This window comes from Sylvia atricapilla, chromosome 16, assembly GCF_009819655.1.
Source record: "Sylvia atricapilla isolate bSylAtr1 chromosome 16, bSylAtr1.pri, whole genome shotgun sequence".
Taxonomy (NCBI): Eukaryota; Metazoa; Chordata; class Aves; order Passeriformes; family Sylviidae; genus Sylvia; species Sylvia atricapilla.
The window spans coordinates 8,105,581-8,211,124 of record NC_089155.1 but is presented as its reverse complement, the minus strand read 5'-3'; the positions used below and the strand labels follow the sequence as shown (position 1 = coordinate 8,211,124).

Below are 105,544 nucleotides of genomic sequence, written 5' to 3'. Positions count from 1 at the left end.
CAAAAAATAAAATTGTTTTAACGGTAAACTATCTTATAATAAACTCCCGATTTGTGATGATCTGTTCTTTTGTTAATCATTGACAAATCCTCAATTGGAGAGTACTGTCCGAGCAGCTCCGAGCAGCGCCGAGGCGCTCCCTGTACTGTATGTATGAAACAGCTGTATCGAATAAATGGTTATTGATTTTTTATTAGCTCTGTCGTCACCATTATTGGGCAGTTGGGTGGGAGGGTCGGACACGGGATCCAGGGGGTTTGGATTTGTCCTTCCTGGCAGTGGCTGAGAGAATTCCCCCCAGCTGCTGGGGATGGAGCATGTGGTCACCAACCCGGGGGTGCCCCCAAAACCAGGATGGGGAAGGTGAGGACTGGTGATGTTTGCTGCACCAGCACTCGGCACAGCCGGCACTCCTGGTGCCAGGAGGGTCCCAAAGCCCACAGCCCAGCCACCCCTCACTCCCATGGTAGAAATCCCCCTAAAGCTGCTCCAAATCCACCCCATCAGCAGCATCTAGCGTGTCCTGGCCGCAGCGGCCACATCCAGCCCAGGACCTCTCCTCCCTGGGGAGCTCTGCGGGACCCGGGGCCACCCCCCGGCTCTCCCAGCGTGGGAATAAATCCTCTTCTGCTCCCTAATGGCTTTTTTGGCACCGAACCCAAGTCAGGGACAGATTTAGGCTGATCTCGCTGCTGGCTGAGAACGCAGCTTTTCCCCAGGGGCCCATCGCCTCCCCTAAGAGGGGTAAGGACCCCGGGAGCGATGCTCGCCTTGCCCCCCACAAACATGTGGTACCACAAACCTCAGCCCAGGGGCTACCCAGCCGTGATGGGACCGAGTGCCGAGTAAAACCACATCCCCCCACGAGGCCGGGGTCCTCCCAGCTCTCCCCAGTGCCCAGAGACATTGTCAGAGCCCGGGGTCACCCAAATCGAGCTTCCGCCCATCTGCAGGGTGGTGGGGGGTGCTGTGTATTGCCCCCCTCAGCGTCCTGGGCAGGGATGCTAATACGCATCCCCATAGCGCCCACAGGTACCCACAGCATCCCTGTGAGCCCCACAGCACCCACCCATGCCCAAAACACCCACCTATACCCCCAAACACCCACCCGCACCCCACAACTCACCCCTTGTGCCCTACAGCACCCAGCCGTGCCCACATAGACCCATCTGCCCGCACAGCTCCTACCCATGACCGCAGCACCCCTGTGTGCCCCATCACCCATCTGGCCCCCAGAGCAGCCACCAGCCGCCCCCAAACCCCGAGCCCCCCGTTCCCGCTCCCTGCCCATCCCGCACTACAAGTCCCGGGGATCCCCGCGGCGGCGCCGCCCCCGCCGCTCCCCGCCCGCTCCCGCCTCTCCCCGCAGCACCATGGCCGCGGCCCCGGTGCCCGAGGGGGCTCCGGTAGAACAGCACGACAGGTAAGACCCCGCGTTCGTTTCCCCGGGATAATCCCTCCGGGACGGGACCGACGCCGCGGTGCCCCCGAGCCCCCCGTTCCCGTTCCCCGCCGGCTCCGGGGGGTTGCGGTGCCGGTCCCGTCCCCCACGATGCCACTTCCGCGAGTGGGGCCTCCCCGAGCCCATCGCTCCGTGGAATCCCTTCGCTTTTCCTACCAACCATTTCTTCCCACCCCCGCTTGATCCCTTGGTTATTTTAGTCCCTTTTCTTCCGCTTTCATGTTGTTACCTTTTCACTTGTTTACCTTATTTTATGGGTTTTGCCCTTGATATCCCAGCAGATAAAACACAGCCTCCCATTTTCCAAGCTTGCTCGCACATGCACCCACTCCATCAAGATCAAGAGTGGGACCACCTAAACTTTCCCACCCCAAAGCCTCATACATGGTGACTGCCCCCAGTGCTCCCCCGACACACACTCATGTTTCCCCTCTATTTTCCACCCCCTTTTCTTGTGCAATCCTCAGGGGACTGACTGTTCCCAAACATCAGATATCTAGGAATTGCATTTGGAGCATCACTGGTGCTCTGGGGGTGTGGCAAAGCTTAGAGGGATGGAACATCCTGGTTGTAGGGTGCCAACACCCCACTGTGCCGACCGACCAACCTCGGAGTCAGTGCCAAAGCATCCTGCCTGTTCCCATCCCTCCTGTTCCTATCCTGCATGTTCCAGCAGCTAAACCCATTGCTGGCAGCTGCCTGTGCCCTTCCTGTCAGCGGTGGATAGCTGACAGGGGAGAATGAGGATGAGGATGAGGATGAGAGGAAGGAGTCTCCCCGAGTTGTGCCAGTTGAGTGAGGGATGAGTAACTGGGTTGTGTAACAGAGCCCCTTCCACCGTGGCTCCCACTCGGTATAAATAGCAACAGATAATTGGCTTTGCAGAGGGAAATGTTTGTCCTTTTGTGGTGAGGGAGCAGAGATCATAATAGAGCTGGAAGGGAGCGCCTGTGCGTGGAGCTGCTGAGATGAACCATCCAGTTCCAGGTGGCTCTGGCCAGGACAGAGCTTGGTACATGGCTGGGTAAACCAGGAGGGACGTTCCATGGGTTCCAGGATGGGCACGGGCATGACATGTGACAGTGGGATGGCAGCCAGGTCCCTCCATCTCTTGTGTGGGTTCCTCTGTCCCTTGGGCAGGCTCATTCATCCCATGTCTGGGCTCCTCCATCCCTCAGGCAGGTTCCTTCATTCCTCAAGCAGGTTCATCCATCCCAGGGTTCCTTGGTCTTTTGGACATGTTCCTCCATTCCTTGGCTGTGTTCCTCCATCCCTTGGGATGTTTCTTGGACAGGGAAGGCCCTGCCAAGAGCCAGCACACATGGATCCAGCCCAAGAAAGTCCAGTGATGGAGTAAGCAGATTTGACCTCCTGTGGGTGCTGCTCCTCTTCTGGGAACAGGCATCGTTCCACTGGGGGCTTGGTGTGTCTGCAGCTCTTACACCAATCCAGTGACAGTACTTATGACCTAATGAGGAAAATCCACATGCAGTCCAGCTTCCATCCTTAAATCCCAGGGGAAACCCACCCAGCAGCTTCCAGAACCAGAAAGAGCAGAAGGCCTTCGTGCCTGCTCTCCTCTTCCTCCATATTTTAAGTCTGCCATTAGAGGAGAGATTTGCTTAAAAATCGCCTGGAAGAAAAAAACGTCCAAAACTCAGGAACTTCAACTTGCAAGAGCTCAGAAACTGGGATTTGGGGTTTGGGAAGCAGAGGAGATTTGTGCCAGCAGGAAAGCTCAGTCACAGCTTGCCTTTGGAGCCAGTGTGTCCCACCTGGGAGCACAGTGGGAATGTTGGATGGGATGCTGGGAGACTTGCTCCTGTTGCCTGGACATTTAACAAAGGCAGGAAAAGTGGCAGCAGGAGCATGCGATAAGGAACAATATCCCTGGGCGAGGGCTCCTCGTGCTGTGTCCTGCATCCCTTTGCTTTTTTGCTTCTTTAATGAGAAAGAACAGAAGTGGCTCCGGAACAGAATTTTATTTTTAAACTTCTGAGAGAGCTTTTACAGAGAGAGGGGAGTCCGGGCAGAGATCAGGGATGGAAAAGTTCCTTTGATCATCGCTCAGTTCCCTGATGTTGGGGCAGCAGCTGCAGCTCATGCTGGGGACAGGTTACCCCAAAACCCTCCTGTCCCTGTCCCCTGCCTCAGGACCAACTCCTCATCTCTGGTTCTCATCAAGTTTCTGTCGTTCGAGGTGATGCTCTGCAGATCCCATTGGTGAGCAGGAGCAGGGGGTGTTTCTTGCCAGCTCTGGGAGGCAGTGTGTTTCCTCTGCCTCTGGAATAACCTTGATGGCTCAAGAAGGAGGAGGAAAAGGTCTTTTCCCATTTCTGGCCCCATCCCCAGGTGTTGGTGTAGAAGCAGGAGGGAGCACCCTCCCTGGAACCCCTCGGCAGCGGGTGTGCAGAGGCCAAGCTCCTGTCTCACCATGCTGGGGTGGGCTGGGGTCTCACTTGGTGGCCATGGGACTTTGTCAGGATGCTCCGTGTCCCCTCAGAGCCTGGCTGCCCTCTAGTGTGTCCTGCGCCACCTCCTCCCCTCCTTGTCCACCAGAGGCCGTGGGCTGAGGGCTGCTCTGCCCCAGTCTCTGCTCCAGGGTGGCCTGGACCCCCCTGCTGTGGTGCCCAACATCTCCCACCCTTGCCGTGTGTCCTGCCCTTCAGCAGCTGCCTTGCTCCCTGGGCTTCCCGCAGGATGCCCCTGCTCTCCCTGCTCTCCCTGGAGAGGAGGCTGATGCTGGAAGAGGAGCTGGCTGGCCCCGGGGGGGCAAGGGCAGCTGGCAGGGGGTGCTGAGGGAGCGGATGGCCGGGCACAGCAGCCAGCAGGATGTTATTCTTAGCCACCCGCAGCCCCGGGGTGTTGAGTTTCACCCACTTGTTTACTCCAGGGCTGAGGGGACGGTGAGGGGACAGCCCTTGGGGAAGCTGAGTGGCCAAGGGGGACCCTCAGCCAGACCCCCCACCAATGGGAGCCGAGGGAGAGGGATGTGAGTCCTGGACCAAAAAGCAGCCCCTGGCCCTGAGCCCCAGCTCCACCAGCTGCATGAGGGGTGCTGCCTGGGTACCCCCTGCCCTGGGGTCATCCCCTCCTGCCCCCTACAGCCCCCTCTCCAGCAGTGTCAGGAAGTCCCTGGGAACTCACCAGTGCCGGTGGAAGTGGATGTGGATGTCCCTTTCCAGGTGCCCTCCCCGCTGAGCCCACACGTCCAGGACAGCCGAGCACCCCCAGTCCCGGGAGCAGAGGCGCCGGGGCCGGTGTTTATTGCCTGTGCTGGGGGCGGTGAGGGGAGGTGTCACCTCACCCCCAACCCCCCTCTTTTTCTTTAATCAAGCCAGTGCTATTAATATCAGGTAATGAACGTAATCTGGAGGTTAAGCTATCCTCTTATGCTGCTGACCGCCTCCCAGCTCCCCGGCACAGACGCTGCCCCTGCTCTGCTCCCTTCTCCTGCCTCCATCTTCCAGCCCCTGGGATCTGCTGGGGCTCTGCCTCACCCCGGCCTCTTGGGACGCTTCAGTGCCCATTCCAGGGGGACACTCCATGTATGGCTCCGTGCCCCAAGAATCACCCTGGGAGCCCTGATGGCATAGCCCCTCCCTCACCCTGGTAGTGCCAGAGGTTGTGGGACAGGAGCTGAAGCGTGGGCAGGGACAGGGGGTGACACCCTCAGTCCAGGATCACCCCTGGATCAGCAGCAGGGGGAGATGAGCAGCCCCCCAGCCTTCTCCAGCGTCCGCATCTCCGGCTGCTGGGCCCTTGGGCCAGATGGAGGGTGAGTTTTGCCTCGTTTTTGGGTGGGATTTGCTGGTTTTCCTCTGCTTGTTTGCTGGAGTGAACTGTCAGTGGCTCCTGTCCCCATCCCTCAGTCCCAATTCCTGTCTAAAGTGATCGGCTTCCCATGGGACATGGCTGCACCCAGCCGGGCACCTCGACAGGCTGCGGGGGGCTGCTGGGGGTCCACAGGGCTGGGAGCTTGGTCAGTGGGTTGTTTATGGGGCGCAGAGCCCAGCACATGCTCTCCTGTCTGCTGCCAAGTTCAGGTTTGGGGCTGTGCCATCTTTCCTTGCTGCTGTGGGCGCTTTTGGGACCTGCTGCCTTTGCCCTCCCAGCCCAGCATGGATCCAGGGTGATCAGGGCTCTCTGAAGGCAGCAGGATGCAGAGAGCCGGAGCACAGGGCACAGGGAAGGCGATGGGGGCACAGTGGGGGAGGAGAGCGATGTCCCTTGCACCTCAGTAAATCCTTGCTTGGACTAAGCAGGAGCAAAATGCTTCCTTCATTTGTGCTGGCACAACAGCAGAGCTGGAGAGCCCTTCTCAGGAGCAGGACCCCCCCCAGGCTTCCTCTAGGATGCTCCAGCAAGGATGCAGTAGCCACAGGGAAGACAAAGCATTCCCAAAAGCTGGGGACAGCCTGGGGAGAGCTGGTGGCAGCCAAGCCCTCCAGGAAGGTTTGGCAGGAGAGGGGTTGCCAAGCCCTGCTGATGTTTCCTTCCCTATTTGTGTAGCTTTGGCACCCCAGGGGTTTGCTCTGCTGGGGAGGGTCCATGTGGGACAAGGACCCTCCTCTGGGCAGAGCAATGGCATTGACTCCAGCTCTAAACAGAGTCCCATTCTCTGAGGGCTTTAGCACTGCTGAATTTCTGAAAAGGAGTAGGGAGGAATGGCCAACAGAGATGGCTGAGATCAGCTGACCCTTTGGAGCAAGAAGAGTCCCTTCCTGGCAAAGGCAGCCATGGAAAACATCTACAAATCTTGAAGTGTAACATTAGGAGAAAAGGCATGACCTTTGGAGAACTCCTGGACAGCCCCACAGCCATACTTCTCACAAATAAATCATGAGAATTGTGGATTTGATAGGTGTAGAATATCATCTGCCTCTAGAGGATACAGATGTAGATGAGGCATAGATGAGGAATAGAGGTACAGGTTTAGATGATACCGATAAAAACATGTAGAATTTTGGGGAAAGTCCAGAATTATTTGGATGAGATAAGGCAGAACACCAGCTCTTGGGATGGGATTCAGGTGCTGCATCCCAGAGTGTGCAGGGGGAGGATGGCTCCACTCCTCTCCCAGGGTCCCTTCATCCTGCAGCAATGTCCCCTCTGTCCCAACAGCCTGGGTGTGCTGTAGGCACCCTGGAGAGCAGAGTGGAGAGATGGCACTTGGGAAAGCAGGGTGGGGCTGTGGCTGTAGTTCTGGGCACTGTTGGAGCTGTTGGAGTCCAAGCCTCTTCCTCCCTGCCAGGATGTGGGTGATGTTGATGCTGGTTGAAGGCAGTGGGAGCAGAGCTCAGCCTTGCTCCAGCTCTGCTTCAGCTCCAAAAAACAGATCTTTGTCCAACTCAGAGCCACTTTGGGAATGGTGGCCTGGGTGAGGATCTGCAGACTGGCACAGCAGAGCTTGGTGCTGTGTGACCCCAAGGAGCAGAGCGTCCCGACAGGCTCGTTCTGTCTCATGGAGACTGACGTGCAGTCCCGGAGGAAAAGCAGCAGGGCAGCCGGCAGCTCGGCTCCGGAGTGCCCGCAGTCCCAGGAGAGGGGCTGGGATGTGGATGAAAGGATCCGCTTTCTTCTGTGGTAAACAACTCTGTTTATGTCACCTCTGCTTTTATCGAGCCAAAGTGACGTTGTTTATGCCCCAGCACCAGCGGCTGCTGTCAGCCCCGCTCTGGGAGTAGCGCCGGTGGGTAGCGGCTGCTGCAGCATTGCCAGAGGGAGAGGAGACCCAAACATCCCACCTGGGTTTGCTTCTCCTCATGGAAGGAGCCGTTTCTTCACAGGGAGACACTCCAGTAGGTTTCTCGATGGGTGTCATCTCCTGAGGTTGCTTTTTAAGACTCATAATTGGGGTGTTTTGGCCTCCTGGTTGAGCCCGAGCCCAGCAGTGCTTGGATCTGGCTGTATGTGCTGATGGGCTCTGGCAAGGGATGGAGGTTTGGTGTCCTGAGCTCTTGTGGGGAACTCCATGAGTGCACAGCTTAGGGTGGACATCAGTGGGAGAGGTCCTGTCACACAGGAGCTGCAGCCTGCCTTTTGATAGCAGGAGTTCAGCAACGCCAGGCAAATCCCGGTCTCCTTGCCTGCTCCCCAGGGATGTGCCAGTGCTGGGGGCAGGGATGGTGAGCTGTGGGCATCCTGCCCTGCCCAGGGGTTTGCCAGGGGGATCCCACCATGCCCGGAGGATTGTTTGCCATGCAGGGGTGGGAGTTGCTGGGTCACTTCACACACAGATGGCCCTTCTGAAATTTTGATCTTTATCTAAAATTGTTCTAAAAAGGGCTGGGGGAGGGAAGGGAATTAATCTTCCAAAACAGCTTAAAATCAACCCAAAATCTGTAAAGCTCTGCAGTTTAAGCCCTTTCAAGAGCAAGCCATTGCAGAGAAGCAGCAAAGCCCTGCTGGCTCAGCCGCGCTGTGAGAGCTTGGAGCCAGTGGTGCCCAGATCTCTTGGTTTCCTTTCTAGCCCAGTCATGACTGGGGAGAAAAGCAGCACGAGCAGGGAGAGCCCTTTGCACTTTCTCCCAGGGAGCAGACATCCCTCTGGGGCAGCAGAACACGAGCGGGGAGGAGCAGGCACTGGTATAAATAATCCTCCCTGTTCCTTAGCTGGCCAGGCAGCGGCTGCAACTTATCTCCTGGCCAGAGGCCACTTATCACCTCCCAGACACAGCTGTCCTCCTGCCAAGCTGGGAAGGGCTCTGGAGGGTGCCTTGTTCCTCTCTCTCTCCGACACGGAAGGGAAGGGAGAGTGTTCAGCAGCTCCAGGGCTTTGGGTGAGCTGAGAGCTCTCTCAGCTCCCAAGGCAAAGCTGATGGCTCTGCCCAGCTTGCAGGCTTGTCCCTGGGGGCTTTAGGACAAAAGGCTGGCCTTGGGTGTGAGTGGAGCGCTCGAAGTGGGGAGAGGAAAGGGATTAGGGATGAAGGGATAAGGATGCTTGTGGTGTAGCCCATGGACTGCTATCCCCAAGGAAGGTCCCTTGGCACAGCAGGGTGGGTTGTTTTCCCCTGTAACACACCCCTCAATGCTTTGAGAGCTCACCGGGGGAATTTATTCCACGCTGACATTCCTCAGACAGCAGGACTTTAGGGACAGATGTTTGCATGGCACCTCTTCCAGGTGCAAATTGCTTCTGTGTGAGAATTCCTCGGTGTTGTCTGTGGCCACGGGTCACAGAGATGTGGGTGACACTGCTGCAGCGGGGCTGTGCTTGGCTGTCCCACCCTTCCATTGCATCCCTCACCTGTACAATACAGGATCCCCCAAGATCCCACATACCAAGGCACGTGTGTCCTTCCCCTGCACCGGTAAATTGTGGCCCTTCCTCTTCCCACCCAGTAACAGCAGTGCTGAGTCCCTGGACCGGCTGTACCCCGCCGTGGGCTCCACCAAGCCGCCCCGCAAGCGGACCACCAGCCAGTGCAAGTCTGAGCCCCCGCTGCTGCGCACCAGCAAAAGGACCATCTACACAGCAGGCCGGCCACCCTGGTACAACGAGCATGGCACGCAGTCCAAGGAGGCCTTTGTCATAGGTGGGTCACCTCTGCGCTGCCCAGGCAGCATCAGTGCCCCATGGCTCTCCAGGAGATCTCGGTGGGGAGTCCTGCTCCACTACCTCCTTGGAAATTTGAGGTTGGCTCCAGCCTGGACAGGAGCAGGGGGAGTCTCAGTGGTTAGTCCTGTGTTGACTGGGTGGGCTGAACCCGAGAGTGTGCAGGGGGGGTGATGGGTTGTAGACCACACTCTGCTTCTTGTTCCCTCAGCTCCTGTTGCCTGGGCTGTCACGAGTTCCTAGGGATTCAGTCTGGACTGGTTCCCATGCCAGCACTCCCTGTGTTACATAACCATCTAACAATGGGTTTCCCAGCTTTTGCTGGGCATGTTGCTGGCAGTTCCAGTACATGCCATTTGACATTTTCCAGGATAATCTCTTGGAGTGCCTGTGACTTCCCTCTTTGGAGGTTCCTCTGGCTTAGTGCAACAGCGCGGGACCTGGGCTCCAGTCTGTGCTGGGAAGGGCTGTGCCTGGGGTTGGTGGCTTCATCACCTTTTCCCTGGCAGGCCTGGGAGGAGGCAGTGCCTCTGGGAAGACCACAGTGGCCACCATGATCATTGAAGCTCTTGATGTCCCATGGGTGGTTCTGCTCTCCATGGACTCCTTTTACAAGGTGAGGCTGCACCCCTGTTGGCCTGGCCAAGCTTCTCAATTTGCCATTGCCCAGAGAAGCTGTGATTGCTCCATTCCTGGAAACGTTCATGGCGAGGCTGGACAGGGCTTAGAGCAACATGTTCTTGTGAAAGGTGTCCCTGTCTATGGCAGGGGGTTGAAATGAGATGAGTTTTAAGGTCCCTTCTAACTCATACCAATCTGGGATTGTGTGCTAACCCCTGGTAAGGAAACATGTTGTAGATTTAGGGACATCCGTGTGGTTTTCCCTTCCAGTGGCTCTTGTGGGGCAGGGAAGAGGTGACTGGGCACAGCAGTGGGGAGGGAACTGCCCAGCCATGTGCCCTAAGCTCTGCTCTGTGGCAGGTGCTGACCAAGCAGCAGCAGGAGCAGGCAGCCAGCAACGACTTCAACTTTGACCACCCCGACGCCTTTGACTTTGACCTCATCATCGCCACCCTGAAGAAGCTGAAGCAAGGCAAGAGTGTCAAGATCCCCATCTACGACTTCACCACCCACAGCCGGAAGAAGGAATGGGTATGGGACACCATGGGACACTGAGGGCACGGGGACAAGGTGGGGCATGGCCAAGGCAGCACAGAGGGGGAGCCAACTGGACCCCTCCAGCCCCTGGCCTTGGCAGTCTGATTGGTGCTGTCACCCTCTGCTCTGTGCCTGGCTCAGGGTGCATGTTTTGGGTGAGCTGTCACAGTCACAACGCAGAGAGATTCCCTGGGACAGGGCACCTCTGAACAGATGTTCTGTGCCTAACCACATCCATGTTGACTTCACAGAAAACCCTGTATGGCGCCAATGTGATTATCTTTGAAGGCATCATGGCATTCGCAGACAAGGAGCTCCTGAAGGTGAGGAAGGGTTTTGAAGCAGTCCCAGGGGGAGATGGGGGGAGGATGCTCTCTCCTGAGGTCCTGCAGCAGGGAGGTGACATTGTTTTCCAGGTTACACCAGATGCTGGAGCACTTCCCTGAGTAGGAGAAATAGACTTTGACTATCAGCAGCCAGGGAAGAGCCCCTGGCAGAGGTCAAGTGTTTGAGCAAATACCTCGATCTCAGCCATTTGTGCCCAGGAAACAGGAGCTGACTGGTGACCTGGTTCCTGGCAGTGCTGGTACATAAACACAGCTAGAAATAGCCCACCTCCACACTGCATGCTGCAGCTTGCACAGCCAGAGGCAAAGTCTGCTGAACTTCTACTGCACAGAGCCTGGTGTTCCTAGCATGGAATGATCCAGCAGGTCAGGCTCTCTTGAGGATTATTTGGATATATCACAGAATCACAGAATGGTTTAGGTTGGAAGGGACTTTAAAGCTCATCTTTGTCCACACCCTGCCATGGGCAGGGACGCCCTCCATGAAACCAGTTTTCTCCAATTCCCATCCAACCTGGCCTGGAACACTTCCAGGGCTGGGGCACCCACAGCTCTCTGAGTACCCTGTGCCAGGGCCTCACCACCCTCACAGGGACAAATTTCCCCTCAATGTCCCTTCTAATCATTCCCTCTGGCGTCGTGAAGCCACACCCCCTCGCTCTGTCACTCCAGGCCCTTGTCCAAAGTCCCTCTCCAGTTCTCTTGGAGCTTCTTTGGATACTGAAAGGGACTTTTAAGGTCTCCCCAGAACCTTCTCTTCTCCAGACTGAATAACCCCAGCCTCATTCTGGCTGTCTCCATCCCTCGGAGGATCTTTGCAGCCCTGAGAAATGCTGCAGCAGGCAGTGAGCCATACACACTCAGCCAAGCTCTGTCTAAAAAGTTTCCTTCCCTGCCAAGCGAGCACTTGGATTGCACTTTTCTGGAGCAAGGATGACCTCCAGTGGACAGCTGGGCAAATCCCTCAGGAGACTCCACTCCTGCCTCTTGCAATTAAGGACAGAGCCATGAGCTGCCCTGCTGAGCTGGGCTACTTTCCAGCGTTAATTCCCTGCCTGTGGGAGAGGCTTGGAATAAGATGATCTTTAAAGTCCCTTCCAATTCAAACCATCCAAGGATTCTTTGATTAAGAGGCCAGTAACTCCTCTTGTCTCCTCACTTGTAAATAACATCCAGCCTAAGCATTGGAGCTGGTTGGCAGTAGGGACAGGGTTTGGAGCAGGACAGGTCTCAGGGGACACAGTGGCAGCAAGGGGCTCACAGCAGCACCAGGCAGGTTCCAGGGAAAAGCTCTGCATAGGCCAGAGCAGAGGAGAGCCAGACCCTGTTAAACGGCTGCTGGGCTGGGCTCAGCCCCGCCTGGGGCAGTGAGGGAAGGTGGATTGAGTCCCACACCTGACCAGGTGGGATTTGTCCCCTCTCCTTTCAGCTCTTGGATCTGAAGATATTCGTGGACACAGACTCGGACATCCGCTTGGTGCGCCGCCTGCGCAGGGACATCAGCGAGCGCGGCCGGGACATCGAGGGTGTCATCAAGCAGTACAACAAGTTTGTCAAGCCTGCCTTCGACCAGTACATCCAGCCCACCATGAGGCTGGCAGACATCGTTGTCCCCAGAGGTACCTGCCCAGGGCTGTCCTCAGTGACACCCCTGAGACCCCTCAGAGACCCCGACCCTCTGCCCTCAGCTCTGGGCTTTGTGGTTTTCTGAACCCTTGTCCTAAGTGTAACCCTAACCCTAGGCAGAGCAGAAAAAGCCACATGGGTCTGAGGCTGCTGCCAAGCAGACAGGTGTGGAGGGAGCTGTATTGTGGCAGTCCTGTGTGCCCCTTGGCATGCCTTTTGTAGCCTCAGAGTCCTTGGAGCTCTCTCTGGTTGGCAAGGACACAGAGTGGCTGTCCCATGCCGAAGCAAAGGTCCTTCCAGCTGAGTGTCTCCAAACACTGCCCAAAAGCATGGGAAAAGTCTATTCTTTTTCCTCAGCCAGTCTCCTGCCCTACCAATTCCTGCAGCACTGTGATTCAAGAGCTGGAAGTGACTTGGAGATATCCGATAACAGATTATTGAATAAAGATTCAATAAAAGCAGGAATGTCTCCTGCTTTGAGAGGAAAAGGCTGTTTGGGGAAGCAGTATGGTTTTGAACATAGTAGAGAATTTAAGGAAGAAACATGGAAAAAACCTGTGATCCTGATCAGGGTGACTCTTCTTTCCCTGGTGTAAAGTAGCAGGACAAGAGGAAATGGCCTCAAGTTGCACCAGGAGAGGTTCAGATTGAATGTCAGGGAAAATTTCTTCACCAAAAGGGCTGTCAAGCCCTGGCATAGGCTGCCCAGGGCAGTGATGGAGTCACCATCCCTGGAGAGATTAAAAAGGTGTGTGGATGTGGCACTTCGGGACATGGTTTAGTGATGGGCTCAGTTCTGATTTAAATGGTTGGACTTGATGATCTTAGGGGACTTTTCCAACCTTTACAATTCTAATTCTGTGATTCTTTTGCTTTTGGGTCACGCCAGGGAGTGGAAACACTGTGGCCATCGACCTGATTGTTCAGCATGTCCACAGCCAGCTGGAAGAGGTAAGAGCTGCCTGGTCCTTGGGAGATGAGGGGGCTTTACAGCCTTGCCTGACAGGGAGCTGTGCACTGGGTGCCCAGGTGGGAATGGCCTGGCTTCTCCTGTGCTCCAGGTGTGGGAGTTCCTGTGAACTCCTCCCAGCCCTCTCCTTCAGTCCAGTGATGGAAGCTGCGTTCTCCCTGTGCTCTGTTTAGTCCTGGCACCTCTGCCAGCTGTGGTCCAGCAGCAGCTTCCTTCCCTCCCTGGGACAGCAAGTCATGAGGGAACAAACCAGCCACCCACCTGTGATCTGAAGGATGTGTCCCCCTGCTTTCCCAGGGCCAGCATTGCCCCAAACCCTCCACTGCTCCTGGGCTTCTCCTCTTCCCTCCCATGCAGACACTGCTGCACAGTCTTTCCAGTCAGGAGCCCTCTTTTCCACTTCTGTGCTGCGTGCAGCTCCTGGGTTTCAAAACTCAAAGTCTTGTTACGTTTGAGCCCCGATCCAGACACATGCTCCATCACTTCCCCACCACTGGCTTTAAGTCTTCTCCTGTTTGTTCTGAGCCAGTCCTGACCAGTGGTTTGGGACCCTGCAATGAATTGATGGCATTTTGTGTTGCTGTCCCTGAGCAGCACAGTCTCCTCCCACCCCGCTGTTGCAGCTTTGGTGATGTTTCAGTCATGGAAATGCTCAGAATGATGTCCTGGGAAGTGCAGGGAGTGTGACCTGGAGATAGATGCACTGGAAAGTAAAGGGTTTGATTCTTTCAAGTCTGTTTTGGAGCTCCCAGGTGGCAGGAGCTGCTCAGCCCTGGGATGGGAGCTGGCATGCCTTGACATCCAGCGTCCCATGCCTGCTCAGGAGGGACTGCTCTTGGCGAAGGTGTCTTGGCAGATTCCTCCTCCTGGAGTACCTGGCTGCCTGAATTCCCAGCACTAAACTCTGGTTGGGAAGGTATTTTCTAAACCCTTGGTCAAAGGAGGAAGGACCAAAGCCCCAGCATCTCTGCTAGTGCCAGGCTGAGGTGGGCACCCAGCCCTGAGGCAGAGTCCAGGAAAGGGGAATGGCTGTTTCTCCCTGCTCCTGGGATCCAGCCAGGGAATATCACAGCAAACCCAGCACCACCAGGGTGCCACTGTGAGCCAGGCAAGGGGTTGGCTTGGGGAGGGCTTTCATTGACCTGGGGAGGGGAAGAAGGGCAAAAGGCTGCATGTGAATTCAGGAAAATACTCCTATTTTTCCTTTTTTTTTATCTTGAAACGACCCTGGTGTTGACAATGCTTAATACCGGTTGCGTTGTGTCTTTGTGTTGCTGCCGCAGCGTGAACTCAGTGTCAGGTAAGAGCCCTCACTCTGTCCTGTCTGTGCAGCTGAGGCATTTCCAATGCCAGGCACTGCTTGGCCTCACCCCGACCCACGACGGGACCGGCAGCTCACGTAGTGCACGGCCCTGTCACCTCCACGGTGACAAAAGGCCACCTTGCCCTTGGCTTCGAGAGGGCAGGGACAGGGTTGCTCCCCAGGAAGGTACTGCCAGCTTGAGCACAGACCCCTGAAGCTGGGACAGGGCCAGGTTGGTACCTGGGGAGCCCAGGTCTCTGCAGGAGGGGAGGCTTTGCATCCTGAGATTCTCCTTTGTTTTTCTTCATCCTCTAAAATGAACGATTTTCAGAGCCGCTCTCCATCCCTGATGATTAAAGATCATTAAAAATCAATTATTAGATTAGTCAAAGCATCTTGAAAAAAGGGTGGAGAGTGACTTTTTAAATGGGCAGATAATGATAGGATGAGGGGGAACAGTTTCAAAATAAAGAAGGAGAAATTTAGATTGGGTAATGGGTAGAAATTGTTCCCTGTGATGGTAGTGAGGGTCTAGCACAGGTTGCCTAGAGAAGCTGTGGTTGTCCCATTCCTGGAGGTGTTCAAGGCCTGGTTGGATGGGGCTTGGAGCACCCTGGAATAGGGGAAGGTGTCCCTGCCCATGGCAGAGGATTGAGATATAATGGTCTTTAAGGTCCCTCCCAGCCCAAACCAGTCTGTTATCTTGAGGGTGGTGGCAGCCCTGGACCCCTCGCTGCACGCAGGGCTCTGCCTAGTGGCATCCAAAGGAGCGTAGCAGCTTCACATGGCCTGAGGTACCAACTTGCCCACAGCATCTGGAGGATGCAGAACCATTTCTAGAGGACTGAGAAAATCCTGCTGCCGAAGTCCAGTAGGATTTGTAATTTCTTGGTATCTGCATGTAGATGTTACCAGGATGCTATGTTGATTTACTTAACCTCTTCAGCGTGGGGCCCAGATGGGACATCAGCTCTCTTGCTTCCATTAAGAAGCCACCTAGGCTTTCAGGCATTCTGGTGGGGAGCAGAGGGAATGCATTACTGAAGATGGGTTTCCATTTAGATCTCCATCATTGCATGGAGATACTCGACTCAAGTAACCTTAAGATTTACATTTGGTATACAATGAGCTTTAAAAATAACTGAGATGAACCGGGGATAGGCTCTGCTTTGCTTATTTCTGCCTCAGCGAGTCACTTCCTAGACTAGACAAGTGGATGTTTTATTTCCCAGTGCTTGTTTAACACCCTGGGGCCTGACATTTCCATACAGACACGTAAGCTTCCCTCTGTGTCTGGAGGTCCAGGTGGGAAAGTGCTCTTTAGTATGAAGAGAAATCTGTTGCTTTAAAAATGGCAGGAATAACATTAGAGAGAAGACTAATATATGTGCAAATATATATGTGTATATAGAGATAGATAGGTTCTTATACACACATAAAATTTCATTTCTCCTCCTTAATCAAAGGGTTGCTCAGTGCTCTTCTGCACTTAAAAACTGAGTATTTAATATATCCATAAAGTATTAGAATTTTTGTGATAACAAGTTTGGTAAGTTAACTCCTGGAAACATCTCCATGATCACCACAACCACAGGTGGTTTTATGTTCTGTTTAGGCTTCCATTTATGCCTTTGACAGAAAATCTGGAAAAAAATTCCTGCAAAAACCCAAATCTGTTGCCACTGCTGGAGCCCTAGTGCTTTACTGCTGCTATGGTTTCCCCCAGCCCTGCTGGCTGTCTGCAAGAGGAGTGGGGTGGGTGGAGAGTCACATCGAATGAGATGTGCCTGTCAAATACGGGCTTTTCATGGCAAACAATTCCCTATCCTCTTGTCTGGAATGGCTTCATCTAAATATCACAGTTATTCTGAAGTCACTGCTGTTTGGCCGTGGTGGGGACACAGGGAGGGCTTTGTGCTGGTAGGATAAAACCTGAGTGCTCAGATCTGGCCCAATCTGAGGCATGTCTGTGGTCCTTGTGCTCCAGCGCTGCCTCTCCTGGCCAAGTGACTGGCTGGGACAGGTTTCCCCATTCAGATGGGTGAATTCTAGGGGGTTTAAAGCAAGTAGTGCCTTCCTTGGATATGCAAGGCTTGTTTTCATTCTGAAACCACTGGCTCTGAGGAGCATGCTTGCCTTCCCAGTTATTCCCTCAGAGCACAGATTGGACCTTAGAATTCCTAGGATATTTCTTGTCCAGCTTCCCCCCTGTTTGACTGTGCTTATGCTGGAGATGTGGTTCCATACCAGCACTCCCAGGTGGGTATTCCTCCTGGAGCCTGGCAGCAGGAGCTGGAGCAGCCAGCCCATGCTGAGGCACAGTGCTCCCAGCCCAGCCTGCTCTCCATCCCTCCTGCCACGCTCTCAGCATCCAGCCTCGCTCCTGGAGCTCTTTCCAGCTGATTCCCCTCTCCAATCAATATTCCCCACCCCCAAGGTCCTGATCAGCTTGGCGTGCCCTTTGCCAACTGTGTCTTTAAATATCAACCCGTGGCGCAGTTTAATAGCCCTTGTTTGAAATGTCAGCCCTGAAAGGCAGCCGTGTACGTGTTTGAAATGCCTTGACTGCATCATCTCCTTTGTAGCTGGATGTCTCTTGTCTGCTTCCTGCTCGATAGCATGTTCCACAAAGAGCCAAGGATGCTCCCTGAAGCCTTCCTGGGAGATGGTCACCCCTTTCTCTCTCTCTTTCTCTTTCTTCTTCTTTCCATTTTTTTCCCCCTTTAAAGCCTTTGTTCTCAGGGGGAAAAAATAAGTTTCCAAAATAAGACGTTTTCTTGACGTGTTCATGGCTGCCCGTCTGGATGTTCCGTCACAGTCCTGTCTTGGCAGGGAGGGACAGGAGGCATCACACTCCCTGCTTCTCCCCCCAAGATGGCCAGGGGTGACATGGTGGATGGCTGCTGGAAGGGCTGAGCTCTTCCCTCTCCAGTCATAGTGAACCCAGGGCAGGTCCAGGTGAGCCCAGGGGAAGGAAAGTCTTCCCTGCAGGTGATACTTTGCTCAGAGCCAGGTTTCTCTCCATGTTTCCAATGCTCTTGGCTTTCCATGTTCTCCAAGGCTTGAGCAGATCATCATCATCATGTAGGAGGAGGACACCCCTATGAGCCCACAAGCAGTTTGCCTGGGAGCAGGGCAGGTTGGATCAAGGATTTTCAGGCTGGACAAAGGTTTTTGACCTTGAGTTCCTATACTTGCTCTAAGATTGCAATGAGGCCCCGACTGAGGGCTCAACATGAGCCTTGGAAGTGTTGAGTACCAGGCTGGATGGGGCTTGGAGCAGCTTGGTCTAGTACAAGGTGGGAGGGTGGAATGAGCTGATCTTTAAGGTTCCTTTTCATCCAAACCATTCTAGCACTCTATGGTTCTACGTCCCTCCAATTTCTCAAGAGCCACCATTGCAGTGTGGCACTGCCTAGGACGGAGGTGGGACAGTGATCCTGCTGTGGCTCCAGGGCAGTGAGAGCAGACAATTCTTTTCCCTCATGGAGCCAGGAGTGGAGCCAGTGCCATGGAGAGCAGTGGTGACATAACTTGGTCACCAAGGGAGGAATTTTGGATCTGCACAGTGATGGCCCAGGCACCAGGCACGTCCAAGAGCTGTTGATCAGTTAGTGGATTTTTCCCCCCCTCTGACTAATGACAGTGCTTTCTCCTCTGTTTCATGTCATGTTTGTCCCTCTCCTCTTAAACTCTCGTGTCTCCTGTCTTGTCTCCCCTGAACATCCCTCCCACCGGGTGACCAGAGGAAGCTGCGCTGGGATATGTGAGGAGACAAATGCTTATGGCAGTGTTTTGGTTGTGACACTAACGGTGGGGAGTGGGCAAGGGCTGTGCAGGGTGAGCCGCCTCACTAACCCAGGCAGGGCATCTTGGGGCAGACAGCTCATGGGGTCCCGCTTTGCTGGGGCTGTGAGGGCCAGACAGAGGTGAGGGTACTTGAAAGAGAAGCTTCATCCCAAAAATGGGACCCATTTCCCCAGAAAGCACTATGGGAAGACCCCCATAACACTGAGTGGCTTCCAAGCAGGGTGGTACCCAGACCTCCAGGTCCCCACACTGCATGGGTGTTGAAGGAAGGTGTAGAAAACTTGGTAACAGAATGCTGACAGCATTTCTTGGTGGTCTGTTGGCAGTTCAGGAGGCTGGGGAGGTGTTCCCAGTGCTTATGGAGGTTGTAAAACCCTTGGCATCTGTGGCAGGGAGCAGGAGTCAGGTCACATCATGACAGGAGGGGGACTGCCCATTCCACTGGCATGGTGGGATGCTGTGACATGGACCTGGCAGTGATTGAGGGGAAAATACCAGTGGCAAGCTCAGTCCTGTGCTCCTTGGTGAGCTGTGGTGATGGGAGATGACCCAAACAGCTCCTCTGGTTTAGGCAACAGCAGTTTGTCACCTGGGCAAACCCAGCCAAGGCCATGTCTGTGTGTGGCTCTGCCCCATAAAGCAGGTGAGCTGGCAGCTCTCATGCCAGCACCAGTGTCTGCCCAAGGCAGGGCTCATGCCCTCACCACCACATGTGTTGGCATCCCAGGGGCTGAGAGGGGTTTAGGCAGGGCTGTGCCCCCAGGGTCTGTCCCCAGGCCAGCTCTGGCAGGAAGAGAGACGGGAGGGCTGCGGGGACAGAGCTGTGGGTGCTGCCAGCAGCACAGCCCTGGCATGGGAGCATCTCTGAGGGCTTCTAACCCACGGGACAGCAACTAACAGAGTGAGCTCGCTTCACTGACAGCAGGGCCGGGGCCTTGAGGGCTGCTTGTCCCAAACCAACAATGGGGTCTGCACACAGTGGCCCAGCCCATGAGGGAACCACAGCCCATCCATGCTCTCTGCATGGCTGCCAGCTGTCCTGGCTCTCTGGAGCCTTCCCTGCATGGGGGCTCTTGGCTGCTACACAGGACTGGAGCTGGTAAAGCAAAAAGGAGCCCTTAAGTACCCAAAGGTCTTGGGAATGTCTCGTTCGGTGTTGGTTGGCCAAGACCAGGAGATGGCTATGTGGATGGAGGCCTCAAGCTCTGCCCTCCTCCATGCCTATCCATCTTCTCTGTCTTCCTCTCTGCTTGCGTGCCTCTGTGTGCCATTAATCCAGGTTTCTGCTTGATTTGAAATCTTAATCATGCAGTGCTTTCATTTGCTCTCTTCTCTGCCTTCCCAACATCTCTGTGTTTTTTGCTGGATGCAGCCGCTGGCGCGTGTGTGATCTGACGTGTGGCTTTCCAACCCCAGCCCTCCTCCCAGACAAAGTTGCTTGTCCATCCTGCCCAGCCTTGTGGAAGCCAGATGTGACCTTCTTCTCATTACTGCCACTCTCACAGGGAGAAGTGACTAATGGGGCTCCATTGTGCACTTCCCCGTGAATGGTGTTCCCTTGATCCCAGAATAGCTCCCAGCCCTATTCGTTATATGGAATGAGTCACACAGAGCCAATCCTGTCCAGCCATAAAGTCTTGAAACTGTTCCCAATTTGGAATGGGCCAGGTGGTCTCTAAAATAGTCACATTCCAGATATTCCAGCCAGCGCTGCCAACCTGGCTGCCTCTGCAATTCCTGGTGACATCTGGCACTTGTAGGTCACAGACAACCACAACAGCCCCTCCTCACCCTATGAGTTCAATATCCATCAACAGATAAGACTCTGCAATAGGAGAAGGTTTTGATTTTATTTTCTACTTTCTTCCCAAACAGTGGAAACCAAGATGGGCCAGCCACCTTCAGAGAAGCTGTGGCTGCCCCATCCCTGCAAGTGTTCAAGGCCAGGTTGGATGAGGCTTGGATTAACCTGGTCTAGTGGAAGGGGTCTCTGCCCATGGCACAGAGCTGGAACAAGATGGTCTTTTAAGTCCTTTCCAGCCCAAACCATTCTATGAACCTGGGTCAGTTGCCCAGGAGGAAGGGCGGGTCCTTGGGCTGCAAAGTCTCCCTAACTCCAGTGACCCTGGTTTGTGGATGCAGGTCCCTTTGCCATGGCAGGGACCAGGCAGGGCTGGCTGCTCACTCAGCTCAGCTGGATGGCTTCTGTGTGTGTTTGCAGTGTGAGATGACATCTGGGAGGATGGCTCTGGCCGTGTGCTGTGCTCCAGCCTTCAGGCAACCTTCCCCAGACCTTCTGACCATGTGTTTGGTTTTCAGGGCTGCCCTGGCGTCTGCCCACCAGTGCCACCCCCTTCCTCAGACCCTCAGTGTGCTGAAGAGCACCCCTCAGGTGAGGGGCATGCACACCATCATCAGGTAACACCCCTGCTGTGGCTCCTGGGGTGGGATGGGGCTCAGATGCTGCTGGGATGGGCTGGCCTGTCTTTGGGCTTCCCAGTCCCACTTTTGCATGTCTGTATGGCTTGGAGACACAAGACAGGGCAGATGGTGGTGGCCCCTGCATAGAGGAGCTGTGCAGTTACTGCTCAGTGATCTTGCCAAAAATTTTTCTGCTTTTTCCTGTGAAACAGACACCACAGTTTTAGGCTCAGATGGTGCAAACAAGAACCAGGAAGGGGCAGGGACTGCCAGACCTCTGCAAGTATCTCCTGGGACACATTTTGGTCCAGAGCTGATGTTGCCTTTCCCTCCCCTCTAGAAACAAGGAGACCAGCAGAGATGAGTTCATTTTCTACTCCAAAAGGTTGATGCGGTTGCTGATTGAGCACGCGCTCTCCCTGCTCCCGTTCCAGGTGGGTTCAAGGCTGTAGATGCTGGGTTTCCTCTCTGATTCCTCACCCTCAACTGCTGAGGAGCCAGGACAGTCCTGGTGCTGCTCCTCCAACCTTCCCCACCAGGGAAAGGACCAGTCCTTTCAACCCTTGGATTAAAAGGCACCGGGACTCCCCAAGGGTGGCCCTGGGTGACAACTCTTTGTCCAGCCTTAGTGTCCAAGGGTCTAGCCCCCACAGCTGGCTGACTCCAGGGCTCCTGTGAGGGCCACATCAGAGCTCCTGGTAACTCTTCTCACATGTTTTTTGTAGAGCTGCACAGTCCAGACCCCTCAGGGACACGACTACGAAGGGAGGACATACAGTGGGAAACAAGTAAGTGGAAGCCAAAGCACTACTGAGACCTGCCCCGTGGGGGTGCACTGAAAGCCCTGGCTGCCATCAGGCTGGGTTTGGTATCTGCTGTTATGAATATGACACCCTGTACCACCAGGAAAGGCAGGTCGGTGACCAAGTTTGCCATCAGCAGTGTCACTGTGCCTTCTCACTGAAGGTGGACTGGGAGTGGCACAGCCGTCTTGGAAGGAATGTGCTTTTGGGTTACCCGTTAGAGTCCCTTGCTTCTGTGACTCCAGTGCGGGGTGGTGGCAGCTCCTAAACCATGCACCCACTGTGGCTGTGTGCTGCAGATCACCGGGGTGTCCATCCTGCGAGCGGGAGAGACCATGGAGCCGGCGCTGCGCGCGGTGTGCAAGGACGTCCGCATCGGCACCATCCTCATCCAGACCAACTGCAACACCGGCGAGCCCGAGGTAAAGCCCGGGGCACTGAGGACATCTCCTGGTGTTAACTTGCGAGCAGGGTGGGGGCGTGGCTCAGGTGTTTCCTAACAGCCCTTCGGCGACCCTGGAGTTTGTCTTGGCAGGGGTTGAGTGCTTTGAAAGCTGCTCAAGTGGGTTTTGCCAGTGGGTTTGTGCACACATAGGGGCTGGTTTGCTGCTGAGTGTTTGTGCTGGCTCTGAGCTGAAAGCCAGGGTCCCAGGGACAGGGAGGCAGGAGGGATCCTTCAGTCCTCAAAGAGAAGGGCTCAGGTTGCTCCATTTGCCTGCAGCCTCTGAGCTGCTCTCTCTTTTGTCCACCCAGCTCCACTACCTGCGGCTGCCAAAGGACATTAGCGAGGACCACGTCATTCTGATGGACTGCACAGTCTCCACGGGTGCTGCAGCCATGATGGCAGTGAGGGTGCTGCTGGTATGGACGGGTTGGGCATGGGGTTGGCTCCAGAGCAACCTGCAAAGCACCAGCCACAGCCATGCTGGCTCCTCTGCAGGAAGGAGGGTGTCAGGGCCCTGAGGTAACTCACCCTGAGCTCTCCCTGTGCGTTTCCTGTAGGATCATGATGTCCCAGAGGACAAGATCTTCCTGCTCTCCCTGCTCATGGCAGAGATGGGTGTCCACTCGGTTGCCTATGCATTCCCCCGGGTGAAGATCATCACCACGGCTGTGGACAAGAAGGTGAATGACCTCTTTCGGATAATCCCCGGCATCGGTGAGTGTCTTGGTAGGAATGACTTGTGGTGAGGGGATTTTTAGTGCTTCTGGTGGGGAGAGGACATGAAGCCGTGGTTGTCAGCAGCAGTTTAGGTCTGGCCTTACATTACTCAGAGCCCCAGTGCCTCTCCTAGGTCCTGCTGCCAGGTGGGTGTCAGGATCACCATGCTGACTCTGAGGGCTGCGGGGCAGCCATTACCTTGTCAGCAACAGGAGCCGTTCCACATGCCATGAGCCTCCTCCAGCCCCAGACAGAGAAGTCAGGCTAGGACAGCAGGAGAAGCCCTGTGCCCACCTCCTCCCCTAAAATGCCACCTTCCACAAGTTCACCCAAAATAAGTTCACTGTGTTCTGTCCTCACCTCTACTGTGCCAGGAAACACCTTCCACCGGGTGTTAAACCAGCCTACGGGCTGCTCCAGTTTTGCTGCCACTCAAGTGTTCCTGCTGTTCAAGCTGTCAGTTAAACCTGCTCAGGTCCCTCTTGCCTGCTGTGATGAGGACAGGCAGGAGGATGGGTCCCAAGGCTCCCACAGTCTTGCACTCTGACTCTACTCTCTCTCTCCCCACAGGGAATTTTGGTGATCGGTACTTCGGGACGGACGCTCCTCCTGACTGGAGCGATGATGAGGATGCTCTGAGCACTTAGCTGGATGTGGAGGTGCCACTGGCACCAGGCAGCTTCAGCACCGCACCTTAACCCCTCTGTCCAGTGCAGATTTCTCCTTCCTCTCACCAAGCATAGATATTTTTTTCAAATCTTACATTGGAGATCTAAGGCATATTTTTTCAGAGAAACATAAATCCTAGTTTGACTTTATGGACAGTCGCGTGTCCCAGTATAGAGCGGAGTTAATTTATTTTAATTTAAATATTTGCCTATATAACTTATTGGAGATATTTTATAAAGGACAATAATAAATTTTTTCTCTGGTTTTCTTGAGCGGAGCATGTCCTTTTCCTGTCCACTTCCCATGGGTGCCTAGAAGGATTCATGACCCTTCAAGACTACGGTCCTGGGAGGGGAGATGCCATGAGCAGTGGTGGGAGGACAAGAATACCACACCCTCAATCCAGAAACCTGATGCCAGAGTAGAGGCAGTTCCTCCTGCCTGAAGGGAAACTAAAGCTGTTATAGAGCATCCAAAGGAGCTACACAAGGATAGCTAAACAGGGGAAAGCCATACAAGGAGCAGCTGAGGTCACTTGGTTTTTTTCAGCCTGGAGGAGACTGAGGAGAGAAACTGTTGGGGTCTGCAGCTTCCTCCTGAGAGAGGTGGAGGGGCAGGCACTGCTCTCTGTGTATGACCAGGGACAGGACCTAAGGGAACGTCTGGAGCTGTGATGTGGGGTATTTTAGGCTGGATATTAGGAAAAGGTTCTCCCACAGGGTTGTTGGGAACTAAAACAAGCTCCCCAGGGTAGTGGTCAGAGTCCCAAGGCTGTCAGAGCTCAAGGAGCATTTGGACAGCAGTGTCACACACATGATGGGATTGTTGGCATGTCCTGTGCAGGGCCAGGAGTTGGCCCAATGATCCTTGTGGATAACAAGGATAACATCTTCTAACTGAGGCAATTCTATGAAGTTCAGCTTGGATCGTATCACACCTCAGCTGAAGAAGCACCAAGTGCCTGTTGAGAGTTCAGCAGCCAAAGTGAAAGAGAGCTCACCAAAACCCCAGCTCTTACTGAATCAGAGCTGCTGGAGACATGGTGAGAGCAGGTCCCTTGTCTGACCCAGGACACAGTGAACAGAGCAGGGTGACTTCACTGGAAGGGGAGCTGGCCCCACATGAGGGGCATTCAGCCAGAGAAGGCTGTGACCTCCAGGGCTGAAAACGGACCATTTTCCTTTCCTGCAGGATTCAAAGTACCAACCCAACACCTTTGTGCAGGAGACAAACATCCCAAGAGGAGCAAACCTACCTCATATCTGGGTATCCCTGACCTGGAGCCGGCTCCTGAAGGGTCAGGCAAGGCAAGCAGGTGCTGCTGGCAGTGCGGGATTGGGAGGGGGATGCTCTACCAAGCCCTCACCAAAATGGAGAGTCACCTGGTGATCACTCAGTGTGGGCTTGGGTGTGACGAGCCCAAAATAACCTCCACTGCTCTGCGGCACACTGTGCAAATTCTTGACTAGATTTAAAAGAAAACACACACCCGAGTTCCTGCCAGCACTTGGTGAAAGAAGGAGCCCTCCATTGAAAGCCACACTCAGAGCCAACACTGTCACTTGATTAGTGTCTGCTAAAAATAGTTCCCTGTGTGGGTGGAAGGAGAGCTCATGAGCACGAACACGGGAGGACAGGCAGGCATGGGGGGTTTAGGCTGCAGCAGCAGGTCAGCAGCGGTGGGTCGTTGGGTCCATGGAGGAGCGTGACATGGACAGGGACATCTTCACTACACCAGGTTGCTCCAAGCCCCATCCAACCTAGCCTTGAATGTTTCCGGGAATAAGATATCCACATGTAACTTACTCTGAGGGGCAAAGCACCTCCTCTCCCCCAGCATTGCTGGTGTCTACCTTCAGGTAATATGCGACGGGACAAGAAGAAACAGTTGTGCCAGGAGATGTTTAGAATGAATATTAGGGGAAATTTCTTCACTGAAAGGATGCTCAGGCATTGAAACAGGCAGCTCAGGGCAGTGGTGGAGTCACCATTTTTCCTTAGCAGATCTGTGTTTTGCCTCAGGTCCACACTTTCCCCAATAGAGCCACATTTTTACTCAGAATCTGCACTACCCAGCCTGTCCAAATTTGAGAAGGGTTTGGATAAGGCTCTTTGTGCACATGGTGTGACTTTGTGTCCTGTGCATGGCCAGGAGTTGGACTCTGTGATCCTGCTGGGTTCCTTCAGCATATTCTATGGGTCAATTCAGCGTATTCTGTGCTTCTGTGATTATTTTGCTTCAGCAAACCATCCCTGTGCCCATGCCAGCAGCTCCCACCGGGCAACCACTCCTGCCACTGGCAAACATGGAGCCATCACCTCCCTTCCCATCCTGTGGGCTGCTCCTGCCACTGGAATATACGGAGCCATCCTCTCTCCTCCCACACTGCTCCTGCTTAAGGCAGCCATGGCTGATTCACCCTCAAACGCCGTTTGTGGTGACTTCCACCCGCGCTGCCGCCATTGCCCTCAGGCCGCGGCGCCATCTTGGATCCCTCACCCGCCCCGTCCGCCCGCCACGTTCCCCTCCCTCGCGCCGCCATTACCAGCCCTGTCAGACCAAACTTAGTTTCAGGGCTGCAAGACAGAATTTCTTTTTGTTTGTGACAAACTGCTCGGTAGCAAACGCCACGTCGGAAACACTGCGTGGGCGGCGGGCGGCTCCTTCCCTCCCCTCTGCCTGTGCCTCACTGCCCCCTCAGCAGGAGGCTCTGAGGCCGGGCTGGCCATGGGCTGGGGTGGTGGAACAAAACCAAAAAGAAAACCACTCTTTTCTTGCCAAGATACTGATCTGAGGCGTTCTGAGCAGCCCCGGCCACCAGGCTGTGTCACTGCAGGGTGGGGGATGCAGCAGGTCTCTTCACCAGCCCAAACCGCCCCGCCTGGGTCACGCCATGAGTTCAAGAGAAAAAGCGGCAAAAGTGGTGAGGTTTGAGCACGGCTGAGCCCAGAGCTGTGCAGACCCTGACTGGGACAGGCCCTGCTCCAGCTCCCGCCTGCTGCTGACCAGCCCAGCCAGGAGCATGTGGCACATGATGACACTCCCTAATGCCTTCTCCACAGCATGGAGACACTGGAGAAAACGACTGAAAAAAACAAAAAACAAAAAACAAAAAAAACACCTTTTTTTTTTCCTCATTGCAAACCACACTTTCAGGCGTCTCATTAAATCAGACCAATAAAAAAAAAAAAAAAAAGTATTTGATTTATTGCTATCACAAGGTGCCCGTGGGCTCCTCTGCAGCCCCCTGCTATGGCCAGGGTTCCACCTCCCATGGCAGGACTCCAGCTTCTGACAGTGTTTTCATCCTGCTGCCATCACCACAATCCCAAACCCCCTGTCTGGGATTGCTCTCAGCAGTGCCTGCAGCCCCCCACTATCTCTGGGGTCCCACTGCCCACGGCAGCAACACCAGGACCGGCTGTGCTTCGCTTCCTGCCTGGCATCCAGAGTGACCCAAACCCCCACTGATCTGACCCATGGCAGAGCCTCTTGAGCACCATCCTCTCGTCACTAAAAATAGATACGAGCGGTTAAAAAAAAAAAAAAAGCCAACACAAAAAAGAAGCCAACAGAAAAAAAAAGGCGAACAATGCCTGCTTGACCATCAAAGAGCAACCACAGTCATTTCGAGGCAGGAACACCTGAGACGAGGACTTTCGAGTTGTGTTTTCTCTTTCCGCAGCAGATGGGCTCGATTTTCTCTGAAACAGATGGAATGTCTCCTTGTCTGAAGTATGCAGAGCTCCAGCACTGGGGGCTGCCCCTCTTGTGGGCTTCTTGGGGCTGAAATTAGACAAGGGAACAATGGCTCAGAAGAAAAATTCAATTTCCTTTTGAACTTTTTACCCATTTGATTCCTATTTGTACAGAAAGACACAGATCTTGTGGGCTGAAACCTGTGTGCTGGCCCCAGTACTCATCTGAGAACACGGCAATTCATTGCAGGAATGGGCTGTGCTGTCAGGGTCACCTCCCAGACCTGCTCTGGGTGAGCAGTGTGTCTTAGTCCTCCAGACCTTCAAGACCTGCCATGTCCAGCCCATGGCTCTGCAAGGTGCAATCTTGGCCAATTGCTAGTAAAATGCTGATTTTCCATTAATTATAATGGAAATGGATTTTGGATTATGTTTGTAATTTTTATGGAGATTTGTCGGGGCTGGCATCAAACACTCTGTTAGCAGAGGTGGGTTTTGAGAAGTCAATATTGAAATGGTGGTGAAAAATGGGGTATTTTGAAGCTGTTGAATGAGCAGTGTCGTGCACAGTGATCGGCCAGTATATCCCACAGGCCACGCATGATGTTTACTTGGTGCCACTGGAAACTTTTTCAGCAGCACCTTAAATCAAGCTCATCTAAGCCATCTTCTGCTCAGAGTGATCCCTGGCCAAGCTCACTCACCACAGAGGCATTTAGAAATATCAAAGATTTTTAAAATACTTTATTTGACCTCAGTGCCTTTGAACAAGGGCATGAGATGACAGGAAAAGTGAGAATGGCTTCAAAATGACAGAGAGCAGGGTTAGATTGGACATTGGGAAGAAATTCTTCCTTGTCAGAAGCCCTGGTGCAGGTTGCCCAGAGAAGACGTGGCTGCCCCATTCCTGGGAGAGTTCATGGCCAGACTGGGCAGAGCTTGGAGCAACCTGGGATAGTGGAAGGTGTCCCTGCTCATTGCAGTGAATTTTCAGTTTACATTTGTTGAATCATAGAATCCCTCAAGGAGCTGGAGGGGACTTTAAAACTGATCTCGTTCCAGCCATGGGGTCTTTCCCCTCCAGATCATGAGACACTGCTCCAGATGGGCCTGGATCCTTTGACAGGTTCCATATTTCCATGGCAGGCAATTTTCCTCCTTTCCCTTTGCCCTCCTCTATTTTACAGCCAAAACGGCTCTTCTGCACACACTGAGGATAAATGAAAGATTGAAATAAATTGCTCTCCTCCAGGTCTTTCAGAGTTGTGCATCGCTGGAGGATCTGCTGGCTGAGGCAGAGTGAAGGGGGAAGCAGACAACCCCACGGCCTCTGGTGGGAGCAGGACAGAGCTTTGTCTTGTGGCTCCATTCAGTGAGGCAGCATTTGGGAGATATTTTTTGGGGGTGCGGGGCGGAAAGAAAGATATTCTAGTTGAACTGAGGAGCAGCACCTCTCTGTCCCCTTGGGGACAGTGAGGGGGAACCCAGAGCAGCTGGACCAAGACTGGAGGTTGGTCTGCAGTTCCCACAGCCAGGACACCCCTTCTCACCTCTGTCTCCATCTAACAGCACTTTCTCATTTTCAAAAGAGTTGAGAGAACCACTAAAACACAGAATCGTGTTGGGGTTTCATTTTTTGCCTCACTTGTCTCCACCACCCTGCCTGTCCAGCGTGTAATGGAAATTTTACCGCAGCCGCTCGATGAGCAAACAGGAAGCCAGCAGAGAACGTGGCAGCTCGCTGTGGCCCAGCTCAGCTCAGCCGGGTGACAAGAAAGGCCATAAAAGACAGCATGGGGGTGGCAGGGGGAGGAGAGCAGGCCAGAGGGGCTGGGGCTGGCAGCAGTGCAGGGGAGCTGGTCCTGCATTCACAGGTAAGGCAGGCACTGCCCTGCGTCTTCTTTTTCTTCCTTCCTCAAATTATTCCTGATTATTTTTGGAAGTATTTTCGGCTGTTATTCTTGGGGGCAATTGAGAGGATTCTGCCATGCTTTGTTCTCTGTACCAAACTTACTAAAACTTCATCTTCTTGGAAAAACTAATTCTATTCGGCTCTTTCATCTTCTTTTTCATCTTTGCAAGCCCATAGTGCAAACCTTAAAATCCCTCAAAGCTGCTCAGATTTCCAATGGAGGTACTGGAGAAGGTAAAGCTGGGCAGTGGTTCCGCAATTCCCTTGCTCCTATCAGAAAGACTTTTCTTCCTTTTCTCTGAAGGAAATCCAGAGTGTCTCCACTGAATAGTCTTGGCTGTGTGTGGAGTACTCAGAGATGCATCTGGCTCAGTCCCCATCACAGAAGTGGGAGGGTGTTTGGACCCAAACAAAGTAAGAAATCCAGAAAGGGACTGAAAAAAGAGCACAGATTCCATTCACTGGGATTTTTGTGACAGCTTTCCAGGCTCACTCACTTCTTGCATGGAGCTTGTCAGTAGGAAAACCCTTCCCTTCAATTTCATACTAAGTTCATTCATTTTGATTAATAAGCTTTTAACATTCATTTTTCCTTCAGCTCCCTGAAAGGAGGGTGTAGAGAGGTGGGGTGGTCTCTTCTCCCAGGTAACAAGTGACAGGATGACGGGAAATAGCCGTAAATTGCACCTAGGAAGGGTTTGTATTGGATATTAGGGAAAACTTCTTCATCAAAAGACTTGTCCAGCACTGGAACAGGCTGCACAGGGCAGTAGTGGGGTCAACATCGCTGAAGAAATTTAAAAGAAATGTGGATGTGGCACCTGGGGACAAGGCTTGATGATGGGTTTGGCCGTGCTGGGGGATGGCTTGACTTGGTGATCTTAGAGGGGTTTTCCAACCCAAGTGGTTCTGTGATTCCTTGATCCCCTGGGAGCATGCAGAGCAACGTGAGGAGGTTTGGGTGGGTCCCACAGACAACCCCACCATAAAAACAGAGCCAAGGGGCTGCTTCTTTGTTGTCTCCTCCAAATTCTTCAAAAGTTGGGAGATCTTGGTAAGTAGATAGTGTGAGGCACAAGACATGTGGCAGGGGGTTCGGCAGCTGCCCCCACGAGGGGCACCTCGAGGACTGTCTAACCTGAGAATGGTGAAACATCAGGGTCAATCTCAGGTTCGTCAGCCCATGAGATGCCTTCTCCAGAGCAGGACGGGCAGCACCGACCCCCAACAACCCCATGGCTGCCTCCACCCAGCACATGGAGAAGGACAGCAGGGAGCAGGGGGGCACCAGAGCTTCGTCTGCACCCTGGCAAGGCTGATAGTGAGGATGCGGGAGGACCAAAGTGGGTGTCAGCCCCCGAGGAGCAAAGGGGGGAAAGTGGCCGGCAAATCCCGCCTGTTCCTCAGGAGAAGCTGCTGGAAGCTCGGCCACACCTTAGTGCTGAAGTTGCCACAGTCGGCGATGCAGCAGCTGCTGCGTGTGAGTTGCTGCTCATGTGACAGGAGGCTCCGAGTATCAAAAGCACCTAATTAGGAACCGACTCCCACCCGGATCTGAGCCTCTGTGTGAAGCGAGCGCAGCCCAGGGGTGAGTTTGGCATCCCTGAAAGCATCATTAACACGTCGCTCCTCACATTCCTGACTAGAGGAGGAGAGTGACAGCCCTGAAAGTGATGATAATGAATCCCCCAGGCAGTGCACAGGGCCCATCGGTGCTGGATTTGTCAGTAATTTATGAAGGGAGCAGGAAAAAAAAAGAGAGGGTTTGTTTAATCTTTCAAGCTGAGCTTCCTAAATAAAACACAAGTCCAAGATACACTTGTCAGAATCACTGTCTTTCCTACAATTAAATGACTAATCCTAAAGATAAACGATGTAAAACATTACCAGCCACAATGCAGGCCACGGGGCAAGGGGTGAACTGCCCTGCCTCTCTCTGTGCCTGCTCCTGGCCATGCCAGTGGCAGTACAGGGGCAGAAATCTCTGCCCAGAGCCCCAGCTCACTCTACTGAGACAAGGTGGCCCCCAAAGCCCCCTGAGTGATGCTCTGGGCACCAGCCCCTCCTGCTGTATTTCTCCCTGTCCCAGTTTCTGGCTCCTCCAAGTGTTGCTTCTGCAGAACAGCCCCAGGAGATGGGGTAGAAAGAGTTTTTCGGAGAGAACCCAGCCCCACGTGCAGGGGAACATCCAAAATTGCTGAGCTGGGCCCCCTGGACCTGCCAAATCCTAGCACAGTTTCAACAAGATTTAAAACCATGCTGGGAGCCTCCACGAGCAGTCAGACAGCACAGGGGAAGCAGCTCCATTCCCCATGGTGGGATCTAGTCCCTGGTGGAGCTGCTTTCATCCCCTCAATGGATTTTAGGGTCTCGTTTGCCCTCAGCCCCCAGCAGGTGTGGGGTTGCCTTGGGAGCTGCAGGCAGCTCCTGGCAGTGCAGCAGGGCCAGGCTCAGCACTGGTATTTGTGTAGGGGACAGCATGGGGTCAGGCATGGGAGACAGGGAGAAAAGCAGGCTCACGTGCAACACTGGAAATGAGAGAGGCTCTCGATGATTTAGTGAAGAAAAGGCCTTTAAAACCTCACAAAGCCAGCAGGAGGCATCTGCTCCCCCTTCCTGCCCACCCAGTGCTTGCTCTGCTGCTTCTGGGAGTTATTCTGCAGCTGGGGGTACTAGGGGCCCCCTGCCTTGCCACCCCAGAGACCTCTCGAGCCCTTTCCAGTGACCCTCAGAACTCTGCAAAGCCCATGTTTTTCATGTGGTTCTTGCAATGGAGGAGGGTGGGAGGGATTCTTGCCATTCGTCCAAATTCTACCTAATGCGGACTGGTTTGTTTTTCCCCTTAAGTTTGTTCCTCAGGAGGGAATTTTAGTTTTAGAGACAGCAGTGCTTCTGCTGGGTGAAGGAAGTAATTGCTGAGCTCTGAGGGCCAGGCAATGGAGGCTCCAGCAGGTAGGCAGGGAAAGGCGCATTTTGCTTCTGCAGTGAAGTTTTCATCTATGTGATAGCAGGAAAGGGATCGCTGGGAGGAGCCGGGAAACAGCCGAGGCTGCGTTCACCAAACTGCCGACGGAGCCATCGAGAAAACTTTCCCAGCGCCGTGAAACGCTGCAGAGCCCAGGGCTGAGCCTGCACACGACTGTGCGCCCCGGCGTGCACCTCTGCCGTGGGCACACCTGGCCCCGAGAGAATCGGGGGGCTCGATAGGGGTGTCCAGGGCCCAAGAAACACCAACCGGAGTAATGCAGGAGTGTAGGGCTTGGCTGGCGGCTCCTGCTGCACCCCCAGGCACCCCGTCACACACAGAGGGTCTGTCGGGCACACTCATGAACTCACGCACACTTCCCACCCCCCCAGCTCCCCCTCACCTCTCGAAACCCCAAACCTGCAATACCGAGAGAAGCTCCCCTCAAAACATTTGTGCTCGCTTGCACACACACCACTGCACGCCCCACACGCCCCCCAGGGCCCCCAAAACACTCCCCCCACCCCACGTGCCCGCCGGACTCACATGCCCACGACCCCGTGTCCCTCTCCCAGACTCTCCCCCACTCCGCACACCCCCGTGTTCGCCCGGACTCTCACCCCCGCCGTGCTCCCGAGGCTGTCCCCTCCCACCCCCGTCCCCCCGGCTCTCCCCCCGTTCAGCACCGCGGACAGATCCCGGTCCCGCTCCCATCACGTGGCTCCCACCGCCCCTATATAGCGCGGGCCGCCAGCGGCGCGTCCTGCGGGAGGAGCGGAGCCAGCGGAGCGCCGGAGAGCGGTGAGACACGCGCGGGGATCGGGACGGCCACCGCCGCCCCCCGGGAGTCCTGGCACAAGGAGGGGGATCTCGACCCGGCGGCGTCTGGTCCCGGGGGGAGGAGGGTCTTATCCTGGGGTGGGTGAGGTGTCCCCTCGCAGGGGGTCCCAGGTCCTGGAGGGTCCCGTCCTAGCCGCAGAGTGTGTCCCATGCCCGGGGATGTCCCATCCCGGGAGAAGGGGTGTCGCGTCCCCGGGTGGGGGATCCCAGCCCGCGGGAGTTCCCATCCTGGGAAGGGTCCTGTCCCAGGGATGGGTGGTGGGATTCCCATCCCCGGGGGTGGTGATCCCGTCCCGGGGGCTTCATCCCCAGGGAACTTCATCTTTGGGGTGGGGGTCTCCAAAGGGGTGAAGCCCCTCGAGTGTCTCCTGACCGCAGCGGGGGGGATGTGGGGGTCCGGGGTGGGGGGGGGCTGCTCTTGCAGGCTTCTGGCCCCGGAGTGGCTGCGATGCGGGTCAGGATGATTTCGGCTGCCTCCGTCCTCGTCCTGCTCTTCCTGCCCTCGGAGACCTGCTCCCCGCTGCAGTGGCCCCGGGGTCCGTCCCGCAGGCTGACCCTGGCGCCCCAACTCACCTGGGAGCCCTGGATGGGAGCCCCGAGACCCCCGGTCCCCGCCGCGGATCCCCTGCCCCAAAGACTGTGCCAGTTCCATGGGGCAGAGCCCACCCCGGCCCGAGCCCGGCGGGCGCTGCAAACCGGCAAGAGGCGAGACGGAAAACCCAACTCGTTGGATCTCACCTTCCACCTCCTGCGCGAGTTCCTGGAAATGTCCCGGGAGGAGAGACTGGCCCAGAAGGCGCTCAGCAATAAGCTCTTGCTGCAGAGTATAGGGAAGTGAGGGAGGGTCGTTGGAGGTGGGGGCATGAAGGAGACCGACCCCGTAACAAGACACCAGGGCAGAGCGGAGGACGGGGGGGATGCTGTGGGCTGCAGCCGTGCCCAGGGAGTCCCCACCTTGCCTGGCAGTGTTCCTGTCACTGCGTCCCGCGTGTCACTGTTGTGCATTAAAGTCACAGTCGTACCTGCCCTGCTGCTGCACTCTTATGCTTCCCAGCTGTCATAAACCTGTGGACCCGAACCAGGTCACCCCAAAAACATCGGAGCAATTCCAGATGCTTCCTTGGGTGAAAAACATCTCCGTAAAGAGCTCTGAATGACGCAGGTAGTGCCACCCCACCTGGAAGCTGCACCCTGAGACCCAACCAGGGCTTCTCCAGTATCCCTGTGAATGGCTCCAAAAGCTGCTGCTCCCCAACTTTGCAGCAATTCTGTGCCTTTTTGTGGCACAGCTGGGGATTTGGGACAAGGTTTAGTGACACCTGAGGTTCTTGGAGGAAGATAAGCATCTGTGTAAAACATTGGCAACAAGAGCATTGCAGCCTCCCCAGAGGCCCCCTTCCTCCCCAGGCTGTGTCCTCTCTGGGTCATGGAGCTCCCCTCCCCTCAATCCCTCTCCTGCAATCACAACCCCAAGCTTGGAGCAGCTATGCCCACCCTGAGCTGTGCATAGTCCACTGCCAGGCTCAATGGGGCTGAACTAAGTTTGGGAAGGCTCCCAGGCGCTGACAGTCGTGGTGGAAGGAGGAAAATTGTCCCAGGGTCCTGCACTCTGCAGACCAGGGAAGGGGTCAGCATCTTTCTCCCAGGTCAGCTCAGCCATCCCAGCCTTGGGTGATTGACTGGGGTGGGCACAGGGCTGGACATGCCCTCTGCCACCCTGGGGACGTCAGAGAGGAGACAGTGAGGGAGCAGAGACTTGTGGGGTTGGGACAGAAATCACGGTAAAGATCGGACCGTGCCAAGACAGGAGTGCAGGGAAGTGGTGAGGAGCACGAGTACGAGTTGAGCTTGGTCTCAGCTTTAAACTCAATCTGGCCTGACCCTGCACCCCACTCCTGCCTCTCCAGAGGGGCTGCTTGGCCCCAGCAGCTTTGGTGTTGCCAGGGCAACATGGGCCACGGGCAGGGACATCTCCCTCTAGATCAGGTTGCTCAAAGCCCTGTCCAACCTGACAACCCCAAGTTAAAACACAATTTTGTGCTCACCTTCATCAAATGCAGAACTCACCTTTCCAAAATGAACAATCGCAGGGTCAGAACAGTTGCTGGTGGCTGCAGCAGGGACAGCCCCACAGTTACCCCTGTCTGGGGGCAGGACAGATTTGTGCTGCCTTGGTCCCCACCTTGGCTTGGATCAGTCTCATAGCACCTTCAGCACATCTTCCACTCATCTTTGTTCTCTCCACCAGGAACACCAGGAGCAAACCCTGGGTTTCTCCAGAAAAGGGCATTTTTACTGCAGAGACAGCCTCTGTTGCCTCCTTCAGCCCTGCATACAATACCCACCCCACCACCAACTCTAACCTGCATTTACACCCCAAATACCTGCCAGGGTCCACCCTCACATGAAGATCTTTGGACTTTAAAGCTCAAAACCAGCCCCCACCCCACAGTGGGTGCAGGAGGGCTACAGGGGAGTGGCTGAAGTTCTTGCCCCAAGGACCCTGCACCCAGTGCCCATCCCAGGGATGGGTGACCTCTCCTACTTCCCAGCCAGCCCCACCCTGTCCCACAGCCTCTCCCTCCCGTGCTGAGTTCCAGCGTGCAAATAAAGAAAGAAAAACCTGATGGGCATTTCTGCATTGAAAACATTTATTTTACAACAGTGGTTTCCGATAACTTAGCAATCTTTATTTTAGTTTATATTCGGACATACAAGACACAAATTACCATGCTAAAACAGAAAATAATTCTTTCTGCCGTCACCGCGGGTATGTACAGGAGCTCAGTAGTATCGAGTGTTACAATCCACAAAGTTCAGACAGCCACGTCTACTTACAGACAACTCAAAGTATGGTCCTTTAGTAACATAACAAAATAGATATATGTCTATATTATAATTGCTTCTCAGATGCATTTATACTTCGATTGTGGTGGGTTTGGTTTTTTTACTATTTTTTTTCTTTTTTAAAGATGGGCTCCCCCTCTCCTCCACCCCCGCCCGAGTTGAAGTGCAGTACAAATGCAGGCGTGTCTCTCTCGGCATCCTCAGCTCCCTCTGGCTCCATAAAGGGGCCAGGAAACCAAACTCCAAGAGGAATTACACAGTTCAGGGCCTTGCTCACATGCAAAATGAACATAAACCGCCTGGGATGTCAGCAGTGACACCAGCCGACCCATCCACACCCCGCCCCAGCACGGCAGGCAACGGTGGGATGAGAGGGAGGAGGGAATGACAGCGATCAGCTCAGCATCCAGCCAGGAAAACAGCGCATTTGGAATTGACAAACTCAGAGTTCACCAACCGTGATGGTCACAAACAGAACTTCAGCGGTGTCAGCAGTAAAAATCTCCCCAGTATTCCCCCATTTCTGCCGTGAAGCCGTGAAGCAGGAACCCCTGGTGTGCTGCGTGTCAGGAACAGCCCCTGGCAGGAACAGCCTGAGGAGGAGGGTGGTGGTGACTCTATCCAGCATGGCTAGAGGGGACATGGTGGGACTCGCATGTGCATCAGTCACAGCTGTTGTGCCTTCATATGGATCACTGCCAGCTTCATTGCAGGAATTTCAGTAACTCCAAGGCCTTATGGAACCAACCTGCAAGGGGAGGGACAGTGCCCGGCCGTGCAAACACCACGCTGCTCATGTGGGAACTCCCCGAGCAGGAGCTGCTTCTCCCACTCCTAGGACCATTTATTTATACAACAGGCTCCCTCACCATGTCCTCACCAGTCCCTCAACCCCACAGGTCGGGTTTGGGTTTTCCTGCAGCTGAGAGCAGAGAAGCACAATTGTGGCCACACAAAACTCACACCTTTCCCCTGTCTGGCTGAGTTCAGAGCACGACTTGGAGCCAAATCTCACTTTTTACCACCAAAGAAAAACCCAAGGTGCACACCTGTTGTATAAATATATACATATGTGCATATATACATACATACACACACGTGATGCTGCAGCCCACACCCTCAGCACGGGGTGGACCTTGCTCTGTGAGCTCACCCAGCCCCACTCCAGGGAGTCTAATGTGGTGAAAACTAGGGAAAAACCCCAAATCCATGTGTTCTATCACAGCTTCAGTGATGAGCACATTAACCACATCTAAACACCCCACATGCCAGCTGCACAAGTTCCAGTCACTTCAGAGCTGCCCCTCTGCCTTCTCCAGGTCTCCCTTCACTCCTAAGGAAAGCTGGAACAGGCAGGGCCCCATTCCAGCCAGAGGAGCTGGGACAAGGGGCAGCTCATGGAATTCAAGTAGATTGTTAGATTTTTGGAATGGTTTGACAAACAACCGCTCACAGACTGCAAGAGAACACCCACAGGGCTGGGAGAGGGAGCAGAGAAGACAATGGCACTCGGGAATGAACAGCCAGTTTATATAAGAGCTTCCTCTATACATATACATACATATATATATATATAACCACCAGAAATTCCCAGCATCTATCCTTTTAACACCAAAATGAACTGTGCATGTAACATTGGCATAATGAAAGTTCGTCTTCCAGATTTGTGGCATTTGGCTTGTGCAAACATCAGACAGCCAGCTTCCCTCCCGCGGCTTCTCCTCGTAAAGGAAGTGTCTTCTTGGAAGAACACGGGAATTGCAGTCTTGCTGAGTCCCAGACAGTCCCAGTAAGCCTCCAAAGGCAGCTCGTGGAGGGGACCATAGATCTTGCGGGAGCTGAACACTGACAAATTTCCTGCCACCTGGTGAGCCACTGGCTACGATTCTTTCGAGAGATTTTAAGCAGCTGTTGGTGCAATGAGACACTACAAACTAGATGATCTCCACTAGAATACAGAGAAGCAGCACCAGATGCTGAAGCATGTGTTTATATCGACCTGACACTATAAACTATAACTGGGGGGTTACGGTTCCGTGCTCCAAGATTAATGCATTTAAACACCATTTGGAATTACTGACACAAGGTGGAGGCTGCAAAATGCCCTGACCACCCTGCCAGAGTGACCTGTTAAACATGATGCCAAGATACAGGTGCACTGGGTACAAAAAACCTGCAGCATAAATTTCCTAAGTTATCCAGAACTGGCAAAAAGATCGAAGGGCACCAGAGGAAGGGAAAAAAGGAGTTGAGAGAAGCAGGTGCCTCTCTCAAGGAGCGTGCGTGGTACAAATGCTCTGGAACCCCTCAGAGTGCACTGGTATCCCCCCACACCACTAAACTGCCTCACAGATGGGATAGGAATGGTTTTTCTGTCAGGCTCCTGCCCTGGTTACACCTGTGTGAGGTGTTTACAGGCTGACAGGAAGGGTTTGGAAAGCTGCACTCCCCTGACTGCAGCTCTGCTGCAGGATTGGGTGTTTCTGTGCCATGCCCAAGCCCTCCTCCTCAGTTCTGCTCCTCCAAACCTCCAAGAGGATCCCACTTTAGGAACACTAGGAATGCTAATATCTAAAGCAGTTTAAAAAGATTAAAAATCTAAAAAGAAGACTAAAAAGGGAACATGGCTCTAAAATATCACTGCATTGAACCAGCAAAAACCGACACCCTATGGGACGCCACTGAGGTCTTACATAAATTTATATACAGATAAATATTTAAGAATTTCCTACAAAAATCACTAACAAAATGAGACTGGCATTTAAGGGATGCAATGTCCCTTCAGTACAGTGTGTTTGGGATGTTCCCATCCCTAGGGAGGATGGGCAGGACAGATCCAGCAGCTCCCTTTCCAGCAGCTCCATGCACCAGGAGGGACAGCTGGCACTTGAGAGCTCTTGGCAGCAGCTTTCCCTCCTCACCTAAGCTAGGAATGGCTCTCCACACAACACAGGGATGAATAAGTATCCTGAACACCAACTCTCCAGATGGAATTCACCCCAATGGAGCTACAAGTGTTAAGGAAATTGGTGCTGGAGAGGTTGGAGGAGCTGGGTGGAGGCAGCCAAACAACTGGAATGAAGGACTCGGGCAACTCATACAAATGATAGAACTTTAAAGAAACAAATAAATAAATACAATCCAAGTTCAAGTTTTAATTCTGGCAACACGCTGGACAAAGATGGACAGTGCTCAGGTTGGATTTTGGAGGGAAACATTCAGCACTAAGCCAGGTAAGGCTGCAGCACTGGGATGCTGCAGCTTCCCCTTGCCCAAGCTCAGAATTCCTGTCTGAGCTTCTCCACCAGATTTTAAGCCATTATTCCCAACAGAACTTTGCATTTACTAAAATTCTACTTGGCCATTATGAAGTGCAACTTATGTGTTAGAGCCTGGGGTACTCTTGTACCTTCCCTCCAAGAGGGGAAAAGTGGGCATTAATGTACTTATGTGCCATGACACGGTTTTGGCTTTAAAGAAGGAATGTTTAAATCACTTCCTTATATAATTCAAGAAGAACTTCACTAATACACAACAATCCTAAACTCAGAGATTAGGCAGTAACATGGGCAAACTCGAAACAGCTTAAAAACATGAATATTCCTCTAGAATTATGTTTTCCCATCATTCCCTGTAACTGAGAACTCAGAACAGTTTCCCTTGGAGCATCTAACATCACTCTGGCACGTAACAGACTAATTTCTTGTTCACACACCACCCACAGACAGAACCGACAGGAAAGCAGTCTCTCTCCAAACTCATCCCTTGCTAAGCAAAGAACTAAAACTGCAAATTTATCCTGGATGTCATCTTTCCCCACAGATAACTGTTCTGCCTCTGGTCCTCATGTGCTGCCCACACTTCAGTTCCCTTGTCAGGAGCCTGTGGTGTGACTCCAGGTGTGCCACACACCTCCCTGGAGCCACAACTTCCCACCAGCCTTTCTACTTCTGTGGAAAGTTAAGAAATAGGAGTAGTTAAGAAATAGGAGTTTTATTCCAAATTAACAGGGACAACCAGCCCCCAGCATGGGAGACAAAGCTGCTCTGCAGCAGAGCAACACTCAACAACCATCTCCGTGTTATCCACTGAGATGAACACAGGGACAGGGAATGGAACAGCTCCCAGGGAACAGCCCCTCCTCATTCACTGACTTGCACCAATTAGCCACGCTCATTTACAAAGCAAAAAAACCTCAATACCTTTTTTTTTTTTTTTTTTTTTTTAAACCAAGAACACAATTTGCAGATTCAGGCAATTTTAACCAATGAATGTGGAGAGGACAAAGCCTGCACATGCCCCACCATATTCCAGAGTGCAATTCCACACCAAGAACAGACTTCAGGCAAAATCTACAGGGACAGACAAAATTATATTGGGTTTAAGCCTAAAAATGGCTTTTTGTTCCAAGGGGTCAAAGAAAGACATTAACTAAATAAGGACCTCAAGCCAAATTATACACACACAAATGTCCTCAAGGTCATCCAACTCAGGAAAAGTCAAAAGTATCTTGCACTAAACCACCACATTTCAGGTCTGTAAGGACTATGGGCAAAGAAGAAATTTCTCAAGAAGTGTGCTGCTGAAATTGAGCCATTAAACATTAAATGGATCAATTAAAACATTAATTAAAAGTAACAGATTTGGGGGGGAATTTTGGGGGCTGGATGTGGTACTAAAATCATGCTGATCTGCAGCAAGCTCCCATGCAGGCAAATATGTGCTTGTACCAACAGCCACAGCAAAGTCTGGGTGTGCAAACACTCCTCACTGAGCACTGAAACCGTGGGGAGAACATGTTCTCCTATCCAGCACGTTTAACATGGTTTCATGGCAGATTTCACGTGCTCCATCCTTGTTTCTCATGCAAACACAGCAGGAAAATATATTCAGAATAGTTCTCTGGGTCCCTGCCCTTTCCTGGTGGTCTTTGTGCAGACCAATGGATCTTTACCCTGCTCCAAAGCACCACCTGGAGCTGGTGAGGGAGCAGCAGCCTCAGGGGGAAGGTGCCAAAAGCCCCTCCACAGAAAAAGGGGGAAAAAACAGAAAAGAAAGATGGGGGTACAAGGGACAGCAGAGGCATTGTGATATAAAACCGTAATGAACAAAATTAACGAGGCTGTAATTACCCACTGAAAGTGCCAAGTGTGGGTTCTCTGGAGCTGTTCTAGGTCTGACTCTGGATCACCTAAAGCAGGACTATTGACAACAAAATACACCAGCAATTCAGCAGCTGCCTAAAATGCCTTTTTAACAGTTAAACCTCAGTAAACCACAGTTTCTAGAACAGAGTTCAGACTTGATTTGGTTTCAAAATAGCACAGGAAACTTTTCAGTGGTTTCCACATAGTTGTTCCAAGGAAAAGAGAAACACTGGTGTAAACAAATCTAAATGCAAGACAATGTGCAAATTATACAATATAAACACAAAGAAAGGTGGTTTGTTCTTAAAAATCCATTTAAGTACTCCACAAAGATGTTCATGAGAAAATTAAAGGGTTAGTGTATTATAAAAGCTTTAAAAATAGACATGTAATACCCCATTTGTCTATTAAAAGTCTCAAATTATTAGAACAAAATTTTAAACACCAGTTGTTTTTAAACATTTCTGCTGTTGCCTACTGTCTGCATTTGACTCATTTGCTCAGTGAGAGCCAGTTAACCAGTTTCACTTTAAGATTCTCATGCATTCAGAAACAAAGCTGCACTATTTGGTCTTTAGCATTACAGGAAAACAACTGAACTCAAATCAAAACAGAATTGTGCTTGGAGTTTAAATCCCACTGCCACCACCACAGGAGCCCATTCCCGGTTGGTTTTGGTTCCATTGTCACTGGAGATCGCCTCATACACAACGAGCTGTTCAATTTACTGTTCAAAGATTGGCAACTCTCCCTTTTTATTTTTCAAGGTAGATTTATTTAAGCTGAAAACCAGCATTAGAGAGGACTCCAGCTCTGCAGGACTGGCATTTTTTGGTTCTTGGCTTTGTAAACTTGCTTAGATAATAACGCAGGAATAGAAGGAGGAATGAAAGAATTGGTTTGTTGCACTCAAATGAAAATCCTCAACTTCTAAAGGTCTTCAACAGCTCAGCTGTACAGAAGAACTGTGGCTTCTGTGACACTTTTAAAACCTCATTTTTAGGCCAGTACTGCTGCTTAAAATGCAGAATGTCTCCATCGCACTGATATTGTGACAACTCAATACGTTACACCACAGACATTTAACATAACTCCATACATGCTAAAAAAAAAAACAATCAAAACAAAACAGGAGAAAAAAAAAAAACCAAACAAAGAAAAGAAACAAATAAGACCGTAGCTAAACTGCTTTAAATACTGCATGCTACAGCACTTCACGTATCGTCGAGATACGACACTGAAAGGTGACAAAAGGCTGAAGGGATTACAAAATATTTTCGGCAGGTTGGAAAGCTGCCTTCTTACTGTGGCAGAATTATTCCCCCTCCCCGTTCTCTACTTCTAATGTTCATGATTCTAGTGTTGAGTTGGCCATGTATTTTTTTTTTTTTAATCCATTCTAATGACAGTGTTTCCTTAACTTAATTAAATCCATCAGTGTGGTAGCTGGGGTGAGAGTCAGCTGTGAGCTGGGTTGTCTCTGTGGCTGATGCTGGCTGTATCACAATAGGTGCATCTGAGGCCTCTGAAAAGTGAAGACAAAAGGCTTAGCACACCAAGGAAAAAACACAGCACTGTATGTTTTGGTAAGCACAAGTCACATCTCCCTACAACCTTCTGAAAAAAACATTTTACACTCTTTCAGGAGCATGATATTAATTAATTCCCTGATTTTCAGTGTGCACACAACAGTATTCAACTCAGCTCTACATGAGGAATATTTATATTATTATTTTATTAGTATTATATTTCCTTCTTCCTGTAAAAACAGCTGATCTTCACCCACCATTCAGCAGTGCCCATTAAAAATGTCATCAGAGCATACAGAAGGCTCTACAATATTTTAAATGATTGGTTTAATCCTACAGAAATAGCTTCACAAACAATATTTGAGCTACAAGGGTAGTAATGCCAGTTCCTCTACCCCTGATGCAAATAAGGCTGCCTTGACACCCCCAACCTTTCTGCAATCCCACATGGCTGATCCATATGTTACCCCAGGATGTGGAAGGAACATAATAATGGTCACTGGCTGCTCTGAAGCTGATCCCACCTGAAGCTGGTTCAGTGAAGACCCTCTGGGTGCTTTTAGCAACTTCATCTCTGGCGTCAGCATCACCCAAGTAACTCGTGGCACAAACATTGCCTGCTCATCATCCACATCCCATGACTTGATTTCTCCTCAACCAGCTCACTGAGCACTCCAGCAGGGACTGCTGTTCATCCTAGAGAGCTCACAGTGTTTTCACCTACCCCTTTCATCTGACTGCAACTGTGCCTCCAAGTCCTCTGGAGAGACGTAGAATTCTTGCTCTTCACCTTCAGGAGGTTTCGGTTTACACTTCCCACAGCAACAATTACAGCAGCAGCACAGACAGCAGCAGCAGTAGCAGCCTGTGATGAGCCCACAGAACACAAACAAGGCCTGCAGAGGACAGAAAACACAGAAATAGTCATAACCTGTGTCTACTGTGCCATGACCACAGAGTTTGTGAGACCTGGACACAGAATCAGAGAGCAAAACCACAGCAGTGCAGAGACAGAATTTAGTAGCTACTGCTTTGCACTTTACCACTGAGAAATACTTCCAATTATGTGCAAAAGTGGCTATGGTTCTCCACATTTTACACTGAGGTGAATGCTGCCAGCCTAGTTTGCTTGAATAATTTCTACAATTTAAGTTAAGTGGACTATTTTGGTGCATCTGGAAGAAGGTACAGGTCTAATAAGCACATCTACACTAAAATCCAGGGGTACAACAGTAGAGGACAGGCTGTAACCTGCATAAATAACCCTGGAAAAGACTAAGCTGTACCAGCTGATGCACAGGCCATGATGTACCTACAGCAGGGACTTGGAGCAGCCCAAGGCTGTGGGCATGGCTGAGGATTGATGCTCCCAGTATGTGAGGGACAGCAGCTCCATGATGTCCTCACGATCCAAGCCAGGTCTGTCAAGTGCTTATCACAGTGAAAATGCACTAAATTAAAGTCTTCCTATAGGTCACTGTGCAATTGTTTGAAAAAAATAATTGTACAGATAGCAAACCAGCACGGCGATATAATTATTGTCTTCCTTAGGGGGATCAAGAAATGGAGGCAAGGCTGGCAAAGGGTAGAAAAATGAACCCATGCAATGAAATGTAAGGAGATTTTCTGTGAGCCCAAGTTCACAGTCAGGACTCATTTTGCAAAATTACTGACCAGATATTACCAGAGAACACCCCCCAAATTCTCATCTCTTCTACATCCACTAGAAGAGTCCAAACTTTAATTAGTAACCAAGGTCTTGCTTATTAGACCTGTATCAATGGAAGTTCCTAGAAAAATACTTCTGAACTCAAGATCACAACATAGTAAGAGAAGGTTAATTAACCTGGTGTCAGAAATTCAGCAATTTCCAAAGGTAAAACCAAGAACAGTTATCAAATGGAGCTCTCTAAGAGTTTCCAATACCAATCCAGAATAAGTCTTGTGCCCTTTTATTTACCTTTGCCCACCAGCTGGACAGCACGAAGTATGTGTTCACATTTTCTTCACCAAACTGCTCTGCTACATAGAGCCCCAGAGACCCATACTTATCGTAAATGTTCCGCTTTGTGGCATCGGTCAATATTGCGTGGGCATTATTGATCTCTTTAAATTTTTCTGCTGCCTCTGGATTATCAGGGTTTTTATCAGGATGATATTTCAATGCCAGTTTCCTGCAGAAAGAAAAAAGAGAATAAAACCTGGGGTTTGGCTTCCTCTTTTTTGATTTTTTTTTCTAATTCTGTAGCCTGCCACTCAAGGGAGACTTTCAAGTTCCAACTGTTTTCCTTCATCTGTGATTCAATTTCCCTGATGATTCTTCCTTAGATGATAATAAAAGGCTACAGCAGTGTCTAGCTTAGTTCACAGGATTGACTTCAGACTGCTGGACTTGACCCTCAGAAATCCACTGGAAAAAAATAAGAGACATTGAATAAAAATAGGTTTGGGGTTTTTTTTATCCTCAGCTCCAGCAATTTCCACCAGTAAGTTTTGCTCCTGCTAGAGCAAAGACACACTGCAAGTCTAAGGTATAGCACCAAAGAATAAATAAAAGCAAGTTGCCACAGCTGCTTGAAGAGTGTCTGAACTGCTACTTCTGCAGTGTCTGAACACAAAAATAGAACAGACGATCACTTGTGGTTAATTCACCAATTCCTGTGGAGGAACAAAGCACTTTTCAGTTCAAGTTTTGCTAGAATAGAAAACACTTCTGAGTTTCGAGATATCAGGAAATCACAACGTACCTCCTCTAATCAGGCTAGATCTCTTACAACTAACAAAAAAAAAATCAGATAAAGCATTGATAAATGTGCTAGTTCTCACATGGCCCAGACTATTTACAGACATCAGTGCAAATAACCGGCTAAACACCTCCTCATGAAGAGAAAATTCGTGCTCCCAAGTAGAAAAATGACACAGAGCCACATGCTGGCAGTTCTCCCTCATCACAAAAGGTACTTGTCCTCCTACAGAAAACAACCACAAAGTCACGTATATAAGAAAGACAGGAGTCTGCAGACAATTACATGTCAGCTTTGCAGTGGGGAAATGTTCAGACAAACATAAAACAAAGATATGTGCAAGCACTTGGATGTGCCTGCAAGTATCTCAGAGCATTTAAAAACCAGCCTGAGTGTGCCCTTGGGACACTCCACTGTGCATGATGCTGCTCCAGTAAATCATGTCCATGGCTGCCACTTGTGCCTCAGCCTCAGTGAGGGCTGAACAATCACAGGGAAGTTTTATAAACCTGGAAAGGGTTTAGTCAGGCTGCAATAATTAAATATTTTTATTTCCCATTTCCTACACATACACAAACCCCACAGCCCCCAGGCCAGCAAAGGATGTTCAGATTGAACATGATAAAGGAGCAGCAGAGGAAACAAGATGAGCTCAAGGTTCAGATAAGTGTGAAGCAGCCACATTTCACTCCAGGATCTCATGAGGTTGTTCCTCCAAAGGAAAAATTCACAGTATTTCCCCCAGGAAAGTAAAATTATTTTCCAGTTGCTTGAAAATAAACTCTTCAAACTTCCACTTAAAACTTTTAGGAAGATAAAGCTAATTTTTGAGAATGTGTGGATGTGGTTTATTTCTAGACTTCACCATGTAGGTGCCATCAGTATGTAACTTTGGAAGGGAAAAAGCTTTGGTAAAAGTTAAAGACCAAAGGAAAACAATTTTGACAATGAGTATCTTCATGGAAAGATGATGCTGACCTCTAGTGTAAGCCGAACACATTGCCACTGGTCACAGCAGCAACTGCCCTTAAGCAGATTTATGGGGAATATGGAAAGGAAGATGTCACAAGATTCTTTTTTTGTAGTTTTTATTTGGTTAGTGTGAAGCCATTTCTTGTGTCCAACTCTTAAGGAAAAAGATACAGAAAAAAAATCTTATTTTAAACTAATAACTCCACAAAGAATAAGAAATCTTGAACAGAATTCCTGGAAAAAGTAATTACTGATGCTCTGTTTTCATCCTTATTTGCATCTTTAATCTCTCTCCCTGTGCAGGAAGTGGAAATGATAGACAGCAGGGCAGTTCTGCACATCTGTGCTACCCCTAAGACGGACACAAGGCTGCACAAGAGGAGGAGCTTAACTCTGATCACAGTCTTAAAATTCTGCTCCAGTTCAGGAAAGGACCTTTCAAAGACTGCACATTTGAGAATTTAACTTACTAGATATAAGATGGAAACATTTAAAGCCTAGGCATGTTTTCACACCTCGTTCTGCAAGAAGCAACCACGTTTTCACCTGTTTTTCCCACATATTTTCCTTGAAAAAAGTCAAAATAAACCAAGTGATGCTCCTACATCAATAGACCATTTGCTGAACACCAAATTGAGGCCATTTGTGCTACTGGGACAGGTGTAAAACTCAAAGCTTTACCTGTAAGACTTTTTGATATCATCTGAAGTGGCATTTTTGTCCAGCCCCAACACGTGGTACAACGACTCCCCAGAGGTAGAGAGCGAGCGTTGCCTCTGGTCTGCCATCTTGAGCTAACCTGAGGAGAGAACTGGCCCCTGCAAAAAAAGAAAGATTGAGAAATGCTTAAGCAAAGGAAATAACAGACCTCTTGAAGCAAATTGTCCTCAAAAATGGAGTCTACATGCCAAGATTCAGCTTTTATAAAATGTGCTTTGAAAAGGTTCTTTTCACAGGAAGATAAAAAGTTATAAAATTCAGTGAATTATCAGTGAAAATAACTATTACATAGTTGGCACATCAGCCACCCTGAATCCCCACTGTATATACTCAACTCTTCTTTCCAAAAACCCCAAATCAAGAGCTGAGGTGCGGCTATAGCTGTGTACTGCATAACACATCTCTCAAGTCACTTCATATCCTTTCTTAGTCTTAATATTAAGATAATTTATTTGTGATAATACCCATAGAAACAACATGGCAACAGAGAAGTTGCTGTTGAGGCTGCCTTTTTGCACCACACTGGCATAGGAGTAACTGACTTTATATGTATTTTCTATTTCAGAAATTACATTAAAAAAATAAACAAAAAACCCAAAACCCAACCTTCCCCACAATTCCCAAATCCCAGCCCCCCATTTTATTAGCAACACCAGGTCAAAGAGAATCCTTAGACAAATCCAATGTGACCCAGCCTGTGCATTCCACAAGGAAAGAGGGAATGTCTGCCCTAAGAGGAGATCCCCTCTCTCATAATTTAAATTTGTGGATCCACCATTTAACGTGCATTCTAGTTAAAATCATGATACTTGAACATGGATTAACCTCCTGCTCCACATCCAAATGTGACAGACCCCAGAGGTGTCCCCTGTGCCATGCCAGGACCAGATCTGGTTCTGCCCTCTCCCATCCTGAGATCAGCTTTGCTGTTCTTGAGCTGCAGAACTGCAGCCAGGATGAGCATCCAAGAAAAGACTATTGGCTATTTTTGGATTATGTCATTACAATTAGCCCACAGCAGATTATGCAGCCTTTGAAAAAGATATTTAAAGCACCAGACTTTTCTAATTTAACCCTATGTCTTGTATAACAAATTAATAACCTCAGCTTTCACAAGGCTGGCTGAAAGCAACACCCTCAGCCCTCACCCCGTGCACTGCCTGGGTGGAGCTGTGACCACACCTCTGCTTTCTCCCAGCACATGGGAATTGTCACACCCACACCAGGGGGGCCAAGTGACACGGATGTGGACAGACACATCACCACTGCCTTGTTCAGCTCAAACCCTGCTGATGATTCTTTCCCCCACTTGGCCTCTCTGACTTTATATTCATTTAACACCAGGCACCAGGTCCAGTTGTTTTAACTGGAAAACACTGGCTCAGCCTATCTCTCATCTAACCTCCTACAAGAAGTCTTCGGCAATTCTACCCAGTTTAATTTAAAGCTTCCTATAGGATGCTATAAATTATTATTATTAATAATAAATTGTCTAAACTTTAATTCTTCGGCCAAAAATTCAAATTACACCCCAAATTTGGAAGGTGAATGAGTGGGTAGGGAGACAAAATATCCTCTTTTTAAGGACACTGTTCAGTACCAAAAGCTTTCTGTACGGGAGGAAAATTACCGAGTGCTGCAAGACACAACACAAACTCACTTATTTGGGCATAATCTGATTCAGGGAAAGGAAACCATATTTCAGGAAAGAAACCCTGCACCCAGGCACGCAGCAGACACAACCCTGTGGGCCAGCCTTTCCCAAAGGCAGCCTCCCAGCCCCCTCTGCCCAGGAGCTGAGGTCAAAGACTGATGATCCTGACGTGTCTCTGATAATCTACCTAATCACACCAGCCTGCTCCTGCTGCTTCCCAGGCTCCCTGCTCCGCTCCTCCTGCTCTGTGCCCATCACCACTTCTCCCACCCTCCCAGGAACCTCCCTGCAGCTGCTGCACACCGGCCCCTGCCAGCAGCTCCCTGCCAAGGAGTGTCTGTCACTGCTGCTCTTGGACAGGGACCTGAGAAGTCAGGCCGGGGGGGGAAAAACCTGATTGAAATTTTGCACGTTGATTCAGCCTTTGTGAAGAAGATACTGCTTCAAACAGGAGTTTTCAGGGCATTACGGACTTTCTTGCTAAAAGCTGCAGCTCCATTTAAGCATAACGAGCTTCTTGTAACATCAATCCAACGTGGCCTTGGTGACAGATGCTGCAGATCACAGCCATACACCATGTTCTGCTTAACAAAATCTGCACTGTTAAATTAGGGCCAATTTGTTTAATAAAAATGAATTCAGTTTGACCCAGGCAGTATCTATCAGTCTGCAGGCACAGGGATACAATTCCACACTGCTGCATCCTTAATTACTTCCATCTGAACAGTGCTGGGGATCCACAGCTTGGTGTAAAGGGGTGTTAGCATTTATTTCTCCAAACTGGTTTGAAATGGACACATTGGCCTTGGCAGAAGAGTGGAGGACAAGGCAGTGATGAGAATTCATCTGGGAAGCTTTTTCCTTCAGGGAACAGAGGAGTATTATTACTAGGAATGCAACCTTTGGCTTTTTAAATATGAAACAGACAGTAAAGGTGCAAGTTATTTAAGTTCCAGGTTTTCCTAAACTCGAGTGTCATTTCTCCTGCTGTTTTCACACGTGGCTCTAATTCACAATCCTGAAAGCTGCCCTGTATTTTTAAAAACTGTTGTGTTCAGCAACAACAAGCCATCTGCTCCCTTTTTTAACCAAGCAGGATGCCCTGAAGAGGTTTCTCTGGGAAGGCTCTAGAGAAAGGTAATCTCCTGGATTAACCAGCAGAGTGTTTAACCATCTGAGTACCACAACATCCTGCCTCAATCAGCTCTACCACAACAGGCAACTGCTTTCAGGACCTCGCTGAAAAGACTCAGATTAAACCTGGCAGGTTATTTATGGAAGTCAGCCTTAATGTTCTAAATACATCCATGGAAAATTCAGCCTTAGAAACACTAATTTGCTTTTCAGCTTCCCAAAAGAATCCCATCAAGTTTCATCAAACTGGTGATACCTCAGTTTTTGCCAGGTCTGCTGACCCTTTTGGAAGATGTATTTAACTCATTAAAATGGCAATGTGTTATTACAGCCAAGGGAAAAAAAAATCAATAGTTCTCTGCCAGTTTAGGGAATTAAATACTCACAGAACATCCCAAAAAATGGCTGCACTGAAAAGGGTGACAGCAGATGTGGTGGCCAGAAACAGGGAAGGAGGAATTAAACTCCATCTGATCCACTGCAAGATGCTGCAAAGAATTTCAGTGAGGGGGATATATATTTTTCCAAGAAAGCATGCTGAGCTGTGTGGCAGAATGGAGGGTGGAGGTACTGACACTGCCCACACAGACAGCAGGTGCTTGGGACAACACTGAACCACCACTGCTGGATCTAGGAAGGGCTACCTTGAAATAAAGCAATGGAAAGCCAATTCCATGGACAATACCCACAATATGTTGATGTCATTAGCCTCTGGAAGCAGACTAACAGCAGTACTTCTCATCTCCCTCCAGGGCCAAAGCATTGAGTATTTATTCAAGAAGAAACCTCTGGAAACTGTAATACTCCAGTACCACTGTGGCATTGCTGTCCCTTGAATTTCTTTGTTGGAGGAAAGGCTGCTCCAGGAAGGAGTTGTGGCTATTCACCTCCACTGATCAAAATCAAAAAGGGCACAGGACACCAAACAAGGTTAGTTTTAAAGATATTATTACAGCAGGATGCTGGGCCACAATCTCTAGAATTCTAATTTTCTCAATGCCTGTATACTCATCAGTTTAAATTCCTAAAAATTAAATAAAAAAATAAAATCACTCCCTGAATGCACATGCCAACACACAGACCTGTACACAGGTGCTGTCTACAGCATTACAGTGAACTGTCTACACACAGTGTGGGGAATCTGGTTGGAAACAGCTGTTCCAGAAAGTGAAACCCCACTGTAAAGGAGCAAATCCACCTCCTCCTGACACAGTGAATGATACCCACTAGACACAGGATAATGGCAGGTTATTAACCTTAATGGATATAGTTTGCAAAGGAGTTTGGTTAAAACCAGTATACAACATCCTCCCAGTCTTCCAAAATACCACCAGTAACACAGAGAAGAGAGGAATCCCCAAAAGGGAAAAGAAGAACCAGAAGGTATGACCCAGACAGACTCAGGGAAGTGCTGGACAGGAGGAGGCTGCTGCTGTCCCAGCTCAGCCCAACCCTGCACATGTCTGTAAATCAAACTATCAGGAATGCTGTCAAGCCTCTACAATTACAGTTTTAAGGGCATATTAAAAGATTATTAGAGTCTAGCTTGGAAATGTTTTGCCAACTCTTACAAAAATAATGTCTAGTTGATGCTTTATTATACGACTTTAGGAAGCACTCGAGTATTTTAGGAAAGATTTGGATTCCACAAAGCATTGCTGCTAAGTGATAAAATATAATGTTGGTTAAAGCTAAGATTCCAGCTTTGCAAAGATTTCCAGTGCAGAAAATTAACTACAAGTGTTAATCTAGAACTGAATTGTTCTATCCTAACCAGTATTTACCAGTAAAAGTCTAAATAAAAACACCAAGCCTGAAAGAACTTCAGTAAATACTGATTTGTCACAGAAAGGAAAAAGCACCACTGGCCTCCACCTCCTGTCCATCTGTCTCAGAGTCATTTAGAGTTGTCCTCACAATCTGGTATTTTTCAAAGGAGAAAAACCCCCACCATTTTTAAAGAGGAGATGAGAGAAGCATAGACTGTGTTACCACAAAAAATATCAGGTGTTTTAGCCTTGCCTTCCTGAGATAGTAAGAGATTTTTATAGGAAACTTTGTTTCTTCAGCAATACTTTGCATTTAAATGAGAAGCTTCAAGAAATAAAAAAATCCAGAACTCACCTGGTGTCTACTTTTGAATATTCTAAGGTAAGTGATAACAACCGTCACACACTTCTAAAACTGATTCTCCTAAAGACAAAACAAAATCAAATTAGTTGTTCACCAGTTCTGAAGTTGAGGATTCACTGATAAATTATTATCACATTATTGGACAGTAAAAAACCACAGAAGTGTTTTATAAATATTTGTACCACAAGTACAAAGTAAGTCCCCACAATGTAAATAGTTGTCTTTAGAATTGATAAACTGTCAAAATAATAATGGCAAATATTTAAAAACATAGAGTCAGGGCCTCTATGGTTTGAATCAGAGCTTCAGTCTCTTTTCCCCAACTTTTATCATGGGAAAGACACACACCTACCCAGTCGCACAGAAACTCTAATAACCATTATCTGTTTAAGACTTTCGACTTTTTCAACTTACACCTTTGTGAATATTTGTGCACTGAGAACACGAGAAGCGTGTTTTTCAAGTCTTGGTAATCAGTTGTGCTGTTAGAGAGAGCTGTAAAGCAGCTCAGCAGCACAGACCCCATGTTCTGGCACTGGAGCAGCAGGCACAGCCTGCTCTGGGGAGCAACACCAGCTCCTCTTGCCAGGACAGATTTCCATCAAGAAAACTGTGGTGTCATCCAATTCGCATTCCCTCATCCTGAAGCAGATCACCCAAAGGAAAAAGCCAGTCTCATTTTGATGCACAAGGAGGGAGAGAACCTGAGATGACCCAGCAGCACACACTCAGTCTTTCAGTCAAGGCTCCAGATCAGCCATCACATGGAAATAACAGAGCAAAGGGGCAAGAGCAGCCTGGGAAATGCTACATGGTGCTAAGGAAAAAATCAGGGAAAATCACTGCAACAGATTAAAATACCTTTCTGATTAAGCAGGTACAAGACACATCCAACCCACACTACCAATCACAAAGTCACTTATGCATTAGATGACTGAACAATAAACCTCATGAGTGGAACTTCAGAGCAGCTTTTACCTGGCAAAGCCATCGCTTAATAGTCATCCAAACCCTTTCAACAGCTTTCAGAGAACAAGGTCTGAATGCACTTGAGAAATAAACTCTCCATTGAATTAATAATTAGGCCTTTCATGGGCTGGAAGGTTCCAGCATGGCAAACAGAGATGTTGGGAATACACCCAGGGAGCTGTTGGCATTGCTGCCCACAGCAGTTGCTTGGTGCCATCTGTAAGAAGCTGCTTGATCCAGCAACACATCCCTAAGTGGGTATGAATGAACCAACCAACAACTCCATAATCAGCTTATTGTTAATGGATCTGTTTAGTTCCTTTGATAGGAACCAGCAAAGGACTTTTCCTCAATAATGAAAGGCAGGGAGTTAAACTTTCCCACTCAGAGCCTGTGCAACACTAGGAGGTGGATTAACTCTGCAGGGAATGTCCTATTTTGTGAAGCTATAGAAGCTCCCAGCTTCTATGCCCAAAGCTTTCTTCATTAAAAAGTAATCCACAAGAACATTCTTTAAGCATTTATAGAAAGCTGCAGATTGTTAATGATGTTGGCAACCAGAATTTTGGCTTCCTACCCAAATGAAGACCACCTCTAATTATGCCACTGATTCTGTTTCAGACAGCAAGCCCAGATCCAAGTATGTGACAGTCAAACTATGTTCAATTTATGGAAATAATATGAGTAGAACAGGAGGAAAAAAAGCAAAGTAAAAACGTAATTTGGAGACAAATTTACTTTGAAAAAATGAGCTATCCTGCTAAGGTCAGTATTTGGCATATAATGATGCAAATATCACACAATGATGTGTGGATAGAAGGTTCAAATACAAGATCCTGGCTCAGGCCTCATCAAAACTCCATCAGCAGAAAAGTTAGTACTTTTACAGCACTTATAAATATAATAACCAGCCATGTAGAAACTCAAAACATACAGTGAAGTGTTGTCTTAATATGGATGCAAGTAGCAATATTTCCTTCAGTCTCACAGCTATGCCAATACCAAGCTTCATTAAAGCAGGCAGCCTGATTTACAGCTGAAAATAACCAAACCAGACAAAAATAAATTCCCAAGGAAACTGCTTCTTGTAAAAATCAAAGTATATGAGAAACCCATGCCAGCTATTTCACATCCTCCCTTCCCCAGTGCCTCCTCCCTGCCAGCACTGAGCCAGCCCAGCATTTACCAGGGGTTTGCTCCCTCAGTTTCTGTTGCAACTGGCAATTCCAATTTAGTGACTCAGGAATGTTTTGATCTCTCCTTCCAATCTCATTATTCAGCAGGCCAGATCCACTGACCCAGAGCTCTACATAATACCCTGCTTGTAATTACTTGTAAATATCTCCCCTCCTTATTACATGATATTCACAATGCAAACAAAAGCAGAGATGAAAGGACAGATGCTGGAAAACGGAACGAGAGAGTCCAAAATCCACATGAGTGCGTGACACCCTGTTCAGCAACACACACAAGAAAGAAGGAAGTCTGGGGAGAGGAATATATAAGTGTTTAAGAATCAGAAAATACAGAAATGAGTATGAAAATTAGAAGAAAAAAGATTAAAGAGTGATGAAGATAAAAACAAGCAAAGCTACACAAATGCAAACTGAATTCAACACCACATTAAAACTGGTAAATTTTGTAACATGAAGGAAGAAATTCGCTCGGGGAGGTTGCATGCTCCTGCAACCATTTTGCTCATAGCAAAACCAGCTCTTCCTGCCTTATTTCTCCTGCAAATTGGAATCCAATTTATGTACTGTTGTATCTTCCCCATATACTGGAAACATAAAGATGCTCAGCACCCTTTCCTCCTCTAACCAAGAGACAGACACTTCTCCTTCCAGAACAGACATGTTCTCAGCTCTACAGGACAAAAAGCATATGTGTTTCTTGAGAACTCAAACCTCTTCTGAGAGATGCCCAAGAACCCTTTTTACTGAATAATTCCACTGACAGAATTGTCCTCATCCTGCTCCATATGTTGTTACCAGAAAGGGGGAATTATCTTCAGCATAGATTGCTTCATAACCCATCTCCACCATGTACTCGAGCTGTATCATGGTTAGCAAGTATTTAAAGAAATAAGGCTGCAATTAATGCAAATAAAATAAAGTAAATCAATCTTAAAACAAAAATATCCAAGTCTTTATTTTCACACCCCTTCTTGCTCACATGACTTGCAAAATGAATCACAGCTGGAAAAACAGTGTGAAAAAGCTGAAGGGAATGGAATTTGGCTAACAAGTGCTTGCAGAAGGCCACTATTTTAAAGCACTCTTCTTCACCGTGTCTTGACATAAAGATTTTTAACCTATTAATTGGAGCACTAACATTTCTTATTTCATTAAAACATCCGAGAGTGTGTTTTGGTGTTGCTTATATTTTATATCACAGCACAAAAGCCTTTCAGCTGAAATTTGCTATTCAGTTTGTGACCTTTCGATAAAGATCATGTGAGAGATCTCATATCCATAAAAACATTCTGTTTTAACATATAAGCCCTGATGGAAAGCTGAGTATGCAGGGAATTAATGTAAATGCATATATCTCCCAGAAAAAAAGAACTTCGCTGTGTCCAAATCCATCTGCCTTGGGAGCAGAGGACAGGCCTCCGACACTGAAAGACTATGACACTAAAAACTTTATTAAATTCCCTTGAGTTCTTTTAAAAAACAGCTTTTAAATAATTGAGATCTGGAATAATACCATTTTTCTGCTAAATTCAAGTCTGAACCGACATTATATCCACCACTGCTGACTGCAAGACAGGTTACACTAAAACTTGTGACAAACAACTACAGCGACACAGTGTTGTTTCTCTAATGAGCTTAGCAGATTAAAATGTAACCATTTAAGTCTGATTGACTAACCTGTTATAAAGACTTGTGACCTTGTACCCTACACAAGAGTAAGATTCAAACCTAGGGAGATTCAAAATTAGGGGAGAAAATATTAAGTATTGGATTTGCATTTTCTATCCTCTCTCCTCAATTAAAGTAATTACTCTGAAAACCAGAGGGGGAGTGGGTTAGTGGATTCCCTACTAAGGATTTCATTGCTCTGCTCCTATTTAATCTTTCAGCAATATTGAATTATTGTTTATGACATCACAGTACTTTAGTCTAAGCATCACAAACTGCACATGGCTATAAAAAACCCCACACCTGCTTACTCAGTTAGTTAAAAATCTCTAAAAAATCAGCAGCTCTGTTTGCTTTGTTCATTATTACTCTTGATTTTTCCTCCCTATAAATAGTATTGAATCACTGTGACTACTCACTGCAAGCTCACTAGAACAAATCAGCCAACCCACAACATTCCCTGCTGTGGGTGGAGTGATGCTGATGCCACTTCTTGTGGAGAAGAAATATCTTAAACTTCTTCAAAGACATAAAGCCCCATTTCTGCTAAGTGGGTTGTATAAACTACATCCATAAACAAACCCTCATATTGTTAATGACTATATTGATATAGCCTAACCTTTAAAATATAAAAGAACTCTTGGAACAGATGGGTCTACTCACATAAAAATGAGACTTATGCTATTATGTCACATCTGTACATAAGACAACGCAAGGCTTTTAAATAGGAATAAAAGAAAAAAAATAAGTCTATTGTCTTGTGTAAGAAAAGGCTAAGAAAATCACATTAGTTGTCAAAACCTGAATCCCTTGACAGACTGTTACAAAAAGATAATTTAAGGAGACAGTGTCAATCCAAGCAGACCCTCTTTACAGCACAGGAGGCTTTTGCCTGGTCAAAAAGAAGGAACAAAGTAGATTACAAAGTACAGAAAAAAGCCAAATAAGCAGTTTGAGACACAAAGGGAACAGAAAGGAACACATCTTTCAAATTACAACTTGGTTGGCAAAGGGCAAGAAAAAGATTTATCCGAAATTAACTTGCAAGGGCAGGGGAAGGTGGTTCCTCTCTGTGCTCATAGGAGATGAAGGAGAAAAAAGTTCATTCCTATTTTCTTTTTCTATGAATTGTGAGGCAGATGAGAAGCTAACTGAGGGTTTCCCCATACACACAATTTAAATATTGTAAAAGTATGGCCTTACAAATACAAAACATATATCAAAATTATTTAACACCTAATTTGGTGTTAGAATTGCTTTGCCATCAAATAAACACTATAAACACTCTTGGCAGTTCCAATCATGAGCAGTTTTTGTTAAATACTTTGAAATGAAGACTTTATTTTAGTAAGTAAAAAAAAGCAGAAAGGAAGACCACCAGTTTACAGCAACAACTGAAGGCATTACTTGTATCTTCACCCTGATCCACTCTGGTGCTTTCCTTTTCAGATTATTCATCTCTGCTTTTTAACAGTTGTCTCCCACCAAGCACACAAATCTTCCACTTAAAAAGTTATTAATAAAAAGGCAAAATAAGAAGAACTGAACAGCAGAACTTACATAGAATTTATATTTTCCAGAAACAACCTCCCAGTCAGCTCAGGAACAGAAAAGCCAAAATGCCTTTATATGATTAAAAGAAACCCAACATCACCCCCCCACCCCATTTAGTTTTACCTCTTGTATCCAATCAGGTCCTCCAGCCTAAGGTGATACATAATTATTCAAGCAGCACATGTATCCACTCAGTTAAGTTCCAAAGGCTTTAGTTCCAGAGATTATTTCTTCTGCAAAGTTAAAAAATTAAGTATATCTAAAGATCCTCTCTTCTCCTAATTGCTCAACTGGATTTCCCCAGTTTTTGTGGAGGGTGGGGAGGAGACTATTTGATTATTTCACTTCCTCACAGAAACTGAGCAATTGGTGTTGTAAAAGATATTTTAGTCTTGAAAAAACAACAAAAAAACCCCAAATAAAAACAAAACCAATAAATCATCACCAGGAGCAAGGGGTGCTGTGATTAGAAGTGGGGCACAGGCTGTAGGTAAAACCCCTCTGACCACTGTGAGGAGCGAGCACAAACCCAAACAAACCAATACCCCCAGAGACATTCTCCAGGATATAGATATATAGAGATATATATGTAATGGAAGACATTCTTCAGTTCATACCACAGATCTCACCCCTTTGGGTGGTGTCAGGGTTAGAGAAGATGCTCTAAAAGCCACAATGAGATGAGTTTCATACCTGCCCCATTCAAAGCCTCAGCACATGGACATTCAGAAGCATGAAAGGAGTTAAAACCACAGAATCCCATGATAAAATCTGAACTGGCCAGCACAGCATGTATTACTCAAAACGTCTACTTGTTGTTTTGGCAGGAAAACACAACCAATTTCCTTTTGAAGGCTGGGTGATGCCAGAGGTGATGCCTTCACAGCAAATATTTCTGTTTCTTCTCAGGTGAACCAAACCAGAGTACATGTCCAGAGGCAAACACTCAGTAAATCACAGGAGAAACCACCTTGGGGTAGAGAATGAATTTATTCCCTAGCGATCCCAAATTCATCCCCATGAATACAATGCTAATGTCACAATATTCCTCTAATATCCCCAGAATGATACCCAGCACACCCCCTGCACGTTGCAGTCAGCTCTTTCAGCTACAAATACCCAAACAAATCACAGGGCTGGATTAAAAACAGCTTTAATTTTAACTGGCATTCTCTTACAGGAGACAAACTCTTTGGTATTTTCTAACCATACAGTGTGGTTTCACCAACAAAAAGATTTATTTTATACTACTCCCCCACAAACCATAGCGATATTTATTTCCCCTGTTCTCTCACTCTGCATGCATTTAATCTGCCTGATGAAGGATGTCCTCAGTTCCACCACTCAGTCTAGCAACAGTATTTCATGGCTGCTTAAAAAGAAAAAAAAAAAAAAGCCAGTCCATAATTTAGAAATAATAAGGCAACAAAGAATGTATTTGTCCTACTGATTTTCCCACTAATTCACTGATGATTTAATAAGAAAAGACACAGCTTGAATTTCAGACCACAGACTTAGCTTGAAAATCTGACACTTCAGGAAAACCCATGTTCAGACTTTATTTGTAACTGAGTTTTCTAACACTGTAATTAGGTAACAATTAGAACACGTACAGATTTTATACACTAGGTTTTCAGACAAGAGTCACATTTCAGAGGGCTTCGAACCAAAAGGCCACTATTATATTGGGGCATAATTTAATCACTGCTATTCCAAAGGCCTTTCAGTTTCAGCACAAAGTATGGAATTATCACATTTAGTCTTTTTTCCACCTAAATAACTGATAATAAAGTCAGAAAACCCTATGCATAGTTTTTGACTGATGGTTTTATTCCTCTCTCTGATTTTCACTAACACTGGAGCGTGACAGATATGTCTTCACTCTGCCTCTACCCCTGATGTGATGCCATCAGTACAATGTTAAACCAGGGTCATTCCTACATGTATTCCCCAAACCAAGGGTATGTCCTCCTGGAGATCCTTAACAGGCACAAAATTAGTTGTAAAATAGTACTTTTCCTCATTTAGGGTTATTTAAAAATAATGTTTTACACATCTGTGCATTTAAAGAGCCTCAAAACAGCAAGAAGAATGAAAGTCGTCACAGATTGTTTTTACCAGCAAGAGGGACTCCCTGGCCTTTATACAGAAAACATAAAAAAAAAAAAAAAAAAAACAAAAAAACAGCCAAGTCACAGGAAGAAATGTGGTTTTAAGATAAGCTGCAGGAAACCAGGGTAAGGAGTTGTGCATTACAGGACACCCATAGGAGATGCTGGGTTTTCATCATCCAGGATGTTGCATCCAACGTATACTCCACACCAGGCCCAATAACAAAGTCATGTTGGCTGCTGGCCCTGTTATCCCAAGCACTCAGGGAAACAGTGAGGCAGGCTTGGGAAACTACCCTGTGCACCTTCCAAACACCTCCTGATTAATTCTGACTGCCTGGTTTTCCCAAGTCAATTGTGAAGGGCCAATGCTGTGCCAATTTAAAAGTGCAACAAGAATGAAGTGAGTGAGTGTGGAAAACTTTGCAGGAAAAGAAAAAGTGAGAATTTAAGAAGGAAAATAAATATTTTCACTAGTTACTGTCCAGACAAAAATATTTCTATGGAACATGCATTTATTTTGTTCTGTGATAAAAATGGTCTACCCCAAGCAAGAATGTTATTTTCCAGCAGTATCATTAGAGCACTCAGAAGGACTGACTCACCAGTGATTTGTCAAACCAAACCCCAAAACAATAAAAGAAGTTTTCTAAAGAAAATACATGCTTCAGACCCTATTTTTCCTTCACCACTCAGACCAGAAGAACTTCAAGACACACCTCAGAATTGTGCACATGGAGAAAGCAGGATCCCTGTGTGACAGAGCTCAGTAGGCATCACATGGAAAATATTCCTCAAGTTCTCAAAGAACAGCGACTCAGAATGGACCTGGAACTTATATCTATTCACTGCTCTGAACAGTAACTGAATCTGGCTTTCAAATTCAATTTAAAACCAGGAATATGTCTGGTTATAGCTTCCCAGAAACAGGTCACCCCAGATTTCAGTGGATTTCACAGTCCCTTTCCTCCTCCTCAAGAACAGCAGGTGAGGAGATGTCAGGGAGTGCTGGGAAGAGTGTAGGACCCAGGACCTTCAACCAAGGTCCCACCAACCACTCCAAACCTCTTCCCCAGCCCACTGTACCCACCAGAGGCCCCTGCCCAAAATGCCACACAGATCAAGTCAGGTGAGGTGTATCAGATGGGTCCAATGTATCAAAGCTGTCATTAGTCTGACCTGGAACTGCATTGGGATAACTCAAGTCCCTGGCAGATGTGGTCTAGAGCAGATCTTAAAAAAAAAAAAAAAAAAAAAAAAAAACAACAACAACAACAACAAAACCTAGCACTGCTCCAATTCCCTGTCCAGATGATTTCACAGGGATCCCATATGGCCTTTGTGAAAGCACACGAATATTTATTAATTTCATTCCCCTTCCACCTGCTTTTATCACAATGTCACATGTCTCCCAAAGGCAGACTGCAGTCCAGACTCTGAACAAGATCTTACACATCCCATTTTTTCTGCTCATCCCCCCTCTGTACTTGTATCAGAGGCAAGAGCATCAGCTTCCATGATGACCTTCGAACTACAGTGAAGAAAAATTAAGACATTAGTTAAAATATTTTTAACAACAATCCCTTAATTGTTTACCCTCAGGAAGTCCAGAAGGAACCTGAAATTACAAATATCTCATTTGATGGGGCCTAGCCTTGGTAGAAGGAATTTCCTGCACCTGGCACATTCAAGATTACGGCAGATTTTACCACTAGAAATTGCCCACAACATCTGGAGTTTGGATCCCAAGCTTTCCTCTTCTCCACAGCAGCTTCAAACCTAATTATGCATTTCCAGTAAATATCCCTAAATCCTCAAGACATGAGAAGCAGATTCGTAAAGAAAATTCTCTTAACAACTGACCCAGGCAAAGGCCTACATAAATAAAACTGCACAGCAACAGAAAAACCTAGGATATAAAATAAGCAATGGCAGATGGAATGGAAAAGAATATTTTCATTTGAAGTACAGCCAAAAAATTAAAGACATAAAAGGGGAAATGCAAAGAGAAAGCCTCTGTGAGTTTCTGCTTTTTGGAACCACGTAAGAGGTCTGTAATGACATCAGAGAACTCTGGGCTTCTCCTTTCCCCACTGCAAAACATGAGCAATCCAGGTTCTGTACATTCACTTTCTCTACAGATTGTTCCTTAGAAGGTGCAATGGTTCCAGAATCCCTGACACCGAACACAACTTTAGTAAGACCCAGATGAAACCAAGGAAGGACTGTGAAGCTCCCTGTGACCAAAGCAGAAGCAGGATGGTGTAAGTGCTCCTAAAGCAAGCCGTTAAAAACAGTTCCTAACAGATACATAAATGAATATTCTCAGAGGAAAGAGGAAGCCCTGAATGTAGCAGGGGAAAATGTGGGGAGCTGGTGGACCTCTGGTTCACGCTTTTCTGCTGGTCTTAGATACTGCCTGTCATTGCAACCAGATCAACTGAACTGTTTACTTGCATCATTCATTGGTCAGAAGCCATCACCACAAAAATACCAGTAAATGAGCACAGACTTATGTCACAAAACAGAAAAAAAGGTTCCTTAGTGATCCTTTGGCAACAGGTTTTTTGTCTGCTCAACCATTTGCCCAACGAAGTTTAGATGATGGCACTGAAGTATATTAAAAAGAAAAACAAATAAAGAGCCCAAATCTTTCATTGACAAGCTCTATTCTCATTTACAAAACCCTTGAGCAGATTATGAAAGAGGAGATGGCAGCTGCTAATTTAACTTGGGCCTAGAGGACTCGTTCTGTTTGCACCCCTGTGCACCACAAACCTTCAATTTTCTCCTTTCAATACTTGCACAAGAAGATGAGAAACTTGCACCCAGAGGAAAAAGGCACATAAAATTTACTGAATTTGGCCCTACAATACACTAGCCCTGTAAACACTACACCACTAATAAAAGAGGCAGAAAAGGGCCTTTAAAAAGCACATTTCAGTGCAATGCAGATACAAGCTAAGTGGAATTAGGGGGAGTTGCCAGGACATAAGAAACTTTAACATATATTAAAACAATCTTATTCATGTTTCCCAATTAAAAAAACAATAAATCACCAATGCATTAAAAACCCACAATTAACACCACTAATTAGAATTAACAATTCTATGCAGAAAAAAATGCCTAGAGTATGCATTCCCTTTTTATTGGCTACCACCACTTTATTAAAAATATTTGTCAATCTTTTCAGGCACTTTCTGGAACACAGGTCTTTCTATCAGTAAGCATGGCCTGAAATAGAAAGCCAAGTGCCTCTGAAAGTAAAATATGCAATTTCCAACAACTGTGCTTTGTATGTTGTTATTGATTAGGACAATATTTCAACTGAGCTTCTAAGGAAATCCTAAGATATCACAACATTCAAACTCCTTTCTTTCAAGACTGAAAGCAGCCATTGGTTAACCAACCACCATCACCCCAAAGCACCAGTACTGCTTCATTCAAACTCCTTCAATTATCAGAGCACATGGAAAACAACTGCTTCAGGTTAAAAAAACCAGTGCAACCCTTTGCTTTTGTCCTGAGCATTGGTGATGTTCCTCATCCCTCGCTCTGGATTCTGCCATGAGCCAACTGCCCCAAGGCCCAGGTGGCCACCCCTGAGACAGGAGACAAGCTGTGTCTCTGTGCCACCTGCTCAGAAGGTGGGGTCACCTCACAGAATCCCAGCAAACTCCTCCTCCTGCAAAACATCCTTTTCCTCAGGCCAGTGGAGAGTGACAGAAGATCCTCATCTTCCCAGGCAGAGACAAAGTCAAACAAAGAGGACTTGCACAGCTCGAGAGCAACCAGTTAATGTATTAAAACTACCTTAAATTAATCCCTGTTTGTGGTTTGACAGAAGAGCAGTGAAGTTGCCTCCACATGACAGTTTGCTTGCTCTGGGGAAGTACTGGAGTGCTCAGTCTGGGTATAAGCTCTGCAGAAAAGTTCTGGCAACCCATTTCCAGACATACTGAAAAATATTTTGATTTGGTTATTAACATCAAGGATACTTTAAAAAAGGTTACAAACTGGCAAACTGATGAAAGTGGGAAATACAGCAAATATCAGAGGCCAGTTACAGCACTGTTGTTCTAAGTCAAGTTGTTCAATGGATAGACAGGATTTGTGGAAGGCCCTTCCAGCCTTCAGTTGTGCCTGCTTTCCCAGAGAGCATATTCTGGCAACCAAGTCCATAAATTCAAAAAATAGAGTGAGAACAGCAACTCTTATATTTAACCTAAAACACAATTTCTTAACTAATCCAGTTTGGCTTCCATTCATACTCCCTATCACATTGTTTAACACAGACAAAAATTTTCCTTGAAGCTCACCATGAGAGGAACTAAAATGCAATAACAGCATCAGTGCTGACAACCACCATCTGCCAAACACAGAACCTGTGAGGGTAAGGGGTCTCCACATCAACGCTCCTTCTGTCAGGCTCATGGAATCCCAGAGGATTTGGTTTGGAAGGATGTTGCAGATAATTTAGTTCCACTCTCATGCCATGGGCAGGGACATCTTGCACTAGACCAGGCTGCTCCAATCCAGCCTGGCCTTGAACACTTCAGGGGTGGAGCAGCCACACCTTCTCTGGGCAACCTGTGCCAGGGCCTCACCATCCTCACAGGGAAGAATTCTTCCCTAGTATCCAATCTAACCCTGTCCTCTGTCACTGAAGCATTCCCCCTTGTCCTGTCACTCCTGGGGCTGGAGTCACTTAGGTACTGGAAGGGGCTCTAAGGTCTCCTCAGAATCTTCTCTTCTCCATGCTGTACAACCCCAACTCTGCCTCTACAGAAGAGCTTCTCCGGCCCTGGGAACATCTTCATGCCCTCTTCTGGACTTCCTCCACCATTAAAGTTCTTAATTAATACTCTGGTACTGCTCCATGTCTTCCAAACTATGAATATCCAAACTCCCTCGGTGACTCCATGGATGCCTTCACGTGGCATGGTGAGAACTGCATGAGAAGCTTGTCCACACCACAGCTGCATTCCAACCCCTGCTCCCATCATCTGCTGCAAAACAAGCCTCTGGCAGGTTCCACTCCTCCTGGGCAACTTCCCTGGTGCAGCCAGGTCAGTGATGGTGCCACCTCAGCCACAAACCAAATCAACTACCTACAGCCCACTGCAGACTGGGACAGGCTTCCAAGAGAGCGGGAGGTGGATCCCTGGGCGCTGGGAAAGACTGAAACAGTGTTTATACTTCCTGGGAGTAATCAACACCAACTATGGTTTACACTAGGAGACAAAATGTGCAACAAAACATTACTTTTTTCAGTCACTCACTGATAAAAGACGGTTAAATATAGCACATAGCCACCCTGGGAAGGAGGGGAGTCTTCCACTGGAGCCTCCAGCCTGCAATTTATCAATGCAACACATCCAAAATTTAGGAGGAACATGACCATGTTGCAGCATCTCCCCTTTCATTTAAATGCTGTGGACAATCCCTAAGATGAAATGAATGAGAGAGGGAGAGAAGTATTTATTTATGCTTACAAAAGGCTGTTTGGCTGAAAATCCCATCTCCAAAGCCCGAGTTCTCCACAAAGCAGATTCTGCACTGCCAGCAACATGACGAATTTCTCCAAAGCCCTTAGAGCATGGCGAGAAAACCACAGGAAGCTGCTCAATAAAAATAAACTTCTTTTCATCTTACATCCTATATATTAATGTCAATTTCTCTTCCACTCCAGCTTCTGTTTCCTTTCTTTTTTCTGCCTCCCACGGTACAGCACACTTGATTTATTAGAGCTTATTCATTAAAGCAAATTAATTTGGCATCTATTTCTCAGGATCCCTTAGTCAGATTGGGATTCTACCATATTCTATCAGAAGCAAACAAAAAATGCAAACACTGATCCTAAGCAACCTGAAACCAACAGAGGCCTGAGAATCTGAAAGCACCTCTAATGAAATTGCAGTCAAAAGAATAAATTCCACTTCAAGGAGGCTGCTACAATTCAAGAATTTAAATAGGTCCAATCCTGACGCATTTCCAAAGGAAATCCTTGCAGCTCTGCATACTTTGGAGAGCTTAATTTGCCCAGAGAAATGGGTGAACCACCACTGCTCAGCCACTGGGTGACTGCGGCCTGCAAGTTTTTGCTTCAAAAGCAGCAAACTAGCACAGTATTTAAGCACACACACACATCATTTCCCTTTCCTCATGATAAGCTGGTACAAGGCAAACATCAGCAGGGAGAATCAGATAATTTCACACCGGTCTGAGATGATGTACCAAATGTATGACTTGTTTTTTTGTTTTTTTTTTTTAAAGCCTTACCGCAGCACAGACAGCTCAACAGCAATGTCTCACAGTGCACAAAAATTAACACCCCGATAAAAACAAACCTAGAAAAGCTAAAACCTTTTGGCTTTCCCTCTTACATCAGACAGGATGGCCTTCACCTTGCTCCCCAGGGAGCACCGGCACCATCGGTGCCCACACTCCACTAATCAACTCAAGGCTTTGGTTCACTGCTGTGGAACAGTCAGGTATTGATACAGCACAAAAGCAGGAGCGAGGCACTATCAGGGAATCCGCTGGTCTCCATTCGGTCCAGTTGCATTCCGTATGTCCAGAAATATCTGACCGGAATTCTTAATTTGAGAGCCAGAAGACACTGCACGAATAAACAGAAATATGCTGCCTTTGCAAGTTTCACGCTATAAAGACTGGATTTGCTTCCCGCTGCTGGTACGTCATTCACTAAGCACCTCATCAGCCGAGCGGCTACTAATGATTTCGATAAAAATTAAGCAGGATAACGTAAGGAAAGGGAAGAGAAAATCACCCCGGCTTCTGGAGCGAGCCGGAGTGATTCACGGCTCCCACACACACGGATGACTTTCATTTGGAATTCACCTTCCCAGGCCTTTTGTTCGGGGTTTTTCCCCCCTGCTCCAAGGAGCGTGGGGGAGCGCGGACCCCGCACCGCCACCGAGGACCGGGGCGGGGGGCTCCCGGTGCGGGGGGGTTCCCGGGGCGGGGATGCTCGGCGGGCGATGCCCCCGGGCAGAGAGATGCCGGCGGGCAGGAAGATACCGGCGGGCACATCCCACCCTCCCCCGGTCCTCCCGCCTCGCCGCGCCCCCCCTCGCCACCGCCACCGCCGCCAGCTCCATCTTGGCCTCCGCCCGCGGCCCGGCCCCGCCGCGCTCACCTGCGGCCCGCGGACGGGCGGGCGGGGGCCGCACAGCCCCGGGCGGGAGGGGGCGGCCCCGCGGGGCGGGGGCGGCTCCTCGGGGCCTCGCGCGGGGCCCGGTCGCGGCGGCGCGCGCGCTCCGCCCTCAGCGCCGGTGCCGCCGCCGCCGCCAGACACCGACCGGGACCCGGCCACGGGAGGGGGCGGCGCCGGAGCACTGCGCATGCGCGTCCTCGACACGCAGCGCCCCCGCCGAGCGCGCGGGCACGCGGCCGCAGCGCCGGGAGCGCGCGGGGGGATCCCGATGGGAATGGAGGGGGCGGGGGAAGGAACGGGGAAAAGAGGGAGAGCGCGCGGCAAAAATAGAACTTCCCTGACCGGGAATCGAACCCGGGCCGCGGCGGTGAGAGCGCCGAATCCTAACCACTAGACCACCAGGGAGCGATGCTGGGGAGCCTGGCTCGCGCCATTTGACGCACTGCCTCCGCGGCCAACCAAGGACGGTGACAGCAGGGCTGGGGCTGCGGTGGGACCGGGGACTGCAGCACGGGGAGGCGGGGGCTGCCATCCATCACAGGAACCGGTGACTGTGGTACGGGGACCGGGATCTGCAGTGGGATTGGCGGCTGCGGCACAAGGATCAGTGAGGCCTGGGGCTCCAGCTCCCCACAGGAGCTGGTGACCGCGGCACGGGGAGCACAGCGTCCGGGGCTGTGACACTGACACCGGGGATCTGTAGGGCTGGGGACACAGGTACAGAGGCTGCAGTCAGGCCGGGACAGTGGAGAGGCTGGAGGCTTGGCCTGCAGCAGCACACAGAACACCCCCAGGACATCACCCGTGTGCTGCAGGCCTGAGGGCTCACTGCCTTAGGGCGCTGTCCGCACACCGACAGCTCTAAGTGTGCTTTGGGCAGCACCTTCACCCCCGCCCCTGTCCCGAGAATCCCATCCTGCCACCCCACCACGCCTCAGGACCTCATTGGGTCCTCAGGAGCTCAATGCAGAGCCGGTTCCCCTTCACGAAAACGACTGCTTACAGTTAGAGCTAAAGAGATGCTTTTAAGCTCATGAATCTGTTTTTCCCTCTTGCTCGACTAGGAGTGCTCCCAGGCACTCCTGGCTGTTCCCTGGGAAACATGGCTATTTCCCAGTGCTGGGTAAAAGCACAACTTCCACCCATCCAGTGCATCCTGGAGCAGGTGATCCTGGAATGGTGACCCCAGGAACACTGCAGTTATCCCCCATCACTCCGACACGGCCCTGCTGCCGTGTGGCTTCCCAGTGAGGCTCTAATGGCCTTTCCCGGCTGCTGCCTCTGACTCACGTTTCAAAGAGATGAATGATGATGGATCCTATTTGCCAGCAGAGTCATCACCATGAATCTCACCCCCACACCCTCTCCTTGCTCCAGCTCTGTCCCCAGCCCAGCTTTCCCGTCCAAAACACCAGCTACTTGCGGGGCTCCCCAGCGCTGACCTTGGATCTTGCCCAGAGTCTGTACCCAAGAAGAGATGCTGAGCCCAGCCCAGCACCCACAGGGGTGCAGCAAGCAGATCCATGCTGGCAGCCTGGATGAGCACAGGCTCCCACTGCTAGACAGGTTGTGCAACTCCACTCAGACCATGAATGTCAAATTCCTAAAGGAACACTTGCTGTGGCTTTGGCTGAGGTTTGGGACATGGTGCCAGCAGGGGAAAGTGGCTCCTTCCTGCTTTCTGCAGTCCGTTCTGCTGTTTATCTGCTTTGTGGGATGGAGCCATCTGCCCTCCCCTCACTCCAGCCTGGGTGCTTGCTCCCAGCAATGTCTCTCCTCCAGGATCAAGTCTCATACCTCATACCCTCTGTCCTTAGCCCCATTTGGAGAAATGGAGTTTTATCTAATGAAGTGATGTGTAGGAAAAATACCCTCAACCTTCAAAACAAACACCCAAAACCCAAAAAACCAAAACCAATCCCTCATCAGCAAGCAGATGCCTCAAGCCTAGCTGGGCATCCTTCCTCTGATAACAGCACACTGTGGATCTCTGCTGGCGTCTCCACCACCTCTTTGCCTGCTCTGCACTGCCCTTTTAAACTTGGAGACAGCAGCTCCCTGCTCCAGCCATCCATCCACAACTCTCCCCATGCTGTGCTGTTCAACTGCCAGAGCTTCCATGGAGGCGACTGATTCCCTGAGGTATCACGCTGTCAAGCCACACCAGCCCCACAGCTGCAGCTTTCCCACATTAGAAATTTCTCCAGCCTCAGCTCCCACTGCCAAGGTTACTGCTGGACTGCAGTCCCACGCTCCCAGCTCAGGAAAACGGCGTGAGGAAGTCTGGAATTCACCTGCAGCACCAGCGATGGAGTTTGCAGTTCCCCAGCCCAGAGCACAGGCACAGGCCAGGAAACAGCTCAGAAACAGTGTCCAGTATCTTGGAAAGGAAATATCAGACTGTAAATATTATTTAGTACATTCCTTCATGAGAGAGCATCCACAGAGCCAGCAGACAAGCCAGAGGGATAGGATGGAATATTTGCCTCTCGCCTCAGGCTGATGCAGGCAGCTGGTATTTATCTGATGAGTTCACAACATACACTCAAGAGAAGATTTCAGTGCTGTTAGAGCAAGACAAAGACATTCACCCCACTTTCTCCCAAAGGAATTCTTTATTGACAAGTTTCCTCAGTCTTTATCTTAAAGAGAAACAGTTCCATACCCAAGCTCCTGCAGTCCCCATTCCACTGGCTCTGTTCCTCACAGGGAGGCCAGTTCCAGTCAAACAAGGAGTGCCCGTGAACGACACTCTACACTCCACCTATGGCCTAGTACATCTGCCCACTAACATCTCATCCCACATCCCCAGGTCTGCAGAGGGAGGGGAGCAAGGGTGGGGGAAACAGAGATTAATCAAATCAGTGTCAAAACTTGCTTCTCTAAAGGGTCAGAGGCAGTTCAGTCCCTCTGGGGTGATAAACCACTAAAACTACCCAGATATGTACATAAGTTTAAAGACCTGAGTAAGTCCCACTTCGCCTCTAAGGCACAGAATTGCTCACTCTAGGTATTTATACGTGGAGGCACCTTGCCTAGAATAAGATCAGGCCTCTAGGAGAAAAACTTGGAATTTGTCAGCTCCTGAGCAATGAAGCTGGACATCAAAAGAGCAAAACATCCAGCCCCTGGAGGGACTAGGTGAGCTCCATGACTCTCTGCCAGTTTTGTAAACCAGAATTAGAGCTGGGGCTTTCAACTGAGAAACCCATCCAGTCACAGCCAGATGTACCAGCTGGAGGAGCCCTCGGAGAGCAGAGCAGAGTCCCTCCATAGGTATCCATATTCCAGCCTTCAGAAATTCCTCCTCCAAGAACGAAGGGATAAGCTGAGAAGGGAGAAGCAAGTTTCATACACTCGGGAAACAGAGTGCACCACTGAATTTAACACAAGAACTGGCTTTATAAACATGCTGCTATGACTGCATGATGCAAAACTCCAGTGCTCAACAACCAGCTTTAGAACCCTTGCAGTCTCCTCTACAGAAAAGAAATCATAAACAAGTAAAGCGTAAGTGATGTAAGGCTTGCAATTCAGCTTCAGAGTCCAAGGGAGCATTGCCCTAATATGCCAAAGCTTTTTTTGTTTGTTTGTTTTTAAGCTTTATTTCTTTAAAGTTCATTGCATTTAAAAATAAAGATTCTTAGTTTTGTTAAAGCTAGAGCATTAGTGTAACAACGAGGCAGCTGCTAAGTGAAGTTTACCTTTTAGGAGCCCAGAAAAAACCCCAACTGTTTACACCATTTACCCAACAGCTCCAATGAGAGCCAGAGAAAACAGTAACAGGAGAAGCCTGGGAGCTCCCAGAGTAGCCCACACAGAGCACAGAGCCAGAAGCTGAAGCTAAGGTGCCCATGCACTTGGCTTCTCCAGTTACTGCCCTCCTCATGCTGCTCAGGGCCATGTATCTGCTCCAAGATATGTCAGACAAGGGAAAACTGTTTTCATCTACAGCAGTGGCATTTCTGAGCTACTCTAAGGAAACTCCAACTTACACGCTCTCCCAAAAGGACAGCAGTGATACATTTAATCTACAAACTTTAGTGTAAAATATCATTTGTGTACAAAACTTTGCATTCTCTTTATTTGACTTGGATCCAGCAGCAGTGTCTATGAATGAAGGATGGATCTCTCCAGACTGGCTCTCAGCCCCTTCTTGGATTCGCATGTTGTTGCTGTGGTGAAGGTTTGGGAGGGAGGGGGCTCTTCCAGTTGTGCACAGCTGTGCAAAGCCACATCCAGGTCTAGAAGGGAGTGTTGTCTTGTGGAGGCTTGTCCCCAGCTCCAGAGGGGGAGTGGAGGCCGTCGGTGCTGTTTTCCCTGCTGCCCACCACTCTGGACTGGAAGGAGAGAAGAGAGTGAGGACAACAAGAAAGCAGCACTGGGAATACCAAGTCAATTCCCCCTTGTCGAGGTCACCTACTGTAGCCAAGACTTCACATATCTGAGAGGCCATTTGCCCGAATACTAGTCTACAAGAAAAACATTGCAGAAATTAAAGTTTCTGCACAAGGCTTCACACTCTGTCTTTACAAGACAAAGCTGACTATTACCTTTATGGTCCCAACTCTATCTTCAAAGGACTTGAAGGTTGCAGAATTCCTTGAAGAAAGAAGAGAGGAGAAAAAAAAACAACAAATCAAGACAAGTTAGTGCTTAGCCATATCAAATGGCACAGTGTGACTGGGCTCTGAGGCCATTCCCCTGCAATGACACCATCACCCAGAACACTTCCAGCTCCTCACAGCCTTTGGCACAAATCTCTCAGGCACACCAGGCAAGAACAAGACATTCAAACTCTGAAGAAAAACATTTATACCACGTGCAGCCCACTCAATTGCTCAAGCTAAAATGAGGGAAGCAAGTCCTAATTCACTGGGGAATCAAGGCACAGTTAAGTAGAGAAGAAAACTGCTCTTAGCTTTAAAAAACTTCCAACTAAAAATATTTTGTTTTCAATAGTGGAAAGGGAAAGCTGAGAAAGGCTTAAAACAAAGGCTTCAGTTTCCTGTATCATGTCCCATGGGAAGGAAGGGGAAGGGCCATGTACTTGCACCTATCAGCAGTTTTATTTCTACAGAGGTGATCATTTGCATCAGGAAATGCTCACAAAAATCACAGTGTAATAAATTAATCAGAGCATTTCATATATCTAGCAAAGAAAACCAGGTCAGTTGTTTGACAACCCAACAAGCTGCTTCACTGGCAAAGGATTTCAGGGAGTGCTCTGTACTGAGCTTCCAGACCAGGCAATTACTCATAGAGCTGCTCCCCCGGGCCAGGCTGCGGGAGCACTGGGAGATGACTCGCCTCATCTCAGTTATTTTTGTTCCAAGGAATTGCTTTAGATTTGCAGCCATAAAACAACCTCTGTTGATCTGGAAAGAGGATGAACAGAGAGAGTTCTGTGAGCCTTGTCCAGCCCTGGCAGTCATTTCTCCTGCAAAGAGGTCACCACCTAAGGCACAGTGAGGGAAGGCTGAGGAGAGGGTTCCCATTAGGATTCACCTCGGTATCAGCAATGGCTGTGCTGCACACTGTGACAGAACTGTAATCCTGCCCTTCTCAGGGACCTCTGAAAGCTGCAAGCTTCAACTAGACTTTGGTACAGGTGCAACACTGCACTTAGTCCAAGACAAGACAGGTGCTAATGACCTTAAGACATATTAAAAAACCCTTTAAATAGTCAAGCTGCAGGCTGTGGTTAATCCATGCTCGGAGAGGGACCTGCTCGAGAAAGGAGCTGGCTGTCCAAGTCAGAACAAACCCCCAGCAGTGATGGAGGCAGCTGTCCTCCCCCCAGCCCCACTCAGGAGACACAGGCACGTGCTACGTTACCTCATGGCTGGCATACTTATCGAGTGGCGGATGGAGTAGCCGCTGCTCGGAAGCATTCGGGACAAGGAGGAAAAAGTTAATGACAATCTGACACCGTGCAAAAGCAGCCTAACCCCGGGTCTGAAGCACTCACTGTCCACACACAGGCTGCTGTGGACAACCCAAGTGCTAGGAGCCAGCCCTCTCTCCCCTTATTTAACAGCTGCAGCCCCAAATTTCGTTTTCCAGACACAGGGTAGCCAGTGTTTAACTGCAACTGTGATACAAAAGCCAATCCCAGGACATTGGTTTGTGGTAGATTTCTCAATCTGTGTCAAAAGTTTAGGCAAAGTTTAAATATCCAGCTTCCCCTTTAAGGACTGCAAGGGCCTGGCACAGAAACAAATGCTCTTTTAGAGCCTTGAAGAGTATCTTACCTAAGGGAATGTGAGATGGAGTGAGCCCTGGGAGAGGCCATGGGCAGCAGAGAGAAAAAGGAAGGAATGGTCAGAAACTTGAGCAGAGCTAAAAACCAAATGCAGGGACACAGTCACAGAATCATGGGACAGCAAAGTCAACCACCCAGGAGGAAGCCTCTCAAAATAAATCACAGGAGCAAACAAGAAAAAAAGCTTTTCATTACCTTCAGATAATCTAAGATGTTTCTCAAAGAGCAATAACAGCACCTACATCAGCTTAGAACCCAGCTGGGGAGGGGAAGGAGTAGATGTGCAACAGCAAACCAAAACATTTTATCTACCCCCATCCATTGCTTTCACATGGTTTTTGTAAGCATTTTTCTAAACTGAAGGTTTTACCAAGCACCAACTATACTGGTAGAGGTACCTCCTTCCCCTATTTCCCCCCGTGGTCTCTCACACAAAGACAGCATTGCTCAGACTTCAGTGAGTACCTGCAATGGATACCTGCATGTTACCTTGCCAAGCCTGCAAATCTCAAAGTCACAGTTCAGAGAACAAATGCACTGCAGGTTAATGAAGATAAGATTAAAGGTATCATGTTTACCCTGTAACTTGGTTGCCCATTTTTAGGATGGGGTTTTGCAGTGCAGTAGCATCTCAGCAGTCTGAAACAACGGACTGAGGTTTCCTACTTCTATTAGGAAGATTACCAGGATGCTCTAAAGGAGCTTTTCCTGCCAGAGCAGTGTTTTATTCCAGCTAAATATAATTTTTGTCTCTGCAGTAAGAAGCAGTCATGGCAAGCTGGATGTGAAGTACTTGGCAACGAGTACAAGGGCTTTTCCTGACAGCCAGAGCGAAGATGCTGGACTCTGTGGTTTCATTTCCCCATATATCCAAGTCTGCTCTTTGGCAGGGCAGATGCCTTGAAATGCTGCCTTTGCATGTGAAATAAATTAACCTTCTACTTACTCTTGCTTAAAGGAGAACAACACAGATAACACATCCATGCACCATGCTGCTCCATACGAAATACCACAAGCACTGGTTCCTTGTTCAGTATCTTGGCCTGGCTCTAGCAGTAACCCTTTTCCTCCTTCCACACGGATTGAAAATTTACAACAATTCCAGAATCTTCAGGCACTTTGGGTTCAGGCTAACATTTCATAATGAATTCGCTTGTAGCATTATGTACAGCAGCAAACTTCATCAGACACCATGAAGTGCACAGGTGGACACAAACCCACAAAGCAACAAAAAGAAAACACTTCCAATTTTGCAGTTTACTGGAATCAGTAAAATGCAGGAACAGAATGTCTAAAAGCCAATTTACTTTTTAACTGTAGGTGGAGATAACAGAGACATCTGAGCAGGCCAAGATTTGAAAAAATCCCACCCACTGAGGTACATTTCCTTCCCTCAGAGCAATCCAGTAGAGCATTAATGCAGCAAGCACACGGTTACAGCATTAACTTCCCAAGGTTACAACCCACACAGCAAAATCATTTTGTCCAGAATACGGCAAGTCTAAAGATTTAACATGTTATTTGTATTTAAAAAACAATTTGGTGCAAGCATTTTTAATGGAATTAGACCCACACCCTTGGTGCATTGAAGGCTCTGTGCCCATTCATCAGGCCTTCCTTGCATTTATCAACCAGTGAAGGCTGACTAAACAAGGAAATCCCCTCTGTTATCTCAACACTTTCAGTGCTGGAAAATAAACTCGCTTTACAAGTGGATTTGTAGTGTAAGAAGGAAAAAAACCAGAGTACAGTAATGGAGGTCAGTGTAGGCTACAAGGCTTGTAAGAGACATGAACAGAGATCATCCCACTTGCTCAGAGCAGTGATCACAGCAATACAACAGACTTCACTCCTCGTCAGCTCTGATCACATATCAGAACACCAGAGTTCACCTGGCAAGGGTGAAAAGTGGGACAATTCCTGCAAAACCTTATGCTCAGAGTTAAACCCTCTTCAGTATCAGAAATAGAAAGACTTGGATGCAGCACAGGAGATAGAAGTCTGTTTATATATGCAGAGAAAAACTGAAAGTCTTAAAAAAAATTATTACTGTGTTCCCCTGCAGGGCCACATATACAAATCCTGCTGAAATAACTTTGGCAGGGATTCCCAAGTGCTAAGGCAGAAGCTGCCTCTATTTCATAACACCTCACCCAAGTTATTAACTATAAAAAGGAATGCAGATGTTGAAGCTGAGAAAAACCATTGTTGCAAAGGCCTGGCTCATGCCTGGGCCAGCTGATTACATGGCCAGTTGTGACAGTGACTGTCATAGAGCCTGGCCAGCTCTGCCACCAGGAGAGCAGCCCAGTATCCCCTCCCTCCATCACCTGCTCCTGGGATGGCACAAACATTTCAGCAGCTGCATGACCTGCACTCTCCCAACTCAAGAACAACAGGCAGGACCAAGCCTGTCAAAACAGCTTCTGCCTGTGGCAACCCTGGTTCAGGAGTTCCCCGTGTCATCCCAAAAAAGCACAGCTCCCATTCCTTTGCTGAAATAGCCTGGCCAGATTGCAGAAACCAGGCCTCAGATTCACTTATCAGTTTGGCAAAATGTGTTCCCACCACATCTTGTGCCAGTATCCGTAATCTGCTGTGATTACATGAGTCTCCTTTTCCAGCAGGATAGGGAGTTTCCAGGAAAGAAGTTACAACTTGAATGCTGGAAAGGGTAGGAAGCCAGCTAGTCCTCTGCCAAATCCAGAGATGAGAGCTACTGAAAACACCAAAAAATACCCCCCAGGAACACAGTAACTAACTCATTGAGGACAGAACCAGAATAAATCAGTACTATGTGATCGGAGGCCAACAAGTTCTTACCACTCGGATACTCCCAGCCACAGTGGAATAGGAAATTCCCTACAAAGAATGACAGCTACGCATTCAATCCAAGGTTTGAGACAGCATGTTAAATACAAGCTCTAAAAATCCTTCCTCAGTAACCTAGACAGGCTGTACATCCAGAATTAGCTGTCAAATCCGAGAAAAACGTGGTCAAGGGATTCTGCATGAGAAATGTGGATATTACCATTAGTGGGGAAGAAATCTTTAGCTTAAGGTTCTGAGGAGGAGGTATATCACCAATTCTAACCTTGAGCTTTGTACAGCTGAGAAACTCACAGAGCAAGAACCTCAGCCAGGAGAACCTGTCCCTCTTGCCAGTTTGGAGAGGTTTAAATTTGCAATTATTTCAGTGGTCATCTGGTTAAGGAGGAATGGAGATAAACCCCAACCACAGAATAAATTTTTTATGTTGTGATAATCTTCTGAATCAATGGATAGTTTCTAACCAAGAAGACATAACTGTGCCTGGAAGACATGCTGCCCTTCTCCACGGAATGTCGACACCCGGGGCTTGAAACCACATGGAATGCAGCAAACAGAATTTTCCCTTTTTGTTTTTAATCATAACAGAGCACAGGAGGGATGACCCCTCTCTAATCCAAAGCAGTTACACTGAAAAAACACACCTCCATAGCCCAGTAAGAAATGGAAAAGTGAAATTTTAATTCTAGTTTCTTACATATAATGTAAAAGCTGCAGTGAATCCGCATGACAGTAAAAGGGAGAAGGCTGCTAAAAATGTTTGTTCAGTTCTCCTAAACCAAACTAAACTTCAATGCCTTGGAACAGGCTTATCACCTCAGAAAGTCTTCAATAAGAGCTCAGTCTGTCCTAAACTACAATGCACAGGGCCACACAGAAGGTGGCAGTCCATCAACAGCAACGTGCTGCCAACTAAGCAGAAAAATGGAAGAAAGCCTAGTTATTGTCTAAAATCCCATTCCTGTTTGAAACCAAGATCAAAGCCTGGAGTGCAAAGCAGAAATCTTACCTCATGTCACCAAGCTTCCTGCTGATAACAGAACCTACATTGGAAAGGGCTGCTGAAGTCTTCTGTCCAGCCTGGGAAAGGGTTTCCTGGGTCTTCTTATAACTGCATGGAAAAAAAATCATAGATTGAACTAATAGACTGGATCCAAAAGAATCCCCCCCATTTTGAAAAAGGAACCCATATTAAAGGAAAGAAGCTGGGTTAGTGAGCTGCACTGACTTCACCGAAAAAGCCACTTCCAGATTTGCATATATTCAAATACTTGAAGTTTTACAAAAGTAGAGAGTGTAGAATTAACCTTTCCATATGCTCACCTTATACTTTCAACCATATGTTCTTAAATCTAACAAATATTTGCTAAAAAACAAAACAAAACCAATTTTCCACATGGAAGCTCTAACACCACAGCACTGGAGCCTAATTGCTCTGCAACCATCCTTTTGTATCCTGAAGAAAATAAATCTAGGAACCTATCCCATACTATCCTTTCAGCCTTGAGGAAGCCATAGCACTTGTTATGGCATTATGTTTTGGAGGAAAGAGGCAAGAAACAAGATCATCATTACCAAACAGAAAAGAAATGCAGGAATCAGCATTAGCTCTACAGCAGCAGTTCAGAAATAAATTGGTAAAGAAGTTTCCTATCAGTTACCATTTACCACAATAGGTAAGAAGTCTGACAGCTTTTATTTGTCAGCTGATTATTTGAGTTTATACATGAGCTGGAGACACTCGAGAACCTTTGTTTCCTTCAGATGAGACTAATCTCAGGAACAAAGATTCTTTGTGTCACTTTCATTAATTCATTCTCTCTAAACTATTCTACAGTTGATGATTAACATTAGATTTATGTCATTCTTCAGACTAAAAAGGAAAGACTCAGGTTGGAAAACAAGTTCAACATTTTAAGCTTTTCTTATTCCAAGTATTTCAGCGTGAGATTATTTTTTTGCCTGGTGAGGACATTTAGGAGAAGGACATTATAAACAGCCTATGTTCACTCATGCCTGAGCTCCCCTGGCCACAAACACCACGGTGACAGATGTCTTACTCACACCTCCTTCTCTCCAGACAGAAGTGCATGGACAGCACCACAGCACCAGAACTGGATTTGAGCAATTCCAATTGCAACATGTTGGTTTGTTGGTTGGGTTTTTTTAATATCACACCCAAGTATTTCTGAATCACAAATATACACGAGACTTAGGCAGAACAAGGTAAAAGCGCATCAGTTTTTCCTTCCTTCTGCTTCTCAGAGAGAATTCCTATAACCTACACATTTTTGAGACCAATTTTTCTTGAAGTCAACAGCTGCAGAAGGGAGTGTGCCCCAACAGCAAGGCCTCAACATTGCCTCTGCACAGCACAATTTTCTGCACCTCAGCACAGTTTAGGGGTGAACTGATCAGCAGTAAGGCTGCTTGATCTCTTATAGGGATTGCCTTTCTATTGCAATCACTGTGTTTGAGGAGGATCTCAATCCCTGCCTTCAGCAGCCAGGCTCCTCCCTGGCTGAGCCCTGTCATGGGATTTGATTTACAGCTGCCTAACAAATATTGAAGACCTCGTGCTCACCAAAGTATGCAGTGCTGACTCTAGGTCTGCTTGGCACTCAGAGCTCAGCACTGAGGAATGGTTTACAGCACACCACTGTGCCATTCACACTGCAAAATTCCAGGTATTATGCCCAGTTTCAGCAGATAAAGGCCAGAGATTTTCCAGTTGTGTTTTCCACATCTGACAGAATTTTGAATATAACCGAAGAACGAGCACTTGGGTGCTGCTGCTTCTGCCTGAGTGTGCTCCTTCCTCCAGCACAATTGCTTGTGCTGGCACAGCAGTCTAGATCAAGGCAACAATCTGGATTAAATATAAACTTGGAAGCACAAAAAAGCAGCAGCTGGATCAGATGGCCAGCCTCGTCCTGCATCCACAGCTCCCACACACACGTACACACCTCACTGCTGCCAGACAGGAGGCAGAGCCAGGGAAGCACAGGGAGATGAGCAGCTCTGTAACCCAGAACTGCCACCAGACACACATGTGGAGCTGCAGCTGTGACAGCCTGGGATCAGCTTATACAAGGCTCTAATGCAACTTAACTACACCCAGCCCTGACCTAGAAGTTGCAACTCTTCTCCTGCAAGTGCCACAGCCTGGTTTTCCACGGGTGTAAATTCACAAGCACTCACTTTCTTCCCTTAGCCCCAGCACAAAGCACAGTGAAATAATCCAAATCTGGAAGTAATAAATATAAGCTCTGGCTAATACCCTGCTTTACTCACAGGCAACTGGCTGCAGCAGAAGCCGCAGAGATGATCTCTGCCCTGCGCTCTTCATCCCGTGATATTGCAACATTTCACTGCATCCCTCTCCTATAAACCCTGACAGGAAGGAATGAAATCTGCACCCTCAAATCCTCCTTTATCCATTAACACCAGCTTCCTCTCACTTGCTTTTATTCAGCAATCACCATTTGAGCTGTCTGGCTAAAGACACAAACTATGTAAATCACCTCACTTTCTGGTTACAGTGAAATTGGATCTAGGAACAGACTGGGGTGGGTTTTGCCCTGTTTATGTACTGCTTGCAGAGGAGAAGTCTGTGGTCAGGAACAGCAAACACCAGGAAATTGCACAGCACACAAAAGCACCCTAAGGTCAGGAGTCAGGTCCATTCCCAGTTCACTCAAGAGCCTTGTTAAGTTACAGAGCAGAGCAGCACTGAAACAGGAAAGGCGATCCATTTGCATAAAAAAACCCAAAACGTATGAATACAACCTCACCCTTGAACTTGCCTTTTTGCACTCACTGAACTTCAGACAAACAGAAATTCCGATTGATTTCTGAAATGTTGCTGGAATCTTTCAACCCCCTCACATCTCTGTTTCAGTCTCTGCCTTGCCAGCACCAACTGTGGCTCTGTCCAGTGCCAAAGCAAGCAGGAAAGCTGAGGTGCCACAGCTCCTCAGGCCCTAAGTGCTCCACAAAAGCACATTTCCGCCACATTTCTGGTGCTTGTGAAGTACAAGGAAACAGATATAACCAGAAGTTTTCTAGCAGACACACCCAGGGAGGGACTCTGAACACCGCTGGAGTCAGCCACTGACAGCAAGCATAAAACCCAAGGTCATTCTATTTGGCAAGTGAAACGGTGACAGTTTACAGCTTCTTAATCTTGAAAACACAGTTGAAAGTAGACCTGCATACTTCGAAATTTTTTCTGCTACTCCTACATTTTATCTCTGCTCCTCTTTCACCCATGTTAGGAAGAAAACTGTGAATTCACACATGCTGCTGATAACCAGCCAGCTCCAAGGACTGCATTTTATCCCCACTCCAGAGAACAGGAAGAGCTGGCTTACATCTAAGACCTACCTGCCCAGTTTAAATCAGCTCAGAAAATAATGACAAAACCTACCTGCTCCCACTGCAGCACTGTAAGGGATTGCCCTACATACTGTGAGAAAGGCACAGTGAGAAAGACAAAGGCCAACTTCCATAATATCCTTCCATAATTTAGTCCAGATGAGAATTTAATTTTAGGCGTTTAGTAAAAGCACATCTAAGAGAGATTTGCATTCAACAACTGGAGTAGAACAGCTGTGAGGTTTAAGCTGTTTGAGTCTATTAGTTGCCCCAACATGACAAGAATCTGCCCTGGACACTACAGCTCTGTTCTCATCAGGTATCACAGCAGAAAGCAAAGCTCCTGCTCCCTGCAGATCTTGTTGGGCTAACAAGAAAGTCAGTCTGGCTATTCTACAGCTTCTCAGCTGAAGGTGTAATGTGTGGCACACAGGCCTCAGCTACCCAGGGGTTTCAGCCAGTTCCTGAGACCAGGCAGGCATTTATAGAGTGTCATTGGATACTGACCTGAGGAAAAGCTTCCTCTCCCAGTAGAGGCATTTATTGGGTTAAAAAAGTAAAAGCTAGGAAAGATAAATGTCCAGGTAGGTGTAGTGAAAGCAGAGGACTGGGAGCAGGGGCACAGCACAGTTAGAGGCAGCAGACTGGCAGAGGAAAGCATTTGTTAAGGCTGAAGGTTAAGACACTCACGCTTCTGATTGAGTTAATTTTTCATTCCAGTCCTCCAGTGTGCTGCTGGCTGAAAGATATCTACAAACACAACTGAGGTTAGAGACAGCTCCAAAATTCACTATCGATGCTTCTTCTCACACTTTCCACATCAAAATGACTCATTACACTTATAGTATCAGACAACAGTTTCAGCCTCTCTGGTGTACAGCCAGAAGAAAAAAACTGTTTGAGAGGCAGGGAGACACCTAAGCCCCAGTTTCTTTTGTTTAAGCATGTTCAAACACTGAGCACAAAGAAACAAAGTCTGAAGTTTAAAAGGTGTCAGGAAATTAAAAACTTTGCATCTTCTGCTCCCTTCCTACATGTTCTATTGCTGATCTGTATTAAAAGCACAGAGCAGTGAACTCTAAAGGAAAAAAAAAAAACCAAACTGCCACACCCAAAGATGTATTTTACCAATACGGCAGGAACTAGACAATTAAACTTCAGTTTTTCTGATCTTTAGAAATCATGTTTCCCTATACAAAAACAGCACCTTAAGGGTGGTGACAACTAACACTGGAGGTACAGAACACACACTACAGAAGGTGGCTGCTCCCACCTCAGACAGAACACAGAGCTGCTCAAAGGAAGGGACATATCACCCAGAATTCACTTGCCCCAGTTAGATCAGTGCCACCTTGCCTAATGATGTGATGCTCCCAATCCACTGTTTCCTCTTAGCTAAATAATCTCCTTCAACACAAGACAAAGAGAGAGAAACTTCAGCACAGAAAGCACTCAAGGGCTCCTTAGGTTCAGCTATGCAGCAGAAATCAATGATTTGTATCTAATATCAGTGGAGCTCTAATATAATTAAAGAATATATCCCACAAGCAAAAGTAGCCAGATGCTCTTTGTCTGCACTTGTCACCTGCTTGGATACACAGCAAAGATTAAAATTCATGGATTTCTAGTGCTGACACTGAGAAAAGGGTCACACACCAATGCAGCAGATTCAGAAGCTCATTAACACAGTGGAAATTGCACAGCCCCTAATTCCAGCTATGGGGAAGCACCTCCAGCCGCTTCCCTCCCAGGTGGCCATACAGAAAGGCAACAATCAAAATGATTCCAACCACATCCCTGATGAGAAGAGAAATAGTTTCACAGTAGAGGTTCACTAATAAGACACCTGAAACAATAGACTAACCTACCAATTACCAGCTGAAGGGAAATTGTGGTTAAATTTTTGTCCCCTCCTCCTTCTTCTTTGTTTTTTTTTTTCATACAAAATGTGGTCTGGTAACTGATTGGAATTTTTCTTCTGCAATAGCAAGACCATGACAGACACGATGGCAGAAGCCTTTACTCATCTCCTCTGCAGCTGAGGGATGTTTCTAGCTGGAAGCCAAGCATGCTGGAAGTAACAACCCTGCTTCAGCCTGCCCCCAGCTCCCAAGCAAGCCCTGATGCCTGGGAGAACAAGGAGCAGCACAGATCAGGGAAGGCAGTGAGGAACAGAGAGGTGAAGCTGAGGAACCAGAGGCACTCACAAGTCAGACTGTGTCACTTTGTCATTCCACTCTCCAAGTTTCTCAGATGTTTTCACATAACTAGAAACAGAAAGTGTTAATGAATATAACTTTAATATTCATTTTTTTAGAAGACAATGACACAGATTCCAGTGACAAAGGAATAACAGAAATGGGGCAGGGACAGAGGAGGGAAGATGAGGAAAAGAATAAACAGCAAGATGAACAGCTCAACGATCTGCTCTGCAGTATCACTGTCAATAACTCTAAACCCCAGCTAAGTTACAGGAGACTTTTTAGCCTGGGTGATGCCTCCATGGGCACCCAGAGTCCCTGACACCCTGTACAGGGACAAACTTACCTTATGGACCCTCCTTTCGGCACTGTCAAGCACAGCAGTGACCATACCATACCCTTAATGACTGTTCAGGAACAGTCTTGTTCACATATTTAGGACAAGATGACTCTGGTGACACACTAATATCACAGATTTTTTTCATAGGAAGTAGGCAGGCTTTTAATTCAGGCTATACAATCCAGGGATTGCTTCTGAACTGGCACAAGCTGTGCAACTGCTTGCATTTCTCTTTGAGCCTGCGTTCAGAACAAGGCAGCAGCTGCCTGTGCTTCAAAGAATGGACAGAAACAGGAAAACTGAACCTGTAAGTGTGATCCAGATCACTAACACCATGGGAAAGAGCAGCTAGCAACAATTCATCCTGATCATAGATATGAAAGTCCAGTTTACACAGACACAGAAAGGATTTTTTAGATGTCTTTTACTCCATAAACCCATCAGAAGAGTAGCCTCCAGCCACTCAAAAGAGCTCTGGAATACCCTGCTGGGAAGTGTCACACAGAGTCCCAGTTAAACACAGGTATGTCACAAGCAACACTTACGCATTGGAGACTTGGACATCGTGCCAGCTTTTGGACAGGTTTTGCTTCAGCCCATCCAAGGGAGTCAGACCCAGCTTCCTCTTCAGCTCCCCACAGTGCCTCTCTTTGGCAGCCAGAACTTGTCTGAGAGTACCAATTTCTTCTTCAACCTTAGGGAAAGACAGAGGTTTGTCCCAAATCACAGTTTAGTTAAAAACTGTAAGTTAAAACAAATTTTTACCTCCCTCGAAATTAGCAACATTACATTACCATTAATTTTAAAATTTGGGAAGAACAGATGAATTATTCAACTCAACGTGAACTGTGTTGGAATGGGAAGACCACTCAGACTCCACCTCCATACAAGTCACTGGACTGGTGATTTAGTGGCACTGAGATGAACAGAACCCATTCCTTGTATTGTAATTTCAACAGCAGACACAATTCAGTTGCCAAACCTTATTAACTAAGATTCTATCTTATGTTTCCTTTCCTCCGATGTCTTTAAAGCAAAGAGTTTTTCCTCAAGAGATCTTTCTTACAACACTATCAAAGTACTCTGGAGCTGTCTCCAGGCAGAGTGGGTTCATTTCTACCTTAGCTGCAGCTCAGCAAGCCCTGCATGACCTTTCAGAGCAGCAAAGTCCTCCCTGCCACAACCTGCAAGTCAAAGAACCACCACAAGATTCTCACAGGAAGGAAAGGACAACAGAGAAACAGCTGCAATTATCTTCAGCCACGTTTCAGACAGAAATTATAACCTGATCTTTAAACCCCAAAAGGTGCTCAAATTTTAGGATGTTACATTACAAACTCTCAGCTCTTCAAAACACCAGAAGGAGTTGCGTGCAAAGCGTAATAAATATTTAAGAGAAAAATGTAGGAAGAAAAGCTCATTAAGTGCTTCATGGTTTCAGTTTCCTAAGGAAAAATGGCTTTCTTTTACTTAGTATTTGCCTGAAGTGTTTTCTCGCTTCACATGGAACTAAAACCCTACACTTAGCTCATGGCATCAAAAGCTACTTGTTTCCTTAGAGCTCTAAATTAGGCTGTTCTGGGAAAGAGCAAACAACACACCGCAGCGTTTGAAGTATCTGCCAGCTTTGTGCATTTTAACAATTAGCTGAGAGACCCAAAGGTAACACTGCAAAATTAAATAAAAAAAAAAAAAAAACAAACCACCAAACAAAAAAACCAACAACAAAACACCCAATCCTGCCCCTGTGGCTCCTGTTTGTTCCTACCCAGCAGAACACACCGGGGGCACACGCTGCCAAAGCGAGCCCCCCTCACCTTGGCGAGCTCGGCTCTCAGCTCCTCCTCCTCGGCCAGACTCAATCCCTCGGGCGCAGCGCCCCGGGCCGCGTTATCCACGGGAACATCTGTCATGGCATCCGCCAGCAGACCTTTGTTGGGAGAGTAAAGGTTGATATCTGTCGCAGACAAGGAGCAGAGGGCACCGAATAAGCAAGCGGCAGGCGAGGCGCGTTATGCAAAGCAGGGCGGGGGACGGCGGGGCCGCGGGAAGGGGCTGCGCCGGGGACGGGAACAGAAACCTCCGCCGGACTTTCCTCCGCGAGCATGGATCCGAGCCGGCAGCGGCACCGGGCATTCCGCGGCCGTACAGCTCCTGTGTGGGTGGGGACGGGGCCCGGCCAGCGAAGCGGCGCCAAGGAGCGACCCCCGGGGCCCTTCCCCATCCCCGGGGCCCTTCCCCATCCCCGGGGCCGCGTTCCCCCTCACGGCAGCGGCAGCTCCCGCCCCGCCGTCCCCGGGCTCCCCCCCGTGCCCGGGACCCGCCGCCGCCCGGCGCCCGGTGCCCGGAGCGCAGCCGCCGGCCCGTACCCTGGCTGGCGCTCTCCATGGCGGCGCCCCGGGCCCGTCCAGCCGCCGCCGCCCCGGTGACGCGCTCAGCGCGCGCCGCCCGCCCGTTCCGGGGAGGGTCGCGGGCACAGCGCGTCACCGCCGCGTCGCCACGGTGACGGTGACACGTGTGTCACACCCCGGCGGCGCCGGGCACCGGGGTGACGTCATGGAGCGGTCAGCGCGGCCGGGCGGGGCCGGGCGGTGCCGTGAGTGCGGCTGGAGGGCAGGGGGCAGCACCGACACGGGGCACCGGGACAGCGGGCACGGCCCGGCACACCGGGACAGGGCACCGGGACAGGGCACAGGACACCGGGCACGGCCCGGCACACCGGGACAGCGGGCACGGCCCGGCACACCGGGACAGGGCACCGGGACAGTGGGCACGGCCCGGCACACCGGGCGGCACCGGGACAGGGCACAGGACACCGGGCACGGCCCGGCACACCGGGCGGCACTGGGACAGGGCACAGGGACACCAGGCAGCACCGGGACAGTGGGCACGGCCCGACACACCGGGCGGCACCGGCACAGGCCACCGGGAATTTCCCAGGCTGCCCCGGCCGGCCGCTCTGTACAGCCCCCGAGCTCCGTTCCCCCTCCAGGCCCCCGGCGGGCTCGCTAATGAGCGCTGATCACCCAGCACGGTAACGAGCCCGCTGCCTGTCTCCCCCATCCCGCCTCCGGGGTTTCCGCTCCCGTTAGCTCCGGCGGCGGCTGCGGTGCCCGGAGCCAGCCCGGCACCCCGGGCCCGCCCTGGCTGCCCGGTCACAGGGACCCCCAGCCCCTCCCGGTGTGCAGCTGCAGGGCTCAGGCCGCTGCCCGCTCCAGATGTGCTTCACAAACCGGGTTCTCTCTCCGTGCCACCTGCAGTGCCAGCAAAGGGGAAGCGGTGGCAGGAGAGGAGGTCTGGCCCGTGCCTGCTGCGGGCAGAGCTCGGCTCTGGTGACAATTTACTGTTCTCTTTGGAGGGGCCGGGAGCGGAGTGGGAGCCCAAACCCGCCGGCAGCACAGCCTCCAATTCCACCTGGGTTTGAGACCTGCCTCAGGGAAGCCCTGGGCTGCTCCCCTTCCAACTATTTCGCAATCCCTTCATTGAAAATCCCACTGGGTTGGCACCTCGTTTCATTTTCAGAGCCTTTTCCCCTGTCTCTTCGGGTTCCCCAGGATGAGGCATGAAGAGGGAAGTGAATATAGATGGGGAAATGGAATTTGTCAGAGCCCTTTCCATCAGCACCTTGGCCACGCGAGCAGAGGCTTCACACCCACAAGGTCTCCTGGAAATGCCCTTCCTGGAGCACAGCACATGACCCCCATCTGCCTGCTTGGCTTTAAAAGAACAGGGAACACTTTAATAGCTTAACGTTTTATTGGGGGATTTTTTTTTTGAGGGGTTATTGTGAAGTTTGAAGCCTTGGTGCACACCTCATTTCGAAGCTGAGCTCAGTGGAAACCCAGGGAGTGGCCGAATGCTGAGCCCATGAGAAAAATCTGGATTTTTCCAAGCTCACCAGAGCCCGAGTTCCTGAAAATCTGGCCCCGAGAGGTGGCTGCGGCAGGAGGAGCTGGGAGGGCTGCAGCTCACAGGGACTGTCGTGGCCTCTGCCAGCTCTGCCAGGCACAAAGCCCACTGCCAAGTCCAGCCTCCCTGAACAGACAAGGATCAGGCTGTGCCTCACGGGATTGCCCTCCAAAAATCCCCTGCTCTAGCAGCTGATTTCCCTCTACCTTCAGGCGCTGGCTTTTAATTAAATGCATTGTGGTGCCAACTTAATAATTCCCCAATCCCAAGACCTTGAAGGGTGTTGGAAGTGCAGAGCAGAATCTCCTAAATTTGGAGAGAGGGGAAAAATAAAATAATAAAATCCCTTTTGTGTTTTCAGATCTGCTGGGGCTCTGCTGAGGTTGGGCATTATTTGGGGGGCAAAATGTCTGTGGAGGCGTTTGTTTGCCCTGGCAGCCACAGCTCTGCACCCTCCACATCTCCCCGGTTCCCTTTTTGCTGCCACCGGGATTTTTGCTTGGTTGGGGCTTTTTTTTTTTTTTTTGGCCGTTTGCTGGCGAATGCAGAAATGTCAGGCCTGGGGCGAGTTCCCTTCGCTGACGCTTTTCCAGCCGTGTGGAGGCGGACGGGAAGGAGGAGGCCATTTGACGGTCTCGTTTGAGATGTGAGTGGCATCTCCCTGTGCCCAGGCACACGTGTCTCTGGAAAGGGCATTGTCACCGGGCACCACGTTGTTTTCCAGCCCTGAACTACAGGGGTAGCAAAGGTAGAAACAAACCACAGTTTCCCAGCAAAGCAAGGAATTGCGTGAACGGCCAGGCGCACGAGAAGCAGCACCCGTGGGCGTCCTCGGCCACCGCAGCTCCCGGGATGGGGATGCTCCGGGTGAGCAGCGACATTCCTCAGCTGCCAGTCCCCGGTGTCTGCGCCGGGCTCGGGCAGGCGCCGCTGCTCCGTGGCTTCGCTGGAAGCCGCCGCGTTCTGGGCTCTGTGCCCCCTTTTAAAGCAAGCCCTGACCTAGATTCCCTCCCTGCCCGTGCACAGCCGCCGGGCTCTGCTCTCCCGCCGCTCCTCCCCGCGGCTGGAAGGGGCCCAGCGGAGCTCCTGCTCCGTATGCCGGTGGCATCCGCCCCGGCGGAGCGAGGATCGAGCCAGCGCCGGCGGATACAGCCCCTATCGCCTCTCCCCGGCCCGGCGCGGTTCCCAAGCGCGAGGTGTTAACGGAGCATCCCCCGAGCAGGAGGGGCGCTCGGTGAGGCTATCTCCGCTCGGCAGAGATATCACCGCCCAGAGGCAGCGCTGATGGCCCGCGGCCAGCCTGGGGCTCTGCTTGTCCTCCTCCCACGGCAGTGCCCACTGGACCCCGGGCATGTCCCACCCCTCGGCCTGGCACTGGGGACAGCACCAGCCGGGGGGTGCTGGATAGCCTCCTGCAGAGTAGGGGTGCAACAGGACCCCGTCTGTCCATCCCAGTGTCCATCTGCCCATCCATTTGTCCTTCCTTCCTTCCATCCATCTGTCCATCCATCCATATCTCCCCATCAGAGTCAACCCTCACTCATGGTTATATCCCTGACCTTTCCTTGCATGACCCACACACGGAGCCCCATGGGGTAACATTGGCCCGGGCACTGGTGGTAAAACACACATTTAAGAGCAAAAACCACCATTGAAAAGTGGCGTGTGCACCAGCACCCTGCCCCCGGGTCACAAAGGCAGGAATTGGGAGCTGGATGCATTAGAGGATCCCCTGCAATCACCCTGGGAACTGCCCAAGCCCCCCTTGTGTGCCCCCCAGAAACCTTTTATGCCTCAGGTGAGACAGATCCTCTTTCCTCATCCCACAGGTGGGAACAGGGGTGCAGAGTGATGTTGGGGTTCCTCTTTCCCCATCCACCACTGGCCTCTGCGTGCTGCAGGGCATCGCTGGCCCGGTGCTGCCTTCCGCTTTCCTGCAGACCCAAAATAGCCCCGGATGATGGTGGGGGGATGCCGGGGGTGACACTTCCTCTTTCTGAGACGCCACTGTAGCTGCTGGGGAAGGTAGAGGGACTCTCAAGTGGGGATGAGCCAAGGGGACGTGGGCGCAGCTGCTGGGGCTGACATCAGGCATGGATCCAGAGCATCCTCTGGATGCCCAGGTCCTTGCCTGGGCCACCCCAGCTTCCCCCACTTTGCCACCTCCCTGCCAGTGTGGAGGGTTGGTACAAGCACCTGGACCGTGTGGCTGCATCCTATGGAGCAATCTGGGATGGGCTGGGGTCCCAGCAGCCCCAGGGGTTCCCCGTTCTCACCTCTCCACCCCAAGCAGAAAGCTGCATCCACGGGCTGCCCAAGGGGTTCCCGTTCACGTCCTGCTCTTTCCCAGAAAATGTCAGTGACTCCTTGACTGGTGGCGGGACTTTCTCACTGTCAGCTGAAGTCCCCCTGTTCCCACCACAAACGCCCTCAGGAGCCATGGGAACAATCTCAGCTGGAGCAAGTCAGACTCTTCTCTGAGGCCACTTCTGAAGATCACACTCCTCTGCCTGGAAATGGGTCCCTTGATTTCTGCTTTGTTATCCTGGCTCATTTGGCTGCCCTCAGCTCCATAACAGCTCCAGGGAGCACCCAGGTACTCCACATCAGGCACCAGTGCTGCCCCGACTGTGGGGTTTCTCTCTGCGCCCCACCTAATCATCTCTTGTTTCCACTCTCATCACTGGGAATTCCCCCAGCAGCATTTGGGGTGAAGTTACTCATCTCCACAGTTGCAGCAGAGTTCAGGGAGCCGCCAGCATCATGAGGCTGGAGGGGCTGTCCCACTCCAGCCCCACGGCAGCACCCTGCTGACCACAAACCCATCCCCGTGCCCAAGAACATCTCAGGAGGATGCAGGGGACATGGAAGGATGTGGGCTGAAGCTTCTGGTCTCAGGGCTTCCCATGCACCCCCAAAGGATGTGCACACCCGGGAGCATGCACTGCGGTTGATGCCTTAGGATTTTAGGTTTTGTATTTTTCAAATATTTGTAATCCTGCAATTCTTGAGTATACAACTCTAAACTCCAATATAGAGTGTAAGCTACTGCTTTCCCGTTTTGGTCAAACACAACAATTCCTCTCTAGGCCTGGGAACCAAGGACACCTCACTGTCTCAGGACCGAGAAATGTAAACAAATGTGAGTTTGAGGGGGCAAACTTAGGGTAAATTACTTCATTACCTAAAGCTGTAATTAGGAGATTAACCCCCAATATGCAACAGAATCAAACTTACAAAAGCGCGAAAAGCTGTGACCCGTCATCCATTTTGGGTGTAGCCCCTGGGGGGTGGCTTTGTCAGCCCGAAATGTACCTGAAAGCCCTTCATTAAATACAATCACTTTTTATTCCCTTAATTTTGTCTGACCTCTGTTTTTAGGTAGCCCAAAAAGGCATCCCTGCAGCCAAGAACACCTCAGGGGGATGCAAGAGACATGGAGGGATGTGGGATGAAGCCTCTGGTCTCGAGGCTTTCCACGCACCCCTAGAATGATGAGAATGATGGGCACACCCGGGAGCGTGCACTCCTGTGGGGACACATACGCATGGGGACAAGGGACATGAGCAGCGGAAGGACCCGGTGGGTGAGGGAGCCACGTCCCGCAGCCGGGACCTGGAACCCCGCAGCCTCCTGGGGTACAAGGGAAACTTCCCGGGGACATAGCGTGCAAAAGCCACGCTGCTGTCACTGCAGCTGTGACCGGCTCTGGGTGTCAGCTGCCATTCCTGGGAGCTGGGGCAAGGATCCGTCCCTCCCTCGCGCTCCGGAAACGGGCTGGGAAAAAACCCTCCCCCTCCTCCTCCCCGCTTCTGCCTGATTTCCCCTACCCTGCCCAGGATTGCTCTGGGACCTGTTTCCCACCCCGCTAACCCTGCTCTGGGATCCATCCAGCACCATCTGCCGCTTGGAAGAGCCCTGTTCCCTAAGCTGCTCTAATCCCTGAATCCTATCTGCGCCCCGCAGTCGGTGTGAGCTGCCGGCAACGAGCATCTCCCCGGCTTCCGCAGCCCACGCTCCCGCAGCCCACGGCCACGCTCCCTGCGGCTCTCCCGGCTTTTCCCTGCCCGTGGGGCTGGGGCTGGTCGGGCTCCGAGCGGCCCCAGCGCTCCGGGAAAATAGGAAATGCCGAGAGACGCAAGAGAAGAAAAGCAATAAGTGATGCTCGACGCTGCCTCCCGCCTTCCTTTGCCCTGGGAGCAAGGCGAGCTCCGAGCCAGGAGCGCAGGAGGCAGCCCCGGCATCGGGAGGCGAGAGAAGGGAGAGATCCCTCGGGATCGGGAGCTGGGGGGCAGCTGGCAGAAGAAGAAAAGGAGCGAGGGGCCGCGGAAAGGTGGGAGGAGGGTGAGGGGCGGTGAGCCCAGGGGTGAAAGAGCCGAACGCTGGAGCGGACAGACCGGGCGGCTCAGGAAGCCGGAGGAGCGGGGGGCTGGGGAGGTCTCCCCCGCTCTCCCCGCCGAGGAAGCGCAGGGAAGAGCTTCCCGGATGATGCGGGGCATGGAAGGAGAGGAAGCGCCGGAGACAGCTGCATAACATCTGGCAGCGGCGCGGCCCCCCGGGACCCCGAGGCAGCCGAGCCCGGGGGGGCCGGGTCAGCGCGACGCTTCCTGCCACCCCTCCGCTGCCAGATGTGCACCCCGCTCCCCCCGGCCCTGCACCCCCACCCTTCCTCCCCGCCGGGACGTGCCCAACACCTGCTTCCAGTTCAGCCCCAGTTCGCCGGCGCTCCCAGGACCCCGGCGGTCCCCGCAACGCCCAGGGGACACGCGGACCTGTCACCTTCGGCATCCCCATCCTCTGATGGCCTTCCAGGCTCCCGTGGGGCGGGCTGGGGGGAACGATCAGTGATTGCCCGCAAATGGGCGCGTTCCCCTCCGTAGCACCGTGGTGCCCTTGCCCAGATCAAGCCCGGGCATCCAGCAGCTCCGGCCCCAGCAGAGCAGGGCAGGGGGTGCAGGACCACCCCATCCCGGCCGGCACTTCCCACCCTGTCCCTCCTGCCCCGAATCCCTCTGGATCCAGCACACACACCCCCTCCCACCCCCCCCACCCCCCCACCCCCCCCCAGTCCGGGGCAGGGAGCTGCCCATGGCGCGGCCCCGGCAAATAGCTGGGTAAGGTTGAACAGCAAGACAGGATTAGCCGCGGGCAGGGAAAATAGCCTCTCCCTTCAAAAATAGCTTCCTGGGATTAAAAATAGCCAGAGGTCCCGGAGCCGTGGCTGCGGGGGGACACAGGCACCAGCTGGGCCGGGCCACCCGCTCCCGCGCCGGGGGACAATTAGGGGCATTATGGAGAGCTTAGGGCTGCTCGGAGCCATCTGGTCACAGACAGAGCCCCTGCAGCGGGGTCAGGCCCCTCCAGGTGATCCTGTGAGCCCCGTGGTGGGGATGGTCCCCAAATCGTGGTTATTTCCCTTTCCAGACAAAGCCATGTGGTGCAGCTGACATGCTGGAGGGAAGGGATGGTATCCAGAGGAAACTGGACAGGCTGGAGAAGTTAGCTTGTACTGCCCAGAGGAGTCTACAGAGATGCTCCAAAAGCTGGAGCACCTCTGCTCTGGAGACAGGTTGAGAGAGCTGCGGGCATTCAGCCTGAAAAAGAGAAGGCTCTGGAGAGACCTTAGAGCCCCTTCCAGTACCTAAAGATGAGCTTTAATGTCCCTTCCAATCCAGCCCACTCTGTGCAGTCCCCAGGGATGTTTTAGGCTGTCCCAGGGCACAGAGCAGGGGTTTCCCTGTGGGTTGGATGGGGCAGGGGCAGGTGAAGTCCAGCTTAGAGTTCTGTGGGTGTCCCACGACATGGGGACTGCCCCACACCCCTGGCACTGGAAACCCCCAGTCGGGGGTGATGCTGGGGCATGGCCAGGCACCCCAAATCCCAGCCAGCCCCGGGGGTTTTTCCCCTGTGTCACAGGAAAGTGGCATCAAATGTGGCCAGCAGTTCCTGGGCTGGGAATGTGGAGCTCAGGTTTTCCCTGAAAACTGCAGCACAGGCTGAGCCCTGGGTGCCACAGCATTGGCAGGGAGTTGGCTGCAGTATCACCACCCCGTTGGGGACCGGAGGCAAAGGTGGTCTCAGTGATTCTTTGAAGAACAAGGACCAAAAGCCACCAGCGAGCACTCTGTGCCCGCACAGCCAGTCCTGGGAGGTTTGACATTTTCACCTCCACCTCCTGTTTTCTGCTCTCCTCCCACCCAGCGCTTGGAAACGGCTGCTCTTTCTCTCCCTGCTTTTCTTCCCGCATTTCCGCTGGCTGTGGGCTTTACACAACATCTCCCGGTTGGAGAAGAGCAGAGACCTCCTCCCACTCCGATGGGAGCGCTGGGTGTGCTGAGGCTGGCGAGAGTCTCTCAGGTGGAGAGATTTTAGCAGGAGCCTTGTAAGGAATAAATCCTCAGTCTCTGGAGTCCCAGGAAAGGGCGAGTCCTTGGATCGTGTCGCTGCAGCCAGAAAGATGCGTGCGGAGTGACAGTGGGGACAGCTGGCAGGGAATGGCAGTGTCCCAGTCTGCAGCGGGGACAGCCACCCTCGGGGAGCAACGGGGTGGGGTGGCCTGTCCCTGCCCCCCCATTATGATCAGCTCCATCCGTTCCGCAGCCCCCCTCTGCCCCCGCCGGCATTATCCATCTGATCCCGCTCGCAGCCTCCCTAAGGCACTTACAGGGGTTAAAAACAGCAACTGGCCCAGCCCTGACCCCAGGGGACCCTCCGAGTCCCCAGCTCCCTTGATGCTGGCACTGACCCGATGCAGGATAGGCACTCTGTGTGTGTGTGTGTGTCCCATTCCAGGAGACCTCCTGGTCACCCCGTCCCTGCTGGGGTGGTGGCAGCACACGTGGGGTGACCCCCCCATCACTTTCTCCTGCCTGCACAAGCAGAGTGATGGGTGACATTAATGAGGGTGCTGGGGGCGCTGTGGTGGGGGCTGTTTTTCTGCTGCAAAGGGGGGCAAAGGGGTGCCACAGCACCCAGCTGGTGCCCCTTTCCCGGCGCCCTTCTCCCCGCCTTCCCCAAAATCCCGCCCGAAGGCAGGGAGATGAAAGCGGGGTCACGCTGCCTTGCCTACCCACATCCTTCCCGCACATTCCTCTCCCTCCTTCATCTCTCCGGGGGTGCCCGTCCACTCTCGGCTCCGCAGCAGCCCAGGCTGGAGGAGACCTTGGCGTTTTCCCCTCTGTTAAAAATAGCCTGAGATTTATTTTCTGGCAGCATGGAAAGCCCCCGGGGCGGCCGAGAGGAAGCAGCCGGGCTGGGGCAGGCAGGGGCGGCGGGGGGAGAGCGCGGAGGGCAGGAAATAACCCCCGGCAGCGGCTGCCCTGGACGGGGAGAAGGCTCAGATGCGAACAGTGTGTGGTTCATGTGGAAACTCCCAGGACAGCAGCCACGGCTCCGGCCCTGAGCATCCTGCGCTCCGGCCAACTGCCTCCGCCTGCTCCCCACGGCCAAGGTCGGACAGGGCTGGGAACAACCTGGCCTAGTGGAAGGTGTCCCTGCCCATGGCAGGGGGTTGGAATCAGATGAGCTTTAGGCTCCTACCAACCCAAACCATTCCATAATTATACGGCAGGGCTACAGCTCCTCTGGACTGTCCCTGCCGTATAATTCAGTCTCCCTGCCCAAATCCCTGGGTTTGTCTTAACCCCAGCCCCATGTCCCCACACCTTTCCTGATGCCATCCTTCCCATACAGAGTGTCATACAGAGGGAGGACGGTGGGATGCTGTGGAAGTCCCCAGGATGCTGCAGGAGCCCCGGGATGCTGGCAGGCAGCAGGCAGGGAGAGCAGGGAAGTGCCGTGCTGAGGGAGCACTTTGCTTGCCACCACTCCCTGCCCCGTTTCCCTTGGGTCCATCCCAAACTACTCCTAGAGTGCTGGGCACTTGGTTTGGTGTCTGTCCACCTCCGTGACCCCGCATGGCCATGCCTGGAGTGGAGGTGGCAGCTGTCTGCACACAAACCACACAGAGCTCTGTGCTGCTCTCCTCCTCCCGGCATTTCACTCCAGGAGTTCCCACCCACCCTCCGAGGATGCTCAGAGTGCCTCTGCCTGCGTCTGCCTCCCGTTGTCCCCCTGCCTAAAGCAGGATGGGGGCACGGGGCTGCCCCACTCCTGGCTGGCATTTCCCATATTGCTGAAGCATTCTATCCATCCCTTGCCTGCACACCCACTCTCCGAGAACGCAGGGCCCCCTCCTGTGCCGTGACCTCCCTCTGCTTCCCAGAGGGACCAGTTCCCGTTTCCTGGGGACCTTTTGGTTCTTGTCCCCCTTCCCCAGCCATTCGTTATCAGCCTCACTATCATTTCCTCCCTGTCCACCCACCTGCTTATTTTAGCTGCTTCTTCCTTCCTCTCAGCTGCTTTTGGAGCAGAGTCCGTCCCCTCTCCCCTCTGGCAGCCCCCAGCCACACTACCCCTGCCCGCCGCACTGCCAGTGTCCCCTCCACAGCCCGAGCGGGGCGATGCCGGGTGCCAGGACGTGCTGCCCATGGGCACAGTTCCCTGCCCGCCGGCCGGGGATGGAGGCTTTAATTGAGGCAGGATCCTGCCGTCGCTCCTCGGCTAATTGCAGCCTGTGCTGCCCTGCCGGGCTCCCTGGCTCGCCGGCCGGTCCCTCCCCACGCTGCCTGCGCTGCCTGGCCTCTGCCTGAACCCTGCCTGCGGGCTCTGCCCGCGCCCGGCCGGCCTCCCCCGGCCGGCAGCGCCTTCTGGAACGCTCCACCCTGCAAACCGGTTTGCAAGGAAGCATCTTCCAGCAGGGACAAACCGCTGGGTCACATCCCCGCTGACCCGCCTGCGCCCTGCCCGCATTCCCTCATCCCTCCCTCATCCCCACACCCTGCCCGCATTCCTGCATCCTTCCTGCATCGCCACATCCCCGCATCCATCACAGCGTCCCAGGAAGCACCCAAGCTTCTCCCCCAGCCGACCCTCAGTGACTAAATCCCATTCCCAAAGCAAGGCTGTGTTGCTCCATCACGGGAAGCTTCAAGGAGAGGCTTGGCAGAGCCATCAGCCAGCGCTGACCCCGCCAGGGACATCCCAGGGCCCCGCCAGCCCTTTTCCCTCGATCATTACCACCCCCCGGGCCGAGCTCCCAGCAGCACTGTCCCCATTCCCGTCGTGTTCCGGAGTGCGGGGGCTGCCAGGGACGGCTCCCAGCGTGGCGCTGCCAGCCGAGCCGGGAGATGTCGGCAGCTCGTTATTTATTTAAAGCTCCATCTTTGCGGGGAGTGCCCGTCCTGCAGGAGGGATCCGGCTGCCAGGGAAGGATTCGGCCGCCAGGGAGGGAGCCGGCTGCCGGGGAGGGATCCAGCTGCCAGGAGGAACGCTGGCCGACAGCCGCCCTTGCAGGGGCTTCTCTCCCTGCCCAGCGCTGGGCGATGCCCTCTGCCCAGGGGGAGGACACAGCCCCCTTTGCAGCCATCTTTCCCCCTGCCTGGCACCAGCCATCGAGCGGGATTGAGGGACACGCTTCCCAGCACTCCTGCTGTCACCCTGAGCCGGCGAGTGGGGTTTGGCCTCGCCACCGCAGTGGCTCAGTCCCTCAGTGGTGACAGGGATGTGTGACTCGGGCGCCGTTTCCAAGGTAACCCTGGATGAGCTCGGCCTCCGCATCCCTCCATGTCCCCGCATCCCTCTGTGCCCCTGCATCCCGCAAGTCCCCGCACCGAGGAGCCTCCCACTCAGCGTGGTAGAGGCTTGGCCCCTCCAGGGATGGGGAGGGTACCGACCACAGGGAGGAGGGATAGGGAAGTGGAGAGGTACAGGACATCCCTCCCCTCCCCGTTTCCAGCACAGCCATCCCCTGGGCATGGGTGTGTATGACCTATTCCAAAGACAGGAGCTCAAGGACCTCGGGGACCAGGTCAGGGTGTTCCCGTCCTCCCTGCTGGAGCACCTCCCAGGGAGAAACCCAGAAATAGAATCTGTGGTTCCCCACCCTGCCCTGGGCAAGAGGCCATGGCTGTGAGTGGGAGTGCGCCCCGAGTCCCACAGGATACCCTGGATGAAGTCTCTCCCCAGGCACCTCCTGTGCAGGTGGGATGGGCTGCGTGGGCAGTGTAGGGGGTGCAGGGGTCCCTGTGGGTCCCAATCCAGGGAGGTGGGGGATGGGGTGAGAGACATGCGGGTGCTGTCCCAGTTGGGACATGCTGGGAGGAGACCTGGCCAGGCTGGGAGCCTGCCTGGGCTGCCCAGTGCCTAAAAAGAAGCCAGTTTGGATGCATTCCAGGGAGTCACCCTGTCCCTCCAACCCTGCTGTGCCCCAGGCCAGTATAGCAACACTGAGCCATTCAGCACAGACAGGCACTGCAGCTCCTCACTCACCTCCTCACCATCCCCCTGCCCACCCCAACCCTGCAGTCCAGCCAGGATGAATATCCCCAGTTTTCCATTAATCCTGGCTTGTGTTAAGCAAGTCTTTCAGGGTAGGCAGCCAGGGCTGGAGAAGACTGGGATGCTCCACTGGGAATGGCACAAAGGGGCTCAGCAGCGGTGGGATGCTCCCAGAGGGAAGCAGAGCTGCAGAGATGATGCCGGACTCATTTCCCCTTGCATTGGGAGGCCCAGGGGAGCTGTGTGGAGCACAGGAGACCAGCTCCCTGACCCCAGCCCACTGGCTGCATGAGAAGGGGAAGCAGCTCCTTTGCCAGGATGCTGCCAGCCCGCCCTGGGCACTGTTTCCATTTTAGCCCTCCCTTCTCCATCTGCTCCTGCCGACTCCTCAGGGCCCTCCTGCACAGGGCCACCGACAGCAGCGATTTCTTATTACAAATATGTTCCGGTCCATCGCCCCCAGATCTGCATCCCTGGGACCTGTGTGATGAGGAATTCGATTCCTCGCCATTAATGAGTTTATGCCAGCAAAGGACTTTGAAGATGTAATGCTCTGTACAGGAGCTGAGCATCATTTTTATTATTGATTTCACTGCCAGCCCCTGAGATGCTGCTGGAGGACACAGACCTCTCTGGGTAAAGCCTCTCAAATCCTTGGGGAGGTAGTGGGGAAGAATATGCAGAGAAGGAGAAATCCCTCCCCTGTGGACAGACATCTCTGCAATGCTTCCAGGTTTGTGCCCTTCCAAGAGCAAACCTCACACACACAGCAGGACATGGGATGGAGGAGGGGTTGTATGGCAAACCCCCACACTGGGGCCAGGGCAAGTGATCTGAGTCAGCCATTAACGAAATGTCATCCTGCCACCCTGCCCCAGCCTCAGCCGACCCCTGGGGTCCTGCTGCCACAAGGGACCCTGAGCCTGGAAGTGAAGGACCTGGAGCAGCAGAGGTCAGGGGCAGGGTGGGGCCGTGGGTTTGGAAGCAGCAGGAAGCGTCCAGAGCCTTTTATCAGCCTTGGATGGTGGCAGCCACACAAAGGTCCTTGACAGGCTCTACACGGCCCTGTCCCCACACGCCCTCCCCAGGGACCGGCTGCACTGGCAGCTGCCCTTCTTTCCCATGGGGTGGGTGTGCAGCTTCCCCCGACTGCTGATCCCACTGGAGCAGGATGTGGCATAGGATTCCCTGCCTGCACCCACCGTTGCTGCCCTGGGCTGAGCCTGGAGCTGCTGAGATGCTCCACAGGCCCCTTGGGCTTTAAACACTGGGGAGGATTTCCTGCCGGCAAAGGGCACCGCTGTCCCTTGGCCTGGATTGTTCCTGGCCATGGGATTTTTGGGAAATGCCTCCCAAGTTCCCCACTCCTGGGGCCACCCATGGTCATTTCCCGTAGTGGGAACTGGAGTGGGCGTGGGGCTCACATCTCCCTCGCAGCACCCAAACGGGGAAATGCCACACTGGGAGAAATCACCGGGAACTGCAAAGCCAAGGGCTAATTATCAGCAAGGGAAGGAAGTGAGGAGGGAGATGCTGTGCTGGGGCCGAGGGTGGGGAGAGGAACCGGGCTGCTCCCAGCTCTGCCACTGACTCACCGGTGGGAAAAGCCCTGGGAAAAGCCACATCACTCCATGGTTACCAAACACAGACATCGATAACGCCCTTGGGCAATCACACCCGAGCAATTGGATCCTGGGATCAGCATCCCTCCCTCCTGGGTACCACTTCAAGGATGCTCTGGTGGCCTCGGGGCTGCCAAATGTGACTGGCAGAGATGTTGCCACGGTGGTGAGTGTGGTGAGGCCACAACTGTGATCTAGCATCAGGAAACAGCTAAAAAACTCAGGTTAAGAAAAAATACAGAAACCAAGCAGAGCAGCCCCACTTTTGCTTCCTGTTTTGGGGTCTCCATCTCTGCCACCAACCACAGCCCTAGGGCTCCAGTTTGCTGCAAGAGGCTGATGTCACCTCTGTGCTGGGGACACAGCTCCGGGCATGCACCGTTCTCGGAAGGGGGGTGCCCGGAGCTCACTTGGTGTTTGGGGGATTTTCGGTGGAGTTCCCGTGGGTCTTTTCTCACGGCTTGCTCCTGCTGCAGGCAGAGCCAGCACTGCAGGCAGCACAGGCAGCACAGGCATCCTGCCCATAGCAAGATCACCCTTAGACATATCAAGGCTGAGTTTTGGGGTCTGAGGAGGGAGCTCAACCACCCTCCACGCAGCAAACATCCCCCCAGGCACGCTGAGGGGGCCGGGCACTGACCCATTTATCAAGGTCACGGCTGTGGGCAGTGCAAAGCAGCGGCGATGTGACTATTTCGGTGAGCTGAGGGAACTTCACTGGCCTGATTCCCATAAATAAAACATGCAGGGAACAGCCCCTGCTCTGTCCTATTAATTCTGGACCCCAGGGGCCTGGCTCTGTGTGCATTCAGCAGCTCAGCATTGCCTGCTCCGCTCCCCTCTCCGGAGCCTGGCTGCGCTCAGGAAGGCTTGAAACCCCCAGTTTCCACAAAATGCCAAGTGTGAGTGCTCTGAGAGCACTTTATGGAAAATCCATTTGTTTTCTCAGGCAGAGGCAGCTGGGGAGGATGCTGGTGTGTGGGTGGGTCGGGCAGCAGAGGACAGCTCCAGCTTGCTGCGTCCCCCAGCCCAGCTCTCCAGTTTTAAGGAGCTGGAGCTGTTTCCACCCACTCTATTTCCCCATCTCCCAGCACACCTTTGCCTCCCAGCTCTCCAGCATCAGCCATGGCTCTCCCATGGTTGGTTCTTCCAGCTCCTCACAGAAGGCATTAACAGAACAAGGGAGTTTAATTATCTGGGTTTTCTTCCAGGAGGGCATGAACCTGTCTCTCCCTTGAATTTATCAATTGCTGCCAGATTTTATCATCTTGCTTTCAATTTGCTTGTGATGGTGTTTTCTGCACTGGGGGCACCATGTCAGCAGCTCCCTCCTCTCTCACCACAGACACAGTACATGATCTTGCTCTGCCCTCTCTGGCATCGAGTCCTGGCTGCTTTCTGTGACACCCATGGGTGCTCACACTGGATTTACACCCATTACTGACCACGGCACTGCCCATGCAGCAGAGCCACAGAGTGAACCTGGAGCAACCCCAGCGTCGGGCGCTTGTCCTGCCCTGGGGCTCTGCTGAGATCCATGGCCCCACCAGTCATACCCAGAGATGAAGGGCCCCCATTTTCAAGTGACTCAGACTCACCCTTCCTTCCTCAGGAAAACCTGTGATCAGATAAAGCCATCAAACTATCTGGTGAGAATAAACACGCTGCATCTGCACGGATGCAGGCTGTACCCCCGCTAACCCCGCAGAGCCCCGGCAGCCTCTGCTGCCCTAAGCCCGTCCTTTGGAGGCACACCTCCAGCCCCAGGCAGCACAGCAGGGATTGCACATGCGTGTGCAAGGCTGGAACCTGCCCTCGCTGCGACCTGCACTCACTGCAGGTTGGGAGGGTCAATTCCTAACTGGCACTGGACACAGCATCTCCCCATCCTCCCTCATCCCACTGAGCTGTATCTATGCCGCACCAGCAAGAAACGCATGGGGAAAGCAAAGGGTGAGAAGAGGAGGAGCAGAAGGTGGAGGAGGGAGAGGGAGGGAAAACATTTTTTAAAACCTGCAATTGTCAGCAGATGGGCACTGCCCCCACAAAGGTGCTGCACTGGCAAGCAGAGGGGCTGGCAAGGAAAAGAGCAAAGGAGGGTGTGAAGATCTCCCTGCAGATTAAACCCAACCCACACTGCTCTGGTGCTCACTGAACCAAGCCTAGGCTAGGAAAAGAGCAGGGCTGTGGTTTGGGGTTCCAGTCTGATACAGGTCCCCCAGCTCCCCACAGCCCTCAGTCCTGTGTGTGAGACGTCGGGGGTTTTCAGGATCACACTGTTCCCATACTACCTGGGTGTTTGTAGGACACTGATGGGGCCAAAAGCCATCTCTAGGGGCACCTCTGCTCCCCTCACCCCAAAATACTCTTGGAGTTTGGAAATGAAGGGGTGTGGTGCCAGGATGTGGCTACAGGTGCTAAGGGAGGTTACACTGGCAGCTTCAGCACTGCCTTCTCTGGGAAAAGCAAGGATGGAGTGGGATATGAGTGAGGCAGAGGGGAAGAACAAAGGGTCTGCTCAAACTGATGCTGCGTCCAGCAGGATGTGGAGCTCAGGCCGGGTGTGACAATGAGGGAGCAGATAATGTATCACAGGGAACAAACTCCTGGAGGGATAATAAAAATGAGTGGGTTTGGTTTGGAAAAGAGCTGAGAAGAGAGCACAGACATTTTTGGAGAGGGTTGGAACTACTAAATCCAGGGGGAAAGAAAATAAAGAAAGCATCTGTCTTCTTTGTCTTCTTTGCCCACATCTCTGTGCTACTTCCCAGAGATCAGGGTCTCTCCCGGGCTTTGGGGCCAGCAGTGGTTCTGCCTCTGCTTGGGAGCATCCCTGAGCCTGGGTGTGGGTGCTGGCCTCGCAGCACAGCTCCAGCTGGGCCGGGCTGCAGGGCTCACCAGACACTGGGTGACACTGGCCCTGCCTGCCCTGGAGCCCCAGAGCCCCCGATCCCCCCGGGCGATGCTGAGCTCTGCCCTGCCTGACCGGAGAAAAAGGAAACGGCGCCTGGCTCCGAGAGGGATTTTCCGCTGCCTCTTGGCCACGTGCTGCTGGAGCCAGCTCAGGTGCTGGATCTCCCTGGCTGTAATTTCATCCCTGGGCTCCTGTAACAGCTCTGGCTGGGCGGCACGAGGGAAGTGACCGGGGCGCAGGTCCGAGCCCTGGCCCGGAGCTGCATCCGCCCAGCGTTTCCAGCCCGGCCTTATCTGGCCGCTCCCCCCGTGACTCCCCATTTTCCTCCTCTCCCCTCCTTTCCCCCACTCCACCCCGGGCTCCCGGCAGAGCTTCCTGCAGCAGGGCGAGGGCTGGGGGCTGCGGGGTGCTTGGCCGGACCCCTCCCTGCTGACCCCGGCTCTGCCCAGATAGGAAATCCTGCGGGAACTGGAGCCTGGGAACAGCGGCCGAGTTCTCCCCAGGGCTTGGCAGCACTGGGATTTTGCCTATGGGTCACATCAGCCAGCCAGGATTCTCTGGGAAAAGCTGGGATGAGCCAGGAGAAACCCAGGGAAGGGCATGGAGACCGCCATGAAGCGCCCATGGTGGACACCAATCACCTAAATGTGCCATTTACAGCAAGAGGGTTTTGGCACTTAAATGAGCCACTTTCCCATTGGGAATGGTGGGAGGAGAGGGTATCACAGCAGGAAGATGCTGACCAGCGTGATACACGGCCACTGGCATGACCCAGGTGTTCAGGAACCAGGTGGGTGTTCACAGAAGGGTGCAAAATGCCATTAACAGCCTTTGAACGGCTCCAAATATAAACTAATTATTGACAGGCTCATCGCTCCTCCTGACAAGCAATTTAATATAAATTCAAATGTCTTGCAAAACCCTTCTTATTTATTTAAGAGCATTTTGTGAATGCTTTGCCAGAGTCCTCCTGATTTTTCTTGTTATTATTTTAGAATGGGAAGCAGCCAGAGATGTGCTGCTCCCCACACCCTGCAGCTCAGCTCCAGCACAGCCCTGCGGGGAACCCTGAAATTGGAGCTGTCTGAGCAAATTCAGGACACTGGAGGTAAAACTGAAAGGAAGCATCAGGGCAGGAACAGAAGAAAAACAAGCTCTCCACACCCTCTGAGCTGAGGAGGTTGGGAATGGAGGTGGGAATAGTTAATGTCCCCAGAGTGAAGTGTCATCCCAAGCTCCACATCAACTAGAGTAAAATTTGACTCAGTGTTTAACCCAGCTAAACCCTGGCTGTGGCCTGGGTCGTTAGGAGAACCAGCAATTGCCTGCCGAAACCCCAAACCGCACTTCCCAAACTCCAGGAGTTATATATATATTTTATATATATACTTTAACTGTTGCCTCTGCCTGTTGCCAGCACAGCTCCATGACACACACGGCTTTCATGGATCACACAGAACCAAGGACTCACATGCAGCCCTGCAATTTCCTTGGTTTCTGAAGAAAACCAAATCTTTGCAAACAGAGGGATCTATTTCAGCGAAATCTCTCTTAAACCCTGGGTTTGTAGGTATTGTAGTAAAGAAGGTTGGGCTTGGCTGAGAGACAAATCAGACTTTGAAGGATGTGGGACCATGGGGATGTGCCTTCATCTGTCTCCTGAAAATGGGTTTGTTGGTTTCTAAAGGAATGCTGTGAGTCCCTGATAAAGACCAGGAAAGGTTGAGGAGTAAGGGAGAGTGGCAGTGCAGGAGGAAGAATCAAAATTTATTCTGAAAGTGCTGACATTTTGCTGTTGACGTCAGGACAAAGGCTGGCCCAAGCACTGATGTTTCCCAGATGTACAGAGGTGACAGTCAGCATAAAGCTGTAGAATGAGAAGGTCTGGTTAAAGAGCACTGTCCAAAGTGCACAGCAGTGAGCTGCTCTTGATCCACACCTGGAATAGGAGGAAACCTGGGAAGGGATGAAGTACCAAAGCATTGTGATGCAAAATACAGCAGGAAACAACTCTGAGAAGAATCCAAGCTGAAAGAAAGGAAAGCAGAGATCCTTTATTGCAGGAGGAGCTTAGTTATCAGCAAGGCACAGGGATCTCTTGAGCTCCAACCAACACACAAACGGCCCGTGACTTCTGGGTGGGACTTTGACGGGCCCAGGCTGGCTCCAGGCTCCCAGTGAGGTCCATAAGAATCAGTGTTTGGTTGCTTCTGGGCCACTCCAGGGAGGGGAACCTAGAAGGATGAGACAGAGCAGCAAGTCAAGGACAGTGGAGATAGAGCAGGGAGGAGAGGATGGGGACAGAGCTTGTTGTACCCTCCTGCATCCCCCGTGCCATGGCCCCAGCATCCTTTGTCCTTATCCTCACCTACAGCCTTGAGGGAATCTAAATGGACACCCCAGAACTGAGCTCACCCAGGCCGTAAGAAGTTAGGAGTGAGGGACTGAATTTGACAGCCTGGATGTTTCTCCACTTGAGAAGCTTTGAAAGGGAATGTATTTTTGGAGCATTAAAGATCAACTGTTTGACTCTGGCCAATCCTTTTCAAGAGCAGCACCAAAGGAGGTCAGTGGGATGTGTCTGTTCAAATATTTTGTACATGACCATCATCTCTCACCCCCTCAAGTATTTACAGACCTGAGAGCATTTCCTGCCATTCCCCCCCAATGAGTATCTGGTGTCTCTGCTCCAGCAGGATGGTCCTGTGTGTCTCAATGTGTGGTGGAGCCACGAAGGACCACCCCAGTGCTGCCTTTGGGTGCAGAAAACAAAACTAAATCAGCACAATGTGTTTAGTCCCACAAATGGCAGCAGGTTTACCCAGCCAGCAGTGAGACAGCACACGATAATGAGAACAAATCCGCGGGGGTGGTGGTGGTGGGGAGATGGGGTGGAAAGGGGGAGGTTTATTCTCCAGGGTTTTTTTGTAATCTTCACTCACCATATTTAGCAGGCTTGTGACTTGCCCTTGCTAGCTCATGGAGAATTCCCCCAAGTGTTTACTCCCACAACCTAGCAAATGCCTCAATACACATCATGGAAAAAATACAATCGACATCTTCACTCCCACTAGAGAAGGAATTCCGACTTGCCCGGCACAGGCCGGGAGTACGAGCCTGTGAGAGAGACAAATGCTGCTTCATTAGCTCCCCTAAGATGTGGTTTACTCCTCAAATGACCTGGTCAGGGCTGCACCACCTCCCTCCTTTCCTTCACCTAAGGAACCCCTGACCTTTGGTCAGGGCAGTGGGGACAGGAATGTGGGTCCTTTAACCCTTTCCTCTGACATCTGCCAGCTGCTCTCCATGCAGTTCACAAAGCTGATGGTCTCGGGATTTCCAGGGATTCAGAGATGCTGTGAAGGGCAGAAGCAGAGCTCTGCAAGATGGCTTTCTTCCTGCTGTACCTAGGGAAGAGCAGGGTTTGGTCATGGAGAGCCAAGTCTACCTTGTACAGAACATGGAAACAAAATAGGGATCACTGAGAGCAGAGATCACAGATCACAAATGCCCAGGATTGCTTTGGAACCTCTATTTCTACAATACTTTAGTGGTGAAAAAAACAGCAGTTAGGCCATTTAGATTTTGTCAACGTGTTCCCAAACTGCCCACATGACAAGGACACAAAGGAAATAATTTTAATTTATCAGATATGAAGTCTCCTACAACTGCAATGAACATAAAGTAGAGGAGAGCTGGAAAGATGAGCTGAAATGAGAATGCTCAGCACTTCTGATGATTTGCCATGTCTAGTCAGGAATTTCTTTGCTCATATTGGCAAATTTGGGGCATTTTTGCAAAGGGAAGTGGTAAAATCACCATCCCTGGAAGTGTTCAAAAATTGTACAGATGTGGCTCTCGGGGTCATAGTTTAATGGTGGGTTTGGTAGTGCTGGGTTAACACTTGGATTTGATGATCTTGGAGGTCTTTTCCAACCTCACCAATCCCATGTTTTTGCAAAGGGACATGGTATAAATGCAGCACCCAGCCAGCTCTCCTCTGCTGCTGTCCCGTGGTGTGGTCCCACCATGTCCCAGTGCAGGAGACAGTGGGAGGATGGTATTGACTTCATTGCACTGGAGAGATCTTGGAGATTCTGCAGGAAACAATCACAGAGGTGCAGGGGCACTGAAAAGGCAGTGAAATTCAACAGCAGACATTTAAGTCCATGGTGCTTAGTTTGCCCAGTCTGTGAGGAAGGAGCACTGGCACATGGTGTCAGCATGACTGTGATGGGGGTTCAAGTGCTCACATGCTCTTGATAGAGCAAAAGGAACATATTAGGGCAACTCCAAGCATTCTTGTGCCACAGGAATATGATCTTTACCTGTTGTCCCAGTGGCTAAAATCCATCAGTAGTGTGGTACCACCAGTCTGTGCCAGGGTAGAATCTGTGGTATGGTGGGTAGTGAAGGATATGGATTCGGGCTGGATACACATGGTCTGTAATACCTGACATGATATTACACCCCTAATCTCTCATTT

At 50.5% G+C, this 105,544-nt stretch overlaps 4 protein-coding genes and 1 non-coding gene across 17 annotated transcripts; 2 read left to right on the top strand and 3 right to left on the bottom strand.

The window, feature by feature from the left end:
• The first annotated feature begins 1,347 nt into the window (after positions 1 to 1,347).
• On the top strand, positions 1,348 to 23,561 carry UCKL1 (uridine-cytidine kinase 1 like 1). 3 transcript variants are annotated; one of them, XM_066330813.1, is made up of 15 exons: positions 1,348 to 1,423; positions 8,807 to 9,000; positions 9,530 to 9,636; positions 10,002 to 10,172; positions 10,430 to 10,501; positions 11,955 to 12,144; positions 13,041 to 13,102; positions 18,171 to 18,190; positions 20,554 to 20,652; positions 20,996 to 21,089; positions 21,381 to 21,443; positions 21,758 to 21,880; positions 22,212 to 22,319; positions 22,461 to 22,617; positions 23,191 to 23,561. In XM_066330813.1, the coding sequence occupies exons 1-15, from the start codon at positions 1,374 to 1,376 to the stop codon at positions 23,265 to 23,267; spliced, it is 1,587 nt and encodes a 528-aa protein (XP_066186910.1). In that variant the 5' UTR covers positions 1,348 to 1,373; the 3' UTR covers positions 23,268 to 23,561. The 3 variants fall into 3 exon arrangements, with proteins under 3 accessions (XP_066186910.1, XP_066186908.1, XP_066186909.1); XM_066330811.1 differs by lacking the exon at positions 1,348 to 1,423 and adding an exon at positions 4,596 to 5,240; XM_066330812.1 differs by lacking the exons at positions 1,348 to 1,423; positions 18,171 to 18,190 and adding exons at positions 4,596 to 5,240; positions 14,405 to 14,421.
• A 9,515-nt stretch (positions 23,562 to 33,076) lies between these two features.
• LOC136368307 (corticoliberin-like) lies at positions 33,077 to 33,731 on the top strand. The gene has a single exon (XM_066330441.1). It carries the CDS (start codon positions 33,154 to 33,156, stop codon positions 33,541 to 33,543), a length of 390 nt encoding a protein of 129 aa, XP_066186538.1. The 5' UTR covers positions 33,077 to 33,153; the 3' UTR covers positions 33,544 to 33,731.
• A 3,330-nt stretch (positions 33,732 to 37,061) lies between these two features.
• Positions 37,062 to 66,386, bottom strand: DNAJC5 (DnaJ heat shock protein family (Hsp40) member C5). Of its 2 annotated transcripts, none has more exons than XM_066330810.1 (6): positions 66,246 to 66,386; positions 51,577 to 51,645; positions 46,626 to 46,762; positions 44,189 to 44,402; positions 42,953 to 43,124; positions 37,062 to 42,224 (listed from the first exon to the last, which is right to left on the bottom strand). In XM_066330810.1, exons 3-6 carry the CDS (start codon positions 46,730 to 46,732, stop codon positions 42,121 to 42,123), a joined length of 597 nt encoding a protein of 198 aa, XP_066186907.1. In that variant the 5' UTR covers positions 46,733 to 46,762; positions 51,577 to 51,645; positions 66,246 to 66,386; the 3' UTR covers positions 37,062 to 42,120. The 2 variants fall into 2 exon arrangements, with proteins under 2 accessions (XP_066186907.1, XP_066186906.1); XM_066330809.1 differs by lacking the exon at positions 66,246 to 66,386 and adding an exon at positions 57,096 to 57,419.
• A 210-nt stretch (positions 66,387 to 66,596) lies between these two features.
• TRNAE-CUC (transfer RNA glutamic acid (anticodon CUC)) lies at positions 66,597 to 66,668 on the bottom strand. The gene has a single exon. It is a non-coding gene; the product is annotated as a tRNA-Glu (tRNA).
• A 2,191-nt stretch (positions 66,669 to 68,859) lies between these two features.
• Positions 68,860 to 84,791, bottom strand: TPD52L2 (TPD52 like 2). Of its 10 annotated transcripts, XM_066330802.1 has the most exons (11): positions 84,645 to 84,776; positions 84,093 to 84,232; positions 82,821 to 82,969; positions 81,942 to 82,001; positions 80,425 to 80,484; positions 76,367 to 76,468; positions 72,518 to 72,544; positions 72,102 to 72,143; positions 70,817 to 70,865; positions 70,687 to 70,735; positions 68,860 to 70,603 (listed from the first exon to the last, which is right to left on the bottom strand). In XM_066330802.1, exons 1-10 carry the CDS (start codon positions 84,661 to 84,663, stop codon positions 70,700 to 70,702), a joined length of 684 nt encoding a protein of 227 aa, XP_066186899.1. In that variant the 5' UTR covers positions 84,664 to 84,776; the 3' UTR covers positions 68,860 to 70,603; positions 70,687 to 70,699. The 10 variants fall into 10 exon arrangements, with proteins under 10 accessions (XP_066186899.1, XP_066186896.1, XP_066186895.1 ...); XM_066330799.1 differs by lacking the exon at positions 70,687 to 70,735 and having other exon boundaries at positions 84,093 to 84,205; positions 84,645 to 84,791; XM_066330798.1 differs by lacking the exon at positions 70,687 to 70,735.
• Between the last annotated feature and the right edge of the window lie 20,753 nt (positions 84,792 to 105,544).

What these genes read in the sequence shown, in the direction of transcription:
- UCKL1 (XM_066330811.1), top strand. Translation starts at nt 5,173, where the DNA reads ATGAGCAGCCCCCCAGCCTTCTCCAGCGTCCGCATCTCCGGCTGCTGG. An exon ending in ACAGCCGGAAGAAGGAATGG is followed by an intron (nt 10,173 to 10,429) that starts GTATGGGACACC and finishes TTGACTTCACAG; the next exon opens with AAAACCCTGTATGGCGCCAA. An exon ending in AGGAAGCTGCGCTGGGATAT is followed by an intron (nt 18,191 to 20,553) that starts GTGAGGAGACAA and finishes TTTGGTTTTCAG; the next exon opens with GGCTGCCCTGGCGTCTGCCC.
- LOC136368307 (XM_066330441.1), top strand. Translation starts at nt 33,154, where the DNA reads ATGCGGGTCAGGATGATTTCGGCTGCCTCCGTCCTCGTCCTGCTCTTC.
- DNAJC5 (XM_066330810.1), bottom strand. Translation starts at nt 46,732, where the DNA reads ATGGCAGACCAGAGGCAACGCTCGCTCTCTACCTCTGGGGAGTCGTTG. An exon ending in GATATCAAAAAGTCTTACAG is followed by an intron (nt 44,403 to 46,625) that starts GTAAAGCTTTGA and finishes TTCTTTCTGCAG; the next exon opens with GAAACTGGCATTGAAATATC. An exon ending in GTTGCAGTCAGATGAAAGGG is followed by an intron (nt 42,225 to 42,952) that starts GTAGGTGAAAAC and finishes TTCACTTTTCAG; the next exon opens with AGGCCTCAGATGCACCTATT.
- TPD52L2 (XM_066330798.1), bottom strand. An exon ending in TGAGAGCCGAGCTCGCCAAG is followed by an intron (nt 82,970 to 84,092) that starts GTGAGGGGGGCT and finishes TCTTTCCCTAAG; the next exon opens with GTTGAAGAAGAAATTGGTAC. An exon ending in TCCATCTCACATTCCCTTAG is followed by an intron (nt 72,144 to 72,517) that starts GTAAGATACTCT and finishes GCTTCCGAGCAG; the next exon opens with CGGCTACTCCATCCGCCACT.